The sequence below is a fragment of the Chenopodium album genome, chromosome 4, assembly GCF_948465745.1.
Source record: "Chenopodium album chromosome 4, dcCheAlbu1.1, whole genome shotgun sequence".
Taxonomy (NCBI): domain Eukaryota; kingdom Viridiplantae; phylum Streptophyta; class Magnoliopsida; order Caryophyllales; family Amaranthaceae; genus Chenopodium; species Chenopodium album.
In genome coordinates this window covers 34,884,463-35,028,641 of record NC_137837.1, presented here as the reverse complement: position 1 = coordinate 35,028,641, position 144,179 = coordinate 34,884,463, and the positions used below count along the sequence as shown (strand labels likewise).

At 39.4% G+C, this 144,179-nt stretch overlaps 1 protein-coding gene and 1 non-coding gene across 2 annotated transcripts; both read right to left on the bottom strand.

Moving 5' to 3' along the window:
- Positions 1-69,194: 69,194 nt before the first annotated feature.
- LOC145629089 (protein GLUTELIN PRECURSOR ACCUMULATION 3-like) lies at positions 69,195-102,421 on the bottom strand. Its single transcript, XM_081681582.1, has 16 exons — positions 102,297-102,421; positions 102,083-102,180; positions 86,865-87,003; positions 86,761-86,789; positions 86,538-86,634; positions 86,412-86,467; positions 86,194-86,301; positions 84,897-84,950; positions 83,607-83,698; positions 80,416-80,500; positions 75,397-75,549; positions 74,620-74,720; positions 72,700-72,879; positions 72,445-72,557; positions 70,933-71,032; positions 69,195-69,677 (listed from the first exon to the last, which is right to left on the bottom strand). The coding sequence occupies exons 1-16, from the start codon at positions 102,374-102,376 to the stop codon at positions 69,618-69,620; spliced, it is 1,545 nt and encodes a 514-aa protein (XP_081537708.1). The 5' UTR covers positions 102,377-102,421; the 3' UTR covers positions 69,195-69,617.
- A 26,799-nt stretch (positions 102,422-129,220) lies between these two features.
- Positions 129,221-129,327, bottom strand: LOC145629669 (small nucleolar RNA R71). Its single transcript, XR_014111827.1, has one exon. It is a non-coding gene; the product is annotated as a small nucleolar RNA R71 (small nucleolar RNA).
- Between the last annotated feature and the right edge of the window lie 14,852 nt (positions 129,328-144,179).

The window sequence follows — 144,179 nt, the reverse complement described above, 5'->3', positions numbered from 1 at the left end:
TGAATGTTGCACTTGTACCTATCAGCGAAAGCGTTTGCTATAGACTCCCAGGTAGAGGTCTTTTCTTTCTCGAGAGAAAAGAACCATTGTTGGCAAACGGTCTCGAGAGATAGTGAGAACAGAGAAGGGAAGACCTTCTTATCGATACCCTTGATACTCATTATTGTTTTAAATTCTCTTAAATGAAAGTAAGGGTTGTCAAGCTCTGAATTTTGGGATGTCGTTGGCGCTGAACTTCTGCGGAAGAAGCTCTTTGTTCACCGAGACCCCTTGTGATGTAAGCTCTGGAAACTTGTAGTCGCTAGACAACTTGCTTAAACTCTCTTGCATGAGGTCCATTTGTTGTTGCTTCACGGGATCATCGATCCTAAGTGCGAGAAGCTTCAGTGTCTCGGTCACAGTAGCCAGTTGGTTCTTAAGATCATTGACTTCTTCTTGTGTTGCCATTATAACCTTAGCTTTCCTCTTACGAGCTATAGGTTTGTCAAAAAGCTGGACTTGTACGAAGAGGTTATCTTTGATTAATCGTCCTTCCTTTCTTGACCACGCGCTGTAAATTAAACCATTTTGCGTTTTAATTACTCGACTCGAATCAACTTGACTTTATGGTTTATTTTAAGGGAAAAAGAAAAAAGAAAAGGGTGCATATTTTTGGCAAAAATAATGTACATATTTTTAGGGAACTAAGTATTATTATTTTTTTTATTGGAGGATTAATATCCGACTTACCCCCCTAAAAAAATGACGGAAAAACGCGCACACAAGACTCTCTTAATCACAGTCAAAGTATGTGTATTGGTGTGTGCGTTGAGTGTAAGTGACATGCTTGGACTCTTGTGTAAGACCATGGGACTAAGTGCCTAAACTCGATCATTGATTCAATTAAATATTATTGACAGCAAAATTAACCGAATTAAACAGGAGACTGATTAATTAGACCCTAGGTGATGACTTGACAAATAATCCGAACTGTCGGCCAAGCGACAGGACTGGCGTCACACTATGGAGCTTGGCGCCAGGCGACAAACCTGTAATCAGGCGCTACACACCATAGTGTGGCGCTACAGCTCAGACCTTGGCGCCAATATTGGAGCTTCGATCTGGGACTGTTTTCGGTGTTATTAGTCAACTGGGGTATGCCTAAAGTCGTACTAGGTCAATTCCGATTAAAATATTAAACTTTATTGACTTAAATTAATTAATTAATTAATTAATTAGGCAAAGTTCTTTAAGTCATTAATTTATGTAGTCTCAACACAAGTCGACAAACGGTTAAGAGAAACATAGAATATATATGCACAACAAATAATGTACAATTAGTCAACTAGGCACAATATGATGCAATGCGTTCGCAACCTAACCATGGCTCTAGTTCTCTAAAGTTCGGGATATGGTTTAGTCAAAGAGGGTCCATGGTTAATTGTCCGGATGCACCGCGCGGAAGCCTAACCGTGAAGGGTTGGCGCGAGTGGATGGGACACCGCGAGTTCTAGAAAAAACTCGCTTCCATGGTTTGGTGAATTCAACATCTCGGATGTACCCTTTGTTGCACAGAGCGTTCAATCGGGTAGATGGAGCATGAATTCCCAGAGGGTTATGTCCATATGTAGAACACATATGGGTTTCAGAAAAGTGAGAAAAAATTCAATCAGGAAGTAGGATCGAGCAAACAATACGTAAAACCGGTCGAAATTAGAACGCATATTTCTGGCTCGGTATTGGGGGAAATTGGCGCCAGCAATCAGAGACTGGCGCCAGCTTTTAACTGTAGCGCCTGGCGCCAATATTGGCGTCTGGCGCTACGACTAAAAGTCTGGCACCAAGCTCTGGCCCCTGACGCTACTTCCCACATGCCTCAGCAGCTTTCTGTGCTCGATAAAATTTTCCAGTTTCGCGCGGTGTTATTTCAGTCCTAGTTGTGAAAGATATTTCTCAAATTTCCTACGTGTAAAATCCTATGTTTTTAACTCATTACGGATGGTCTTTCCAATGAGATCTTTTGTATGCATATGACAATAATGTTAATAAAAATTACGCACATGAAATACTTAGAACTTTTCGAGTCTCATCCACTCATTCTAAATCATTGCCGAAACAAATTCAGGAATTAAAATAGAAATCCTCCCCAGTGGAGTCGCCAAAAACTGTGGGGAATAATTTCAAGCCTTTAAATCCAACTAGCTTGAACCCCACTGTGATCATACACTAAAGTACGGTGGCGTCCAAAAGGGAAGAAGATAGAGCAAAAGAGTCGCCAACAAGTTTTTTAGGAACTTGTAAGTCGTTCACGAGGTGAAGGTTACACCCCTTAACGATCCAAGAGATCGTCAACTCCATAAGGTCTTGAACCAAATAAGGGTTCGGGGATGAAGGTACAAATCCAACCTAAAAGAGATTGAACCTGCCCTAATAATAGGCCTCTACTTTATTCTGATCGTATTCATGTGCGCTTTTTAATTAACATGCAATCAATAGGATTAACCCTAAACCTGTTTATCTATGTTGGTTGAATATTAATGCACAAATAAACTATTATTGGTGATCACTTGAAATTATAATCATATTAACCCTAACAAGATTATTATATCTTATTAAGCGTTATTACAAGTACAAATTCCCTTTAAACATGCATAAAAGGAGTGATCAAGCAATAAAAATAATATCAAGCAACATAATAAATAATAAACAATATCACGAATAATTATAATAATCATAATAATATCATCATAGATAAAATAATCATCATCAAAATAATAATAATAATAATAATATTCATAATCATCATAAATCATAACAATTATGATCATAATCATGTTCATGTTAACATTAAAGCATAATAATAGCAAGATCCTAGGCATGATACTAAAAGATTAATAACAAACCCTAGCATGTCACTAAGAAATAAAAATCAAAGCTTTAGCCCTAACATGATACTAACAATCATAAATATTAGGAAGAACATAGGAAGCATCGCAACAATCATATTTAATATTAAAATTACCCTAGACATGATACTAGGAATATCATAATAACAATGTAAACATGATTTCTACATCATAATATCAATTAAAACCATTAAAGCACTTACTTTGATGCCTCGTACCTCTTTCTAATAAAAAAATACACGCGTTAGTAACTTCAAGGAAAATAATAATCAAACAATTAAATTAAATAATTGAAATAGAGATTTGGGACCAAACCCTCAGAAATTAAACCTTTCACGTCTAGGGCGAAGGCAACTTCGAATATGGCTAGGTGTTTCTAGATCTTGCGAATGCGGAATTTTGTGTGAAAAGCAAAGTTTAGAAAAAGAATTTAATGTTGAATTAAGAATTAAGAGAATGCTAATTAAAACTGATTGTGGGTGAATGAAAATGGAGTTTTTAATACGTTATTTATAGAGAAAATCAGCTAAAAAAAGATAAATTAACAAAACAAAGTTTGACGCTCAGAAAACAGAGCTGGCACCAACCCTGGCTAGCTGGCGCCAGGCGCCGACACTAGCGCCAGGCGCCAATGGCTAGGCCATGCGCCAGGCCTGGTTCCAGGCGCCAAAGCCTGGGGTTAGGCGCCAAGCCTGATTTTAACGCGTTTTCGAAAATCCGATAAGTTTACCGTACTGGAGGATAAAATCATATAATTTCCTCAAAAATGCTATTTGATTTTGATTAAAACTCTAAAAAGTCAACAAAAGTCAATTTATCAATGCTAATTGAATTAGGAATGAAAAGAACCTTCTAGAAGAATCTAGAAGACTTAAACCATTCCTAATTTCATTAGGAATGATAAATCATATTAGGCCCTCCCCTATATCATTGGGTCGTACATAAAGCTCAAACCGGGCCTAGTTTGGTAAATTGGCCATAACTTCCTCAATATTCATCGGAATTGGGCTTATAATATATCGTTGGAAAGGTCTTTGCAAGCCCTATCCAACTACACTATTATTGGACCCATATCATGGACCAACCAAACTGGATTGGCTGTTTTCTTAAAATAAGTTTTCAAAAACAGAGAGAAGAGAAAAGAAATTAAAACTTTCCGCAACACGAGACTTTCCACTCTTTCGTTTCATTCGATTATGATTCGACGCGAAAGGTACTTATCACTGGGTTTGGTTTTGGGGAGGCAGAAATGGGTGTCTACAATAGGGATGGTATTTCCAGTTCGACTGGTTAAACTGCGTCCATTCCGAAAACTAAGGAGTACGGAGTTACCCCTATTGATGTTCGTATAGACGTTCTATAACCCCATAATGCGAAGTGTAGTTTATTCGGCTAGTCTTTGTAATTTTCCGCCATTTTCTTAATGATGACTGTTATATTTTTATTTGCCGACTCTACAGCTCCATTCATTTGAGGTATGTATGGGGATGAGTGATGATGTTTTACTTTATAACGAGCTAAGAGGGTCTTGACTTCCGCTTTGAATTGAGATCCCTGATCACTAATTAGTTCATGTGGAACTCCATATCTACAAAATATGTTTCATTCGAGAAACTTTGCGACATGTTTAGTAGTGATATTTACGTAAGAAGCAGCCTCAATCCACTTAGTAAAGTAATCAATGGCAACTAATATGTACTCTTGCCCTCCTGATCCTGTTGGAGAGACGTTTCCAATTATGTCAATTCCCCAAGTCGAAAAAGGCCAAGGGGAAGTGAGATTGTATAGTTCGGATGGTGGAAGGTGTTGTAAATTAGCGAAAATTTGGCACTATGAACATTTTTTAACATATTGTATGCAATCAGGTTCCATATTCAACCAATAGTACCCTTGCCGTGAAATTATTTTTAAAAGCATTTTACCATTCATGTGAGGTCCACAAACACCTTTGTGAGTATTTTCCATAAGGTGTGTGTCTTCCGGTTGGCCTATACATAGTTAGCTTTGACCATTAGGTCCTTTTTTGCAAAATGGACCATTTATTAGACCATATTGGGCCGCAAGTGTTCGTAAGGCTCGTTGGTCTTTCGATGAAGTATTTCGGGATATGTGCCATGAGTAATATATTGGAGGATATGATCATACCAAGGATTGTCTCCTTCAATGTCATTTATTTCCTCTATTGCGTTACATTACGCTAGTTCTTATCTTCTATCAACGCATAATGGCATCATATTTAAGTGATATAGAATGTTGATCATTGATGTTTTGGGTGTTTTTGTCCCTCGGGAGAGTTACAACACGAAGACTGATCCGGAATGAGCTGTACCTGCAAAACAAACGAAGACACCTGTTGGGTGGTGCTCCGCCTCCGACGATCAAGTTAGTAACTTGAAAAGGAATGAAGAGTCCGGAAATTTAGGTGGGTATCTGCTCGGATTCCAAGCTCAGGTTTTTCTCTGATGTAAGAGAATGCAGGTGTATTAAATGATAAAACGTTCTTCCTCAAAATGAGGGGTATCTCCCTATTTATAGGGTCTTTGGGAGTTGTGCCCCTGATTAGGTCACTGAACCCTTATCATTGGTGGGCTGCGCCATTTTGCGGCATTCTCGGGATTTGGGCCTGAAGGCCGCCTTTTTTCCCTCATTTTCTGGAGTGACACGTGTCAAGCAGGGATTGGTCCACTTTGGGCCATCCTGAGGCTGACACGTGTCATCCTTTGATTGGACCACGTGGCGGGGTAAAATTACCCTAAAAATTTGCCCCTCACAGATGTGACGTGGCACGCCACGTGGCATTTGTGACACATGTCACGCTCCGGTTGGTGGTAATTTTACCGTTACAAAGTAACTGTTCACCTTCTGGGTAAATTACGGAAATGCCCCCAAATTTACCCTCTATATATAGCCGTTTTACCCTCATAATTTTGTACGTTTACAAAAATTTCCAAGAGAGAAAAACTTTGAGAGAGCAGAAGTTACTTGTTTGAGTCAGACGTGAGCAAGAAAGCTTGTTCTTCAGCAATACAGCCGGTCCCGCCTACATTCAGATACAAAATCAAAAGGTACCGTCTCTGTCTCTCTCAGCTCTTTTGTTTTTTCACCGCTTGTACATATTTCTTGCAATAAATGGATGCATCACCAACACACATGGCACGACCTAGGTTAGAGTCCAGCCGGTCACCAAGGTCGGCTGATTCTAGGACTGGGAGTGCCGGCTCGGGGTGTTGGGACCACCCTTTGCCATGGATTCCGACCAGTTATGTGTCTGTGCAGGACACCATGGCTCGGACAATGCAGACGGCCGCGGACCCGAATTACAAGAGCGAAGGCTTACGCGGCCAAACGCCTGAGGGAGAAACGTCTGGTCAGGGAAACCAGACGGCTCTGGAGAGATCCCCTCCGCGCGCCCCTTCAACCCCTGCAGACTCTTTTTTGGAAGAGTGCGATCAAGGCGGCGACGAGGCCGCCTCTGCCCCCATAGACCAAAGCGAGGGGGAGACGGAGAGCGACAGCTCCGCCTCTACCTCCGAGAGCAGCAATGACTTGCCCCCTCTTCCGGATAGCGAGGAGGAAGAAAGGAAAAAATGGAGTGAGAAGGACGATCCCTTCAGCATCCACGTCTCCTCCTGTTATGAGGCGGCGTTCAAAGCCGGCCTTCGCTTCCCCCTTCACCAGGCGGTGAAGGCAATTTTGAGAGGCTACAGCCTTGGGCTCTGGCAACTTACCCCCAACTCCTGGACCAACATTCTGGGGTATGTTTCCGCCTGCGAGTTCCAAGGGCTTAACCCCGGCTGGGAGGCTTTTCCAAGCATGCGTTACTTCAGCAGAAGCCCGGGCGGCTGGAGAGCGTGGTATACCCTAACCACACAACCGCAATACATGATGACCTTGGACAAGGTCTCAAAGTTCGATGGCTGGAAGCACAGGTTCTACCTGATGTCAGCCCCAACCAGACGGGAAAATTATGAATTCCGTCTGTACAATAAGAAGCCTGACTTGTTGGGCAGGAAGTGCGCTCTTCCCCGGATCCCAGAGGAAGACTTTGACAAAATAATCGAGACAGACTTTTTCGGCCTCACAAACGCAACTCTGTCAACCGGGGAAACAATAAAAGTCCCTAAGAATTGGATTCCCAAGAGCGCCTGGTTCAGGGATGAATGTTTCCTAGCCGCCTGTGGGCTAGGGCACATGTTTAATAAACGTATGCACCTAGGTTCACACCGTCTGTAGTATTTTTCTATCGGAATTGATTTATGATTCTAACCAATTTCTTTCTTTTTGCAGAAGAAGCGCTAAACATGTTGCAGTCGGAGAAAACCCCCAAGCGGTCTTCTGCGACCATCCGCAAAGATCTTGCGGAGAAAGCTGCGGCCGAGCTCAGGGCCAAGGTAATGAGCGCCGGACCCTTTCTTAGGTTTATTTTATAAACTGTCTTGCCCGGATACTAACCTTGACTTGTTTATTTTCACAACGGGGAGAAGTTGGGAAATCGTTTGAGAAGAACCTCAAACGGGCTAGAGAGGAGGCCCCAGCCGTTCTTAACAAGATAAAAAAGTCCGCCTCTACGTCAACTCCTGGCGCCTCAGCCGGGGCTAAGACGATGCGGATAGCGGGGCGACTCGAGAAGGTAGGCGGCAGCCTGTGCCTTGATCTTGTCAACCCCTCAGCAGCCGTAGGGTTCACGACGCCTGCAAGCGGTTCCCGCTTGGCCGGCTCTGAAGGTAAGAACCCTTTTGAATCCCCGCTTGAGCTGGGGTGGCCTTTACGGGTGAAATCCCACTCCCAACAGACGTCATCCTCAGACGGTCGGCAACAGATAGGTACTGCCTTAGTTTCGCACTCATCAGGTATTGATTGTGGTGCAGATCAATCTCCCCGCTGGCCAGACGTCCAGAAGCACGCCAAGGCCATGCTGGATGCCGTCCGGAAGAGGGATAAGGACAATATCCCTGGGATAGAGACGTTCAATCTTGAACGCATTCTATCCCTTCTGGCTGAGGTAAGAAACTTGTCAATTCAATGTTATTTTTTCTTCAAGTAATTATCCCACCTGTAATTCTTATACCGACTGCTTTTTGCAGGCCATGCTGTGGGTGGACGGGCTCAAACGTCCTTATTCCCGCAAACGGGAAGAGGTAAAAAGGGCCAAGAAGTCCGCCATAGACGCTGATAATATTGCTTTCCACTCAACTATCATAAATGAACTTGAAACTAAAGTAATAATTATGACACAGGCGTCTAAAATCCAGCAGCTGGAGCTAGATCTGAAGGCGGCCGACCAGCGGGTAACAGATGTTGAGACGGCCAAGAAGGGGGCGGAGGAGGCCCAGAAGAAAGCAGACGAGAGCGCCAAACAGGCTGATGAGGCGCTCAAGAAGGCCCAGGCGGACCTTGGCAAACTGAAATCCAAGGTTGAGAGGCTAGAGAAGGATGCTGCTCAAGCTCAGAAAAACTTTGCAGCAACCCTGGAGGCGGAGCAAAACCGCCTTGTTGCTGAGAGTGATGCTGAAAACGACGCCCGTATGAAGATTGCTTGGGCTGCCTTGTATCCAAACGCTGATTATAGCATCTGGACGATGGCACACAGCTATGCCGAGTACGTGGTGTACTTGAGAGAGCAAGGCGAGCCAAAGCCTGCCTCCTTCGAAGCCTGGCTCAGCAACAATGAGCCGACCGCGCCTGAGCTTCCTGGTCCCGGCGAAGCGCACCAAATTCTCTCAGATGATGAGGAAAAGGGGGAGAACCAGGAGGCTCCGTCTGCAGGCCAGAAGTGACCCCTCAGCGGCAGTATGCCAGTCTTTGCTTTTTTAATTCCTTTTTATTCAGCGGCTGTATGCCAAAACTTGCTTTTTCCGGCCTGCGTGCTGAGTATTCCTGTATTTACCGGCTGTGGAGCCGTGTTAATTAACAATTTCTTTCTCCCGGACGGGGTCTGGTTAACATTTGATCCGTTACAACCGTTTGGTTGGATGGACTTTTATGAATTGCACCGACTAAGTCGGTTTTTATTATTTTGCATTTGAATTTTTAATTTTTGCCTATCTTATGAAAAGCATGCGGCGATTTTTTGCCTAACTAGTCAATAGTCTGGTTGTCCTTGCCCCTGGACGGCTGTGTGATTGGTTTCAATTGGAGCTGGTTGATTGACTTGAAAACGTCTGATGCTGCAAAGAGCATGATATGTTTGTAAGTCAATCAATCACAGTAGTGATTGCCCCAAACCAAGTGCACAGCCGTACACCAACAGGCGTTTCGATCACTACCCAGACGACTTATGCCCGTCTTGGTAGAGATTTCATAGCCATTGAACTCTTGCCCCAATTGGGGTGAGATGCAATTTTTGGAATAAATAACCTAAGTGAGAACTTCAGCCGGTGACCGACTGATGCCTATGGGCATCCGGTATCTAGGAACTTATTCGTTCTTCGTAGGTTATTTCGGTCAGACGGCTATGAGTTGACCAATTTGGTCGTTCAATTTTTGCCGTCTGCATGGATACGTAGAACCGACAGATAATCTGTTCTCTGCGACGATTGCACCCGGAGGGGTGTCGCCGGACGCCTTTGTCCATGTTGGGACAGGCGATTTTATAAAAGGAGCAACCATCTGGCCATTTTAGCCTCTGGTCTTGTTTGAGACCGTTTGTGTAGCCACTAAACGTTTTTGTGCTTAGTTTCTTAATCATTGTTGAATTTACACTAAGTATCGAACTTAGTTTTTTAAGCAAACGAGTCTGTCTGGGTATTACCCAGACGGACAGGCAAATATTTGATCATGCTAAGTATCAAACTTAGTTAGATAAATGGAGAATCCGTCTGAGTAGTACCCTGGCGGATAGTCAAGCAGTTGAATAAACAAAGTATCCAACTTAAATTGGAGAATCCGTCTGAGTATTACCCAGGCGGATTGTCAAGCAGTTGAATAAACAAAGTATCCAACTTAAATAAACAAGGGATCCGAGCATTACCCAGGCGGATAAACAAATGTAACCTTCACTAAGTATCGAACTTAGTTAGGTAGATGGGGAATCCGCCTGGAAATTACCCAGATGGATAATCAAACGATAACTCAGTTTTGCAAACAAAGACTGAATCTTCAATAATTGACTCATTGTTTACAAAAAGTTACATTCTCAGAAGTAGTACTTTTTTAGATTGTCTACATTCCAAGTTCTAGGCAGGCGCCTGCCGTCTGGGGTTTCCAGGCGGTAGGTGCCGTCCCTTAATTCTTCATAGATCCGGTAGGGACCTTCCTAATTTGGTGTTAGCTTTCCCAACTCATTGGCCCTACCGGTTGCCTCCATTTTTCGTAACACTAAGTCGTCAACTTTCAAAGGACGCTTGTGTACTTTTTTGTTGTAGGCTCTAGTCATTCTCAGACGGTAAATCTCATGACGCAAGGCGGCATTGCCCCGGCGTTCTGGGAGTGAATCTAGTGCCAGGCGCATTGCTTCCCAATTTTCCTCTTCATCATACAGCATGACTCTGAGAGTCGGCTCGTAGTATTCGATGGGCAAGACGGCTTCAGCACCGTAAACCATGAGAAATGGGGTTTCACCGGTTGCCCCTTTCGCTGTTGTCCGGATGGCCATAGAATATGGATTAATTCTTCTGCCCATAAGCCACCGGCTCTTTCTATTTTCTTTTTAATGCCGTCTGAGATGAGTTTGCTGAAAGCTTCAACTTGGCCGTTTGCTTGGGGCCGGCCAACAGATGCAAAATAGCTTGAGATCCCCTGATCTCCCAGCCAAGTTTTTAGCTGAGGCGTCTCAAACTAAGGACCATAATCAAATACCATAGACATGGGTACCCCGTACCGGGTGATAACATTCTTCCAAATGAAGGAAATGACGTCTGAGGTCTTGATGTTTTTAACCGCCTCAGCCTCAACCCACTTGGTGAAATAATCCAGAGCCACTAAGATATAGCGCTTTCCGCCTGGAGCAGGCGTGTAAGGACCTAGAATGTCCATGCCCCACTTTGCAAACGGGATTGGACTGTGGATGGCCGTCAGATCAGTAGTCGGACGATGAATAAGTTTTCCAAAATTTTGGCACTTGTCACATTTTTTCACCAATTCCTTGGCGTCTGCCTCAAGAGTGGGCCAAAAGTAATGTCGTCTGGCTCTGACGGCTAGGGACCTGCCGCCTATGTGAGAGGCGCAGAATCCCGAGTGCAAGTCTCTGAGAACTTCTTTCCCCTTTTCTAGGGTGACACACTTCAACAAAGGCTTCAGAAACCCCGCCTTGAAGAGTTCTCCATTTTTCAACTCGAATCTTGCGGCTTGCTTTTTCAGGACGGCTGCTTCCTGTGGCGAATCAGGAAGTGTGCCGTCTGAAAGATAGGCCCGGATGCCATCCATCCAGGTAGAGCTTCGGTCCAGAATTCCAACGGGATCCTCATAGATGCTTCTCTTTTCAAGAACTTCCCAGAAGACTGACTGAGGCGTATCATGGCAGGTGGAAGATGCCAGTTTCGACAATGAATCCGCCTGGTTGTTTTCCGACCTAGGCACCTGATTCAGCCGGAATTCCTCAAGTGCCTTGGTCTCTTCTTTGACTACCTGAAGATATTTAATCATAGCCGGATGGGTAGCCTCATAACTTCCCTCGTACAGGCTAACAACCAATTGAGAATCAGAGTAGGCGTCAATTTTCATGGCCCCTGCCGCCTTACACATGCGTATGCCGGCTAGCAGGGCTTCATATTCCGCCTCATTGTTAGAGGCCTGAAACTTGAAGCGTAGTACATATTCAAATCTGTCTCCTTCAGGAGACTCATAAATTACGCCTGCACCACAGCCGGTCTTTGTAGAGCTCCCGTCTACATATACTTTCCAAACCTGATCAAGATTATCCGGAGCCACCGGACGAGTCATTTCTACAATGAAGTTGGCAAACGCCTGACCTTTCACTGCCTTTCTTGGTTCGTAAGTGATTTCAAGACTTTGCATTTCAATAGCCCATTTCAACATTCTCCCGGATGAGTCCAAGGTAGACATCGGCCGCTTCAGTGGCTGGTCCGTGTAGATCACCACCGGATGTGCCAAAAAGTAAGGCTTCAATTTTTTGAATTCCATATACAAAGCAAGGCCAAATTTCTCAACCATGGGGTACCGGAGTTCAGCATTTTTAAGAACATGGATAATGAAGTAAACCGGGAGCTGCACGCTGTCTAGCTCAGTAAGGAGAACGGCACTGAGGGCATGGTCTGAGACGGCTAAGTACATGTACAACGTCTCCCTAGGCAAAGGACTGACCAACCTAGGCAGAGAGTGCAAATGCTCTTTCAACCTCTGGAACGCCGCCTCAGCATCATCCCCCCACTCAATTCTGGTCTTCTTCCTGATTGCTTGGAAGAAGTAGAGGCATTTGTCGCCTGACCGGCTGAGGAACCTCCCCAAGGCAAACAGGCAACCGGTGAGTCTCTCGACTTCCTTGATAGAACGGAGTGACTTCATGTCTATCACCGCCTGTATCTTTTCAAGGTTAGCCTCTATCCCCCTTTGATCAATCAGGAATCCGAGAAACTTCCCAGACTCAACACCAAAGACGCATTTCTTAGGATTTAACATAACCTTATGCCGCCTGAGGGTGGTGAATGTTTCTCGGAGATCAACAAGGTGATCCGTCTGCTGTTTGGATTTGACTATCATGTCATCAATGTACGCCTCCACATTCCTCCCAATCTGATTAATGAAGACCGTATTAATCATCCGTTGGAAAGTGGCAGGCGCATTTTTCAAGCCAAAAGGCATCACAATATAACAAAGTAGCCCCTGATTAGTGACGAAGGTCGTCTTCTCTTGATCTTTCTTCCACAGGGGTATCTGATGGAAGCCGGAGTAGGCATCCATAAAGCTCATCAAGGCGTGACCGGCTGTAGAATCGACCAGACTGTCGATCTTTGGAAGCGAGTAACTGTCCTTTGGACACGCCTTGTTGAGGTCTGTGTAATCAACACACATGCGCTAGGTCCCATTCGGTTTCTTAACAAGGACCACATTGGCCACCCAGTCGGGGAAATTGCAAGGCCGAATGAACCTAGCGTTTAGCATCTTTTTGACTTCAGCAACTGCCGCCTGACTTCTTTCCTCGCCGTGATTTCTTTTATTTTGCCGGATGGGCTTCTTTTTGGGGTCCACGGCGAGTTTGTGGACAGCAAGATCCGGGCACGCCTGGCATCTCCTCCACTTCAAAGGCAAAAATGTCTTTGAATTCCTTCAGCAGAAGGTGCAAGCTTGCACCCAAGGTAGCATGAGCTATTATCCCAACCTTAACAGTACATTCTGGACGGCTGTCGTCCCAAACGAGATCAATGCTTTCACCAGCCGGTTGGGGACGGAGCTCATCTGACCGTTTACCGGTCAGTGATTGCTATTTTTTCTCTTTCTTCACCTCCACCAGTAGGGGAGCCTTTCTTTTCTTCCCGGCTGCTGATGGGGCAGGAGCTGGGTCGATATCCTTGACGTTGTCAAGGTCTATTGGTTCCTGTCCGCCTGGGGTCACAGTATGTCGGACGGCTGAGAGATAGCACTCTCGGGCCGTCTTCTGATCCCCATTCAAGGAACCAACAGAGCCGTCATCCCTCTCATACTTGATGAGCATGAGAGACGGGATGATTACGGCCTTGGCTACGTTGAGGGTTGGCCTGCCAAGGATGATGTTATAGGCGGTCAACTCCTCAACGACCAAGAATCTGACGACCATATGTCGTCCCTGGCCTTTCTCTCCCAGCCGGATGGGTGAGTCAATTCTCCCGGCTGGGTAGACCATCCCGCCCCCAAAACCAACCAAGGGGTGGGTGACCGGATGCATGCAGCCGACGTTGTATTTCAGCTTTTGCAGGCACCGGAGGCTTATGATGTCTGATGAGCTGTCGGTGTCTATAAGTCAACCAGCTGGTTGGCAACCTTACATTCGATGACCACCGGGTCATCATGCGGGCGCCGGACGCTGCCCCTGTCCTTCTCAGTGATCAACACGTCTGGGAAGGAGGAGCTGGCTTCCGCCTGTTCATCATCATCTTTGTCCATCTTTCGAAGATGGCTCTTGGTGCCCCGGATGGTAGGGCCACCACATGAGAACCTGCCTGCTATGGTGTAGACCGGCTCCTTGTCGGTATCCGAACTACTAGCAGGCTGGGGGGTAGTCTTGGAGGACTGACCCTTGTTTTTCTTTTTTGCCCCGGCTGGGGACTTAGAAATGTAGGACTTTAGCAGCCCTTTGTCAGCCAGACGGTCCAACGCCCGCTGAAGACTAAAGCAGTAGTTGGTGTCATGGCCAACTTCCTCATGGAACTGACAAAATTTATTTTTGTTCCGTGACTGGACAGAACTCTTCATAGGATTCAGCTTCTCAATGGACAACCGGTCCTTTACCTCCATGAGGATGGAGTTGCAATCTTTGTTAAACTCGTACTTGGGGACGTACGGTTTAAACTCTTTCTTTTTCTTCTGGGACGGTTGGTCAGACTCAGTAACCGCCCAGACTTCTTTTCTTTTCTTGCTCTCTTCTTTGTTTTTGGCCGGCTGAGCTGACCGGCTGACTTTCTGTTTGTCGGACTTCTTAGAGTCCGACTGGCTACCAGGCGAGCAGAGGTCGGTAGTTTGAATGTAGCTTTCCGCCTCCCTGAGGGCCGCATGTAGGGTGAAAGCCCCTTTTCTGACGAGGTCGAACTTAAAAGTCGACCCGTCTCTCAGACCCTTGAAAAAGTCTGTAAAAGCTACCTCGTCAGACAGTCCTTGAATCTGAATTCTTATCAGATTGAACCGCCTGACATATGAGCGCAGCCCTTCTCTCTCTCCCTGCTTAACAGTGCTCAAATCAAGGCTTGTTTTCTTAGCAGGGATGTTCATTGAGAAGTTGGAAGCAAACAGGAAGGCAAGCTTCCCAAAGCTGTCTATGGACCCGGCTGGCAGGTTGCCAAACCATTGTTGGGCAATGCCCTTTAATGTAGCCGGGAAGCATCGACACCAAGCGGCATCATCCAACCCCTGCAAATACATGAGGTTGGTGTAAGCCATGAGGTGGTCTTCCGGATTGGTGGTGCCATCATAGGTACCAACCAACACATTCTTAACCTTGGACGGTTGTGCCGCCTCGGTTATCTCCCGAGTGAACGCAGAAGGTTGTTCACCCAGGCGCAGCAGACGAAGCTGCCAGTCCAATGGTTGGACATTTGGATATGCCGCCTGACCCCCAAAGAAGGCCGGCTGCATGAAGTGAGGAGAATACTGCCCGTAAGCCTGAGTAGGCACATACGGGACAGCTCCAATCATATGAGGGCCAGAATGGACGGTATTACCGCCTGTCTAACTCTCATGCAAGGAGGGTGCACTCCCTGCAGAAATGTTGTTGAAGCTGTCTGAAAAGTTCGACGTTGAAGTCGACTCAGACAGCGATTGATTTCTCTTCCGGTTAATAATTTCCCGGGCATCAAGAGTTGATTTTTTACTTCTCACCGGCTGTTGGGGCCGGCGAGTGTTATTTGTGTTCCTCCCAAGAAGGAGAATTTTAGACCAATCAATGGTCCCAGCTGCCTTCTCCTTTGGATGAGGAGTAGGCTGCCGGTTTTTGACTGACTTCCCCTTCTCTGGAGGAGTCTTCTTAGCCGACTGACCTTTACTTGGGTCAGCCCGGCTTTTGGTGATCAGCTCTGTAATTTCACCCTTGAAACTAGTCATGAACCTCATGAGTTCGTCTCGGGTGACAGGGGCTGATCCAGCTGCCGTTTGGGTTGCCCCTTCCGGCTGCCCAGTGGGTCTGCTCGGACCCGCCTGGGAGGCGCCCCGCTCTAGAGTCTCTCTGGGCCGGATGCGCTTGACTCTGAGAGAGCCATCCTCGGCTGTAGAAGTTTCGACCTGAGGATCCTCATCCTCCTCATGGTCGGTAAAGACTTCTAGGTCTTCGCCCAGACGGTTAGGAGGTACAAACTCTTGAACCATCTTCGAGGTACTCTCCCCACAGACGGCGCCAAATGTTTTGGGTGTTTTTGTCCCTCGGGAGAGTTACAACACAAAGACTGATCCGGGATGAGCTGTACCTGCAAAACAAACGGAGACACCTGTTGGGTGGTGCTCCGCCTCCGACGATCAAGTTAGTAACTTGAAAAGGAATAAAGAGTACGGAAATTTAGGTGGGTATCTGCTCGGATTCCAAGCTCAGGTGTTTCTCTGATGTAAGAGAATGCAAGTGTATTAAATGATAAAACGTTCTTCCTCAAAATGAGGGGTATCTCCCTATTTATAGGGTCTTTGGGAGTTGTGCCCCTGATTAGGTCACTGAACCCTTATCATTGGTGGGCTGCGCCGTTTTGCGGCATTCTCGGGATTTGGGCCTGAAGGCCGCCTTTTTTCCCTCCTTTTCTGGAGTGACACGTGTCAAGCAGGGATTGGTCCACTTTGGGCCATCCTGAGGCTGACACGTGTCATCCTCTGATTGGACCACGTGGCGGGGTAAACTTACCCTAAACAATTTAGGCTAATTTTGCTAGCGCATCGGCAAATTGATTGTCATCCCTTGGGAGATATTTAAAATCAACATGTTCAAAATGCTCGATGAGTTGCTCTAGGTGTGCTTGGTATAATATCATTATGGAGTTCTTTATTTTCCATTTTTTTAATATATGATTTATAATCAAACTGGAGTCTCCATATACCTCTATTTTTTGCACACCTATGCTAGCTGCTGCTTCTAATCCAATAATGCACGCTTCGCATTCTGCGGCATTATTAGTAACCTCAAAGTCTAATTTAACAGAGATTGGATGTTGTGCTCCCTCTGGACTTATGTGTAACACTTCTACGCCACATCCTTTTTTATTGGACGCACCGTCAAAGTACATTACCAGTTTGTCACCTTGTGTCATGAGAATCTCTTCATCCGAAAGATGAGTAGTTTCTGCATGACTTGTTTGAATTGGATGTTGTGCCAGGAAGTCGGAAATTACTTTTCCTTTCATTGATTTTTCAAGATTATATTTTAGCTCAAATTCAGCCAACATCACCAACCACTAAGATATCCTTCCTTGTATGGGTCGTTGTTCAAACAAATACTTTATCGGATTTTGTTGAGAAATCACATGAGTAGTGTGTGGTAACATATAATGTCATAACTTTTTGGTTGCCCACGCTAATGCTAGGATTGTCTTTTCCAAAGTGCTATATTTTGTTTCATATTGGATGAATTTTTTGCTTATATAATATATTGCACGTTCGACTTTTTCTACCTCTTGTGCTAACATGGCGCATGTGGTTGTGTCTGTAACTGTAATGTATAGCCTAAGAGGTAGTTTGGGAACTGGTGGTGCTAAAATTGGTGGAATTTTGAGATAATCTTTAATTTTCTCAAAGGCCATTTGGCATTGATCGTCCCATTCATGTTTCTCCTCTTTTTTCAATTTTTTAAATATTGGCTCACAAGTCATAGTCAATTTGTTGATAAATCGACTAATGTATTGTAGCTTGCCAAGGAATCCCCTAATTTCTTTTTCTGTTTGAGGGGGAGGCATGTCAATAATTGCCTTTATTTTAGAGGGATCGATCTCGATGCCACGTGTGCTTACTACGTATCCGAGTAACTTACCAGAAGTGACTCCAAAGGCGCATTTTTGTGGATTCAATCGCATTTTATATTCTTTTATGCGAGTGAAAAATTTGCGTAAAGCTTTTATATGTCCCATTCTATCTTTGGACTTTACTATCATATCATCGACATACACTACTATTTCTTTATGCATCATATCATGCAAGAGAGTCGTAGCCGTTCTTTGGTACATAGCTCCTGCATTTTTTAAACCAAATGGCATAAAGGATAACATCGCATGTACCCCAAGGGGTAATAAAGCATGTCTTTTCTTCATCTTATTTTGCCATTAAAATTTGGTTGTAACCTGCGCATCCATCCATAAAGGATAACATCGCATGTTCAGCCGTATTATCTTCCAATATATCAATATGTGGTAGAGGAAAATCGTCTTTAGGGCTAGCTTTATTAAGATCCCTAAAGTCGACACACATACGAACTCGTCCATCCTTTTTAGGGACTAGAACAATGTTCGCTACCCATTCTGGGTAATTACATACGCGAATAAAACCGGCATCCAATTGTTTTTGTACTTCTTCTTTTATTTTTTTATGCGACATCAGGTTTCATTCGTAAAAGTTTTTGTTTTACTGGTTTAGAAGTAGGGGTCAAGGGATTGGTATGTTCTGCAATTTCCCTATCTATTCCAGGCATGTCCTTGTATGACCAAGCGAACACGTCTTCGAATTCTTTGAGCGTCGATATGAGGGTCGGTCGCTCTTCAGGATTTAGAGTTAAGCCAATTTTGACTTCTCTCTTATTTTTGTTAGTTCTCATATTAACTATTTCAGTTTCTTCAACAATAGGGTTCTTTTGTTCTCGTTCATTCATTAATTAAACCAATTTATTAATGTTGTCATCTTCATTAGATTGATTGTTAGAGCATTCGAAAGATTCAAGAGAAGGCATACACTCGGAAATAGAGCTCATATTATTAAAATCAAAATAGAGTACATCAAGAGAAGAAGCCGTTTTGAGATATTCGTCCTTAGAACTAGAAAATAAAGATTCAGTAATGGCCACAAGGCCTAGATTAACAGCTTCCCTAAAGTCTACAATAGATTCATCGTCCGATTCTTCAAACATCTTCCCTTCACCTGTGACAATCTCCAGTTTATCGCCTTCGTGATTGATCCATTTGAAAGACTTCCTCCATCCATGCTCAAAAGTTTCGTTTGAAGGGGTGATCAACGAGGTTGGGTCAAAGGCTTCATCTTGAATGGCGTTTTGATTGGTCAATGTTGCGACATGATTTTGCTCTAGTCCAAATAGCTTGTTAAATGCTTGCCCGTCATAGCACCCTAGAGTTGGGTGTTTTGATCTAACGATACTAATATCGTCTTCCAAGACGTAGCAATCATGAAATATCTCAAATCTAGGCTTCTTGATTCCTTCCAAAACTAAGAGTTCCAAAAAGTCGTAGCATGGGTAATCTTCTCCCTCCCTAATGAAGTCCATTAAGGGTTCGTTGATAGGATGGGAGTAAAGTGATTATCCCTTTCTTATTATTATCTCTACGTGCTTTGTTTTTGGCATCGTGAGACTCCAATTCTTCTTTGGTTGGTTTATATCCCAATCCAAAGGAGAAGCTTTTCTTTGGGATAGGAAGTAAGAGAGATTTCTTCATTACTATTCCCAAAGGCATCCTTGGAAAGTAACTACTCTTGAACAAGATGTTGTTTACTATCCAAGTGGAATATGGATCAAGCTTGAATGATTCTTCCAAGTCTTCTTCCATTTCAATTGTGAAGATTGGCTCCACGGCAAATCCCCACATGTCCTCTTCATCATTATCATGATTTATATCTAAGAGTGATTGATCATTTATTGCTATTTTGAGTGGAGAAGCATGTATAGTCATAGGAAGCCCTTGATAGTTCAACCAAATCATTTGATGATGCGAGGATGGTATTGCACCAAGCTCGTGTATCCAAGGACGTCCAAGTAAAAGGTTGAATGTAGGTTTTATGTCCATAACATGGAATTCAACCATCTTTTGAATTGGGCCTGTGGTAATTGGTAGCTTAACAGTTCCACACACCGATCATCTCGAATTGTCATAGGCCCTTATGCTTTGTTTTGTTGATTAGAAATCTTTTTCTGGATTTAGGCCTAAGTATTTTGCTGTTCGTAATGGGCATACGTTTACAGCCGACCCATTGTCTACCAAAGTTAGAGGGATGTTGTATCCCTTGCATTCCACAGTTAATTAGTATAACGCATTGTTGTGGGTAATGTCCTTTAAAGGCAAATCATCATTAGTGAAAATGATTTACTTGTCGGATTTCTCGCTAGTAAGCAAGCTAACGAGATCCTGAGGGGTTGTGTCCGTACTTACAGACAAAGTCGTTAGAGCGTTCATGAGAGAATTCCTATGTTCTTTAGAAGTACTTAGGAGTTCCTAAATGCTAACATTCGCCTTGGATTGGCGAAGTTATTTGACTAATGGATCTTCCACCTCAAGTGGAGGTGGTATTGTATTTTGTGTTTGACCTTGAGTTTGATTTTGTGTGGTCGAAGATCCATTTGGTGGTGGTGCTTGGTAGACTCGCCCAGAACGAGTTAAATGATCTATCTCATTTGGGTTAGTCATAGGACTCATAAACCAACTTTAGTCTAGAGGATTTGGATGTGCCTCCATTTCAAGATGCTCCATGAGTTGTGCTTGATACCACTGTTCATCCAAGGAGAGATTCGATAAGTCTTGCGATCTCCCCAAGAAATAATCCCAATCAAGCGTTCCATTTGTTTTATTTTGCAAACAAGATTGAGGTGGGATGGCGGCATACTTAGAGACATATAAGTCTTGAAAGTCGTCGTCCCATAGTCCACATACTTCATTAGTTTCCCTTATGAGTATTGTTGATAGAGGTTCTCCTATGGGTGTAATATAGTCCAAAGAATTGCACGTGTCACTTCCCATATGGTCTTCCTCGATGTGAAACACCCCTAAGGGGGATGCATTATTGTTAGGTTTAGGCGTGGGAATTCTCCCATCGTCTACTAAATCTTGTATTTTGTGCTTTAACACATAGCAACGTTCAGTATCGTGTCCAACGCCTCGATGATAAGCACAATAAGCACTACCATTCCATTGAGGAAACCTATTTTCTAGTGGAGTGGGTGGTGTTTGCCCTGTTGGGGTTAGTAAGCCTTTTTCATTTAGTTTTTCTAGCAATTCTTTATAGCTTACAGGAAATGGAGTAAATTTTATCTCTTTTGTCCATCTTTTCCTAGAATCGTCATATCGATTCGTGTTATTGTTTTGCGTGGAAGTCGCAAATACGCCAATAAAGGATGATGCATTATCATTACCCTTCTTGTAGTTATTCTTAGGTTGATGATGATAATGAGGTTTGTTTGCTTTTTCCTTTGCGAGATCATCTTCAATCCTAGTAGCCACAGAATAGACCTTTTGAAAAGTGTCTAGACCAAGGTAACGTAGATGTTTTTTGTACTTTTCATGAAAATTGTCAATGAATTTTTGTACTAACTCGAGTTCAGGAGGCCTTTGGTCAAGGTGGGCTGCCTTTTCTCGCCATCTTCCATAGAAAGCAAGGAAACCTTCATCGTCACCTTGCTTAAGCATCTCGAGTTCACGTAAAGTTGACTTGAACTCTACGTTACTCTCGTATTGGATGATGAAAGCCGAAACTACATCTTCTCATGTTGCTTTAAATTTTGGATCTAGCCCATAGTACCACTCTCTCGCGGTTGGGTCGAGTGATAAAGGGAAAGTTAAAGAATAAAGCTTAGGATCAACTCCCTTTAGTGCCATAGTGCCAGTAAAACACATTAAGTGATTTTATGGATTATTGGTCACCTTAGATATTGGCAAGTCCGTAGCTACGAAATTTTCTGGTAAAGCAAGTCCTGGGAGAGGACCAAACTTTTCTGCGTCAAAGTACTTGTTCCCCATTGTAGAACGAAGAACTAGCTTCTCTAACGACTTTTCTTTGATGGATAGTTGCTCCATCTTTTCTTGTAAGGCTAACGCTTCAACTTTTTTCTTTTCAGCATTTTCCATCTTCTTAATCCTCCTCTCCTCTGCCTCTTGAGCCTTTTCTTCTCTCATACAAAAAATCTCTTGTTGAAGTTCTTCGACAGTTTTCATTGTTGTTGGACTAGGATTAGTTGTCGAATGAAAGTGGTTTGAAAGGGGTTGATCTTTGGGTGGTAAACGTAGAATGCGAGTGCCCGGGGGTCCTCTTTCCCAAGCTTGAAAACCGGCCCTAAAGGAGTACGAAAGGATAAGTAAATCGATAAGCTTGCTTTTGAAAGGAGAAAAAAAGAAAAAATACCCAAAATATACTCAAACGGATAACATCGCCCTTAACAATTCTTCAATGAAGATATTGTTTGGACGAGTCAATTTGTAATTTAAGAAATCAAAACTGACTCGTCCAGTGGGCGCGCGCAAGTTACTAAGTTGCGCGCGGCTGTCGCGCGCAACAAAATAACTTGTGCTGGGAGGGGTCGTGCAACTTCTTGAGTTGCGCGCGCCACCTGCTCGTAGTATTTTTTGTTAATTCGAACTTTTTTTTTTTTTTGAAACGATTTTTTTTATTTCACCCTTTTTTTTATGTTATCTTTTGAATATGACGCTAAATCACGAAGAGACAACTTCGTCATTGGGAACCTAGACCAAACTAAAAAAAAAAAATAAAAAGAAGACTATCCTAACACGTTGCACATAGTCACGTAATCACATAAGCATGTTATAAGTTAAGATTCACGCAATGCCATTCTAAGGTCAAAAAAGGCTTGGGTGTCCAAAGGTACCATACCTTAAGAAACGATGCATAACTCAATCACTCAACGTGTTGACCCATGACATCGCCCTCCAAACATTTTGTTGGTGATATCGGTGGGATGATTGTTATTAATTTTGGGATAGACGCCTAGTGTTGGCGACCCCCTAGTCAATGAGCCAATCCCCAATGGTTTAAGTGTGCAATGCTTATGCATGATGCAACGTTGCTTGTTTGGTTTTTACTTTTGTGCAAAAGGAAGATATTATGCGTTAAAGTCTCGCTCTCTAACTAGATATTATCCGAGTTAATTCTCATTACAACCCATACGCAACCTAGTGTTGGATACCTTGGACCATAACTACGAATTAATCATGTAACCTCTAAGTCCCTAGTGGAGTCGCCACTGTAAGGAGGGTGATCCCATCGTAAGGGGTACTCTCCTTAAATGCCCTTGGCCACTTAAAAGCCTAGGACTTTACACTTGTAAAGGTGTAGTAGGATTTGAATTCCTGACTGTTTGGGGGACCTTGAATTAGAATTGATTCCACCATCATGCTTTTTTATAAGAAACAAGTAGGAGTCGCCAATGAGTTTTAGAAAAAAAATCATAAACCTCGTTCATGCCTTTCTTCCATGTGGAGTTTGTGGAATAATTAGCACAAATCATAAGTTTACCCATGCCCAAATTGGTCTATAAACCAGGAATGAGTTCGAGAGCGAGGGTACTAAGATAACGTTCCTTTTAGAGGGGAATCGTCATCCTAGCTCTAGTACGGCCTCTACTAGCTCTTCCTTTTTCACAATTTCATCACCAAACAATATATGCAACGCGATACCTAAAACTATGTTAGTTGATTTTATTTACAAGCATTAATTCACGTAAGAATTACATTGCAAAAGTTTTTATTCTTATTTAATAATATTAGTGAAAAAACAATAAATAAACACGATTCGCCTTGGCTTAAGTGATCAACCAACAATTATTTAATTCAATTCTAGTCCTTATTTAACGTAAGATACTATGTGGAATTTATTAATTAATTATTTTAAAAGTGATCAAACAAAACTAATTAATTAATTAAAGTATTTTAAAACAAGAAACTAAAGGTGATTTAACAAAGTGCTCGGGAATTTACCACTTCTCTTTGCTAGATCTCCGTTTAGAACACTTATGGACACCTTCTTGTTGGGGAACCTCCACCGTAGTAACAAAGTATTGAAAGGGTGAGTGTTTAGGACAAGAGGGCTAGTTTGAAAAAGTTCACAAGTTATTTCGCTAGAGTTTTAGGTTAATTTCTGTCTGTTGAAGCCTCGGTTTAAGCTCGTATTTATAGAGAAGGATTAGGTTTAGGGTTTCGAGCAATCTGCCGCAGCAGGTGTCGCGCGCAACAGATGAAGTTGCGTGCGGCAACCTAGCGTAAGTTTTAGAGTTGCGCTGCTATGTGCAGCGCAACTATTGTTCTTGCTTATGCATGATGCAATGTTGCAAGTTTTAGAGTTACGCAACTATTATAAATTTCCTTGTTTTTGCGACGCTTTTTAAACTGATTTTGGACGCCTAAAAGCGTTAAGAAATTTTCTCTCGACGCTTTAAAAAAGCGTCGAAAAATAGTGATTCAAGAATTTTGTACTTTTTATGTCTAATTTTCTATACGAAGTGTCCAGAATTGGGTTATTCCGCGCAAATCTTTGAAGTTTAATTTTACGACGCTTTTTAGTGTATAAAAAAAAAGTTTTTGACGCTTTTTATCGTCCTCAGTTCCAAATATTTTTCACATTAAAAAGCATTAAGAATTCCTAATTATGTGAAATCAATGCTTTCACTAATATAATATTCTCTTGTTTTATTGTATATAAATAAATTAATTAATCTTTTTCGTTACACAAAATATTAATAAAAGTAAAATTAGCAACAATGTTTCTAAGCAATTAGTTATAATATTTTTACACCTAATGTAGTTCTAGATTTTAACAACACATTTGAAATCAATGGTTTCTTCTTAATCAATAAGTTCTTTGATGCCCATCAGACAACTCTGCTCATATCTTAAAAAAAAAACAACATCTTGAAATAATCTTTTATCTAGTTTCTCGACAATATGCTTGCAGGGGGGCATAGAGCAAAGTTCAGATTGTGACCAAAAACTCATTATCAGCCTTGAATTCACAGCGTCGAGAAGATATACACACTATAATAATTAGCTGACGCCCCTATCACAGCGTCGAGTTAATGACGTCGAAAAAATGCGCATTTTGTAGTAGTGTCTCTTAAGACATTACTCATATAGGAACAAAAATATCGGATCCTTTCTACATATTTATAGGGGTGTTCATTATGTTTCTTAACAAGTGTGCCCAACTGGGTGAATTTGCTAGGTAAGATTAGCATACTGAAAAGGAAAAGACTTAGAAAAGAATTCTTTTCCCAAAAATAAAAATAAATAACAATACAGCTCTCGCATGAATTAGATTCAATGTTCAATCAAACAATTTTAATCATTCCTATTCAAATAAACACATGCTCACAAGTAATCCAGAAACATGATTAAACATCACAACCTAAATATTAATTCATACAAGAACATGATTATTTCTAACTTATGTGCCCAAATTTCTTTCCTGCCAATCTCACCAACATTCTTTTCAAAAGCTATTAACACATAATACTTACCTTAATCCTTGCTATCCTGGAAAATGAACAAACTAAAAATATTTTTGACTCCTTTATAATTTAAAAAAAAATAAAAATTTGAAATTAAATAAAAAAGAAGGCATTTTGGACCTCCCTACTAAAAAAACATTCGAACCTTCCCTTTTAAAAAAAAAAAATTCAGACCATTTAAATAAAAAAAAAAAAAATTGGCCCTTTAAAAAAAATCGAACCAAATAAATAAATAAAAAATTTTGGTTTTAAATTAAATCTGTAAATATTTAATCTTCCCAAATTAAAATAATTAGAATAAAATAAAAATTAGTTTTCTAAGAGTTTTACCAATAAATAAGTTCTTGGCCAAGTTTACAATTAAAGCACTTTAAAACACGTTTTTAGCTTTAGTGGTAATAAAATCTCAACCAAATCTCCCAGATACCACTTTGTAACACCCCAGAAATTCCTTCCTTTTAAAATACATGTTTTGCCCTGTTTAAAACTTTAAATAGGAATATTTAAGACATTACCATCACCGTGATAACGGCTAAGGCAACTATCAAAGACACACAGCGGAAGACTAATTTCAAAACATTTCAAACCAAGTCAACATTGAAAATCAAAAAACGAAAGTAGAGTCAAACCAAAGTCAAACGAAGTAAAATAAAGTCAACCTACAACTTGGAGCCATTGTAGGCCCTTATTAAAACAAAACTGAAATTCAAAACCCTTCTTGTTAGTCACATGTAATAAATAAAGTCATAAATGATTAAAGCAATAACACATTCATATACTTATAGAAACTAGCATGATACACACTTCACTCATGCCCATTCATAAAAATGCTTCATCACCTGAAAAGCTTTTCTCTACTTGTTTCCACTACTCTCCATTAAAAATGGGTCATCATAGGGCCAAGGTAAAGATAAGGCCAAAAAACACACACAAAACATACAATTAGCAAAGCTGAGTACATAAGTGTAATTAACACACTAACATGTAAGTTCCTATCAACACACAACTTACCTCATTGAACCTGTGTTTCAAGCATACAACATTCAATAAAAGTTCTCACTAGACACTACATAATTTATTTAGTGTTGACTGCCATCGTACGGGTTTCACCCTCAACCTCCCCCAAATAAATTTGAGGTTACTGACATGGGAGCTTACCGTGACAGCATCAATAACCACTCGTAAGTGGCGGAATTCCAGCGCATAATAATAATAAAAGGAATGTACAACGTCTTGTACTCCATTAGAAGTTATGGTTAAATATAAAACCCCACATTCCCCCCTTATGGTCATACTCAAGGTATATACATTCCAAGAGTTTTGGTTCGTAATCTCTTTCACTTTACGTTATTTACAGATTATTAATCTTGGTGATGACTCTTAAACCATAATTATTCAATTAGCACTACTTATTCAATCAATCAAATGTACCAATTTAATTCTTGAATAATTAGTGACCACATAATATTTAAATGTTGAATCCTTTTTAATTCGACCTCGGTGCCAATGACACCTTAAACGCATAAAGCGCCACAAATCCTATCCCTCGGTGTTAAAAACACCTTAAGTGCGCTAAGGCACCAACATACAATTTATTCCTCGTGCATATAGACACTTATATAGCTCTTTCCTCATACTTATAGCACCAATAAAAATTATATGAACCATAATAAAATTCCTTTTCAATATTCCAAACCAAATTAAACATTGAGTTTAATTAAACATGCTCTCTAACATGCCATAAATAAATGTGTGGTTCATAAGTAACATTCCAAACTATTAATTTCCAATCAATGATTCATCACAAATATATCATGCTTCATAATCCAATAATCAATAACATCCAAATCATAATTTCCAATTCAAACATAGCATGATACTACTTGTAATCAATCAAACACATTTAGCATGTTATTATATTAACATAATTATGCTAAGTACGCGAACGTATCTTGTATATGATCTTAGAATTGCAACGACTTATAAAAATCACTCACTTCAAAGTCTCCTACAACTTAAAATTATAGAAGAGTATTAAAATCCACTTTACACAAATTTCCAGCAATATATAGTATTATAAAAGCCCTCATAATTTAATGAAAACAAGCTGAAATTATACTTAAAACATCATACTTTAATCCCAATTAATGGGTAATTAAAATTCCGTAAAGAAACTTGATTTTAAATGCTCTACTAAAAAATTGCAGCACTATATTTTAATTAAAACTTGCTGTAATTAAGCCTTAAAACACTTTAATCAAAAGTCTACACCATTATACATCATAACCCTTCAGTAATTTACAAATCAAGAACTTGGGGTTTCAAAAATTGGGACTTTTTAAATAAAAACATAATCAGAAAATTAATTAGCATAATACTTATAATCAAACATCAAAATCAAATCCCAAAACTCATAATTAACAATTAGATTTAAGCATAGATTAGTTTTTAACAATAAAGATTTAATTTTTTTTTATATTCGAAAAAAGGGAGGAAGAAGGCAGCGACAACCACCACATCGGCTGCAAGCGCCGGTGGCTGCCTGCTGTCGGTGGCTAACGCTGCTGGCGACGGCAGCCACCTACTGCCGGTGGTCGGCAGTGGTGGTGGGAGGAGCAGTCGAAAAAAAAAAGGGGAAGGGGAAAAAGGAGAAAGAAAAAGAAAGAAAATAAGGAGAAAGGAGAGAGAAGTTTACCTTGGGTTTTCTCCACTCTGGGCAAAGTTGATTTGCCTCATAAGTGGGATATTTATACCCCTTCTCTATAAACCCTTTTTCCCTAACTTTCCTCTTTTAATTTCCTAATCCCATCCCTAATTAAAACTTTCCTTAAATTAAACCACCACTCAATTAAATTAATTAATTAAATAAACTTTCCTTTTTATAATTATTTTCAAACTTATTTAAAATAATTAATTAAAATACTTTAAATATAACAATTCAATATAATTAAATACTTCTCAAAATACTTATTTTAATTAAAATGCCTATAAAAATACGAGGTATTACAGAGATGGACTTTGTGGAGATGATTGTGGTGGTTTTCTTGAACACTTCTTATATATAAGAGGTTGTTGAGGTAGTGACTCATATTGTAACAATCTACCCCTACTTCTTGACCAAGTGATGTAACGTTGAAACAAACACGCCTTTAATGACTTGAAAACCTTGACCCATCTGGAAAAGAAAAGGAAAAAAAAATTCAAAAAAAAATATTTCTTTTTAGAAATAAGTATGTATGGAAGGATACCATCCGACTTACTCCTAAAAAATGAAAAAAAAAATGACACAAGACCATCCTAAAGTACGGTTATAAAGAAAAAGGTGCACGAGTCAAGGAAAAGTGTGTGAACTCGACATGACTTTGTGAGTGAATAAGTGAGGTTATGGACGGGTGTTATGACCATACATCTATACATGACATCAAATCGGACATACAAACCACATAAGCACACACAAAGCCCAAAAGAAGACTAACTAGACCAATTTCCTGGGCACCGTGTTACGGTGCTAACTATCGTGACACGCTGCAGTGCACCGTCAGACGGTACAAAGCGCCATGTCACGGAATTGCACACCGTGGAGCGGCAGAGCTGCCATGACACGGTGTACAGTTCCAGGTCTAGTTTTGTGAATTTTCCAAGTTTTATTCAATTTTAAGTCTGTACTAGTTATTATGTGGAAATAAAAACCCTCGGTCATAGGTTAGTCCAAAATGAACAAACACATGTGGGGTTAGCACCAAATAAGACACGTAGCACTTAGTCACGACGATACAAAAAAAGTTCACAACCTAAGGTCAAGATCTACATTCAACAATGGTCAATATTTGGGTGTCAAAGGGTACCATGGTTAAGAGTTTAGACGCGTTAGCAAGGCAGCCTCCCTTAATGGTGTATGCCAACGGGCAGCTCCGCGAGTTCATGATGAAATCGAACTCGACTCCATAGTTTGGTTGGATTTAATAACTCGAATGATCCCTTATTTCCATGAGCATTTTTGAGTTGATAGAGCTTAAATCCCCCGGGGCTAACACGTATGTAGAACACACACGTTTTTTTCAGAAAACCCGATGGATGCTGACTGTGAAAAGAAAAATTAAACCAATGTAAAGATTTCAAAACTGTCGCGATGCGGAAAAATGTACCGTGTCACGGTGTTAAACACCGCGTAACGGTGCCCAGCGCCGTGACACAACAAGATCTGCCGTGGCGTGGCAGTTAGAAAATCTGACTGGTGCCTTTTTTTTCTTCGTTCTTAATCAGGTTATTCAATTTTTTCCTACAGGACAGACCTAAATATGACGTTAAAACGTCTATGTATATGCAAAAAATGCCAAATTAATCACATGAATACTTTTCAAGAATCTTTTAAGTCTCATCTACTCATCTTAATTAAATACCGGTCACTTAAATCGATAAATAACCAAGAATCCTCCTTAATGGAGTCACCAAACTGTAGGCGTCGTTTGAAGTGCACCTACGTTAGCATGTTGTGAATATGCTTGGCACTCATAGGAAGTGGGAATTTACATAATACGATTAGGGACAAGGAAAATAAGGAGCTGCCAACAAGTTTTTAAAGGAACTTGTAAACCGCACGGATCATTTAAGGCAACCACAAATAAGGGACAACGAAAGCAACAACGATTGACCCGTGAAGGTTACACCCCATTCATAATCCATGAGATAAATAACTCAATATGGTTCGAAACCACGAAAGGAGGATCGGGGATGATGGTACGAAGTGAGTCATGGAGTCACATTCGCCCATATTAGCCTCTACTCGATTCTTATTGTGAAAAGCATTCCTGCGATCTCAAAGGCATACAAACAAAATTTCAATTCATTCCAAACTATTATTATGCTAAATTAGTTGAATATTAATGCAACAAGTAATTCTAAAATATTAGTGATCACTTCGATTAATAACAAGACTAAAAAGGAACCTAAACTGGTTGTCCAAATTATCTTATTAGGCGTGATTTTGAATTACATATTCCCTTTAAACATGCAATATGGTGATCTTAAAAAATAATGGAATCAACATTAATATTGGAATCAATTCAACAATAAATTGTTAGTATAATCAAATCATAATAAACCTAATCATGATACTAGCAACAAGAATAAAAATAAGAGTAATTAAGTGATTAATTACTCACTTTATGCGTTTCCTTGAATTTCTACATCATGAATAAAATCTTATTAGCTTCAATAAATATATATAAATCAAATTAAAACAATAAAAAAAGTAGAGTTGATTTGGTCCAAACCCTCGGTTAATTATACCTCTCACGCCTTGGTTTAAGGACGGAACCTCGGGTTAAGTATTTAGGATAAAGAAGGAGAAGAGAATGATTTGATGATCAAGCTTGTTGATGATTGAAAAAGGGGTGATATGACCTCAGTTTATAATGAAAAAAGAAGGTTCGAATAATTAATATAAAATCCGAATTTAATAAGAATAAAACCCGATAAACAGCAGTTTTGCGGTTTTTTTTTATCATATCTTTTGATCAAGAAATTGGAATAAAATTAATAATATTCCTTTAGAAAGATGTTGAATTATAATTTCTAAACCAATTAGATTTAGATTAAAATCCTTTGTATAATAAATGATATGGCCGAAATAGTGAGACGGTATCAGTTCTGGATAGAATTTGGTATTTCATTCATATCTTTTTCGTTATAGATCAAAATTAATATTATAATATATCATTGGAAAGATAATTTCAAGGGTTATCCAACCATATAAGATTTATATAAAAAAATATGATGCAAGAAAAATATATCTGACTATCTTTGAACGTCTTTCAATTTGAATAGAATTAGGACTTTCAAAAAGAAGAGTTTTATTCAATTTCGAACTCTTTAATCTTATCTTTTCATAAAGGATAATCAAGATCTTTTAGAAACTTATAGAAGCTTTTAATTAATCCTAATTAGTTTAGGAATGGGATTAAAACTTTTGGACCCTCCACATGATCATTGGGGCGTAGGTAAGGTGGGCTTCGGTTCAGTGCAGGCTCAGTTTAGTATTTTGGTGATAACGTATTCGTTATAACTCGGATTCGGGCTTATAATATATCGTTGGAAAGCTCTTTTCAAACCCCATCCAACTATTCAATCATTGGACCCAGATTGTGGACCAAAATAAACTGCAATAAACATTTTTATAAAAAGGACAAAAAATGAATGATTTTAAAGGACACAAAATGAATTGTTTTTAAAAGGCACGAAAAGAGGAATATAGGTTATGTTTTGGGGAAATGAGCTAGGAATTGGGTTGGTTTATGAAATTTTTTGGGATGAAATATGGATTTAAGCACTCCAAAGGATAAATATTCAACCCAACCAATAATGGCAATGAAAGTTTGTTCATCATCGGGTTTCGTTTTGGGGAGACATTTTTAGGTGTCTAAAGGTGGATACTTGTTTTATTTTTGTAATAAATTTTAATAATGGTTTAGATGCCCTTGGTTCAACATAGAATTGGCTAGTTTAGGCCAGTGTGAGAATAAGCTTACCGAATGTACGAGACTTAAAGTCTAGGTTTGTGGTAAGATTGTGTCGCCTATCTCAAAGGAATTTAAACCCCGAAATGTAGTATTTGATCCCGCATTGTCCCCAAAAGTGAGGTTCTACTAATTTTCATGCTTACTACATTTTGTATGAGTGTCAAGGATCCTCTTTGAATCAGTACCTAGATCGAGAACTTAAGTCTCAACTCCCAAGGTCGCAGCCTAAACTACTTTTAGTGTTGATGAAGGTGGTTATGTATTTGTTATTCACAAAATTTAAGGCATATCACTTTTTTGTTTCCTTAGTTCAATCTTTAATCTTTTGTAATTAGTAATGTGTTATGAAATTTTTCTAAAAAAATGAAAAAAAATGGAATTGATGATTAGCCACCACCTAGCAATAAAAAAAGCTTGGGGGTGTTTTTTTGTTTTGATTTAATCATGGTTTGTAATATGGGTCAAAGTTAGAAACCTCTTTAGGTTTGTTCTTAATGATATACATTTTAGTTTGGCTTAAATTGCAAAACACTTCTAGTTCTTTCTATGCCTTAACTTTGTGTCGAAATCCTTGAGACTTGTAATGTTAGGAGAGTAGTGGAAGCCATTTTCGGTGGAGGGAATTGATTCACAAGCAAATGGAGAGGGTACTTTTTCATTGAGATGTCGAGTGTCTTATAACCCGCTTATCTCTGTTTTTTCGTCTCCTTCGATGAGTCACGAGACACTACCATTAGGGGGATTTGAACTTTGTGATGAGGACGTGGTAAACTATGTTGAATGAGCCTAAGTTGAGTATTTTTGGGAAGGTTATCAAGGCCTTGGCTATTCATGACCGTGGTTGATCTTAGGAATATACCTCATACTCGAGTTTTATTGCTTAAGGATTCTTGTATCTATGTATGTGCTTCTTTGAGCAAATTGATCTTTTATTTTGCTTTAAAGCAATGTGAATTACTTGAGGACAATCATTTGTCTAGCTTGGTGGGATTTGATAAGTGGTTTACTTGACCACTTATTGTGTTGATTTAAACCCGGTTTTTGCAATCTTATCCCCTCTTTCTAACCCGCTTTTAAATGAAAATGTCGTATCTCGGCTTCGCCTCCTCTTTGTATGTGTTTGTTCATGTTTTGCAAATATTATATATCATTTTGACAAGTACCCAAAGCCTATAATATTATTCTCTCCAACAGACAGTCTCGAAGCAAAAGAAAGGAGATCCCCCTCCCTGTGGAGCGGGCGTGCACCTCTCCTGGAGCGGGCGCTCCTCAACTTTAGCAACACTCTGTCATATCACTAAAGCAGGGAGGAGTGGGCATGCTCTCACCTTGGAGCGGGCTATCCTCCCTTTGAAGATCAAATCTGACTTATGCTGAAGTAGGGAGGAGTGGGTGTGCTCCCACATTGGAGCAGGTGCTCCTCCCATTGAAGATTAGTTCTGCCATATGCTGAGAGTAGGGGAGCAGGCGTGGAGAGCCTATGGAGCGGGAGCTCCTCCCCGATGTTTTGAATTCTGACTTTCTTCTAAAATAGGCTGGAGAGGGCGTGCAAGAATTAGGAGTGGGCGCTCCTCATTATGGAGCGGGCGCTCCTCATCGGAAATCCATTCTTTCTTAACAGATTAACCTATGTAATTCGGGGAGTATAAATAATTCCCCTTTAGCTCATTTGTAACTTGGATAGCAGTAGCCTTGTTTTTAGAAATTCCTCTTAGTTTGAAGCATTCCACTTAGTTAATTTAGCTTAGTTTTCATCAAATCCAATCATTGTATTAGTGAAATTCAAGAATTATTCTTAAGATTTGGCACTTTGTAATCAACATTTGAAGCTTCAATTAGTAATTTCTTCAACCTTCTTCTACTTAATTTCATATTTTATTTGGTATTTGCATGTTACTTGAATCCATTTAGTTCTTGATAATTTTTTGTTGGATGATAGTGAATTCAATTGTTAACCACTTTTCCCAATTAATGAAGTAGTTAGAACCCTAATACTTGTTTACATGTTAATAAATATGAGCTATGAGTAGTATTATTCTTGCTAGGGGTTGGGTGAAACTCAACCTTTTAGGATATTTATGCAAATGTGGGATTAGCATTGATGTTTGTATTCCAATTAAATTAATTATATGAGATTGCTTGTTAGTTCTTCATGATAGGATTAGCTACCCTTGATTTAGGAGCTTGTTAGCATGATATGCTTAGTTTGACATGGAAATGTGAATGGGTCATGGAATTACTTATTGCAATTTGATTATGTATCTTCTATTTCTAAACAATGAGGAATCTAAGTTAGTAGTGTGAGTTGTTTTCTAATTGCATGAGGTTGATCTTACATATAGTCCTTGCTACATCTTGTCTATTTTACTTCCCCGACTAATTGCCTTGGTTGAGTGGATCCTATTCCCAATTGTCTTTAATCCATTTTTTTAGAACCATAGTTTGTTTGTCTACTTGACGGACCCCCAATTCACCAAAGGCTTCAAAATAGCTTAAGTGTTAAGATCTTTAGAAACCATATCCCGTTCCTTGTGCACCGAACTCTTATTTGTCATTATGCTTGGTTTGTAGGATGTTTGTTTATAAGTGAGTTTGATTGAGTGTGGAATGTGCGACCGTTCTAACGCCCATAAATTACCCCACAGAGCTACATTCCCCGTCATGAGTGGCAATCTGACATAACGTATTTGGCCGTTTGTTGTCTTAGTACATACATGTCGAGAGGTAGTAGGCCGCTTGGTTTTATTTTACTTAACTAATCTTGATTCTTTATTTAGTTTCTAACTGTTTTACTTCTTGTGCATATCATGTAATGGAGAAGCTCTCGGCCACAAATAAGTCGGCTACATATTCTACAGCGTACTACCGTTCGTCCATCCTGGGCAAACGGACTAATGAGGAGCAGCGGTCAGGCGGAGCTCCTAAGGTGAGAAACTTTCCCACTATACTTGGATTTAGTTTTATTAAGGTCACATGCTTACTAACTGGCAAATTCTATGTAGGGCGGATCGTCTAAACCCTCTCCCTCCAAACAACCAGACCCGAAGCTTCAAAAGCAGTCGGGTGGTGATGTTGGCAATTCAAGGAAGCCGCGGAAGCACATCGCCCATAAGGCTAAGAAGGCTCATGTCGACTCCACCCCCATCAAGACGACCCTGAAGCCGGATGCCAATAGGGTATCAAAGAGTGGCAAGCCACTCAATACTGATGTCGGCTCAGCAGCATGCGAAAGCAAAGCCGTCTTGAAGGAGGAGGCGGAAGGTATAATTACTTAAACCATTTTTCGATGTGGTTGGATTAAATAACAATCGCCAAAAAGGGAACTGTATCATTTGAAAAGTTTCGTAATTCATGTTATTTGATCTGGCAGAGATTCCGCAGAGGTCGGCTGTCCTATAGTTGGCCAAACAAATGATGAGGGCGCTTGGGCCCGAAGACAAGGCGTTTGTCAAAGGAGTCGGCTCCCTCAACCTCGACGCCATCTTGGCGCTTCTCTGTGAGGTATGATACTAGTGATTTTTGTTTGTGATTTCTCACCTTGGGTGATGCATGTGGCCGTTTAATATAGGTCATTCTCAATTTTTGGCCAAGTACAGGCTATGCTGCGCGTGAATGGGTGTAAAAAGCCAATCAACGAGAAGTCGAAAGAGGTAACAACTACTAAAGCTCTGGCCGCCTCCTCCTCGGAAACTACTCAGTTTGAGATTTCCCAACATGAACTAGTGACACTTGATATGATGTATTCCCAGGTGTAAACAAATCTGCAGGTCAAGCTGGACTTGGACGCAGCAAGGGGGCAGATTACCGAGGTTCAGAATGAGGTCAAGGCCTATATAGAGGCGAACAAGAAGGCTGACCGCCTGTAAGGGCAAGTTGATAAGCTCAAGGGTCGGCTGCAGAACTAGGAGACCCAACTCAGGTCTAAATACAAGTCCCAAGTTGAGGAGGATGAAAAGGTTCTAGACAAACAAATAATGGAGGACTATAAATCCATCATGAAGATGGCTTAGGAATCATTGCAGCTGGGCTCTAACTACCAAATTTGGAAAGCCAAGTTTGACGTAACCAATGATGAGTTTAACGACTGGCTCATGAAGCAGGAAGAAGAGGAGGTGGCTAGGGGTGTCGAGGAATTTGACTCCTCGGACGAGTCATCCTTGGGGGATGATCAGGATCTGGAAGAGGACAAGAATGACGATGAGAATCCGTAGGGGAACAACAAGGATGATGTGGCTGGTAATGTTGATGACTTCCCCTGATCCCTTTAAGCTTTTAAGGTATCTTTTTGCAGCCGAATGGCAAAGAATTTTCAATTCTAGCCTGCGTGTCGAGTATCTATTTATCTTTATCGACTAGGAGGTCATGTGAATCAACTATTTCTTCCGATTTTACCAGATAACTTTGTAGTCGTCCACAGAGACGACTGTTTTTAATTTGAATGAAGCACCCGGTCAATCTGACTGGTTTTTATTATATTGGCATCTTGCTTTAAAAATTTTTAGAGCTTTCAATTTTATTTGATATGCATAGATTTTAGCTAAGTGTTTAACTTGCATGTATACTATGCTATTATTTGTTTTGCCGGATGTCCTTGCCCCTCGTCGGATGTTCGCTTGGTTTCAAAAATGTGTTAATTGACTTAGAAATTATTGATACTTTAAAGAGTATGATTGGTTTCTAAGTCAATCAATCACTATGGTGATTGCCCCAAACCAAGCGACAAACGGCTATCTTGAGCAAACGGATAGGCACTTGAGAGTATCCGGCCAAAGGCCTCAATTAGTCGTTTAGACGCTATTAAGCTGCTAAGTCCTTGAACTTAGTTTATTTTATTTAACACAATATGGCGTATGTATTGCCCAAAAGCAATAAAAGGCGGCAAGAAATAATAGAGTAGCCTCTAAAATGAAATAGTAGCCGCTTTCCATTTGTATTAAAACAGTTGGAAAAACTTACACTTATTAGATTTCAAATTAGATTAAGTCAAATGGGTGCGATTGTTGTCTTAATCCAGATAGTTGGTAGGGCCATTTGTCTTTGATTTATAGAGCAACGTACCACCCAAATGGAAGATGCTCTATTCGAAGAATTTGCCCAAATGGACGTCGTTGGTTGTCTGACTCATGTTGGAGCAGACGGCTTTTATATAACATATCCGACCTTTGGCCTCTTTAAGAAAAATAGTTATCCTCCAAGTCTTTGACGCTTAGCTTATACTCCCTCCCTTTTAAATTCTTGCTCCATTTCTCCATGCGCGGAGTTTTAGGAGAAATTGAAGAAAGTAATAAAATATGGAGGTAGTGGGGTAGTTGAGAAAATAAAAAATTGTAAAAAACAAAAGTAGTGGAAGAATAAGAGGAGGGAGAGTATTATGTTGGGTTCATTAAGTGTGAGAAATGATTTAAATATTATAAAAGCTTTTCAAAAAAGGAAATGGAGCAAGTATTTAAAAACGATCGGAAAAGGAAAGTGGAGCAAGTATTTAAAAACGAAGGGAGTAAATGGTAAGTAGATTCAAGGTCGCCAGCACGTGGTGCAGGCGGTGCTTTTTAAGCATAGGTATTTGGGCCGGCTATTACGGTGCAGGTGGTCCTTATTGATGCATTTTTCAAAATGCTAACTAAGTTGGTCCGTCGGCACATTGTGCAGGCGGTTCCCACGGACATGGTAAAACGATAGGGTTTAGGTTGTCTGCACATTGTGCAGGCAGTACCCAGTAATGTAATAAAATGTGTGATCTTGGTCTGTCTGCACATTGTGCAGGCGGTGCTCTTGAATGTGAATATAAATAGACAGTTTGGGAAAGAAGGCAGATTTTTCATTAATGAGTTTGAATAAAAAATTTACAAAATTTCAGAAGTAGTACTTTTTCAAGTTTTCAATATTCTAGGTTTTGGGTAGCTTCCGGCCTACTAGTGTCTCCAAACAATAGGTGCCGACTCTTACTTCTTTATAGATTCGGTAGGGGCCTTCCTAATTTGGGGTTAGCATCCCTTTCTCATTCGCCCTACCGAATGCCTTCATTTTCTGTGGCACAAAGTCCCCAACCTTAAGGGGCTGCTTGTGCACTCTCTTGTTGTAGGCTCTATTCATTCTCAGACGATAGATCTCATGGCGTAAGGCGGCATTGCCCCTGCGCTCTGGAAGAAAGTCTGATTCTAGTCGTATGGCCTCCCAATTATTAGTCTATTCGTCATATAACATGATTCAAAGAGTCGGCTCACAGTGTTTGATGGGCAAGACGGCCTCCGCACCGTACACCATGAGGAATGGGGTCTCTCCAGTTGCCCCTTTCGCTGTTGTTCCGATGTTTCATAAGACGTGTGGTAGTTCATCCGCCCATAGGACGTTAGTTCTTTCGATCTTCTTTTTTATACCATCTGAGATTAATTTGTTGAAGGCTTCAACCTGGTCGTTTGCTTGAGGTCGGCTGACTTATGCAAAGAAGTGTAAGATCCCTTGATCTCCCAACCAGTCTTGAGTTGAGGCGTCTCAAACTAAGGTCCGTTGTCAAAAACCATAGACATAGACACCCTGAACAGGGTGATGATATTCTTCCAGATGAAGGAGATGACGTCCTTAGTCTTGATGTTTTTTACTGCCTCTGCCTCTACCCATTTGTTGAAATAATCTACGGCAACAAAGATATACCGTCGTCTGCCTGACGTAGAAGTATATGGCCCCAGGATGTCCATGCCCTACTTGGCGAATAGAACTGGGCTATGAATAGCCGTCAGATCTGTGGTCGGATGGTGTATAAGTTTGTCGAATTTTTGGCATTTATCACACTTTTTCACCAATGTCATGGCGTCTTTCTCCAGGTTAGGCCAGAAATAGCCTGTCGCCTGGTCCTTTCTGCTAGAGACTTGTCGCCTATATGTGAGGCACAATAGTCCGCGTGTATATCTTCTATAATTTCCTTCCCCTTTTCGGGGGTGATGCATTTTTAAAGTGGTTGTAGGAACCCATTCTTTAAAATCTCTCCTTTACACATTTCAAAATTGGCTGCAAGTTTTTTTAGTGCGGCTGCTTCTGGAGTTTAATCCGGCAGCGTTCCGTCTAGCAGATACACCCGGATGTTATCCATCCAAATAGAAGTTTGGTCAAGTACTCCAATGGGATCTTTTCAATTCTTCGTTTGTCAATTACTTCATAGAAGACTGACCGAGGTGTATCACATGAGGCAAATGATGCCAACTTAGACAGAGCATCCTCTTGGTTGTTTTTGAACCGAGGCACTTGACTTAGATGGAATTCTTCTAGTGTCTCGCCCTCAGCTTTGACCGCCTGCAAGTATTTGATCATAGCTGGATGGGTGGCTTCATAATCACCATGGTATTAGCTTAAGACCAACAGAGAGTAAGAGCAGGCGTCAATCTTAGTTGCCCCTGCCGCCTTGCACATATCGATGCCTAGGATTTAGGAATTATTTTTATTTGGTTTATTCAACTTTTTTCCTTTTGCTCTTTTTTTTTTTCTTTTGAAGTTCACTTATTTTTTTCACTTTTTTTCTGAACTTCTCTTTTTTTCATATCATCATACTTTATTTTTTTCTGCCTTCCATGGGTACGGCCAGGACATTCCTTTCGGGGGATCGGCGGGGGGGAGTTTTCACGCTGATTATTTTGGTGGTAGCTCTGCTGGTGCTGGTGGTGCAAGTGGCAGCAGAGGTGGAGGATTCGGCTCCATGGATGAGGATGATGAGGATTAGCCATGCTGGGCTAGTACCCGAGCCAATGAGGACATTGTCTGATTCTGGCTTGGGGAAGATTTTGGATTTGGTATCTTCCTTTTCCTCTTTTCTTTTGTTTTTGGTGTGTTTTCTTGGATTAGATTTATTGCTTTCTAGGTTAGTTTTATTGCTTTCTTATATGAAAAATACAAAAAAAATTCAAAAAATAAAAAATTCAAAAAAATACATTCCAATGAATTGTAAATCATGCTTCCCTGTGCGCCATACTTGGAAAATATTGTTTTGATTCTTGGTACATGATGATAAGCATTGTGGATTTTTTTTATCATGATTTGAAGTTTGATTGCTTAGATGTCCTAACATGCGTCAATTTTGCCCAACTACTTGTGAATATAGTGCTTGACTAGTTGATTTGGTTAGGAATTGTGTGATAGTTCCTAGTATGTCAATGATATTGAGTATTGGCTTGCAACTATGAGTAATGTTTATATGATTCACTATTATGCACATTATGGGGACGAAGGCATTTGTTCTTTTAGGTGGCCTTCAAATGATTTAGATACATTTGTTCCCTTCTTGCTACCCATGTTGTTGCCTTGACTTTTTGTTGTTTATTAGCCACATTACAATCCTATTTTGCCCCATTGGTTACTAGTCTCAAGCTTGGCTTGGGGGAGCTATTAGTGAGTGAGGCAAGGGAATTTGTAGTGTGCTTATTATTTGCACAATTTGGGTGAGTTTTGAGAAGTTATTTTGTTCTTGATCATAGCTATTTTTGATAAGTTTGAAAGTTGAATTTTCTTGAAAAAATTAAGTATGATGATATGAAAAAAAATAACTGAACTTCAAAAGAAAAAAAAAAAAAAAAGAGCAAAAGGAAAAAAATTGTTCAATGTTCAAATGTTTTAGTTGGAGGTTGAACAAAAGAAAAAAAAATAAAAAATAAGATGATGAGTTTCAATGAAAAAAAATTTCAAGTTTGGGAAATAAAGTTTGCTTATTCACTCAGGTTCTTTAATGTTAGATTTTTGTGAGTGAAATTTGCAAGTGTTGGGACTGTTGTTTGTGTTTGGAGTTATATTTGGTGGATTTTTGTTGGAGTTGGTAATGTTGGAGATGTTGATCATTATTTATTTTGATCATGGGTTTTATTAGGATTTGCTCCCTTTAAGCATAGTTTTTCTCTCACTTATTCCCAAATGTTTCCTACCCTTTACCCTAGCCTTACAGTACAAGCTTTAAAGACCTTCCGACCTTTGCGCATAGAGTAATATGAGTGTGAAAGTGTTGTTTATCAATGCAAGTTATGATTTGACATATTTCGAGTTGACTAGTAGGTTGAGTGTACATCTATTTAAACACACGAGAGTGTGAGTTGGGAGGGCATTGTTCACATAAAGGGGTTGGTTGGAGAGCGATCGAGTGCATCTTTTACTCGCCACATAAATGAGAGTTCAGTGTGTGAGCACTAGTCTTGAATTCTATATGCTCTTGTGGTTTGCTTTATTTGACAATTGTTAGGGAGGAAGAGTAATTGGATGGATGAGATTGGTTGATGTTGAAGCAGGTTTATTAGATTTGCCTTGAATTGTTTGTGCTTGATTTTTACTTTTTGGGGTGAAGCATATTTATTTATTCATTGATGAGATATTTGCTTAGGGCCAAGCAAAGGTTTGGCTTAGGGGAGTTTGATATGTCCATTTTATATAGAATTTTACCCCCGTCCCTTGGTCATAATTAGTAGTGTTTTTGGCTCTTTAGAGCCACGTTTATTACTAATTGGTGTTTTCTAGTGTTTTCGTAGATTTGGTTGACTTTTGTAGGGATTTGCACTTTTGGAGCTTTTTCCCGGGATTTTATGGAGCAACTACGAGCATTGGAGATGCACGACTATCCTTCATAGCCCAGGGCCAGTTAGAGCCATTTAACCGGTGATTAAAAGCATAGCATTTGAGATTCCGAGGCAATTGGACCAAGTATTCAAGACCCAAGGGGGATATTTGGTTTGGGCCGGAATTACGAGCCAAAACGAGGAGTCCATTGTAGCCCAAGTGGCCTTGCCCGGCCATTAAAGGCCTCGCTCGAAGGCGCGCCCGGCCGGGCGGGGGAAGCAAAGCTGGCGCCCAAACTCGCGCCCGGCCGGGCGCGAGAGACGTACCTGGGAGTAAAAAGGCGGGCCCGATCAGGCGCAGCCTCGCCCGATTGGGCATGTGTCAGCATTAGGAGATAATTAGCGTCGTTTAAGTTTGTTTTAGCTTAGGATTCTTGCTTAATATAAATACGTTTCCGTTAAGCGAGTTTAGGATCTTTTTTACTCTTTCTTAATTCTTCTCTTAGATTTTCTCTCTCTACTTAGCTTTTAGATTAGTTTCTTTCTCTACAACTTTGTTCTTTACTCAATCCTTAATTCAGATTATTTGGTAACGATTTCTTCTACTTTAATCTCAGTTATTTACTTTAATTCTTTCATCATGCCTTATTTTATTGCTTTGATTTGTTTAGATTTAATTATGTGTGAGTAGTTTCCTTTCTAGGGTTTGTGGGGATCCATAAATAATATGAAGGGGTAATTTATTGTTGTTGATTATCAATGCTAGATTAATTTCCTATTGATTAATTTAATGCTCTGTGACTAGATTAGGCCTGATCTTTTATGCATGAGTTTGACAATATTGATTCGAGATTCGAGAGATGAGAATTGATGTTTAGTTCTAGTTTCAATAGGCAGGTTAATTTAAAAATGGTTAAGTCGAGATTCGAGAGATGAGATTTAATACCGTTAGATTAATTCTGTGATTGTAATACGTAGCGAAACCCCTTTATGATCTGATTAATTGATGCATTGATGTTTGATTATTATGCTTTACCCTGGAATGTTATTTATTGGTGAACCTATGCCCTAGGCCTTTTATTCATTGATTTCCTCTATTCTTATTCTTCCCTACTTTTACTCTTCCGTAGTTTAGTTTTCTTTCACCATAATATTATTTTGTTACTTAATAATTTAGATTGCTTTAAATAATTAGTAATAGAAAGACCAGTTTCCCTGTGGATTCGACCCTGCTTCCCTATCTGCATTAGTTAGAGGATTTAGGAATTACTTTTGATTAGGTGATACAAATTTAGCCAGTCAAATTTTGGCGTCGTTGCCGGGGAAACGGTTTTATTTTTATTTTTGATTGTTTTTGTAGTCTAGGTTATTTCTTTTTGTCAAAGAGAACGTTAGTTCTTTGAGGCAATTCTCATATTTGCTTTTAGTTCTTTGTTTATGCCCAGGTGTTCCAGATCAGGTTATATCCCATTCGATCCTGAGATTGAACGATCCTTCCATAGACAAAAGAATTTTTACAAGCGAATCCTGGAGGGTTCTGGTGATAATAATAATCACCGAGACCCTCTAACTGATTCTAGCGATTTTAGAGGTATCTTCAGATCCAGAATTAGAGATGGCGGTACCTAAGAAGCTCAGTGGTTATTCACAGCCAAAGCTTACAGATTTTCCGCACCTTACTCCCAATCCAGCTCTTGATGGGGTACAGTTTGAGATTAAAACCCAATTTATCACGATGATAGAAAGGAAGCAATTTAGTGGAGCTAAGGGTGAAATCTTTATATTGCAGACTATTGTTAGTACTGTAATACCATCAGGCAAGCTGGGGTCATACGGGGTCACACAAGACCATATTAGGGAGATTCTCTTTCCTTTCTCTTTATGAGGAAAAGCCAAATTATGGTTTAATGGATTAAATAGAACTGCACTTGGTATAACTGACTGGGAAAGTCTTGTTTTAAATTTTTTTTAATAAATATTATCCTGCATAGAGAACAGCTGTACTACGGAGTGCTATTCAGATGTTGGCCAAAGAGGCCGATGAAACTTTATATGAGGCTTGGGAGAGGTTCAAGGATCTACAAAGAAAATGCCCCCACCATAATCTGGCATAATGGCAGTTGATCCAAGCTTTTTACAATGGGATTGCAAATTCATCTAGAATAATATTGGATTTTGCAGCTAGTGGGAGGTTTATGAACCTTAATGTTGATGATGCAGGTCAAGTTATTGAAGATATGGCAATACATAATTCCCAATATGGTAATCCTAGAGGCTTTGCAAATAAAGGGAAACATAATGTCGACTCTGTATCCTTTTTACAAGCTTAATTAACCTTTATCTGCCAGAAATTAGATAATCTTAGTACTGCAAATGTAGCTAATGTTTCTGCAATTAATAATAATGCTAATGAGGCTTTCTGTGAAAATTGTGGAATTTTAGGTCATTGGGAGCAAGATTGCAGGAGTTCCGTGGAGCAAGTAAATGTCTTTCAAGCTTATAGGCAGAATAACCCATACTCCAACACCTACAATCCTGGTATCGGAATCATCCGTACATTTCCTACCGAATCACCAATGTTCAAAATCCACCAAATATCCCCCTTGGGTCTTGAATACTCGGTCCAATTGCCTCGGAATCTCAAATGCTAAGCCCTTAATCACCGGTTGAATGGCTCTAACCGGCCCTGGGCTATGAAGGATGGTCGTGCATCTCCAATGCTCGTAGTTGCTCCATAAAATACCGAGAAAAAGCTCCGAAAGTGCAAATCTCTACAAAAGTAAACCAAATCTATGAAAACACTATAAAGCACCAGTTAGTAATAAAAGTGGCTCTAAAGAGCCAAAAACACTACTAATTATGACCAAGGGATGGGGGTAAAATATTATATAAAATGGACATATCACTAGCAGGGCTTCATACTCTGCCTCTTATTTGAGACATGGAACTTGAACCGTAGTGCATCTCGTACTTATCCCCCTCAGGGGACTGATATATAGCTCCTGCACCACAACTGTCATAGTGGAGCTCCCGTCCACATACACTTTTAAAACCTGATCAGTGTTATTCGGCGCAGCCAACCTTGTCATTTCGACAATACAGTCGGCGAATGTCTGCCTCTTTATTGCCTTTCTTAATTGGTAAGTGATTTCCAGACCCTGTAATTCAATAGCCCATTTGAGCATTCGGCATGATGACTCAAGGGTCGTCATTGGCCGCTTGACCGGTTGGTCAGTGTAGACCACTACCGGATGTGCTAAGAAGTAAGGTTTCAACTTCTTGACAGTCATGTAAAGAGCGAGGCCAAAATTTTCAACTATGGGGTACTGAAGGTCTACGTTTCTAAGAACATGGCTAATGAAATAAACCTGGAGCTGGGTGTCGCCTCTTTCAGCAAGGAGAACGGCACTAAGGGCATGATCTCAGACAGCCAGGTACATATAGAGCGTCTCTTTGGGCAGAGGGCTAACCAGCCTTGGCAAAGAGTGCAAATGTTGCTTCAATTTTTGGAAGGTCGCCTCAGCATCATCCCCCCATTCAAACATAGCCTTCTTCCTGATCGCCTGGAAGAAGTAGAGGCACTTGTCACCTGACCAGTTGTGGAATCTCCCCAAGGCTGCCAGACAACCTGTTAACTTTTGTACTTCTTTAATAGTGCGAGGCGACTGCATGTCAATGACTGTCTGTATTTTTTTCAGGGTTGGCCTCTCTCCCCCTTTGGTTAATCAAGAATCCGAGAAACTTCCCAGACTTAACACCAAAGATACACTTTTTGGGATTAAGCATGACCTTGTGCCGCCTGAGTGTGGTAAACGTTTCTCGGAGATCAGCAAGGTGATCCACCTGTTGCTTGGATTTGACTATCATGTCATCAATGTACGCCTCTACATTCCTCCCAATCTGATTAATGAAGACCGTATTAATCATTCTTTAGAAAGTAGAAGGCACATTCTTCAACCCAAATGAAATCACGGTGTAACAGAATATCCCCTGATCAGTGACGAATGTCGTCTTTTCTTGATCCTTTTTCCACAGGGGAATCTAGTGAAAGCCTGAGTAAGCGTCCATTAAACTCATCAGGGCATGTCCGTTTGTGGAGTCGACCAGGATGTCGATCATTGGAAGTGGTTAACTATCCTTCGGACATGCTATGTTCAATTCAGTGTAGTCAATGCACATGCGCCAAATACTATTCGGCTTCTTCACGAGCACAACATTCACAACCCAATCAGGGAAGTTACATGGCCAAATGAACCCAACGTCTAACTGCTTTTTTACTTCAGCGGCTGCCGCCTGACTTCTTTCCTCGCCGTGATTTCTTTTATGTTGTCGGATGGGCTTCTTTTTTGGATCCACGGCAAGTTTAGGGATAGGAAGATCCAGGCTGATGCCAGGTGTAGACACCTAAAAATGTCTCCCCAAAACCAAACACGATGATGAACAACCTTTCACCGCCACTATTGGTCGGGTTCAGTATTTAATCCCGAGAGTGCTTAAAAAATTGTATTTGGTTGAATTCGTATTTTTGAACAGTTCACAGATTAACCTTGATGTTTGGTAAAAGAATAGTTTCAATTTAAGCCCAAACTTATTATTTAATTTTAGCCCAAACCTTTTTTATTTTATTGTTTTATTATTTATTTTTGGCCCAAACCTTTTATTTATTTTTATTTAATTATTTTCTTATTTTAGCCCAAATAATAATAAGTCAGAAAAGGCCCGAAATTATCAATCGGCACTTAAAATGCCGAATGAAATTAGGGTTAAAAAAATGTATTTAGACGGAAAATAGACTAGAATTTCCCGCGCCACGGCAGACTGCAACCATGTCACGGGAATCCTTCCCGTCTGACGGTGGGATTTCCCGTGACACGGGAGGTCTTCCGTGACACGGGACATTCTGTGTCTTTTCCGCATAAACCCTTAACGCGTTTTCTTTCCCGTTTTCTGAAAATTTCCCGTGTCACACCAAAAATGTACCGTGTCACGGGAACGTGTGACGTCTGACGGTGGGACTTCCTGTGTCACGGTACAGTTTGCCGTGTCACGGGATACTTTTTAGGGTTTTTATCATTTTAGGGTTTCGTGTGCTCCCTCAGCACATTTTCCCTATAAATACCCCCTCATTTCTGATGTACGGGGCGCCGAGTAATTCTCTGATTTATTTTTCTCTCTTCTATGCTTTTAGCCTAAACACTAGCCTACCCTTTTCTACTTCAAAATTCCTTCTTCAAGTACTCAAAGGAGTCCATACTTTACTCGTGGTTCTGTCCTTAAGCCAAGGCGTGAAAGGTAGAACTGTTTGAGGGTTTGGCTCCAAATCAACTCTACTTTATTTAATTTAATTTAATTATCATTTTATTATTTCCTTGAAGTTACTAACTCGTTTATTATTTTGTAGTTGCAAACAAACAGAATCAAAGTAAGAATCATGCTCCTTTTATTTTTATTATTTTTCTAACGATTTTATGTTGTTGGAATTGTGATTAAATTGGGTTTAATATTAATGTTGTTCTATTATTTTTATTGATCACCATATTGCATGTTAAAGGGAATATGTAATTGAAAATCACGCTTAATAAGATAATTTGGACAACCGGTTTAGGATCCTTTTTAATCTTGTTATTAATTGAAGTGATCACCAATATTTTAGAATAATGTGTGCATTAATATTAAACCAATTTAGCCTAATAATAGTTTGGAGCGAATTGAGTATTTTGTTTGTATGCCTTTGAGATCACAGGAATGCTTTTCAATATAAGAATCGAGTAGAGGCCAATACGGGCGAATGTGACTCCATGACTCACTTCGTACCATCATCCCCGATCCTCCTTTCGTGGTTCCGAACCATATGGAGTTAGTAATCTCATGGATTATGAATGGGGTGTAACCTTCACGGGTCAATCGTTGTTGCCTATCGTTGTCCCTTTTCGTGGTTGCCTTATAATGATCCGTGAACGGTTTACAAGTTCCTTAAAAACTTGTTGGCGGCTCCCTAATCGTGTCCCTTATCATATTATGTCAATTCCCACTTCATATGAGTTTCAAGCATATTCACCACATGCTTTTAACGTAGGCGCACTTCAAACGACGCCTACACCAGGCATCTCTTCCACTTCAAAGGGAAAATGTCTTCAAATTATTTCAACAGATGGTGAAAGTCTACACCCATCTTTGCATAAACAACCGTCCTTACCTTAACGATTTTCTCTGGACGGTTGTCGTCCAGAGGAATATCAATGTGCTCACTAGTCGGCTAGGGACGAAGATCATCTAACAGTTCCTTTGTCAGTGATTGTTATTGCCTTTTCTTTTTTACCACCACCAGCTGATAAGTCTTTGTTTTCTTTGAGGCTGGTGCGGTCGAACGTTCATCCTTGATATCATCAAGGTCCATTGGCTCCTTACCCTGTCCGGCTGCAGCAGCCGCAGGCTTGATTTCTGAGTGATAACACTCTCTAAGCTAGTCGTCTTCTGACCCCCATTCAGGGAGCCAAGAATGTCATCATCCCTCTCATACTTGACCAGCATGAAAGAAGGGATGATGACGGCCTTGCACTCGTTCAGAGTGGGTCGGTTGAGAATGAGATTGCAGGCGATCAGCTCTTCGACCACAAGAAACCGGATGGTCATGTGTCGTCCTTTGCCCTTTTCTCCCAACCAGATAAGGAGATCTATCTGTTCGACTAGGTACACCACTTCTCCCCCTAATCCAACAAGCGGATAGGAGACATCATGCATGCTATCCGGCTTATACTTGAGGTTAGATAGGCATTTGCGGCTAATGATGTCGGAGGAGCTACATGTGTCAATCAGAATGCGGTCAACTTTTTGGTTGGCCACTTTGCATTCTATGACCACAGGGTCATCATGCGGCCGGCGGACTTTGCCCAGGTCTTTCTCCGTGATTACGACTTCTTGGAAGGCGGTAGTTCCAGCCGCCTGTCCCTCCTCAACAGAATAGACCATCTTTCTCAGATGGTCCTTGGTGCCCCGCATGGTCGGGCCACCTTTGCCGAATCCTCTTGCTATAGTGTAGACCGGCTATTTATTGTTTCCATAATTACAAGTAGGCTGGGGAGTCTTTTTAAAGGACAGCCTTGGATTCGCTTTGGAAGTTACTTTGGACTTCACATAGGACTGCAACACTCCTTTGTCAGCCAGACGGTCAAGCGTCCGCTTGAGGATGAAACAGTCGTTGGTGTCATGGCCGACGTCCTTATGGTAATGGCAATGTTTGTTTTTGTTCTGATTTTCAGCAAAACCTTTCATTGGAGTCGGCTTCTCTAGGGTCAGCCGATCCTTTATCTCCGTGAGGATGGAGTAGCTTTCCTTATTAAACTCGTCCCTTAGAACGTACAGTTTCCATTCTTTTTTCTTCTTTGATCTGGGCCGGCAAATCAGAGTTATCAACCGCCCAGTTCTCTTTTTTTCTTCTTGCTCTCTTTAGGTTTTAGAGCCGGCAAAGCAGGCCGACTATACTTCTGCTTGTTAGACTCTTTAGAGTCTGACTACTTATTTGAGGAGCAGAGTTCGATCACCTGTATATATATAGGCTTCCGCCTCAATCAAGACTCCTTAGAGGGTGAAGATTTTCTTACGAACGAGGTCAAAATTGAAAGTCGACCCGTCCTTTGGACCCTTGAAGAAGTCTGTATAGCCTACCTCGTCAGACAACCCTTGAATCTGGATTCTCGCCAGATTGAACCGCCTGACGTAGGAGCGCAGTCCTTTTCTATCTCCCTGCTGCACATTGCTCAAGTCAAGACTTGTTTTCTTTGTAGGGATGTTCATAGAGAAGTTGAAAGTAAACAAAAACACAGGCGTCTTGAAGCTATTTATGCATCTAGCCGGTAGGTTGTCGAACCACTGTTGGGATATGCCTATCAGGCTTGCTGGAAAGCAGCGACACCAAGCGGTATCATCCAGCCCCTGTAGATACATGAGGTGGGTGTATGCCAGAAGGTGATCTTCTGGGTTGGAGGTACCGTCATAGGTCCCTACTAACACATTCTTAACCTTGGCCGACTGTTCGGCCTCAGCTATCTCCTTAGAGAACGGAGAGGGTTGTTTTCTAAGGTATTTTAGCTGAAGCTGCCAGTCCATAGGCTGGTAATTGTATACCGATTGTCCTCCGAAAAAGGCAAGCTGGATGTAGGGAAAATCAGGCGGCTTGTATAATGGATGGGCCATATACTTTGTCGAGTCGATTACATGGGGACCCGTGTAGATGGATGGGACGCCTGACGGAGTCCCATGTACTGATTGAGAATTCCTCAATGAGGTACTCTTGAAGCTATCTTGATAAGTCAATGTAGATGCTGACTCAGACGGCTGCTGGTTCTTCTTTTCGCTCAATGTAGTGTCTAGCATCAGAGAAGGTCTTTTTGTTGTCCTTCGGCTGCACATGCCGGATAGCCTTTCTTTTTGTCGTTTTTGGGAAACGGAGTTTGGAGAGGTCAATCTAGGACCGAGCCTTTTCATTCGTAGGAGGGTGAGGAGTAGGCTGTCGGTTCGTTTTTTGGCCGACTGTTCCTTCCTAGGAGTAGTCGTCCTATTGGTAATTAATTCCTTGATTTCACCCTTGAAACTTGTCATGAATTTTATGAGCTCGTCTCGGGTGACTAGGGCTAATCATGCCGCCTAATTCTGATCAGACGGTTGTCCAGGGGGCTTGCTTGTACCGACCTGGTCAACGTTCCACTCCCGTCTCTCTTTGTGACGGATGCACTTAGAGATGAATGACCCATCATGGGCCACATAGGTTTCTACTTCACAGTTGTCACTATATTCATGGTCCGAACGGACCTCTGCATCAACCGCAGGCCGGCTGGGTTCTAGAAGCGGTACATGTTCTTGTGAAACCATCTTTGGCGTACTCTCCCCACAGACGGCGCCAAATGTTTTGAGTGTTTTTGTGTCCCTTGGGGGAGTTACAACTCGAAGACTGGGTCCAACAAAGACGCATGTACCTGCAAAAGAAAGGACCTCCGGATGTTCGGAGGTCCGCCTCCAAAGTTTAAGTTAGTACGAATTCAAAATAAAACGTGTTGAATAAATATCTTATCGGATTTTGAGATTCGGTGTTCTCTATTTTTGATAGTAATAAATGATGTAATGATTAAGACATGCCCCAATAAATGGGGGAATCTCTGAGATAGAGACGTTCAATCTGGATAGCATTCTATCCCTTCTGGCTGAGGTAAGAAACTTGTCAATTATATTCTTTCCAAGTGTTTTATCCCGCCTGCAATACTCACACCGCTTGCATTTTTGCAGGCTATGCTGCGGGTGGACGGGCTCAAACGTCCTTATTCCCACAAACGGGAAGAGGTAAAAAGGGCAAAGAAGTCCACCATAGACGCTGACAATATTGCTTTACACTCAACTATCATAAATGAACTTGAAACTAAAGCAATCATTATGACACATGCGTCTAGAATCCAGCAGCTGGAGTCAGATCTGGAGGCGGCCAAGCAGCGAGCGACTGACGCTGAGACGGCCCGGAAAAAGGCGGAGGAGGACCAGAAGAAGGCTGATGAGGGTGCCAAAAAGGCTGATGAGGCGCTCAAGAAGGCCTAGACGGACCTTGGCAATCTTCAAGGTGTTTATGAAGAGAACACCAACCTGAAGACCAAGGTTCAAAAACTGGAGAAGGAGGCTGCTCAGGCTCAGAAGAACTTTGCAACAACCCTGGAGGCGGAGCAAAACCGCCTTGTTGCTGAGAGTGACGCTGATAATGACGCCCGAAGATCGCCTGGGCTGCCTTGTACCCGGACGCGGATTATGGCGTCTGGGCACTGGCTCACAGGTACGCCGAGGATGTGGTGTACCTGAGAGAGAAGGGTGATCCAGAGCCTGAGTCCTTCGACGCCTGGGTTAATGCCAACAATGAGCCCCTCGTACCTCAGCTACCTGGTCCGGGTGAAGCGCAGGAGATACCCTCAGATGATGAGGAGGAGGACCAGGAGGAGCCGCCTGCAGGCCAGAAGTGATTTTTCAGCGGCAGTATGCCAATCCCTCTTTTTATTTTTTCTTTAGTTCTGCGGCAGTATGCCAAAACTTGTTTTTCCGGCCTACGTGCCGAGTATATTTGTATTTACCAGATAAGGAGCCGGGTTAATTAACAATCTCTTTCTCCCGGACAGGGTCCGGTTAACATTTTAATCCACTACAACCGTTTGGTTGGGTGGACTTTATGAAATGCACCGACTGAGTCGGTTTTGATCATTTTGCATCTGAATTTTATTTTTTGCAAATTTTAATTTTTCATCTTTGCCTAACTTATCAAAAGCCTGCGGCGATTTTTCATTTTTGCCTAACTAATCAATAGTCTGGCTGTCCTTGCCCCTGGACGGCTGTGTGATTGGTTTCAAGTGGAGTTGGTTGATTGACTTGAAAGCACCTGATGCTGCAAAGAGCATGATATGTTTGTAAGTCAATCAATCACAGTAGTGATTGCCCCAAACCAAGTGCACAGCCGTACACCAACAGGCGTTCCAGTCACTACCCAGACGGCGTTTGTCCGTCTCGGTAGAGTTTTCATAGCCATTGAACAACTCTTTTGCCCCAATTGGGGTTGGAAGTGCAATTTTGGCATAAATAACCTAAGTGAGAATTTCAGTCAGTGACCGACTGATGCCTCTGGGCATCCGGTATCTGGAAACTTTATCGTTCTTCATAGGTCATTTCGGTCAGACGGCTATGAGTTGACCAATTTGGTCGTTCAATTTTTTCGTCTGCATGGGTACATAGAACCGACAAATAGTCTGTTCTCTGCGACGATTGCACCCGGAGGGATGTCGCCGAACACCTTTGTCCATGTTGGGACAGGCGATTTTATAAAATGAGCAACCATTCAGCCTTTTTAGCCTCTGGTCTTGTTTGAGACCGGTTGTATAGCCACTAAACGTTTTTGTGCTTAGTTTTTAGTCGGAGTATTGAATTTACACTAAGTATCGAACTTAGTTGTTTAAACAAACGAGTCTGTCTGGGTATTACCCAGACGGACAGGCAATTATTTAATCTTACCAAGTATCAAACTTAGTTAGGTAAATGAAAAATCCGTCTGAGTATTACCCAGGCGGATAATCAAACTTAGTTAAATAAACAAAGTATCAAACTTAAATAAACAAGAGATCCGAGTATTACCCAGGCGGTCAAACAAATGTAACCTTTACTAAGTATCGAACTTAGTTAGGTAAATGAAGAATCTGTCTGAATATTACCCGGATGGATAATCAAACAATAAATCAATTTTGCAAACAAAGTCTGAATCTTCATTAATTGACAAACTGTTTACAAAAAATTTACATTCTCAGAAGTAGTACTTTTTTAGATTGTCTACATTCCAAGTTCTAGGCAGACGCCTGCCGTCTGGAGTTTCCAGGCGGTAGGTGCCATCCCTTACTTCTTCATAGATCCGGTAGGGGCCTTCTCAATTTGGGATTAGCTTCCCCAGCTCATTGGCCCTACCGGTTGCCTCCATTTTTCGTAACACTAAGTCGTCAACTTTCAAGGGACGCTTGTGTACTCTCTTGTTGTAAGCTCTGGTCATTCTCAGACGGTAAATCTCATGACGCAAGGCGGCATTGCCCCTGCGCTCCGGGAGTGAGTCTAATGCCAAGCGCATTGCTTCCCAGTTTGCCTCTTCATCATATAGCATGACTCTGAGAGTCGGCTCGTAATGTTCGATGGGCAAGACGGCTTCAGCACCGTAAACCATGAGAAATGGGGTTTCACCGGTTGCCCCCTTTGCTATTGTCCGGATGGCCCATAGGACATGGATTAACTCTTCTGCCCATAAGCCACCGGCTCTTTCTATTTTCTTCTTAATGTCGTCTCAGATGAGTTTATTGAAGGCTTCAACTTGGCCGTTTGCTTGGGCCGGCCAACAGATGCAAAATAGCTTGAGATCCCCTGATCTCCCAACCAAGTTTTTAGCTGAGGCGTCTCAAACTGAGGACCATTATCAAACACCATAGACATAGGTACCCCATACCGGGTGATAATGATTTTCCAGATGAAGGAAATCACGTATGAGGTTTTGATGTTTTTAACCGCCTCAGCTTCTACCCACTTGGTGAAATAATCCACAGCCACCAAGATGTAGCGCTTTCCGCCTGGAGCAGGCGTGTAAGGACCTAGAATGTCCATGCCCCATTTTACAAACGGGATTGGGCTGTGAATGGCCGTCAGATCAGTAGCCGGACGGTGAATGAGTTTGCCAAATTTTTGGCACTTGTCACATTTCTTTACCAACTCCTTGGCGTCTGCCTCAAGAGTGGGCCAAAAATAATGTCGTCTGGCTCTGACGGCTATGGACCTGCCGCCTATATGAGAGGCGCAGAATCCCGAGTGCAAGTCTTCGAGAACTTCTTTCCCCTTTTCTGGGGTTGACACACTTCAACAAAGGCTTCAGAAACCCCGCCTTGAAGAGTTCTCCATTTTTCAACTCGAAGCTTGCAGCTCGCTTTTTCAGGACGGCTGCTTCCTGTGGCGAATCAGGAAGTGTACCGTCTGAGAGATAGGCCCGGATGCCATCCATCCAGGTAGAGCTTCGGTCCAGAATTCCAATGGGATCCTCATAGATGCTTCTCTTTTCAAGAACTTCCCAAAAGACTGACCGAGGCGTATCATGGCAGGCGGAGGACGCCAGTTTTGACAATGCATCCGCCTGATTGTTTTCCGACCTAGGCACCTAATTCAGCCGGAATTCCTCAAGTGCCTTGGTCTCTTCTTTGACTGCCTGAAGATATTTGATCATAGCCGGATGGGTAGCCTCGTAGCTTCCCTCATACTGGCTAACAACCAATTGAGAATTAGAGTAGGCGTCAATTTTCATGGCCCCTGCCGCCTTACACATGCGAATGCCGGCTAGCAGGGCTTCATATTCCGCCTCATTGTTAGAGGCTTTAAATTTGAAGTGTAGTGCATACTCAAATCTGTCCCCTTCAGGAGACTCGTAAATTACGCCTGCACCACAGCCGTTTTTTGTAGAGCTCCCGTCTACATACACTTTCCAAACCTAATCAAGATTATCCGAAGCCACCGGACGGGTCATTTCAACAATGAAGTCGGCAAACGCCTGACCTTTCACTGCCTTTCTTGGTTCGTAAGTGATTTCAAGACTTTACATTTCAATAGCCCATTTCAACATTCTCCCGGATGAGTCCAAGGTAGACATTGGCCGCTTGAGTGGCTGGTCGGTGTAAATCACCACCGGATGTGCCAGAAAGTAGGGCTTCAATTTTTTTAAAGCCATATACAGAGCAAGGCCAAATTTTTCAACCATGGGATACCGGAGTTCAGCATTTTTAAGAACATGGCTAATGAAGTAAACAGGGAGCTGCACGCCGTCTCGCTCAGCAAGGAGAACGGCACTGAGGGCATGATCTGAGACGGCTAAGTACATGTACAACGTCTCCCTAGGTAAAGGACTAACCAACCTAGATAATGAATGTAAATGCTCTTTCAACCTCTGGAAAGCCGCCTCAACATCATCCCCCCATTCAAATCTGGTCTTCTTCCTGATTGCTTGGAAAAAGTAGAGGCACTTGTCGCCTGACCGGCTGAGGAACCTCCCCAAGGCGGCCAGACAGCCGGTGAGTCTCTGCACTTCCTTGACAGAACGAGGTGACTTCATGTCTATCACCGCCTGTATCTTTTCAGGGTTAGCCTCTATCCCCCTTTGATCAATCAGGAATCCGAGAAACTTCCCAGACTCAACAGCAAAGACGCATTTCTTTGGATTTAACATGACCTTATGCCGCCTGAGGATGATGAATGTTTCTCGGAGATCAGCAAGGTGATCCGTCTGTAGCTTGGATTTGACTATCATGTCATCAATGTACGCCTCCACATTCCTCCCAATTTGATCAATGAAGACCGTATTAATCATCCATTGAAAAGTGGCAGGCGCATTTTTCAAGCCAAACGGCATCACAGTATAACAGAATAACCCCTGATCAGTGACGAAGGCGGTCTTCTCTTGATCCTTTTTCCACAGAGGTATCTGATGAAAGCCGGAGTAGGCATCCATAAAGCTCATCAAGGCGTGACCGGCTGTAGAATCGACCAGATTGTCGATCTTTGGAAGCGGGTAACTGTCCTTTGGAAACGCCTTGTTGAGGTCTGTGTAATCAACACACATGCGCCAGGTCCCATTCGGTTTCTTAACAAGGTCCACATTGGCCACCCAGTCGGGAAAATTACAAGGCCGGATGAACCTGGCGTCTAGCAGCTTTTTGACTTCGGCAGCTGCCACCTGACTTCTTTCCTCGCCGCGATTTCTTTTCTTTTGCCGGATGGGCTTCTTTTTGGGGTCCATGACAAGTTTGTGGACAGCGAGATCCGGGCTGACGCCTGGCATCTCTTCCACTTCAAAGGCAAAAATGTATTTGAATTCCTTCAGTAGAAGGTGCAAGTCTGCACCCAAAGTAGCATGAGCAACCGTCCCAACCTTTACAGTACGTTCCGGACGGCTGTCATCTAGAACGAGATCAATGCTTTCACCAGCCGGTTGGGGACGGAGCTCATCTGACCATTCACCGGTCAGTGATTGCTATTTTTTCTCTTTCTTCACCTCCACCAGCAGAGGTGCCTTTCTTTTCTTTCCGGCTGCTGGTGGGGCAGGTGCTGGATCGGCATCCTTGACATTGTCAAGGTCAATTGGTTCCTGACCGGCTGGGGCCACGGTATCTCGGACGGCTGAGAGATAGCACTCTCGGGCCGTCTTCTGATCCCCATTCAGGGAACCAACAGAGCCGTCATCCCTCTCATATTTAAAGAGCATCAGAGACGGGATGATTACTGCCTTGGCTACGTTGAGGGTTGGCCGGCCAAGGATAATGTTGTAGGCGGTCAACTCCTCAACGACCAAGAATCTGACGACAATATATCGTCCCTGGCCTTTCTCCCCCAGCCGGATGGGTAAGTCAATTCTTCCGGCTGGGTAGACCATCCCACCCCCAAAACCAACCAAGGGGTGGGTGACCGGATGCATGCTGCTGACATTGTATTTCAGCTTTTGCAGGCACCGGAGGCTGATGATGTCTGATGAGCTGCCGGTGTCAATAAGGATTCTTCCAACCAGCTGGTTGGCAACCTTACATTCAATGATGACCGGGTCATCATGCGGACGGCGGACGCTGCCCCTGTCCTTCTCAGTAATCAAGACGTCTGGGAAGGAGGTGCTTGCAGACGCCTGCTCATCCTCATCCTTGTCCATCTTTCGAAGATGGCTCTTGGTGCCCCGGATGGTAGGGCCACCACATGAGAACCCACCTGCTATTGTGTAGACCGGCTCCTTGTCGGTATCCGAGCTACTAGCAGGCTGGGGGGTAGTCTTGGAGGACTGACCCTTGTTTTTCTTTTTTGCCCCGGCTGGGGACTTAGAAATGTAGGACTAAAGCAGTCGTTGGTATCATGGCCGACCTCTTCATGGAACTGACAGAATTTATTTTTGTTCCGTGATTGGACAGAACTCTTCATAGGATTCGGCTTCTCAATGGATAGCCGGTCCTTTACCTCCATGAGGATGGAGTTGCAGTCTTTATTAAACTCGTACTTGGGGATGTACGGTTTAAACTCTTTCTTTTTCTTCTGGGACGGCTGATCAGAGTCATTAACCGCCCAGATTTCTTTTCTTTTCTTGCTCTCTTTTATTTTTGGCCGGCTGAGCAGACCGGCTGTCTTTCTGTTTGTCAGACTTTTTGGAGTCCGATTGGTTACCAGGCGAGCAGAGGTCGGTAGCTTGAATGTAGCTTTCCACCTCCCTCAGGGCCGCCTGTAAGGTGAAAGCCCCTTTTCTGACTAGGTCGAACTTAAAGGTCGACCCGTCTCTCTGACCCTTGAAAAATTCTGTAAAAGCTACCTAGCTGGTTTTGAGTGATGACAAACAGCTGACTAGCTGGTTCTTGTTGGTTTTATATTATATCAACTGACATTTTGAACAGGAACAGCTATCCCAAGTACTTGAGGCAATATGAAGTCCTTTTGAATCAAAGCATTCAAGAAATCTGTATCAGAATGTTCTATCAAGGAAGGCCGTCAAGACTTGAAGATTATGAAGTCTCTTAGATTAGGATAGTTGATCTTTGTAGTCTTTATAATGTTAAGTGTGCAGGGATGTTTGTACGTGAGCTATTTGTATCCCTTACTTAGAGTATTTAGTGTTGTAGAGATCAGGAAAAGTTGACCTGATCCCTAGGACATTAACAGGTCAGGAAACAGCTGCTTCGTAGCTTGTTTCATGAACCTGGACATTAGTTCAGTAAATATTTTCTGGAATATATATTTCCTATCCTTAGAGAATATTTACTAAACTAATTGATTCAGTTTATGCAAAGTTGGAGATGAATTATTTCGCATATAACTTAGAATATATTATTCTACCCATTTATGGAAAGTAGAATAATATCTTAGAATGTCTCTTATTTGCAAAATAAAAGATATTCTATTTACCTAAGTTATGATCTGAAAAGATCACGAAAGATTTTATCTCCCAACCTTATAAAAGCATAAACTCGATCAGAATTTCGAGTGAGCTTTTCTGAAAAAAATTCTCTATCTTTGAAAGCTCGAAATACACTCTAAGGGAAATAGTTAGTTCATCTCTTACAAACTATTTATGCACACAGTAAGAATTGTTTTGTAATTATCTCTTGTAAGCTTTAAGTGGAAGCATTTAGAGGGAAACAAAGGGTTTGTATTGAATCACTAAGAGGTTAGTGATTGGGTAGCATTTACGAGTGTGAGTGCAAGTGCTTGTGAGTTCAAGTGCGAAGTGACACCTAGAGTTAGGTGTGGGGATCACGAGTGTGATCATTTGTAATTGCTTTTGTTTTTCAGAGTTGATTAATAAAAGTAATTAGGGTAGTGGAGGACGTAGGCTCAGAGTTGAGCTGAACCTCGTTAAATCTTTGTGTTGATTATTTATTGTATTTTCTGTTTCCGCTGCAGGACCAGTTCATCACCTGGTCCCCCTACATAAATAGAAGAAAATCCAATAATTCCTAACACTGCCCTGTACTCAATTCAACCCCCCCCCCCCTTCTTGAGTACCAGCTGCACTTTCAATTGGTATCAGAGCCTCGGCTTCTTGTAAGGGTAACACCTAGAGAAGTAGATCATGAGTACTCAGGAAATGAATGCTATGGGATATGACAACAAGACACCAAAGTTCAATGGGAAGAACTATGCATGGTGGAAGAACAGAATCAAGAACATCATCATTGGCATTGATTATGAATGCTGGTTGGTTGTTAAGAATGGTCCCTTGACCATTGAGAAGTCTGATCCAGAAGGGAAGCTAGTCCCAAAGACTGAAGATGAATACATCTCCACTGATTACAAAAAGCTGGAGAAAAATGCTAAGGCTATGTCAATACTGCAACAGGCTATTGCTGAGAATGAGACAAACAGGATCTCAGCATGCACCACTGCCAAGGAGATCTGGGATACCCTTGAACTTGCCTTTGAGGGTACCAGTGAGGTAAAGAGGTCTAAAATTGATTTACTTATGTCAAAATATGAATCTTTTAATATGTTTAAGGATGAAGATATTAATACTTGTTTTGGTAGATTCATGACTATTGTAAATGATTTAAAATCTCTTGGTAAAAGCTTTACTGATGAAGATCTTGTTAGAAAGATTTTGAGAAGTTTGACAGGTGAATGGACTCCCAAGGTTACAGCCATTTATGAAGCAAAGGATCTTTCAATTCTATCAGTTGAACAGTTGATAGGTTCCCTCATGACCCATGAAATGCTGGTTGGATCTAAGTCAGAGAAGGTACCAGCAAAAGGAATTGCACTAAAGGGAACAGTCGAAGATGAGGATGATGAGATAGGAATGATGGCTAGAAGGTTTGAAAGAAGTTTCAGAAACCAGAAGGGAAAATTCATCAAGGGTAAGTTTAATAATGCATCAAATAAAAAATCTAACAACTTCTCTGCAACAGGATGCTTTAAGTGTGGTGAGAAGGGACACCTTGTGAAGAATTGTCCTCAATGGAAGGACAACCAGTCCAAGGAAGCAGACAAGATGGCCTACAAAAAGGCCATGGTTGCTGCTGTCTGGGAAGATACAGACAGTGATGAAGAGGGAGATGATTCAAGTCAGTCAGATGTATGTATGACAGCAATACTGAATCAAAGTTCAGAAGAAGGTACCAGGAACAGCAGAGGAACCAGCTCAGATGTCCACTGCCTCATGGCAAAGAAGCACCCCTTGGATCAACATCAGGTAAACATTGATCAGATCAAAAAGGATATGCTCTTTTATGATAGAGAAAACTTGATGGAATGTGCTAGTAGTGCTTTAGATCAATGTTTAGAACTTGGAATTGCTTATCATGATTTTAAGAGAAAGTTTAAAGAAAAGTCTAAAGAATATGATATTGCTAATTCAAGTTGTGATCTGTTGGAAAGTGTCTGTGCTAACTTGAAGCAGGAAGTAGCTGAACTAGAGATTGCTTTAGATCAAAGCAAACTTGAAATTCAGAGAATAAAATCTGATATGGGTTTGTGTGATGACAGTGATGATGAATGTGAGAAACAGTTTACAAGTTGTGTCATTAATGTGCTTGATTATAGTGGTGATGACTTGTATGACTTTGATAGTATAAAATCTAGGGCAAGTGCTCTAAATAGGTCTAAACTGTTAGAAGGATTCAACTTGTTAGTTGATGATGTAGAGGAACTGTATAAAGCATATGTCCTAGTTAAGAACAGCAAAAGTACTGGTTCTGAAACTGTTTCTAGTAATATGCATGATGAATGTGAAGCTAAAATTTGTAGCTTGCAGGTTGAGTTAGCCCAGCTTAGAAAGACTAATTCATGTGATTCTGTAGTTTTGCATGATTCAAATATTTCAAAATTGCAAGCTGAGCTTGAAAGAGCTAAGCTTGACTTTGAGATAGTTGTTGACCAGAATTTATCCCTGCATGAGAAAATGAACTTAAAGGACAGAGAGTTCATAGAATTTAAGAAGAGAATGGATAAAGTCCTCCAATCCCATAACTCATTGAACCAGTTAACTTTAACTGCTAGAAACAGTGGTAGAAGGGGACTTGGTTATACTGGGAAGGGGAACAGGAGGAACTGGTCTCCCAGAGATACTACATGGTTACAGGAATATAAGAAAGGTAAGTATGTCTTAGCAAAAGACATGCATGTATGCTATCATTGTGGCAAGAATGGCCATAAGAAATATGAGTGTAAAGACAGGAAAAGTAGATTGGATAAAAATAAGAAAAATGTTAAGCAGATTTGGGTTAGAAAAGACTTGCTTGAATCTGTTGTTGGAAAGGGACCCAAAAAGATTTGGGTTCCTAAAGCTAATGTTTGAATTTCCTGTGCAGGCTGAAGTGAGAGACAATACCTACTGGTATTTAGACAGTGGCTGCTCAAGACACATGTCAGGGGATAGGAAACAGTTTCTCTCACTTACAGCTCATGAAGGGGGAAAGGTGACTTTTGGTGATAACAGCAAAGGTACCATTCTTGGAATTGGTAAGGTTGGTAAGTCACTTTCCCATGCTATTAGTGATGTATATTATGTTGATGGTTTACAACATAATCTCTTGAGTATTTCACAATTATGTGATAAAGGTAATAAAGTTGAGTTCAAAGACAACCTTTGTCACATAGTGAATTTGCAAACAAATGAACTTGTCTGCCAGGGATTCAGACATGAAAACGTTTACATTACTTATTTAAACCAAATCCCTGAGAACAAGTCCATCTGTTTGAGTGCTGTTTCTGATAGGGACCAGTGGCTTTGGCATAAAAGGATGGGACATGTCAGCTTTAGACTTCTTAACAAACTCAGGTCTCAAGAATTGGTGATAGGCCTGCCTAACATCAAGTTTGAAGCAGATAGAGTTTGTGAAGAATGTGCTAAAGGGAAACAGGTCAAATCCTTTTTTAAGCCAAAGAAAACTATCAGTACCAGCAGACCTCTAGAACTTATTCATATTGATTTATGTGGACCCATGAGAGTCCAAAGTAGAAATGGTTCTAGATATGTGTGTGTCATTGTTGATGATTATTCCAGATACACATGGGCTCTATTTCTGTCTTCTAAAGATGAAACTTTTGATGAGTTTATTGTGTTAGTAAAGCAGGTTCAGAACAAGATCAATCATCAACTGGCTGCCATAAGATCTGATCATGGATCAGAGTTTGATAACTCTAGCTTCATAGAGTTCTGCAGGGAACATGGAGTTTCTCACAATTTCTCTGCCCCAAGAACTCCTCAACAAAATGGAGTAGTTGAGAGGAAGAACAGGACTTTGAAGAAATGGCAAGAACAATGCTCATTGAGAGTTGTCTCCCCAAGTCTTTTTGGGCAGAAGCTGTAAATACAGCTTGTCACATGTTAAATAGGTTGATGTTAAGGCCTCAAATGAAGAAGACTCCATATGAACTACTTAGAGGAAGGAAACCAAACATAGCATACTTCAGAACCTTTGGTTGTAAGTGTTATGTGCATAATAATGGTAAGAACAGCTTGGATAAATTTTATCCAAGAAGTGATGAAGCTGTTTTCCTTGGTTATTCTTCTCACAGTAAGGCATATAAAGTATTCAATAAGAAAACTTTGTGTGTTGAAGAAAGTGTTCATGTAATCTTTGATGAATTTAATATGTGTTGTGAGAATGTGCAGGTTGATGACTTAGATGAGATAGGACTTTTGTATTTTACAGGAGAATCAACTGCTGTTTCCTTAGAAGAACCAGGTTCACCTACTGGTTCACCAGATGCTGCTGGTGAAGGACTTGGTCACAATGAAGGAGATCCTCAACAAGTAGATACTCATGAGGATGGAGATGAAGGCCCCCAAGTAAATGGAGAAAGCAACACCTCAGGGGGAACAGAAAACTTTCAGGACAAGTTTTCCACCCAGGTAAGGGAGGTAGGGGGAACATCTCAGCATACTGGTCCATCTGTGCAAAACCAATTCGATGGCACAAATGAACCAGGGATGCATGATGGTTCTGATGGATTAAATGAGAATGCACCTAGGTCTAGCATTTTTAAATATAAATCTTCTCATCCTACTGAACAAATTCTGAGTGATATCAGTAGAGGTATTCAGACTAGGAGAGCTGTTTATGAAAACTTTTGTGCATTTTTCTCATTTTTATCTAATATAGAACCAACTGACTACAAGATGGCTTTAAAAGATCCTGATTGGGTTTTGGCTATGCAAGATGAATTAAATCAATTTGAAAGAAATAAAGTGTGGCATCTTGAGCCAAGACCTAAGAACAGGTCAGTCATAGGTACCAGGTGGGTCTTCAGAAACAAATTGGATGATCTGGATACTATAGTCAGAAACAAAGCTAGACTGGTCGTGCAAGGTTATAATCAGCAAGAAGGCATTGATTATGATGAAACCTTTGCCCCAGTAGCTAGACTTGAGGCAATAAGGATCTTGATTGCCTTTGCTGCTCATAAGAACATTAAGCTCTTTCAAATGGATGTTAAGACAGCATTTCTTAATGGTTATTTGAAAGAAGAAGTATATGTTGAGCAGCCCCCTGGCTTTGCTGATAGTCAATTCCCAAATCATGTATATAAGCTGGACAAGGCACTCTATGGTCTTAAACAAGCTCCTAGAGCTTGGTATGAAAGGCTGTCCAACTTTCTGATGGAACATGACTATAGAAGGGGAACGGTTGATAAGACCCTCTTTATCAAAACCAGGAATTTTGATTTGATTGTAGTACAGATATATGTAGATGATATAATATTTGGTGCTACTAATCAAATTTTGTGTAGTGAGTTTGCAGATCTGATGCAAAGTGAATTTGAGATGAGCATGATGGGAGAACTAGGATTCTTCCTAGGATTGCAGATCAAGCAAACAGTTGATGGGATCATGATACATCAACAGAAGTATCTAAAGGAACTAATCAAGAAGTATGGATTGCAAGACAGTAAATCATATGCAACTCCAATACCTACAAATGCAAAGCTAGACAGTGATGATAAAGGAGAGAGTGTGGAAGCTACACTGTTTAGAGGTATGATTGGTTCTCTTCTCTACTTGACAGCTAGTAGGCCAGATATAGTGTTTTCTGTGGGATTGTGTGCACGTTTTCAAAGCAATCCCAAAGAATCTCACCTAAAGGCTGTCAAGAGAATACTTAGATACTTAGTAGGAACAGATGATCTGTACTTGTGGTACCCCAAAGGTGGTTCAATTGAACTATTAGGATACACAGATGCAGATTATGCTGGATTCCTAGTAGACAGAAAAAGCACATCTGGTATGGCACATTTCTTAGGTCCCTGTTTGATTTCATGGGGATCAAAGAAACAAAATTCTGTTGCTTTATCTAGAGCAGAATCTGAATACATAGCTGTTGCAGCTTGCTGCTCCCAGCTGTTGTGGATAAGGAACCAGTTGAAAGATTTTGGTATTTTCTATGAAAATGTACCTATTTTATGTGATAATACAAGTGCTATTAACATTTCTAAGAATCCTGTGCAGCATTCCAGGACAAAGCATATTGAGATAAGACATCATTTCCTAAGAGATAATGTTGAGAAAGGTCTTGTAGAGCTGAGTTTTTGCAACAGTGAAGAACAAATTGCAGATATCTTCACTAAGCCATTGGGTAAAGAGTCTTTCTGCAAGTTTAGAGTCATGTTAGGTCTGACTAGGTCAAACTAAGAGACCTCTCTCAGCTATTTTCCCCAATGATTGGCTAATTAAGTATTCTTTAAATGTGTGCGTGCATCATACCTTTGCAATCTGTCTATTATCTCAATGTTAATTGCTTATCTCTATGTGAGCAATATTGTAGCTAATCACTTTCAGGATTGAAGGTCATATTGAACAGATAAGCAACTGTTTCAGTAACCCTACCAGTAGAGGAAACAGCAGCAAATACGAACGGATTACTTTTGAAATTAATTTCAAATTAAACCGTGAGAAAATATTTTTTTATATTCTTATTTGATTTTAAAATCTTTCAAATATGGCAGTTATTTTCCTCTGACGGCAATTTGATCTGACAGTTGCAATTATGGCCAGTTGTTCATTTATGGAAGTTATTTCCAAATCAAAATAACTTCCAAATATCTTCTGATTCTCTGATTTTATTTCTGTTTGTCTCTATAATTTCTCTTGCTATATATTTGCTTCCCTTTCCTTGCTCCGTGATTATTCATCATTCATCAAAAATTCTCAACTTCTCTCTCTACACAAGATCAATTCTTCGAAGCTTAGACTAGCAACAATGGTGAGAAAGGCTGGAACTGGAAGGAAAGGAGGAAGGAAAGGAGGTTCCAAAGGAAGTTTGGCTAGTTCCCCCTCTTCAAAATCTCAAGAAACAATCAAGGATGTTCTTATGAACGTCTCTGAGCAGACACCTTCACAAGCAACACCAGAAATCAACCCCTCTGAAACTGAACCCATCAAGGCCGTTCCCTTGAGACAAACTCCTTCAAAAGAGAATGTCTTGAAGGAAAAACCTGTTTCACCATCAAAGACTAAAACTTTAACCCCATCTCCACAAAAATCCAAATCCAAAAAGGCCCCAAAAGAAAAATCCATCGAAACCCTCACTCAAATAACTGAAACCGTTTCTTCAAACCCCAAATCACCATCTGAGGGGGAACCTGATAAAAAGATAGCCAAGAAACTTGAAAAACAGTTAGAGGAAGTGGCTGATGAAGGATTGGATGAGGAGAAGGAGGACAAGAAGATGGAGGAGGATCTAGATGTAGTGGTGACCAAGGTGGTTGCTGGTACCACTACTGGTTCTGTAAGGAAAAGGCAGACTAGGGCTGCTTCAAAGGTCATTAAGGGCTCAGATGAGAAGGAGACTACACCATCTGAGACTAAGAGAGGAGAGAAAAGGAAAGCAACATCATCTGTTTCCCGTATCTCCAAGGCTGCTAAAGGTAAACAACCTGTTACCCCCAGTACTGGTGCAACTTCTTTAAGTTCTAGGACTGTGTTATCTGGTTGTGGTGTTGAGAATGAATATTTTGATATTCCTGCTTTGAGTCAAGTTAAGGAACTTCTTGAGTTCCAAGGATGGATGTCTCTGTTTAATGATTTAAATGATGCTTTTGTTAGTCCTGTTCGTAAGTTCTTTGTTAATCTGAAGCAAAACATTGATATGTCTGTGGTATCAACTGTTTCTGGTAGTGTTGTACATGTTTCTGAGTCTGTTTTATCTGAGTTGCTGGGTATACCTAGAGATGGTTTTGGTAGATATAGCAGTGATGGGTGGCCCCTAATGGGAGGAGTAACACCTGAGGTAGTTACTCAGTTTTTGTTTGGAAAGAAGGAAGAAGCTGGTTCCCCTAGTGACTTTAGGGAGGCAATTATGTTGGTTCTGCACTCCATGTGTTTGAAGGTCTTTCTGCCCAAGGGTCAAGGCAGAGGTACTGTTAGGATCATGGACATGGTCCTGATCTATCTGATCATGAAAAAGGTTAAGGTAAATCTGCCAGCTCTAATGATGGAGCACATGCTGTACTGCCATGCTTCATCCCACAACTCCCTGCCCTATGGTTCCTTTATCTGCAAAATCATCAAGGAGCAGAATCCCAAGTTTTCTTTTTCTGGTGAGGTGGTGAGTCTTCAGTTGTTCTCCAAGAAAATACTCACTCAGAAGAAGATTAACTACTCTGGAAAGAGGCTGACTTTTGTAGGTCAAGAAAGTAGCCCAAGGGATGAAGGGAACCAGGAGGAAATCACTCCTGAGGATGTGGCAATGCTTCTTGCCAAGTTGGAAAGGCAGGATGAGAGGATAATAAAGTTGGCTGCCAGTCTAGTGCAGGCTGAAGAAGAAAGGAAGCTTGATAAGCTTATGAACAACAGGAAATTCCTCACTATTTGCAGGGTGATTGATCACCTGTTACCCCCAGAGTCTGGGATGAAGTTTGACCCCGCACACTGTAGGATCATTGAGACGGATGATGAGGAATCCTCCAGTGAGAAGGGTCCTGATGCTGAAGAAGGAGAAGGCTCTGAGGAAGAAGAAAATGAATCTGATGAGGAAGAAGAAGAAGAGAAAGAGGAAACAGAAGAAAAGGAGAAGAAGGAAGAAGAAAAGACAGATGAGGAAGGGTCTGACTTCGAGGAGGAGATCAACCCAGAGGGTGAAGAAGAGGATGAAGATGATGATGAATGATCACTTCAGTCTCCCCCTCCCCTTCCATTAACTGCCATAATATTTGCTGTTCCCCCACACTGCTAGACTGTTTTTAATGCAGTGTGGTTTCTATTATGTTTCTAACCTTCTGGTGTGTAATCCTGAACAGTTTTAAGCTTTTTCAGTTTTATGTGATTGAATAACCTGTTTGTGCTAACCTGCAGCATTGAGATTGATCAGTGGTTGAAACTACTGATTTTTGGCTTACTTGCGATATTTTGGTGTGCAATTCTATTTTTTGAATGCTTTTTAATGATGCCAAAAGGGGGAAAAGCAGGTTGAAGTTTCTGAAAAGGCCTTGTTAGACAATTAGATTGAGTCTTTTATTTCCTTAAGTCAGATAATCACAAAAACAAGTTAAAATAGAGGGAACAATTAGATTAACTAACTGTTTCAGTGTCTTTTTACAAAAATCCAAAAACAAGTTGTTTCTTTTAAAGATGGCTATCCTGGTCAGTCATCAGTGTCATAAGTCTTTTACACAAGATATCCCTTGTGTAGAAAGTCTAATAGAAAGTCTTGTCTTCTTAAGTGTAGATTAGAACTTTCTTTACTTTGCTGTTTCTCACTAACGTGCAGGTGCAGGAAACTTCAAAGTGTTTGTCATCATCAAAAAGGGGGAATTTGTTGAGTCACTTAAAGTTTTGAGTGATGACAAACAGCTGACTAGCTGGTTCTTGTTGGTTTTATATTATATCAACTGACATTTTGAACAGGAACAGCTATCCCAAGTACTTGAGGCAATATGAAGTCCTTTTGAATCAAAGCATTCAAGAAATCTGTATCAGAATGTTCTATCAAGGAAGGCCGTCAAGACTTGAAGATTATGAAGTCTCTTAGATTAGGATAGTTGATCTTTGTAGTCTTTATAATGTTAAGTGTGCAGGGATGTTTGTACGTGAGCTATTTGTATCCCTTACTTAGAGTATTTAGTGTTGTAGAGATCAGGAAAAGTTGACCTGATCCCTAGGACATTAACAGGTCAGGAAACAGCTGCTTCGTAGCTTGTTTCATGAACCTGGACATTAGTTCAGTAAATATTTTCTGGAATATATATTTCATATCCTTAGAGAATATTTACTAAACTAATTGATTCAGTTTATGCAAAGTTGGAGATGAATTATTTCGCATATAACTTAGAATATATTATTCTACCCATTTATGGAAAGTAGAATAATATCTTAGAATGTCTCTTATTTGCAAAATAAAAGATATTCTATTTACCTAAGTTATGATCTGAAAAGATCACGAAAGATTTTATCTCCCAACCTTATAAAAGCATAAACTCGATCAGAATTTCGAGTGAGCTTTTCTGAAAAAAATTCTCTATCTTTGAAAGCTCGAAATACACTCTAAGGGAAATAGTTAGTTCATCTCTTACAAACTATTTATGCACACAGTAATAATTGTTTTGTAATTATCTCTTGTAAGCTTTAAGTGGAAGCATTTAGAGGGAAACAAAGGGTTTGTATTGAATCACTAAGAGGTTAGTGATTGGGTAGCATTTACGAGTGTGAGTGCAAGTGCTTGTGAGTTCAAGTGCGAAGTGACACCTAGAGTTAGGTGTGGGGATCACGAGTGTGATCATTTGTAATTGCTTTTGTTTTTCAGAGTTGATTAATAAAAGTAATTAGGGTAGTGGAGGACGTAGGCTCAGAGTTGAGCTGAACCTCGTTAAATCTTTGTGTTGATTATTTATTGTATTTTCTGTTTCCGCTGCAGGACCAGTTCATCACCTGGTCCCCCTACATAAATAGAAGAAAATCCAATAATTCCTAACACTGCCCTGTACTCAATTCAACCCCCCCCCCCTTCTTGAGTACCAGCTGCACTTTCACGGCTGCCCAGAGGGTCGGCTTGTACCCGCCTGGGAGGCACCCCGCTCCAGAGTGTCTCTGGGCCGGATGCGCTTGATTCTGAGAGAGCCGTCTTCGGCTGTAAATGTTTCGACTTGAGGATCTTCATCCTCATGGTCTGTAAAAACTTCTGGGTCTTCGCCCAGACGGTTAGGGGGTGGTACAGACTCTTGAACCATCTTCGAGGTACCCTCCCCACAGATGGCGCCAAATGTTTTGGGTGTTTTTGTCCCTCGGGAGAGTTACAACACGAAGTCTGATCCGGCTGAGCTGTACCTGCAAAATAACGGAGATGCCGAGTGGTTGGAGCTCCGCCTCCGACGATCAAGTTAGTAACTTGAAAAGGAATAAAGAAAACATAAATTTAGGTGGGTATCTGCTCGGATTCCAAGCTCAGGTGTTTCTCTGATGTGAGAGAATGCAAGTGTAATAAATGGTAAAACGTCCCCTCAAAAAGAGGGATATCTCCCTATTTATAGGGTCTTTGGGAATTGTGCCCCTGATTAGGTCACTGAACCCTAATCATTGGTGGGCTGCGCCGTTTTGCGGCTTTCTCGGGATTTGGGCCTGAAGGCCGCCTTTTTCCCTTAATTTCTGGAGTGACACGTGTCAAGCAGGGATTGGTCCACTTTGGGCCATCCTGAGGCTGACACGTGTCATCCTCTGATTGGACCACGTGGCGGGGTAAAATTACCCTAAACAATCACCTTATCATATCTAACTAGTGTGTGGTCCGAGCGTTGCACCGGGTTGCTATTCCATGTGATTATATGTATTAATTGGCTTAGATGGTTTAAATAACTATTTTTTTTATATGAGATTGGGTGTTCAAAACTCCTTTATCATTTTTTTTATATGAAGCAATATCGGGTGGCATGACATAGTGATTCAGGTTGATTGAGTAATGATGATGTGGCATAATGAGAAATGAAGTAGGTGACATAGTGTGATTTACGTGGCGCAAACACGTTTTTAGTAACGTCTTTTAATAGATTAGTATAGATTTTAATAAAATAATACACTATTTCCTTTCAAACCTTTAACCGAACAACTTTGGCAGCATCACCTAAAATTATGTGTCATTATCAAAACTAATTTAAGATAAGAGAGAATTGTAACGTTGTTTTGTGATAAGTGCAATTTAGTTATGTACTGTATTATGCATAACCCAAAACAACGATCATTTAATTTTTCAAACAAAATATCTGAGCACATCCCATAACGAAGAAAACAAGGTACCATGGAAATGGTTTGACCTATTTCCTTCCTTTTGCATATACAGTTATAGCATTTCCTCAATGCACATAATTTGTTCCTATAGCATATCATCAAAAGAATATATTACAGATATTCAATATATCAAGTTCACTGAGTAAAGTTTCGACAGATTCATTGTATAAAAGAAAAGGACATCATGTAGTTATAAAATATGTGGATGCTCGATCACCATGGTGCTGCAACCATACCGACTGAGGTTGGAGGTAGCTTCTAATCGCTCCCGGTTTCAAGGAACTACTACTACCTCCAGCAGGACAACAACATAATACCTTCGATTGATGATAGCACAAAAATTTAACTGGTATTGACCTAGGATGCCAAAAGATATTCTGAATTCATTCTTTGGTTTCAAGGTACCTACAACTAATATCAATCACCCAGAAGCTCTTTGTATTCTTCCAGCAACTTCGGGATATCATCCATGCGCAACTGGAAAAAAAGTGAAGATAACTATTACTAGCAAATCATCATAAAATTTCTAATCACACTTAACAAAGTACTTCTTAATCAACTTCATATAACAGAATCATTTTAGTTTTATAAGGAATCCAAGAAGCTTACAGTAATTTATTGTTGAATGAACTCATTCATCAACTACTGCTTCTAAATTTTGAATATTATATCAAGAAAAACAAGTTAAGGCAGAAAGAGAATTTAGAGAATGGTCTTAGAGTTTATAATAAAGAAACATTAACCCAAAGATTGTTAAGAATAAACAAGTTTGATGACAATAGGCAATCTTGTAAATAAATTTGCAGAACTAGCGATAAGTATCAGGTTGAAACAATTTTTGTAAAGAAAAAAAAATTACAAAATATAATAATTAAAAGTTCAAGATACAAGATCTGGTCTCTCATGAGGATATTACGGATGATTTCAGTCGCAAATCATATATATATAGGAAATAGAGGTTAAAAGAAATTTGGTTAATTAGTGATTGTCTGTTGAAGTTGTTTATTACCAAAACACAACAAATAAAAGCTTCAGTTTTACATGACGCAAGGGTTTCCTTGACTGAGGGACAAAACAATGGTTCAGGACAAGGAAAGAAGGTAGGCATTAGAGCTGGTGGTTGTGTAGCAGTTAGAATAACATTTGTATACATCCGGTGTACAGTAATTTACTGTACATCGGGGTCACTTTTTATCAAATTTAGGGTCACTTTTACAATTGTTTAAATAAATTTTACTAATAAAGCATAAATACTTCGTAACTTTTTATCAAATTTGTCCAAGTAGTAATGGTGGTGGTGGTGGTAAAGGTGAGAGAAAGTTATGCTTAGAACACTGCAAGAACTTAGTGGTTAAAGAAGTAGGAAGGCGTTTAGTTGGTCGCAGGAAGTACAGAAGGGAAACAAGGGTAATTTATCTTTCTTCTTCTTTTTTTTTTTATTTTTTTATTTTTTTTATTTTTTATTTTTGTACATTAATTCACTGAAAGGATCTTTTTCCTTCCTTTTAAGATTTCTTCCCTAATCCCTACCCATCAAACAAACGACGAACCCTTGCTAGTAGAGAGTGAAATGTCAAATATTTTTATAACAAATATTAGATGATTTATACTTATTCCAAACTATAATAGACCACATGAATTTTTTTTTTTATGACTTCATAACAATATGGAGCTATAATCACATTCTGGAAAAAAAAAAAAAAAAGATTTTTACATACTGTCATTCTCATACCTGAGAAGGATCTTTGATATGATAGAACCGATAAGCAACAGAACATCCAGTGGAGACAAACCCCAGTGATGCTGGATTGTATTCAGAGCTTATACTGTCCCTACGACGGCCAAAAAACAATACATGCAGATAAGGTTAACAAAAAAGGCATAAATTGCTATGCAATAAGAAAATAGAATAAAATACCAACTCAATTTAACCCCTTTTTCCCAAAACAACCTATCTTTTACTGCGATTTAGACTATCCTTTCAACCTTCCTTTCCCCTCAGGCCCTTTTATTTATCAACTATGCCATCCTCTTTCTCTCCTCCACCACTCTGCTTTATTCCTCCTCCCAATCCCTCCAAAACATCACCTCTTTCACAGTTCCACCTTCCGCCACCAATCATTGTTGTTCTAACACAGCTTAAAGTATATGAAAGGATAAATTTATAATTAACATCCTTCAAAAAGCACTACAAGCAAGTTACCTTTTATATTTTTTTCATCAAGTTAGAGCCTTTTATAACACCTTTTTTGATAAATAAAAAACAAAATATATACTACCTCCGTTTCTTTTTAGTTGACACGTATTCCTTTTTAAGAAGTTTTTTTTTTTAAGTTGACAGGTTTCCTTTTGGGGTAAATTTTTTACCTTGTATTTATAAGCTACCCCACTTGTTTTTTCATTCTCTCTCATTCTCTCCTCTCCTTAATATATGTGCCTAAATCAAACGCGTCAACTAAATAGAAACGGATGAAGTATGAAATAAACGAAGAGGCTACTCATTCACAAAATGAGGGTCGAGGGCACAAAAATTCCTACCCATCTACAAAATCCATTATTTGCATCTAAAATTTAATAACAAAAAGGGTCAGATTCTGCTTTTACAGCACACTTAATTGTAAGAAATTCACGCACCCCTATGTGCACCCGGGTGTATATAAAATGTTTTAATATAGATTAAAAGTAAAAAGATCGAATTTAATCAAAATATTCTGTTTTCTGAAAAATAGGACTGTCATGAAGGTAAATATTATATCAACAAAAATGCCAGATTATAATCAATATTTGTAAGTAAATCAATCCAGCAAAGCATCAATCCCATAAGTGGGGTTGGCTAATCAATCAATAGCTATAAATATAATTAAAAAATATGCCTGGTTTATTTTAGGAAGTCAGAACTATGAAATTATATGCAATTTTATATAAATCAAATAATGTAAAACTGTTAAAAGTAGATATGAGACGTAGGATTTCAGGAGATGCTTTCAATCCACTAACCATCGACAGTTTGTTGCTTTTGTTTATCCCACTTTTCCTAGTTTATATACATATCTCTCCTTACCTTGTATCAAAAATTTCAGACACCCAACACAGAAAGGAAAGAAACTTTAACCAAATTACCATCACTTGTGTTGTGATAAATTTAGCTAAATTTTTCCTGAAGTATAAGATCTAAGAAACTAAATTATCATAATTCAGCAAACCAAAAAAAAAAAACAAAAAAACAAAAAAAGAGAGGCCTTACAGACAATGATGATTAATCAAGCGATGATAGTCACGAAGCAAGGTCCCAAGCTGTCTTAACTCAATGAAGTTAGGCTCAGTGTTCCTCCAGTAATCACGAAGCAACTGAACTGCCTATTTGCGGCCAAATTTATTTATTTATTTTTTTTTTTAAAGGTAAGTACAACAGAAATTGAGTTAACTACATAGACTAAGCAACAATGTCAGCTTTTCAAATTTATATCTTCTTTCTCATAGCCAAATGTAGCAAATTTACCTGATTGAGTGAAATTGCATCATTACTAGACATGCTTCCTTCCATGAACTTTAAGGCTAACTCATGTAGTTCCTTGTCATTTGATTCATCCAAAATCTGATGTTCAGATTTAGAAAATGAAGAAAAAGACTTGAATCTTTTTTGTAGTTCTGAGATTGCAGACTCTTGATGTAGGTTTTCCTACAAATTCAAATTCAGAGGAGCCTACTCAGTTTACAACAAGGGAATATAGACATCAACACAATCAAGTAGGATCACAATATACAGGTACAATTGACTGGACATAATATGCAGAAAACTGTTATAGGTAAAATCAAATGCTAGGCCTTTTCTCACTACAGCAAGCAGACCTCTAACTTAGAGCTACAAAACTGAAATTTCGATAATCATGGTTTTATCAGAATGATGATTTCATATTTTTTAGGATTATCAATTGAGTGCTTCTACTTAATTACTCATAGCAATATAATCCAAGAACTCGAGAAAGGGAAAATTATGTAATTAAAGTTTCTGTTAGGAGGAGAGACTAGAGGGTAAGAGAGTCATTATAAATATTGAGTTCCACAGAGTGGGGTGGAAATGATAAATCATGAAATAAAGGTTGACATTGATGAAACAAAGTAAAAGTTAGTAGAACTTAGAGAGATAGATGAAATCTGAAAGTAACTAGGAAATTAATAACAATACAATTAAAATACAATCAAATCGATCTTGTGCTCAAATGCTTTTTCATAGATTATAGTGTTTGTGTTCTAGTATAAGATGTCCCCTAGATACTTATTTCACCTAAGGCCCTGAAAGGTCAAAAATGAAATGTCAACAAAAATTTGAAATTCAATCGACAAAAAGATAAACTATCACAAAAGATACCATTCTACATAATATCCACATAAATCAACAGGAAGTTTATACTCAATACACATCATATCATTCAAATTTGTTATGAGAAGGTAGCAATTGAAACAGGAAAATTATACATGGTGTACCTATCAAACAAACATTTAGTTTCGTGAAATAATGAAACCTAGTACATATGTTGTCTTCAGTGATCACAACCAGCCATTCACTAGCTAACATGATATGAACATCATGCATGTTGTCTACTGAGGAGAATTTACGAGATCAAAATCTACCAGCTCCTTGATCTTAGGTCAGGTAATATACAGTTTCAGCTCACTATACCAAACCATATTCAAGGTGTGATACACCTAAATATGTAATACACCAAAGTAGGTATGACCTATAAAAATGCGTACTATTAAGGTTGTATCTTTGCTTTATACTCCCTCTGAGTGAAGTGCTTACAGATTGTATAATTTGGGTAAAAAAAAAAGATCTCTTGATGGCATAGAAAACAATTTGAAGGTGATTAATGCCATAATCCTTTCAACTTTCAAACAACCACATATTTAATGCACATCCAAGCTGAAAATGCATTGATACAGCACTGTAATTCAACACCCTCCATAATTTAAACAGAAACAATACTAGTAAATAACTTTGGATACAACTGCTACCAGGTCAGAGGGTGACAAGATATATCCAAACTTTTTCCGGTGATGTTAATTAGTATGACTCTTTGGTGACACTGACAAAAAAAATTCTTGTATAAGAGGCAAATTGTACAGGCAAAAAACCAATTATTATACTCTAAATCAATCAATCAAAGCCCTAATCCCATAAGTGGTGTCAGCTACATGAACCAAAAGTGATTATTCCATGTAGTCATCGACAAAAATCTTCCTCCTCCATCCCTTGCGATCCAACGCCTCATCACGCAAATTCATATACTTAATATCCTTCCTAACTCCTTCCAACCAAGTCATTTTCGAATTATTGTACTCTATAATAAAATTTTAAAACAAGCCCCAACTCATCAATTTTAAAAGTCAGCATGTACTGCGAAGATTTGCATTATACCTTCAGTACATTCGGCAATGATGAATCTGACGCAGCTACTTTTTTGTCTTCATGAAGTTGATTGGGAAAAGATGGGGTTGACCTCTTTGAAATGGGATCATCTAAGCAGCAGACATAACAAGCCATTTAATTAGCAAGTTTTTTAAATTAAGGACTCAAAACACTCTTCAGAACTAATTTCAATATATAAAAAATTTCAAAATGTCCATATGCTCATTATGTGTGATAGTGTACCTTAACAAAAAAGAAGTAAAGCACAACCTGCCTCTTCACACAGCAACAGTGCCAGCAAGAGGATTACAGACATATTGGTGCCTTTAGGGCACTAGATTTCAAATGAACAGCATGATTCAGGGAATTCAAACACTAAATGGTTCTCCAAATGAAGATTACAAACAATGCTGCACCCAGATCTAAAATTTCATTACAAAGTACCATACAAGAAAATGAAGCACATTGTATATCCAGGCCATTCACCAAGATGGCTATTAGGTTAAATGTTATGAAGAGGCAATACAGGAGAGGAACTATCATCCACACCTACAGGGAAATTTTGGGACTTCAGCTTGGACGTTACATGAATGATCAAACTTAAGTATTGACATGCTGGAGTTTCCTTCTATAAAGAAGAGGAACTCATATATAAACTGAATATTTTAATTAAATGTTAAGGAAACCATATACTCTGGACATCGCTGCAAATTTTCAGGAATGAACAGCAACTATTCTAAAAAGAAAAGGACCTAAAATTGAGATACTAGTTGGAAAATAGAATACCTTCGGGAACCAGCCACCAAATATCACCAAAAGTAGATTTCCCATCAAAGCCACCAAATAACAAATATCGTGAACCAATTAACGTCATGGAATGATATGCTCGTGCTGGTGGGCACTCATTGCTAGTAGGCAATTGTTTCCACTGAACAGACACTAACCATGCATAAATAAACAAAATCAAGTTGACGTCAGGAAAAACATAAAACCAAGTAGCATAGACGCATCATACATCAGCATGTACAGAGTATTAGTTAAAATTGCATCAACATAAGTAGAAAGTAATGAAAACAAACAGATTAATACATAAAATATAATAATTGCACAAAACCAAGACAATTAAATGACATAAAACATACAATTATAGAAAAAGACCACAAATAAGGAACTAGTAACCTGTATAAGTCTAAGAAAGACTTACAAGTTGGAAATAAATCACACATACAATAATTGATTTTTTACTACAACTACACAGAATTCTAAGCATGACACATACATGAAGCATGTGTCCACAAATCAATTAATTCATGTAAATCATAACTAATGAAGTTAGCTCAATAGGACATCTATAACAGAGGTATCCTACCAAGAACTTGTCACCAAACCTTAGCATTGATAAAGGCATGCTGCAAGGTCTACACACCAGCAGGATACTCATTAGTAGGACGAGGGGTTGTAAGCACTGTATAAAAAAAGGCTCAAGTTACACTAAGATAGGGATCATTATAGCCCTTTTTGTGCCTCAGTGAGCAGAACAGAGTGAGGCACACTTGAAAAGAGTTAAAATTTGGTGCGCACTTCATGAGCCTATCAGTGCACCTTAGAGCAGTTGTGTGATCAGAGGCAAATCATTGATATTGGCACATCTAGATAGAAGAAGAAGAAGAAAAAAAACACCCTTACCGCTGAGCATTTATTTATGTACTGATTAGTGAGGTATTCACATCCTTAGCCTAGTAATTGTGAAGGAGGATATTTGCTTTAGACCTTGGATTGGAAAAGAACTTAAGATATGGCTAGCTAAACAAATACCGTAATCATAGAAATAAAATAAATTGGGACGTTAGTAAGACTTTACATTATTTAACTATGATTAGACCACTTATACGACTCATTTACCCCTTAATTTAGTCTTTTCTCTCTTGTAGTTTTGACCTATTTTCTTAATCTCCTACCTCTTCTTGGTCTTTGGTTATAATTACATGATTTTGGACGTTTTTATGCTAGTTTCACCTCTAATCTTGCTCTCATCTTTTCTTGTGATCCCACACCTTTGACATCGATCACTCCTCTCGATGAAATCATGAGCATTTTGTTTATTGTAGGCGACCAAAGGAGAGATTGAGATATCTTAGCCACCGTCTTGGTTACCCCCACCATTGCCCACCATGCCTTCCACAAGACAAGCAGTGACAATGGTCCAAGACTCTTGATCTCATGATCCGGCACACAATGCCACAGAATCTCACCACCACACTTTTGAATAAGTATGTATCATTCCCAAAGTGTGCAATATTCGCAAGGCATAAACCGCCGCTTCTTCTCTCTTGTCTCAATATCAAAGAAGAAGGATGACCCAACGAATGAGGAAAGGCTTAGCATCCTTCTTACTAATTGGATAACATATGAGCAAGTAAGATGGGGTAAGATGGGATCTAATTTATTCTATTGCAAACACAACTGCAAGCATTTCCTTTATAGTGGTAGTATAATTTTGTTGATCATCATCAAGAGTCCAACTACCATAGCAAATGGAATGCAACTTTCCCTCTTTCCATTGACCTAGAACGACACCAACTGCAAAATCACTATGATCACACATCAGTTTAAATGGCAAAAGCTTGCACAATAGGTGTTATGAAAAATGCTTCTTTAAGTGTGTTAAAAGGCCTTCAGAGAAATTCATCAAAATGAAATTCAACACCATTTGAAGGAGTGTAGTCAAGGATTTTGCAGTAATTGAAAAATATTTAATAAACCTTCGGTAAAAGCAAGCATACTCGAAAACATCGGCAGTATTTGATATGTCTATTTTATATAGTATTTTACCCCCGTCCCTTGGTCATAATTGGTAGTGTTTTTGGCTCTTTAGAGCCACTTTTATTACTAATTGGTATTTTCTAGTGTTTTTGTAGTTTTAGTTGACTTTGTAGGGATTTGCACTTTTTGAGCATTTTCTCGAGATATTATGGAGTGACTACGAGCATTAGAGGAGCACGACCAGTTTTTATATCCCAGGGCCGGTTAGAGTCATCGAACCGGTGATTAAGGGCTAAGCATATGAGATTCCGAGGCATTTGGACCGAGTATTCAAGACCCGAAAAGGAAATCTAGATTGGGCCGAAAAATCGGAGCCCAATCGAAGTCCAAACTTGCCCAAGTGCCCGGGCCCGGCTAAGTAAGCTCCCACACGAAGGCGCGCCCGGCTGCGCGAGGAAGATTAGTTCGCGCCCGCCAGGCGCGAGAGAAGCTCATATTGAAAGAAAGGCGGGCCCGATCGGGCGCAAAGTTTTTAGGAGCTAATTCCGGCTATTTATCTTAGTTTTAATTAGGAATAATTATTTTTGTATAGATACGATTTTAATGCTTTCGATTAGCACTTCTTCTCTTAGACTTTCTCTCCCTACTTAGTTTTTTATTATTTTCTCTCTCTACAACTTTGTTCTCTACTCTGTTCTTAATTCAACTCCTTAATTCTGATTACTTTGGTAACGATTTCTTCTACTTTAATCTCAGTTAATTACTTTATTTCTTTCATCATGTCTCCTTTAATTACTTTGTTTAGTTTATAATTCATTATGTCTGAGTAGTTTTCTTTCTAGGGTTTATGGGGATCCATAAATAATATGAAGGGTTAATTTATTGTTGTTGATTGTCAATGCTAGATTAATTTCCTATTAATTGATTTAATGCTCTGTGACTAGATTAGGCCCGATCTTTTATGCATGAGTTTGACAATATTGATTCGAGATTCGAGAGATGAGAATTGATGTTTAGGTCTAGTTTCAATAGGCAGGTTAATTTATAAATGGTTAAGTCGAGATTCGAGAGATGAGATTTAATACCGGTAGATTAATTCTGTGATTGTAATAAGTAGCGAGAGCCCTTTATGATCTGATTAATTGATGCATTGATGATTGATCGTTATGTTTTACCCTGGAATATTATTTATTGGTGAACCTATGCCCTAGGTCTTTTATTCATTGATTTTCTCTCTTCTTACTCTTCCCTACTTTTACTCTTAGTAGTTTAGTTATCCTCCGATTACAATATTTTGGTTACTTAATAATTTAGATTATAATAATTAATTAGGAATAGAAAGACTTGTTTCCCCGTGGATTTGACCCTACTTCCCTATCAGTATTCATGGATGGCTTTAGTGTTGGTGGCTCGTGTTTAATACATGCCCGAAAAGCCACGTATCCCGGTGATGGAGGTGTGTGGGGGTAACTTGGCAATTACAGACACCTTGGCCGGATGAACTTTAATCCCATTTTTGACACTTTATGGCCTATCACAATGTCTTCCTCGACAATAAAATGACACTTCCCCCAATTTAAGACATGACTCGTCACTTAAGCATTCTCACAAGATTAGCAAGACATGTATCAAAAGACGAGCCACCAATACTAAAGTCATCCATGAGTACTTCTTCCTTTAGCATTTCGAAGAAGATTTGATGTCATGCACCTTTGAAATATTGATGAGACATTGTGTAGACCAAAGGACATACTTCAGTATGCTTATATCCTATATAGACATGTCAAAGGTAGTTTTCTCTTGGTCCCAAATGTTCTCCAAGAGCAGAACATTTGTATCGATGAAGTAGAATGCTAGGTTGGGAACTTAAATTTTAATGCATTTGTTCCTTGTAAATCAGTCAACCAAAAATTCTTGCCTTGCCAGCTTAGCAATGGCAGCATGAGTGTTGGGAGTCTATTTAACTACTACTTCCTCCGTTCTATACTTGACCTTGTTTGACTTTTTCAACTATTCACATTCTTCCGTCATTTGTGAATTATATAAGGAAAAACATATTCATGTGCTATCTTATCAGAATCGTCTCAATAAACAATTCTTCCTCTGTTTTTTTATACTTGCAACACACCTTTTATCACGCTTTTCGAGAAGGTGATTAAACTAGGTAAATGAATGAATTAAGCTATGAAATATAAAATGTAGCAACTTATCCCTTTCTTCTTATAGATGGTAAAATTTTGTAAATTAATTTATCCGTTTACCTAGTCTAATATCTTCCTTAAAATGTGTGCCGAAGGGGTGTGTTGCAACTAAATAAAAACAAAGGGTATATATTATCTAAATTTTTAATTTATGAGAATTAAAGAACAACGGAAGTATTTATTTGTTTTAGAATACCTCATGGTTCTTTAAGGGAGTTCAATTGACACGACATGCATAAGATCATCTAGCATTAAAAAGCTCCTTTCCTGTCATGCCGGCAGTTTTTGATAGAAAAATGATCAAATCTTTTGAAAATGATCATGTCTCTTCATTGAATAAAGGATTGAAATCTTAGCATCACGTTGTATACGTGCTTCCGGACCTTTCCTTGAAAGATAAAAAATGTCTATCTAAACTTGTTTATGATATTAAACATCCTAGTCTTCCCTCACTGCAACATACTCCCTTTTGATCAATAAGAAAACTTCTATTAAGAAGCACACAAAGATTTAAAGTCTTCATTAACAGAGAAAAGATCATCATCACTTTAATGTGTCAACACGCATCCTGTAGACATTTTGTGCGCAAAATGAACTTTAAGGTCTCTTTAACATAATAGCATGAGGATAAACCAAATGATCTAATCACTTATAGATAAAACATCACAAGTGAAAAGAGAATATAAGCTTTAGTTATCATCAAGTCGAATACTAATAAATGCCCAATCCTTTTTCTTTTTTTTTCTTTTTTTTTTTTAAATATCAAACACTAATTGATGCCATTCAAAACATTGTTTTTTTTTACTAAGATTGTACAATTACTAGTATGCAAAGCACTCACCTCTGTCTAGGATGATGCAGTCATTGTAGTAAATATCATAACGACTAAGCCAGCCACCCGTCCCATGCCCTCCAAATAATAATAGCTGATACAACACAAACAAACAAATCATACCGGTCAGCTTCATAGTTTAAGCAAATGAAAAGTAACATGATAAAAATATAATAAATTGCATACCCTTTTTACAACCTTGTCAAAGAAATAACACAAGAAACTATTTCAAGGGACACATCATCAAATAAAAAAAGTATGCAAGAATTCCATGTGAATAGTGATATACTTCCTTTGTTTTTTTTCTTAATTACAACACGTCTCATTTTACGCTTGTCGATGCATCATTTTAATCACTAGTATCTGCCGATATATATAAATTAGAAAAATTTTGATATTATGTATTTATAAACCGAAACTAATCTAACAAGATCCCACATGACTATATTTTCCCTTAACTATAAATCGTCAAAACCAATTTCAAACACTAAGACATAAGCCAATACTATAAGTTACGTAGTATGCCATTTGAGATTTAGAAAATTATCATATAATTGTAGCATATATACAATTAATAATGTAATAATTTGTCCATTACTCTTGGAACAAAACAAAGCATTCTTGATTTCTATTTTTTTCTTCTTCCCTTCTATAAAAGAGGCAAATGAGTATAATAAGCATTTGCAAAGCTGCCTGAATAATCACTTTGGTTTTCAGACAAGTGCAAGGCATAATAAAAATTTGGAATTAGCATCAAAGTAACCACAAGGACACATTGTTTGTTGGAAGGTATGTGGTGTTTTTGTTGAGATTAAGCAGCATATACAAAATAGGTGCATGATTCAATCTTGTCCCTAAATTAGAATACATAGAGTGTAGCTGATCCTAAGGATTAAGTTTTAACCATTTTATAAGCAATAGCAGTTTTATTTTGATATCTCCGTCATTTAAGCCAAGAGACAAGGCTATAAACGGAATTGAAAGCTTATGGAGTCGACTAAGTTGACACTTCGCCCATGTCTCACATCATTGTAATACCCTACCTTTTGAAAAGTTTGAGATAACTCTTGTGATTAGTGTTTGGACAATCATACCCTCTAAAATGCATATTTACTTATGTGCTCTCATTAATGTTACATTGTTAATTGCTTCTTTTTTTTTACTCTAAAGAATAGTGTGCGGACATTTATAACCTTTAATATATTTGTTTACATATTTTCCATTATTAAATCTACAACAATTAAAGTTGTAGCATAGGGCCAGAGTGAAAGAGCTCCCCGAACATGGCTAGCTATGGCGCGTGCATTAACTGCTAGTTTAATTAAAAGCTTCCAAAAATTAATTTGATCTCCCTGCGTCATTATTGGCATTTTTGTAATTTCCAACTTTAAATAAATGATTTCAAGTTATTTTTAAATCATTTTCATTTGCTTTTAAATCAATTAGAATTACTTTTACTAGTTCTTTCCAACTTTATAATCAAATGAACAAAAACTTGTTTTTTCTCTACTTCCACGACAAAGGTAATAAAACCAAAGTAAAAATTATAAAGACTACAAATGTGTGCTTGAATAAGTTAAAATTAATACAATATAGTGACCTATATCATGCAAGGTCTAAATTAATACATAAAAAATACAACTTTGGACAGAAAAATACTTTGCATAATTTTCAGAATTATAAAATAAATTATTAGTAAGAAGAAAAAATAAATAAATAAATAAATAAAATAAAAAATAAAATTGTGGAAAAACTATGTATGTGTTGGTAATATCATTGCTTTTCATGGATAAAGGTTCCGGCTACATGTATTGATGTGTATCATGTGATTAACATATACATAGTATGTTATTATTATTATTATTACTACCTCCGTTAATTATTATGTGCAACAAAGGAGTATTATTTGTGAGACATAAAATATTCCTTTGTTGCATATAATAATTAACGGAGCTAATATTATTTATTATTTATTATTATTATTATTATTATTATTATTATTATTATTATTATTATTATTATTATTATTCACAAAGGTTACCGCTTCTGCAGAATCTGCTTATTCTTTAACTCCTCGATAATCACAGCACGAAGATCACACCTCTACTTGGCTTCGGGCGGTCCCTATTTCGAGGTTGGGTCAAACGATGAATGCCAAGACTTATCGTTGTGTGTTGTGCTACCGGTTGGGTGTTCCATAGTTCTCTATCACGACGTCGTGCTCTACTTGTTCAAGGGCTTTTGCTGGGATCACGCGGTGTCTTATGTTGGTATTAAACATCAGCATTGTTATTCGGGATACCATTGTTAGATGTTTGCTATTGGTCTAGAAAGGAGGTGGACATTGGGTTATCTAGAGGGAACGACGGGGCCAAATGTTACTTTATTCATGGAATCGTGGTCGCGATGTGTTACTTGACAGGGTCTTCTCCATTGACATAGTTTGGGCATTCTGACTTTGTTTCTGGATGGATGGGTAGTGACCGATGCAGCCAATCAGAAGCGGTCAAGTACGAATTCAATTCTCGAGCAATCGGATATGGCTTCCTTCCTCTCTCTTTCTCTTCTCTTGGGGAGATAGAAAAGAGGTTGTTGCATTGCTGAAGCGAATCCAAAAGTTTTCGATGACTCAGGACATTGGGGCGCGTGCTGCAGCTCATATCTTTACTAGGATCGGGTTTTCTAAAGCTAGAGGAGTGGGGGCCAGATTATATCTCGGCTTCCCACTAACAACAACAATAATAAATATAAATATAAACATAAATATAAAAAAAAAAATTGAGATAGAGTGCAAGTAGGCAATCAGTACAATAATCATCTTAATATATTGATCACCATTCATCCATCAAATTAGATTATTATAAGATTTTAGGGGGCATAATATCATGAAGTAGGGGAAGGGTTAAAAGCAATACTTGATAGAGAAACAATAGATAATGATGGTTAGCAAAAGGGATAAATTATTAGCAAAAGTGGTAAATAGTTAGCGGATGGGGTAAATAGTTGGCAAAAGGGGAAAGGAAAGTAAATTAAAACAATGGTAATTATTGTAAGGTAGCAAAACATCTTTGTTATAAGATACTATTTGGAATTTTATTACGTAGAAGAATGCAACAACAAAGAAATAAAAATATTAAATTTTACCCTTCAAAATTTAAAGCAAGATTAAATTGAAAAGAATCATCCAGCTCAGAACTTACGTAGTGCCCTCTGGATGTGACAGAATGACCACATCGGGAGGAAGGTGCCTGACCAGGAAGCTTCAGTTGGGTCCAACCAGGTGTTTCATTTTCTTCCTTGCACAACAAAGAAAGAAAGCAGGAATAGTTTAGCGATGCCGTTATCTAAAGCACTAATGCATGAGATGCCAATAAGATAATTCATATCCAATCAGATTTCACTTAAAAATACAGAAATATCGCAAATCACCTTAATCTAGATGCATGAGCTAATATAAATACCAAGCTTAGCTTAGGGTAATGCAAAGAACTCGGGTTTGTTTACTTCATAACCAAGTACAATTCCCATCAAAGGCACAACTGCATAGGGGAGCTTCTCCTTCACCCCAACGGCCCTACCTCTTTCCTTCTTTTACTATGCCCAAATCCCACCAGACTCACTTGAGGCCTCAGCAGTAATTCCATAACAACCCTAAGGGCTTATTACTACCATGGTTCAAAAATGCGGTTTCGGTTACGATCACGGTAACGGTTGCGGTGTCGGGGGAACGCTTATGATGCGTTGATCGCGGACCATGTCACGGTTGTCTCGATGCAAATTTGATTTCAAGATAGTAGAGGATTAGAGCCATTAGTGAGGTGATATGGGGAGCATAATTAAAGATTTGAGCCATTAGTGGGGAGATATGGGGGAATCTTTCACTATATCTGTGAATAGAAAGTAACTTTTGTGTGAAATAATAGATGTAACTTTCAATGCGGGGTGATTTAGGGTTGAAATGTTTGATTCGGACAAAATTGCGGGGTTTTTTAATACCCCTTGTTGATGCGGACAATCTCGGTTCAGTCAATTGAATTTCCTTTACAAAACGGCCCAACCAAGACGTCGCGGCCTTGTTTTTATACCATGATTACTACCTTATCTACCAAAATATGAATTTAAGACTTTAAGTATATGTAGCTATGCTAGAGATAAAACTAAAGTTACCTAATATTACTTTTAGACTGGCACACACAATAGAAAAACAAATGTCTAATTCTAGAAGGAATCACATAAAGCATTACTGAACACCGCTTATTCCTTTTAATTAATAACATTAAGGTAGAAGTCCGCTAATAGAATGCACTAGCCTCTATAAAGGTAGAGGGCGTGCTTAATTAGTTAATCATCCGTCCCACAAACTCAAATATGATTATCTTCTATGGCCCCTCATAAAATGCCCTTTTATGAAGTTACTTAGCAACAATGTATGGATACAACTCACATGACACTTGCAATTTGGGGAAGTAAAAGAATAATCAACAAGTTACCTTCTTCAATGATTCCCTTTAAAGCCCAAAAATCCCCCACAATTCCGCTGCTTCCTGCAAAATGTTCATAAATACGCATTCTAAAGTAACTCCAACAAAACGCAATTACAAAAAGAATCTTTAAAGAACAAAAGACAAATGTACTATAAATATATGGTAGTAGGATAATTTTTTGACTTTTGTCCTAAGATTTTCTTTATTGATTCATTTATTATGTTCCAACAAGCATCATTGATAGGGATTGTCAGAGTGGGACCTTAAAGAAACTGAGATAGATATAGTGATGAGGCTGTCAAGGGAACGGCTGCATTAGACAAAATTGAAACCGGAATACTTAAAAGACTTATTGAATCGCTGCAAATTTACTTATTTATTTGTTCACTTTGGGAAGAAAAAAAAAATCAATTATGATTCCAGGTACGCGAAAGTTGGGCTTTCACTGTTTTATGATTAGGGCATATATACTATTTTTATCCGTTATGGTACCTAGAGTATTGGAACCTCTTTTGACCTGATACCTAATCGGTCTTGGTCCCAAATATTTGCGAAATGGAAACCCTCTCATTTTGTCACCCCAAATGAAAATCACCAACTCCGGCTCTGACTTTGGTTCCAGAACCGACAGTTCCGTAGCGGTTTCGGTTCTGATTCTAGGTACCCTGCTTTTCTTTTCTTTTCTTATCTTTCTTTTTTTTTTTTTTTTCTTATTGGTTTGCTCACCCAATTAGGTACTTTTTAAAGCATTGCAAATACCAACATTAAGTGTTAGCAAGGAAAAGAGAAGTTCAATTTGAATCACAATTTGGAAGTGACTCAATGTACTACCTAATCGTTAGTACACGTGCGGTAACATAATTGCAAGCCTTCACTGAACCACAATTCAATAGCATAAACCTCATAGCAAAATAAGAGAACTAAAAAGGCTCAATCTCCACACAAAAAAAATAAATCTACAAAACAATTATAATTTTTAAAAAAAAATGAAGTTTTTTAGGGTCGGTGATTAGGATTTAGGAATAAAGCCAAGGGACAAAATCCTCATAGAAAAATACACAATCTTTAAATAAATACAAACTAAAATCTTCAAGAAAAGATCTCCTAAGACCCTAACATCACAATTGATATTGAAATTTTATTGGTTGCCTTTTTTTATTATTTGTTTACAACAACTTCAGAAGAACAAATATTAGTCTGCTCAGGCATGCAATATTTTTTTTTTTCTCACCTTATTCAAAGACAGGAAGTCCTGAGAAGAGAGTATATATCATAGGCAAATGAAGAGAATAATGGATGTTACCTCTTCCCCCGTAAACTAATAGTCGTTTCTCAACCATCGTTGCTGAATGACCACATCTAGCAGGAGGCACTGTTCCCGAGATTGACAGCTCTGTCCACTCAAGAGATACTGTTCATGTGACACAACACAATAATGCCAACATCAACAAAAATATTGACAAATTAGCTCAAGCCAAAGATGTTGGGGAGGAAAACCATTGCCACAGAAAAGTGAATTACTTGTGTCCAAAACATACACGTCTGACAGCCACTTTTTACCATCCCAGCCACCACACCTACAATAAGGCAGGATAAAATGGCATCACTTAAGTGGCAAATGGACATCAACAAAATATTAAAACGCACATGACAATCTTCTGATTTCCAATAGGTGCAGCAGCAGCAAAATCTCGAGCCGGAGGTAAGTCACCAAAACCTGACAATTCTGACCATTGCCATATATCTGATTGAATTAAATAGTTTCATTAGGAAATGTTTAGGAAGTACAAAATTTAAAAAGTGAATACAAACTCTGTTGTCACATAACTAATGCAAACAAAGAATCCTAGAATGATTATAAAGACGTTACCTGTGTCCAGTACCCAAAAGTCACCAAGCCTGAAATATAAATGTTCAACAGTTAGAAGAATAAAGAAAAATCCGGGCTAGAAATACAAAACAAAGTGCACAAACCTTTTGGCACCCGAACGTCCACCAAATATAAACATATGGCAGTCGATAGCAACAGCTACATGAAATGCCCTGGGGCTTGGACCAACCTGTCCATCAGAACCACCACCAGTGCACTCAGGCTGAAACCACAGCTTTTTCTCTGAATCAGTGAAAAGACAATGTCAAAATAGAACAAGAACAGCAGATTCTAATATTCCTTATAAGATGATAACAGAAGCCTCATGTACAGATAAAATAAATAAATAAAAATAAAAAGAATGCTAGTATGCCAAATTCCACATTTTAAAATATACTTCCTCCATGTAGCTATCACATTGTACCAACACCTTGAATTTAAAGATTATGCATGATTTTAAGGCAACTTTTAGCTGAACCTTTCAATCTCTTCCCATCACTCAATTAATGCAAGAGAAAATTGAGATTCCGTGCATTCAACAAAGCTAATTGAATCAAATTAAAGTGAATTACATGAAAGTCTAGAGAGAGAAAGTCTTCCATAGCTTGAAACCCACGTTTTTGTTCTTTGATTTTGAGCTCGATTTTAATGGCGAAGAAAAAGAAGGGGAAGGGAAGCAATAATTCAAGCTCAAAATCCAAAAAGAAGTAGAAATCGAAGCAAGATTCAAGACCCAGAACGAGAAATTTCACCAAAAGGGTAGAACAGAGCATGGCTTCGGAAGATATTTCAGTGGAAAGCTGGTTGGATTCAATGGTGGAGAATGAGATTCCGGTGAAGGAAGTTACCCCTGAATGAACAGCATCAAGGTGACTTCAATCAATGGCTGAAGGTACTTCATTCGTCTTCTTTACTTATTGATGATGATGTTGATAGAACTGCTGATTGTAGTGGTAGTGCTGTTGATTTTGATAATCCAACTCCTTGATGATGCTTGAGGATCCTAATTGTACTAGGAATAAGGTTTCTCCAAGGTTTGAAACTCCTGAAAATTTGACCCAATTTCAATCCCCTGTTTTCCGGATATGCCTGTTTCTCGATTGAATTGGAGAGAGAGCTTGTTTGAGAGAAATGTGGATGAGGGTATGAATCTTTCAGTTGAATGCAATGGAGGTGGGAAAATTCAGATAACTATCTAGTTTGCTATGTCATTGGAGCTAAGCCACTTTTTTCGATGATTAATGGTTTTGTGAGAAGAATTTGGGGAAATTTGGTATTGATAGGATTTCGATGCATCCCAATGGGGTGTTTTGGTAAGATTCAAAACTGTGGAGGGTAGGGAGAAGGCATTGAATTCTGGTCCTATTCTGTTTGATAAAAAACCTGTGATTGTTAAGCAATGGCAGATATGGATCTTGCTAAAGAGCAGTGACTGAGGTGCCTATATGGATCAGAATGCCAGGCTTGGATCTTAAGTACTGGTCAGAACACCCTAATGAAGCTTGCAGCATTGGGTAAACCTGTCAAACTGACAAGGCTACTGCCACTAAAGAAAAGCTTGGGTATGCTAGATTAATGGTTGAGATGAAGTTCAATGGTGAGTTTCCTAATACCATTGAGTTCCTTGATGAAAAAGGGATGACTATGGTGCAGAATGTTGTCTATGAATGGAAGCCTGAGATTTGTTAAATGTGTAAGGGTATTGGACATGAAGAACCCCAATGTCCAAACCATAAGGTTCAAGCTAGGAAACAGCAGGCTAAGGGACCAGGCTAATGGACAGCAGCAGCCTAAGGGAAAGAAGTATGGTGCTCAGAGAAAAGAGGAATGGAGACCTGTCAGAAGCCTATTCAGAGCAATGTCTGATCAATTTGATGATGTTCTAGTCAAGGAATCTGAATTGGGGTACAAGAAGAATCAGGTGTGTTCATGATTAGCATGAGTGATGTTTTATGGTTCATAAGACAGCACAGTATAAGCTTGTTTGGGCTTCTTGAAACAAAAGTAAAGGATAGGAATTTTGGTAAGGTGCTTGGTAGAGTTGGAGGTTACTAGTCAGTTTGTTCCAATTACAGTAAACATAAAAATGGGAGAATTTGGGTGATTTGGCTTCCTCAAATCTTTGATATTATGGTGGTTAGAGTTGAAGTGCAATTAATTCACTGTAAGGTGGTTCATAAAGCTACAGGCATTCAGTTTGAGGTTACTTTTGTGTATGGTTTAAATGAGGCTCTTCAAATAAAGGAGTTGTGAGAGCAGATTAAGCTTCTTGCTAAAGGAGTGCTTGATCCTTGGTTGATTGGTGGGGATTTCAATAATGTTCTGAACCTCACGGTGGGTTCTGCTATCTCTCTCTCTCTCTGAAGTAGAACCTTTTAGGCAATGTTTGAATGATGTTGAGTTGTTTGATTGGCAAACTGGTAGCATGTTCTATACTTGGAATAACAAGCAAGGTGGAGTTGATAGGGTGAGCACTAGAATTGATAGAGTGTTAGTGAACAATGATTGTCTCGATACCTTTCCTGATTTGCAAGGGCCTTATGGATCATTGTCCATGTGTTATTAAGCTTTTTTATGGCGGTTTACAGATGAAAAAGCCTTTCAGGTTCTTTAACATGTGGATTGATGCTCCTGGGTTTTTGGATGGAGTAAAGGAAGCTTCGAACGTTAACATTCATGTTTCAGTTGGTTAAGAAGTTGACTGAAACTAAGAAAAGGATAAAGGATATCAATCTGACCAGATTTACTTGTGTGGACTTCTAGATATTCAGTCTGCATAGTAATCCTAGGGATGAGGAGCTAATTTTGCAGGAGAAACAGGCAAGGGAGGAGTATACTCAAGCTCATGCTGCTAGATATAAGTTCTTGAAGCAGAAGGCTAAGGTGCATTGGTTGAAAGATGGGGATATGAACACTGCTTTTTTCCATGCCATTCTGAGAAAGAGAAGGATCTAGAATAGTGCGTATTCTATTGTTAGTGAGGATGGGACTGTAGTTCTGAGCCTATGCAAGTTTGTGATGCTTTTCTGAATTACTATAAGTCTCTTTTGGGTAGTAGTGTTGTAGCTGTTATACAAAAAGGATTTTGAGCAGTGAGCAGATTGATAGAATTTGCAGATGATAAAGCTCCTGGGATGTGACTGGCATTGCCGTTACTAAAGTTGTCCTGAATTTCTTTGCTAAGGGTAAGCTTTTGAAGCAAGTAAATGCTACTACTTTAACCTTGATTCCTAAAGTTGATAATGCTAACAAGGTAACTCAGTTCAAACCAATTGCTTGATGTAATGTTGTGTACAAGGTTATTTCAAAGCTCATTTGTGAGAGACTCAAGGAAGTTCTACTTGATTTAATAGATGCTTGTCAAGGTGGTTTTGTTGCTGGAAGGTCTATTTTGGATAATATTTTGGTGTGCCAGGATATGCTTAAAAGTTATAGCAATAAAAGAAAGCCCCCTAGATGAAGGCTTATGATTCTATAAGCTGGGATTTTATAAAGAACATGTTAGATGCTTTGGTTTCCCTGCAAGATTTGTTGCTTGGATAATGGAGTGTATATGTACTCCTTCCTTCTCTTTGATGATAAATAGTGGCTTACACAAGGTTTTTTTGCTGGAAGGAAAGGAGTTAGACAGGGAGATCCTATGTCTCCTATACTTTTTGTGATTGTCATGGAATATTTAACTAGAATGTTAAGGAAAGTGGGTAGGAAAAATGGCTTTAAGCATCATCAGAGGTGTGAGAATTTAGCCTTGAATCATCTTATTTTTGCAGATGACTTGATGTTGTTCTCCTATGGGAATATAGATACTGTGAAGCTTTTAATAAGAGCTTTGAAGACCTTTGAGAGAAGATCTGGCTTGCAGGTGAATACATATAAGACAGCTGTTTACTTTGGTAATGTGCAGGATCAAACCAGGGATGCAATTCTGCAGTTTTCTGGTATTGTTATTGGTACTATGCCTTTTAGGTATTTGGGAATTCCTTTGAATGACAAGTATTTGAGGGTAACAGATTATGATTCTCTAATTGATAAGATGCTCAATAAGATCCAATGTTGGAGCAGTAGAAACCTTTCTTATATTGCTAAAGCTACCTTGGTAAATGCAGTACTCATGAGTTTACATACATATTGGGCTCAATGCCTTCTTATACCTAAAATTGTTATGCTCTTTCCGGAGCTTTTTTGTGGGATGGCAATGCAGTCTGAGTAGAGCTCCACCCTTGGCTTGGGCCTGTAGACCTAAATTTGCTGGTGGTTTAGGTGTTAGAAACTGTTTAGTCTGGAACAAGGCAGCTTTGGGAATTTATGTCTGGAAAATAGCCAAGAAAACATACTCTTTATGGGTTGAATGGGTACACTCAGTGTATCTAAAGGAACAGGATTGGTGGCAATATGTTCCAAAGAAAGATGTTGGGTGGGGCTGGAAATTGATGTGTAAGGTTAAAGATGAACTCCAGAAAGGTTTTGTTTGCTATAAGTGGTTGCAAGGCAGCATGGAAAAAGTTCCTTAGAGTGAGTGGGTTTGGAATAAGTATAATGTACCTAAGCATTCTTTTGTGGTATGGTTGGCTATGCTAGCAGGCTTAAGACAAGAGATAAACTGTTACAATTTAGGGTTTAGTCTGATGATCTTTGTCTTCTGTGTGGAGAATGAATCTGTAAATCATTTGTTCTTTTATTGCAGATATAGTAAAAGATGTTTGACTAATGTCTGCAGTTGGTTGGATGTTGATGTGCATAATGCTAATATTGGTATGGCGTGGAAGCTTTGGAAAAAGCTTGGAAGAAATAAGATTCAGAGCAGTTTTTTTCTGGCTTCTTTGACTGCTGTTATATACCATATATGGCTTGCTAGGAATCATGTCTCATGCTGTTCTGCACCCAAATGCTTTAGTAAGAGCACTCAGAAGAGAGGTTTGGGGAAGAGCTCAGCAACTTATTGATTCAAAATGGAAGACAGAAGATTGTAAATGGCTTTTTAAGTTTAGAATTGTCTTGTAATTTGTTTTTTTGTCTTTAATGTAAGCAGAAGATGAACCACTCAGTGAATTGACAAGAAGGTACAGAAGAAGTTCCTGTTCTTTTTCCAGCACCCTTCCTAGAAGGTGGTTGGGAATTTTCAGGTTCTTAGGTGTTTGTTTGAGCTTTTGCTCTTGTGTAGTTTTGAGTGGCCTGTTTTAGGCTCTTGTATTTTGTACATTTTGTACAGTTTGTGTTATTAATACAATTACTTACCAAAAAAATTAAAAAAAGAAAATTGAGATTCCCAGCTATAAAACATTTTTTTTTTTTTTTGGTAAATAAAGAATTTTATTACCAAAAGTAAAGAGTTACTACCCATAAAAGTAGCAACTACAAGAAATGAAAGTTCAGTACATGCCCTTTGGGCCAAAGAAGCAACAAAACCAAAGCCCGAAGGCAAAACAAAGATGACAACTACGGAACCTCTAACTAACAAAGGGAGAGGAAACCGAAGCTACGACCAAAAGTGGGTAAAAAACCCAAACAACCAAAGATAACAAAAAAGGTGAGTATAAAAAGCATTGGCTTAGCTTGAAAGCATACACCATCCACCTACATCATCATAAAACCCAGTTGATAACAATCCCACAGTCAGCCTACCAGGACAGAACAACAGCATGCATGCAGTACAATCCAGGACAAAAGATCGCAGCCATGAACCACCAGCCAGCAGCACAAACATAAGGAAGCCCAAGCAAGACAGAGAAGCACAAGATGTCACGATAAAGAAAATCAACAGATACCACAGCGGAAGAGGCAAAAGAAGGAGTCCTGGAAGAACCAGCAAACAAGGTAGCAATAGGAATATCACCCACCATACAATCCAGGCCATCAACTAGTACCTCATACTAGGAGACATCATTAAAAATAGGGCATCAACCTACTACACACCAAGCAAGCTAGAATAACCATGACTCACCCATGACAACCAACTTCCACCACACCAAAACAACAACAAAGAATAGACCACCACCAGCATCACCATAAAACAGCTTGATAACACCCCATAGTCATCCTGCCAAGATAGAACAATAGCATACATGCAGTACAAACCAAAACAAAAGATCGCAGCCATGAACCATCAGCTAGCAGCACAAACACAAGGAGGCTCAAGAAAAACATAATAGCACAAGATGCCTGGATAGAGGTAGATCAACAACCACCACAACAAAGGAGGCAAAGAAGGAGTCTTGGACAAAAGCAAGAGCCAAGGTAGAAAGAAGGATACCACCCACCATACAATCCAAGCCATCAACTGCACCTCATGCTAGGAGACAGCACTAAAAACAGGCTTCATCCCACTACATACCAGGGAAGCTAAAATGACCAAGCTTCAACCATGAGCCAACCTCCACCAAAAAAAACAAAGAAAAACACCTTCCAACAGCATCACCATAAAAACAGCTTGGTAATAAACCCATAGTCAGTATGCCAGGACAGAACAATAGCATACATGCAATACAAAACAGGACAAAGGATCGTAGCCATGAACCATCAACCAACATCACAAACACAAGGGCCTCAAGCAAAGAAGAAAAGCATAAGATGCCGAGGAAAAGATAGGCCAGCAACTACCACAAAAGAAGAGGCATAAAAAGAAGTCCAGACAGAAGCAAGAAACAAGGTAGCAATAGGAGAAACACCCACCATACAAACCAGGCCATCAACTAGCACCTCATGCTTGGTGACAGCACTAAAAACGGGCCTCAACCCACTACACACCAAGCAAGCTAACAAGACCCAGACTTAATCATGACAACCAACCTCCACTATCCACCATCAATCGACATAATCATAATATCACAGCTAAATAACAACCCAGAAACCAACCTGCTAGGACGACAGCACGGCAAGCATACAATACAAAACAGGATAAAGAATCGTTACCATGAACCATCACCCAACAACACTAATCACTAGGAAGCCTAAGCTGAAAAATGTAACACAATACATCTAGACCGTAGAAACACTCAAATAAGCAATTTCCATTTTAACAAAGATAGTAAAAGGGAGGTAAATAATAACTATTCAACCATCCTTTTACAATTGAAGAACACCAGGGGCTGCAATTAATGGGAGCTGCCACCAACCTCAAAGTCAACCTCCAAGCAGCAATCCCATCCCGCAACCAGAAAAGCTCCGGAGAAAGGTTGAACCCAGAAATCACAGCAAAGCCCCGACAACAACACCAAACAGGGGAGAGAGAGACGGCCGACGAACTTGCAAACTCGCCGAACAACGAGCCTGCAAACTCGCATACCACCTCAAAACGCGCCCCAAAACCCACTGAATTAGGCCACCACCAGCAAAAAAGAATAGAAAAGAAAACCAACCACCGGCGGACTAGCTCAGAAACCGACACCAATCGATGAACGAAAACCCAGAAAATCGAGGATTTGAATTGGAAATCCAAAGCCCCAAAAACCCGAAATAGCTAACGAAGGAAAATCAACACTTACAATAACCGGCTGCTGGGAAAAAGAATTGACCCGAAACACCACCCAGCCACCGATTCAACCAAAACACCACCGGAACAACACACTGAGACCCTTCTTCAATCTTGAGCAGAATCGAAGAAGGAACCCGGATAGACTTGAACCACCTTCCAGCGGCCAATTCGCCCAAAAATCAACAGTCGAAACTCGCCGAACGCACCCCACACACCATCAACCTTGAGCGAAAAAACCCAGAAAATCGGGGGTTTGATTTAAAAAATCGAAGCCCCAAAATACCCGGAATCAGCCCAACAATTGATAAAACAAACCTTCAGCAATTTCCGACTGCTGGGAACTCGATTAACCCCGAAACACCATCCAGCAGCCGAATCTACCAATACCGTTGCCGGAACAACGAACTCTGACCCTTCTTCAGCCTTGAGCGAGGAACCCAAAAGGTCGAAGAAAAATCCGAGAATTCCAAAAAGCTCTTAGGGATTGTTTATTTTTAAGAAATTGAAGAACAAAGAAACCTACTTCTACAATCTAACCTTTTGGAGAACGAATCCGATGAAGGCAACCACCGAATCATTCTCCATTGGGTTAGAGAGAAGCAAGAGTTTCTCTCTCTAGAAACAAAACCCAATCATATATTGAATAAAGTATCATCAAATCACTAAGGTTTTCATAAGAACAAATTATAATACCATACCAAGTGTTATATGAGCACTAGGCTTCATGAATTCTTTTATAGAGCTACAATAAATTAAAATAATAAGTACCAAGAGGTGTTTTGCTTGTACCTGATGCACCTTGAGGACTCTTAATAGCAATCACCCATTCACCCCTTATGCCTCAACGATGCAGATGCATTATTAAACACACTGGTTCCAAAAGATACATGACTTGCCAGGATCACAAAGAGAAAAAGCTATTCTTAAAGAAAGAAAAAAATTCCTCAAACTGAAACTGATACTTTTGTAGGGAATATTAGCTGGGTTGTTCAGTTATGCCTCTAACAGAATTAGCCCAATTAGGTAGGTAGTAACACGATTCATTTACTTTTTTTTTCTTCACTTTTTTTTCCTAGGGAGCCCATTGTGTAATAAACTAATCTGAGGGGCATTCTGGGTAGTCTAGTATTAATAGGTATTTAGGTTATCAGCCTTTAGTTTTATTATTAGTAGAGAGAGAGGGGAAAGGAAAAGTCAGGCATATTTTTGGAGTGAATCCTTGGGAGAGTTGTGACTTCAAGTCACTATTTTGAGAGTAGTGACCTAAAGTCACTAATAGAGATTGGCAACCTAAAGTTCCAGGCTTGTACAAACCCCTTGCCTTTCATCGAAGATTCAACCTCTCTCTTTAATTTTCTGTCTTCTTTGTGTGAGTAAAATTAGTCAATCGTTAGTCTATTACACAATGCTGACTGAAATTCACCTTTGCATAAGGATAATGGCAGACAATGGACATAAATAGAGAGACCTTGGTATATATTTGGGTATAGACATATAGTTGTTGAACAACTCAACACCATAAAATTCAAGATGAAACAGTTGGTCGGATTTTTTGAGGAAATAACAAAAGGATAGTGGTTGGTGGTTTTCCCAGATGTCATCAACTACCTTCTCTAAGGCATCAAACTGAAGAATGTGTGACAAAGATACCAAACTCCATAATCTGTCCAAATTTGAAGGAGACATGGATCCAAAAGTTCCTTGGAAATATAGTGGGTCTTTTATACAGAAAGATATGGATGATATTAAGAATGCAACCCTTATGTTCATATGAAATGCTTATTTATAGTATGATAGTTCAAAAGAGGAGGAATTTGTGTTCTTTGACTTATTTGAAAATAAAGATGCAAGAACGACTGCGTAATGCACCAGCCTCAGTCCAAGCCACCCATCCAGTTTACTAATGCTAAATTGCTAAGCACCAATAGAATAGTAGAGAGAGAAACACACCGTAATTCTGTTAGGCTTTGCCTTGAGCAAGAAGTTTCAGGGCATTTAGGATTTTTACCATGGAGAGTAGACCCGACAATCCTGACCCAGTCCTATGACCCGACCTATGACCCGAAATTGACCCAAAAACATTGTCCCGAAAATGACTCGAAATCCAAAATTGATCTGACCCGACCCATATCCAACCCGAAAATGGGGTTGATCTGATCCTGACCCGACACTCAAACGGACCCGACCCGAAATTGACCCAACCTAAAATTGACCCCAAGTGTTTGACCCCAACAAACCCGATACCCGAAATGTCCCAAACTAAAATTACCTAATAATTGAATTTAAAATGTCTTTTACTAATTTCATGGATTATGATGCTAAACCTTCTAACTCTATAATTTGGAAAGATAATTTAGCAGGGAGGGAAATTTTGAAGAAAGGGATAATTATCAATATAGGGGATGGAAATGATACTTCACTTTGGTATCATCATTGGATTGGCGATTGTCCCTTGTACCTTCTTACTAATATTTCAATTCCAAATTCTAAAGGTCATTGGCGTGTCTCTAACATAATTAGAAATAATGAGTGGTATTTAAATGATGTTGTTCACATATAATTCCTCCTTCTCTTTGTTCCATGATTCTTGCCTATCCCCTTCCTAAACTTGTTCATATTAAGGATAGGCTTCAATGGACTTTAGACAAATCGGGTTCTTTCACTATCAAATCTGCCTACAATTCCACTCTTCCTCCAAATAACCTCAACTCTTCTTTTCTTTGTAATTTCTCTTGGAAAAATTTGTGGAAAATAAATTGCCCCTACAAGTATAAAATGTTACTTTGGAATTTAGTTAGAGATATTCTTCCTGTGGGCTCTATTCTTAGAAAAAAAATAAGCTTCTTCGATCCTATGTGCATGAGATGTGAACATCCTTTGGAGGACTCCTTACATGTCTTTAGAGATTGCCCCAATTCTTCTGCCTTTTGGTCTCTAATCTTTCAACATTTTGCCTATCTCAAAATAGATTTGCAAAAGTTTTATAATAGCAATTTCACGGATTGGTTGGCTTTTAACTTTGGAAGTTGTGGTAGTTGGAAGAAGGTTTTCTCTGTAGCTATTTGGCATATTTGGTCAGCTAGGAATATGGCTATTTTTTAGCAGAAAATGTTGCTAATCCAGTCCACTTTTAACAAATTCTTGGTGGATTATCAATATACTATGCAATTATCTCAGGGCTTCTTGGAGAAATCTGCTTCATCCTCAAATCAGTCTATTAGAAGGTGGGCTCCTCCCCAAAAGGGGTATCATAAGTTGAACACCGATGGCTCTTGGATCAGTGTGGACAATGCAGGTGGGGGTGGTGTTATCAGATGTGAGAAAGGTCTTTGGGTTATTGGTTACGCAATGAGGTTCAATGCTCTTTCTTCAGCTGCTGCTGAGCTCATGGCCATTCGTGAAGGTCTTTTGAAGGCATGGAGTAAAGGCATTAAGTTTTTGGAGCTAGAAACCGATGCTGATGCTCTCACTAAAATGCTCAAGGATCCAAAGGCATTTGAAGATGGGGATTTGGGTAATATAATAAGGGATGTTGCTTCCCTTTTGGAAAGGCAATGGACAGTCCAGGTTTTTCATGCAAGGAGGGTTGTTAATGAAGTTGCTGACAGGTTAGCTCACATGGGAAGGAATAAATTCAAGGCTGGAGAATCTGTTCCTTTCACTTATCCTCCAGCTGATTGCTTCGACATATATGCAGCAGAGATCCCTGATATGGCAGCCTAGTCTCCTTGATGCTAAGATCATCTCAGTTACTGATTTTCCTCACTCCAGTCTTCTGAAGAATGATTTTAAGTACTGTCGGCTTTTATTGAACTTTATCTTCCTGTCTCTTAAGCTAGTTTGTTTATTTTACCTTACTGTCTGTAAACCAAACTATCCTATGTTGGTGCTTCTTGACCAGTCTTCTGCTTGGTCTTTTTTTGCCCTGATGGACTGTTTCATCAGGAGCTTTATGATATAATATAGTAGTTTCCTTTTGTGTTAAAAAAAAAAAATGTCTTTTACCAAAAATAACTGAAATTGTTCATATTCAACCGTAACTAAGCTCATAAAGTGAATTGATAGTTTTTATTATAACAATAACAAAATATATACTCCGTATAAAATTATTGATTGAGCCTGATTCACAAATGAAACAATTGATTTTGACCTAACCCGAACATATTTGACCCGAAATTGACCCGACCCAAACATACCCGAATCAAAATTGACCCGATCTGAAATCGACCCGATACCTAACCCGAAACTCGAATTGACCCGACCCAACCCATACCTGACCCGAACATTAGCGACCCAAACCCGACCCGAATGACCCATTTGCCAGGTCTAGTGGAGTGTATAAATAAAGGTCAAGGCCTTCAAGATAATCTTTCAGAAAATATATTCACTTTCTTGTCTAAATTAAGGTAAGCATACTTAGCTAATGATTTTATAGCATTTATATCACAATCTAGTAGCAGTTACTTTGTAGTTCTTATCTTTCCAAATTCTTATACTTGGTCTTCTACTCTTGTTTTTCATCTATATATCAGAGATTTACTCCTAGTATAAACGGAATGATAAACAAAATTAGATAACTGCAACAAGGTAGTACATGTGATGAAAATTATGTAACTAAGCTAGAAAAGTAGTATACATTGTGCCAATTGAAGAGCTCTAAGGAACAGATAATGCCACATTTGACTTAAGGCTTAAACTCAAATGTTGTCGCAAGCATGCAACCAACAACAATACCATAGCCTTATTCTCAAAAGGATGGAACTTCATGAACCAAGAATTTATCTCATGTAGTCATACACAAATCTTTCTTCATTCACTACTATCTAGTGTGTATACTCCTAGCAAACCCAATTTCTTCTCATTCATAACACCCTTTATTTAAATCATCTTTAGCCTCCCTTTACTCCATTTGAAATCTCCATTATCCTAGTATTATAAGTTCCTTACCGAAACATCTCGCATACCAAAAATTGACAAAGCCATGTTTCCCTTATATAAGTATCAGTATTTGCAGCACCAACTTTCTTTTAAACCACATCCCTTATTTATCCCTTAAGGTTTTCCTACACATCCATCATTGATGTCAACATAGGCATCTCTACTAAACTCATCTTAACTTTATTATTGCTACCTCATTAGAATTGCAACATCCTTTGTGTCCTCGCAAGCAACATCAAAAACAACTAAGTGTACTCACAAATAATTCACACTAAACTACTTCAACGAAGGGAGAAGAACTAAAGTCTTTCCAAAGGCAAAGGAATAACACAATTGATTATCCTAGCTAGGGAATCAAATCTAAAGGTGATTGCAATAGAATGGTGAAGTGTTTCATCATTAATTTAAGGTCACAATCACACGTTATTGTCCAACAAAAAACAATACGAAGTTGTAATTAATGACCATGGATGATCACTAGAAGTGTCAAAGGGAATTGCCAAATGATGCAAAAGAGGAAAGTTAGAGAAAGAAAGGATAGAAGAAAGGGGGGTAAATTAAGCACTTTGACATATTTTTTATGCTAACACATTTGTCTTGATAGCTTAAACGAGCATCATTTTCACTCAGTTTAATCTCTAAAGGGAACATTTACGTCACCCGAGTAATTATACAAATGTGCATTCACAAATCTTATTGGAAAGAGAATGGCTCTTCCTCAATGGCCAAGAAGGTAAATAAGCATTTAGGAGGTGAACATTGGAGTGGACCCTCTTAGGACACAATTCTTTTTTATGTTACTTTACTCCTTCAATGGAAATTTCATTGTGGAGTCATGTACTGCGAACCTGAGCATGAAAACACCTATTCTTTGGAGCATCATATCAATACAAAAAGTTTACTTTAATGCTCATAAATCCGGAAGAGCTACAGTTTACTAGGAATGAAGTACAGCCTTTTCTTGCTAGATGCCTTAGATAAGTTTATTAATGCAGGAAAACATCTTCGTAAAGGTGAAAACTTGGAAGATAAAATGCAACCAAGATCAACATATCAGCAGAGAAACCTATGGTCTTGGTGGGTAATATTAAGGAAAATCGGAAACACATCCGGGTTTGTAGATTCAACGGCACCAAAAACTCAAGCTTTCCCCTCTAATTGAAATCAACTTATTAATAGTATAATGCAATATATTGATTTCAAAACAAGGATTCCATTCTTGCTGGTGAGTGCTGACTACAAGACAGAAATATCACTTATTTGTAAATTAATGCTATGGAAATCCAATGCTTTGAACCATTTCACTACCAATTCGAGACATCAACATAACAACCATGAGGTCAGAATAGGGTCACTGCTGGGATGTTCAAAATTGAATGCAGCTTCATTTGGATAGTGAAAAGCAACAAATTAGAACTCGTACGAATATTATGTCCAAACCAAATTGAACAATACAATGCAAAATGTAGCTTATGAGCTTAAATTCACTGAAAATGTTCTAATGAAAGTGAGAGTGTTGCTTGCATATTTTCAGAGCATGTAAATGTTTTCCATAATTATTGCTGGGAATAATATGACTTAATACAACTATATGATTAGAACCATATCGTGAAATTTGCTGATTACTGTAGAAATTATCAGTGTTTAGTTAATTACCTATATATGACTAAAAATTTGGGTTGATTTTTTTCTTACGCATGACTGATATTTTGAATTGTATCAATACATTTTTCTTTTAACTGAACTATATAGATACTATGGTGATTTCAAAGCACTAAAATAACAAACTCACAGCACTTTGGCTTGGCACATGGCAGTTGATAGAGAATTTTTTGACCCACATAATTACACAGCTGAGTAGGTTAGTTTAATGTTTAGGCTGCTTAGCAATGTTTGGCATTATCATCAACACAACTGCAAATGACCTACTTACCAACTGGACATCGAAATAAAGCCCCAATCAATATCAGACATGAACCAAATGAAGGCCAAAAAACAAAAGCTTCCACTTCAAAAGTTCCAATTCCAATCACCTCATTTGAATTTTACATTAGGCTTCAATTCTGATTGCTAACTAGAAAGTAGAGCGGTTGCTAATTGTGAGAGCTGATACTTTCGACTCTTTAACTTTTATTCATCAATGACAACATGTAGGCTATCTATATAAGCAAGGACATATAAAGACCCACACCTTGCAACATAAAACCCAAAATTGTTGAGTTTAGCAAGAAAATATTAAACCCACGTTAAACCTGTTCACTACCCTTTGCCTTCAAGCTCAACCATAGGCCTATGGGCTACGATAGCTACGTATGGAGCACTCTCATTACCAACCCAAGATCATTAGAAGCTTCCAAAGACTTCAACATCATAATACTAATTTAATAAGCAAGACAAACATAACTTTTTCAAATATCCCGATATCCCATCTCTTTTCTCTTTTACTATCCTCAACTTAACACCGCTAATCTTTATATATCGTAAATGTTCATAATTAATTCTCAAAACCTTAACATACCATTGGATAGCAATCAGTTTCGACAAAAAACATGTTCATCGAATCTCTTCCCCAATTTTTGAAAAGGCGCGCTTGGGGCTACAGATCTAACCTTAGGATTATTGCTAGCATAAAAAAATCGATTACTCAAGCTCCGTATCTAACTTATAATCCTGAGGTCAGATCTTTAGTAACAATAATACACCCTTCATCCTACTCTAATTGGCCACATTAAATAAAAAGTCAGTCGTAACAAAATTCTCACAAAATTTGCATAATCATTGAAGAAAACAAGCATCTGATTACAATACCACGGACTAAATCCCAAACTTACAGCATGTATAAAAAAAAATAACACCCAATAACAGTATAAAAATTTGTTGTAACAATCAAAAGCGAAGAGAAAAAGAGAGTACCAGCATCATAGACAGTGATATCATTGAGGAAGCGTTTATCAACCAAACCTCCAAAAATCACGACTTTCGATTTCCCAATATTCACAGCACTATGCCCACTGATCATATTCAACAACCCAAAATCCAGAATCCATTAATTGAAATGCCAAAACAAAACAAAAAGAGAGAATTCAAAGTTGTTGTTTAATTTGATGAAAAATGAATAAGAATGTACCTCCGGGCATGAGGGAGAGTGCCTGCAAAATCAGCAGAAGAAGCTCGAATCCAGTAATGCATATCTTTCTCTCTACTCATTTTTGCTTTCAGCGTTTTGCTTATATAAGATCTAATTAAATTCAATAATCATTAAGATATTACAATTTTGTATTCGTTCTAGTAAATCGGGTGGGTATCCTTGAAAATTAAGATGTACCGAGTAACAATTTTTGTAGTTTCGGTAATAATGGTTTTTCACCATATACCCTTTAGTGTTCGTTTGGCGTTGCTGTAGTTTTCTGTTTTTTGGAATTTTGTTATATAAAAGTACTAGTTTTAAGTCTCGTGCCATGCACGGTAATAAATTTTAAAAAAATCATTTTAAATTAGTTTTTTTTTTTTAAAAAAAAAAAAATTAGTTATATGTATCAAATTAAATTAAAAAAAATAAATAAAAGTAAAGCAATAGTTCGATATATAAAATTACTCGGTTTTAGACATATTTAAATAGATAAGTTCAAACACGCAATATTTTAGACTTTATTGGAGCATTCACATCTATCTATATATTATACTAAAAGACAAGCGCCTCAATGTGAGGATGACAAATGTCACTCTCTCATTGGCTTATCTTAAGTATAAAATATATCTATATAATTACTGTTTACATATTCAAGCATAGTTATTTTTGTTAAACTTCAAACAATAAAACAAGTTTCTATACATGCATAAGATTTTTATGATTTCCTAACATAAATATTGATTTAATTTTTTTATAATAAATATATACTTTCCAATACTACAAATAATCCATAAAGTCTTTCCAATCTTTATTTATAGTCAAGTTAAAGAATAATAACTAATTTGAAGCAATATGATTAAAGTGGCATAATTAAGGAAACAAATATTTCGTATTTTGAAAGACTAATATTGTTTTTTTTTTATGAAAATTAAATAAAATCGATAGAATTTAGTTTGACGTCAATTATGAAATCAATACAAACATTTAAAAAAAATCAGATGTACAATAAAATATTGTGCACCTATTATAAAAGCTACCCTGTAATGAATGAAAGTTATTTATGCTTTGTTGATAAAAGTTACCCAAAATAGTCTACAAGTTATCCTAAATTCAATTCAAGTAATCGGATGAATACAAAAGTTTTTGATAAAGATACAAAATAGTGTAAAAATTACTTTTATCGTTTGTTGTACTCCTTGACATATACTGAATGCTGAGCCGAAATGTTGTCTTGGAAAAAAATACATAATCTTGAACATAAATTTAATTTTAATCGGCCTTTCATTTTCTATACAATTTCTTTAATTTTACAATGACCTTTTGTTTTTCTTGCATAAAAAAAAAAAAAAACCTGAACCAATAACCAATCTAAACAAGAAGAATAAAAGTTAAATTGAATTAGACATTTGACGGAAAAGGGATAGATATAAAATGTATTATAACTATTACTACTCGTATTTTAAATTGTAATATTCGTATTAACAATGATATTAATTATGAATTTTTTTTTAGAAAAACTTAACATTTTGATTTAAAAATCGTGCATTGTTCATGTACTATACTAGATATACAACAATCATGTGCAATAATTTATGTTGTTTTATACATAATAACATTTTTAACTATAATAGTATGTGTATATAATATAATATTTTTTATAATGTAAAAAAGTATATGTATATAATATAATATTTTATAACACGTGTCCTCCATAACAAGTGTTTGGTTGTTGGTAAAGTGGTGATTGAGACTACACTTGGTAGGGAGAACCTGTGTTCGCTCCCCTGCAACAACAATTGGAAGGGGAGTGGAACCTAATAGCCTAGAACAGATCCTCAAATCTGGATTAGCCCAAAGGGTGAACCGGATAGAACACCCAAAACTCAATAGATATATGACGGGAATTAACCTTTCCTTTATCTATCTTATACAAAACTCCAAAGTCTAAATGTTTTTCAAAATATAATAATAACATTTGTAAACTTTTGTTAATATGAAAGATATAAACCTATCAAAATGTATATATAGTTAAATTGTTTAATAACTTATATCGAATGCGTTGCTTTATTAAAATTATTTGCATGTAATCATTAAATGTCTTGAATGTTGTGTAGCTATGCAATGTCCAAAACTTTAGTTGAGCGACTTTGATTTAGTGATTGTACGGTAAAAAGATATTGACTTCGATTTTGAAACCTAATAGTCTAATAAATTCTAAATAGAAAAATTAAAACAAAAGGAAATGAAAATAGTAAATGGCTTTAAATATTGAAATAAACATAACCTTTTAAATCAATTTAGCGAATTCAAGAGACAATTTTAAAGCTTTTAAAATTAAATAGGGGAAAATATATGTAAAAAGAACATTTTTAGATATATAAATGTCCATGCACTATTATAAGAGTTTTGTTAACCATTTTATAATTAAGGTAGGGATAAATCTTAGTAATATATACTCCGTATATTTTATTTATATAAAATTATCAGTATCCACACATATTTACGAAGTATTTGTGTTGTATACTATATTTAATTAGCTGTTGGTTATATATATGACTATTATATAATACTACGTATATAGTTTTTGGCACAATGCTTAACTTAGGAAAATATATGTTCTGGTAGGTCAAATATAAGGTTATTATTGTGTCTATAGATTTAATGAGTGCGACGGGTAAATAAAACATGTATATATTAGATTGATTGTAGCTACTGATGCGGATGGTATGATAAGAAAATTTTAGTTTTTTCTCAACGGGAGATATAAATAAATTAGTCCACTTCTTATATAGCTATGTGGAGTATTATTCAATTATTTTTCAATTAATAAAATAATATTATAAAAAATTAAAAGAAATTCAAATAACATAAAATACTATTCAAATAACGTTCCTTTAATTTTGTTTTTATTGACCATTAGTAACCAAGTCCTTTAATAGTAAATGAATTACCTTTGTTTTTATTTTTATTTTTTCTATGGGTTTAATAATTTGATTTATAAACCGTGCATCGCACGGGCACTATGCTAGTTGTATCACTATTTCATTCCCTTTGGTTTTTTTTATCATCTTAAATTCGGCTAAGTTAATCTATGTCTTTACCAATTTTTTATTATTTATTTATATTTTTTATGGATACCATCTTGAAAGATGTATTAGTTTATGAGACTTTAGAAAGATATATACATTCAAGAAAAATGAAATCATTACCTACTTCATAAAATTTTAAATCAAAACCATGGATAAAAAAATCTTTCCAACTGCCTCTACAACATAAATAAAGATTCTAATGTTAATTTTGTATGCATATCCTTCTGGGTTCATAACTTCTTGCTTTTCACCGGTTTTTACAACAATAAAATTTAAATTGCACTCCCTCACAGTTTACTTATTTCTTAATAAAAAGCTAGAAAATGTATGTATGACAGCTATATGAACAAAGACTTATTTACACATGTCTACTTTTTTTTTTTTTTTTTTTTGAAAGATACATATGTCTCTTTAATATTTCCTCTATTATCTCATAATATGTGACACAATTAAAATTCTTAATACTTATTGAAATGATTTAATTAATATCAATAATTATTTAAAAAAATGCATACATAGATTAGCTATATTAGCCCTATATTGAGCCATATCCAACGCCTTTTTTTTTTCCTGATTTGATCTATGAAACTATTAATTATTTTATATGTAAAGACAAGGTTATATTTAGCTAGTATTGATGTAGTAATATCAAAAATGTTTAGTATAACACAATTTTTGTCAAACTTTAATTTAACATATTTAATATTTTGTACAGATTTGTAAATGGTATGGTTGACTTATTTATATTACTTGTATTGTATGTTATTAACTTAGTATGTTCCACCTTCCAATTGTTTTCCTTAATTTCCTTAAATAAAAAGATAGGAGAAGAAAAAAGGAAAAATAAAAAGGTGGGAAAATTATTCATAACGTAGTGACAAGTGTCATTACTCATTTGCTTTTAGTATAGATATATAGATATGATATATATCACATAATGAATCAAAAATTATTTAAACTTATTAGAATCATAATAATTTTGAAAACTGACAACAAAAAAGTGGAAACACCTTTTTCTTGTTTCCTATTTTTGGTTTTTAGTTTTTAAAAACAGGAAACTAAAAACCAAAAATGATGTCAAACAAGCCTTAGTTATTCGTTTATTTATTATATACCCATTAAAAATTTTAAATGCATCGTATATTCCGATGTAATCTCCCGTATTTTTAAATATTTTATAAATGAAATTTTATTTTATTTATATATTTTTACTTTTCCGGAATTTAATTACAAAAGTTTCAAATTATTAATATTGGTCGAAAATTATTTTAGCACAAACTATTTTATGAACCTATGTTCTACAATTCATGATCATACAAACAAAGCCTAGTCCATTTAATTTACCTAATTGGCCCGTTAATTTTATGAGGCCCGATCTTCTTACTTACCCTATAACATTCTCTCCCATAAATACCCCATTAATCCCCAAAAATTTCCCACACAAAAAGGTTAGTCTTATTTTCTCTCTCCTTTATTTTATTAATTTGTATAATTATAATTATTGATTTATGGATTTTGATTTATTGTTTGAAAGTAATTTAATTAGTATCAAGTTGTATTTTGATGATTAAACTTTATAATTTCAGATTTTAAATGTCATAATTTTCAGATTTTGTAAATTTTATAACCTAGGGTTTTTAATTATTGAAAATCATGATTATAGGGTTTTTATGAACAATTGATTTAGGGCTTTTATAGTAATGATGGTTTGAAATTTTGGTGATTATAACTAATGATTAGTTTAACTTAATTCCAGATTATTTTGAACATGTAAATTCGTGTTTTAATTTTTAGATTTATGTTCGTTAATATTAATCCCGTTTTAATCCCGATCAGGTTCTGAACTCATCCGATTTTGACAAAAAAGTAGTGTTTTCCATGTGGAAACAACGTTTTAAGAAAGACTCACTATCTTTAATAGTGAGCACCACCCTCTCGTGGCCAAATTCAGCCTCTAAATATGATTTTCGGGCAGTTTTTTTTTATTTTAACGAAGTTTTTTTATAATTAAAATATTATCCTTGAGTTTGATTGATAAAATTAATTATGTTTAAAGTTAATTAAGCATAAATATATGTTTTTATTGAAGTTTTAAGTGCTAGAAATAGTTTCTAAGTACTACTTTTGATGTTTTATAAAGAGGGTTTAATCACCCATTAAAAAGGGAGATTATTAGGGGTTTTTAAATAATTTAAAGATTTTTATTAAACTTTAAACTTGTTGTAATTTCATGTATAAGAGTGTATTTTAAGGTTTTTATGAAGAAAATTTAAAGAACTATATATAAGCCTTTAATTTTAACTAAAGGGAAGGTTTTAAGTGTTGTTTGATTTGGATTTTGAAGGTTTTAAAGTAAGTTAGTATTGCTGTAAATTTGATTGATTAGGTATTGATTGAGATGTTATTGTTTGGTTTAGGAGAGGAGTTTATTGAAGGTGATTTCTATATAGTAAAGTGGCATACCAATTCGTTTATTCAAGGTACGCACAAGTTACGAAACCTTTCTTTTAGGTGCATGTTTAAGGACGGATCGAGACTTAGTATCATGTATAAGGATGGCTGGGTTAAATTGTTTAGTTATACATTGTGAATTTCATATGATGTGCACTATTTTATATTGCAAGTATTATTTGTGCTCTAATTATGCAAGGTGCGCTTAGAGGCAAATGTATGTGATTGGTGTAAAGATTAATTTATTACTCATTCATGATTATGCAAACAGGATGAGTAAAGGAAGAATTCAAGTCTTATAAGACGAGGTTAAGGTTTTGGGGTGCCTTATGCACTCAAGGTGTTAATGCACCGAGGTAGTAAAGGAATAAATAATAAGTGTTGTTTGTCACTAATAAATCAAGAATTGAAATTGGAAACTTGTCTTGTTTGATTGAATTGTGTTTAGAATGTTTGTATTGTTATGCATATGAGTCATCACCAAGTCTAAACCTGTAAATCACGTAAAGTGCAAGATGGATGAGCAATAAAACTCTGGATTGGTGCACTTCTAGAGTAATGACAATCAGGGGTTGGGGTACACGGGGTATTAGCCGTGTACTTTTATCGAGGCCGTCTGATCTACGAGTCTCCTATTTCAAATATTTTTTAAAACTAGGAGTTAGGTGAGATCTCATACTAACTACGGTCACGGAGTCGCGCCCGTGGTCGTTGGATGTTTATTGATGTTTCCGAAAGGAGGCATGGGGTTTTTCTTTTATTGATGTTCCAAATGGGACATAGGTTGGACAACCTTGTCTATTGCTAAATCCAATGAAATAAATAAATGAGTTAGTTAATATTAACTAATGAAGTCTTAATAAATTTGATAGTTGAGTCATGTGTCGAGTCTATAAACTAATGATGCGTGATGATTGACTCTTAGTAGCGTGTTAGGGATTTCTTTTATGTTTTGCAACTTGTATGTACTCAGCTTTGCTGATTGCGTGCTTTTGTGTGTGTCTTTCTTTGGTCATGGCCTTCGCCTTTCAATGACCCTGTGACGATCCAATTTTTACACTTGTAATATTGGAGAGCAGATTAACCACGTGTTCTTATACACGCAGCATTCGCATCAGGGTTGTGGGATTTTGAGTGGAGAGTTGGTTATTATTCGTAGTTTATTTCTTTTCATAAGTTTGAATTTGTTTAAAATCAACTTTACTTTCATACTATTTTAACTAAGTTGGGTTTTAAATAAGAGCCTTAATGGTTCCAAGTTGTAAGATTTAATTTGGTTTTGTTTATTGGTTTTGAAACTTATTTATAACTGAATTAGTTTTTCCGCTGCTAATTTCTGATATAGCCTTAACGTTTGAACACGTGGCGGTAGCACGCAATAATTCTCTTGGATTTTGTTCAGGGTATTTACAGGTTTTAAGAGAGAATTATTGGGGTGTTACATCCTAGTTTCACAAAATTGTCATCAAGTGCCAAAATTTAATCATTAAGGTTGATTATGCCACGTGACTTTCTCTAATTGGCTCTCTTTTAGATTATTTAATTAATTACTAGTGATAAAAAAAAACCACCCTAGTGCAGCCACCCTAGGGGTGAAAGTGATAGGGATTAAATCTGCTAACCGAACATATCAAAATTAAACCAAATTAACAATTCGAGTCAGTTATTTTGGAAATTTGATTTGGATATATTTGGGGTTTTTAAAAATACGGACTGCGGATCAGTTTTGATTTTGGGCTTCTTAAAACCAAAAACCGAAGTTCCTAACCGAATTTGCATGAAGCCCAATACCCCAGCCCATATTCCCATTCATATATAAACCTATACCCCATTACCTTTTCCCACTTTTCCCTTTGAGGCTTCCTCACTCTTCCTCACCTTAATTTTTCCTCGTTTTTCTCACTCAATCTCCGTCCACCATCTACCGCTCGTCCCTTACTACTCTTTCCTTGTGGAAAAAGACCAACACCCTAATCTTTTTCCCTTCTTTCGTTGCTAAGTCACTACCCTTGCGACCATTGCCACCGCTCAATCGCTCTCACTCTTCTCCTACGGTCGCCCACCACCGCTCGTTTTCTCTCACTCTTCTCCGATGGTCCCTTGCTTGTTAGGTTCTGATTTTGTTTGAATTTCAAAAGGTGGTGTATGGATTTTCTTATTAAGTGTTGATTTTGCTTGAATTTCGATGGTGGAGTATGGATTTACTTGTTTGATTTTGATTTTGCTTTAATTTTGAACGGTGGTGTGTGTGGACTTGCTTGTTTAGTTTTGATTTTGCTTGAATTTTGAATGGTGGTGTATGGATTTTCTTGTTTGGTTTTTATTTTGCTTGAATTTCTAACAGTTGTGTATGGATTTTCTTGTTAGGTTTTAATTTTTCTTGAAATTCAATTCGATTTGGATTCAATTTCCAAAAAAAAAAATTATTTCGGTTTAGGTTGGATTAAATTGAATCAAAATTTAGTTTGGATTCGGTTTCAAAAATTCATAATCGAATTAACTTGGTTTGGATTTGTTTGGTGCAAAATCCAAACTAAATACCGAGCTTTCATCCCTAAGCCACCACTACCCATCACCGCCCCCATCCCTATCCCCTACCCGCACCTACTACTAGCCTCTTCCCCATGCTGATGCATGGTACACTCCCTCCCACTAACACCAGGCCTCCCCCACGCCGGCAACCACCACCCTAACACCCTACCCCCGCTCGAGACCGCTACGCACTCCTCCAATCTCTCTCCTCTTGCACAAGCCCATCATCTCCCTCGCTTCGACACTGACACCGCCACCACCCAACCCATCCCCTTCCCCCAAGATTGGCTCTTCACCCTCCCTACACAATTCTGTTGCCCCCTTCCCCATTCACTACCATCACAAAACCCCTCCACCCTCTAAAACCCTAGATAGAAAACCTCTACCCTAAAAACCCCTGGTTCCACGGTCCCACCTGAACCCCCAACCACCACTCCCCAACCCTCAAAACCTCTAGCCACTAGGGTTTTGTGGGTAGAAGAGAGGTGGTAGGTGTAAGACTTTAGATACTCTAAGAGGAATTGTATGAATCACATTCATAAGCATCTAGTAACCAAGATCAATGCACAACACATAAAGAACATATAATTGTACCTTTGAAGCGTGATTCCACGTGTGATTGAGCAAGAACAATAGGAGAACTAGAACCCCAAATGTAATTCCTCTACTTGGTCCACGGGCACATATTTAACCTCCATTAATGCTAGTTAGTTGTGATCAAACCCTTTCGATCAACCTTCTACGGAGAGGAGAGGAACGATCTAACCATGATAAACCACCACAAGCACCACACGCCACCTAGGAGGGGCCGGGCGTACAAATGGGAAAGGGATAGAGAGGAGGGTGTGCGTGAGAGAGAATTAGGGTTAGGAAGTTTGGTTGCGTTGCTTCTTTATTGTATAATTAATTGTGATGTCATATGTCAACCATAGGCATGAATTTTATTTATTAATCATATCTAGAAATAAAAGTCCATGTGAAGCCCAAACTCCTAATTTAATTCTAACTACTCTACCCCAACTCCTTACATGGTTTGCCATCACCTCATGAGGCCCATTAATAGGCCTTTGACGCGAGGTGAACCTAGGTCGTTGGGGTCTAGATTTCTCGGCCAAAACAATATTTATAAAGCTAAACCAACCCGAGGTATAGGGTAAGTCTAAGTCGAATCCCAAGGGAAGGAGGGAGTGCTAAGGTCGATGATAAGTTATTCCAAAGACTAGGGAGTGGGTTGGTTACACAAATGGAAATTAAAACAATTAAGCAAAATCAAATAGAATTCAATATCAAACACTAGGGAACTTAGGATCCACATGCATTGCTAAAAATCTTGCTAATTCGGGAGGATTCAATTAACAAAGCGATGCAAGGGAAAATAGAACAAGCAACCTTAGTCACTCAATAGGCTATTTCCTAGGGTCAAGCTAGATTTCTCTACAAATGACTCCAATAGGAAAATCAAAAATCGAGACCAAACGATAATGCTAGCACTCAAATCAATTGTTTGTGTCATTGAAGGCTATTATAAAATCTAGCATGATCCTAAATGTTAGTTACTCCTTTTCAAATCAAGCACATGCACAAGTTTCATTAACCAATTTAATCACATCAACAATTCAATTAAAAGCCCCAAATTAGCATTAGATTATCACCAAAACATGCTTCACCACATTCCTTAGCAAATCAACTACTCACTAATCATGGTGAAATTGAAATGCATAACAAAAGAAATCATCAATCTAATCATCAACATTGTAATTTAACTTCAACAATCAAATTCAAGCTAAACAATAGAAATTCAACAATATAACAAAATCAAACTTCAAATTGCATTGAAAAGTAAAGAATTCTTACAAAATTTTGATCAATATCAAAGAGGAATGAAGATCTCAATGGCACAATAATCAAATACCAAGCTTCTCTCTCTAGAATATAAGAACAATACCACAAAATCAAGAGTTTCTCTCTTTAAAAATCTAATCAAAACCTAATTCTAATTCTTTTCTCTCCAACTCTCTCTTTAGAAAATCTAGCAAATTCTATTTATAGCAAAACTAACTATAAGGATGTTAGTTAGACGTTCCAAAAAGGACCTTAAAGAGCGTGGTCCCTCTCTAGCATGCACGGCCGCTGCAAAAAGGGTACGGAGCAGGGAGAAGAAAGGGGTGCGGCCAATCCAGGGTCGCGCGCGGCCACCGCGCCACCGACCGCTTCTCTCTCACGCGCGCCCGCGTAGCTGGAGAAGGGGAACCTCCCTTGTGCGACCGAGCTTGTCCTCGTGAGCTCCGGATGAGCCATGATGCTATAGGCAGAAAGTTTAAGCACTCTTGGTGGGTTCGACACCACTCCTTCATGCCCACACAACATGAAAGCCCGCAACTTTGATGAACAAGCTATTGAATTCCTTTGCTCTTTGACTTCAAATAGAGAAACGGGACATCTCTTTTGACTTGAGAACTCCGAGGAGGACACACTTAAGACTCTCGAACATCACCAACTTCCTATAGACAAAGAAAATAAAGCAAGTAAAGAAGAAAATGCAAAATATACAAGAAAAGCATGAGAATAAGAAAATCTCTAAGGAAAAGGCAAAGTAAAGATAATGCAAGCAAAACTAGAGAAAATGGAGTAAAAAGAGATACAAAAACCAAGTAAAAAATAAGTCAAATGAGTGCCATAAATGACACTCATCAAACTCCGCCAAGCTAAACTTTTGCTCGTCCTCGAGCAAAAACCAAGCAAGCAAGAAGAAGGATGAAAGACTTGCTAAAAATGAAAAAGGAAAGACATAAGAAGAGAATATACACTAAGTCTCACTTTCGTAGGAATCACAGTTGTTTTTAGCTACAACAAGCCATTTAAATCCATTTAAACCTCTAAATCGCTTTAATTAAAGGACGAGTGATGCTCTCGTAAGGGTTTCCTAAGAGATTAACCCATAACTCTCAACAAAAAACATGAGGCAAATCACAAAAGTAAAAGGAATTAAAAAAAAGTAAAATCAAAACCTTTACGAATTGGACTTTACAAAAAGACTGCACTTCAAATGAATAAACAACTTTCTTAAGCAGATAGGGGTATGCACGTTCCAAGATATCCGAGGTTGATTGAAACATATAGAATATGCTAAGCGTAGAGAACTAGTTATCACAATCCACCTTCATCCCATTCGATCTTACCGCGCTCTCCCTATAGTCTCAAATCTCCCTCTAATGAGCATCTCAATAGCTCCTCGAAGGAGCTGGAAAAGAACATATTTTAGGCTACTCGACGTCTTGACTTTGCATCCCCTCTCTTTAGGATTTAACTCATAATGCCCTCCCCCGATATGTGACTCAACCTTTAGGTCAAAAGGTCTTTCCCAATGGTTGTAACGTAAGGGCAAAAGGGTGAGGGTAGGCTTAAAATTTAGAAGTTGGTGGTGTTCTTAATTAGTGAAGCAAAAGGGTGATCAAACCTTCTCCTCGTAACTAAGTAATCACCAAACAAAAGCAAACTAACACCCCCAAGCTTATTCAAAGCTATAACCACAATCATATATACAAAAAGCGTAAACGCTTCTCCCCCAAGCTTATTCAAAGCTATAACCACAATCATATATACAAAAAAAGCGTAAACACTTCTCCCCCAAGCTTAAATGAAGCATTGTCCTCAATGCTTGAAAAGGAGAGAAGAATCACATCAAAATATTTTTGTATTTCTCATATTTTCACTTTTTTTTTTTCAATTTTTGCCAAAGCGCTTGAATGAGCTTTGCTTTTTCTCATTTGTTCAGTATTTCATGATTACACTTTATTCATTGTCCTCGCCTCTTTTAACTATGGACGGCTTTTACAACTTTGCATTTGAATGTCCTTGCCTTTTTTTAACTTTGGACGACCTTTTCATTTATCTACGTGCCATTATTCACAAGATGTACGAAAAACAAGCTTGCTTACAAAAAGAACCAATATCTAAACTCATATACCACAATCTCCAATAGCATGATCATTTGCTTCAAAAAAACCAAAAATGAAACAAAAGGCTCAAAGTTCTAAAGATGTGGCTTGAATATAAGGGAAAAGGCTAAAATGGTTAGCAAGTAGGCAAATGTAAACCCAAGAACTAAAAATAAAGAAGATTATCCTAGAAAAAAGAAATTACCACCCCGAAAAGATGCCTTTGTCCTCCCTAGATGGCTCGGTCTTGTGTTTAAGAATTATGAGTCAAGATTCAAGATTAGGTCCGCAATAGTTAAGGATCCATGCTGCTCATGCAAGTACGTATAGAAGGCTTGAAAAATTATAAACCTCACATGGATGTTGCAAAAACTCACTATAGGTTTCAAAATCAACCATAGGAAGCAACTACCAAGCATGCCACGAACAAGAAGAATCGGGTTTCATGACCCCCCTAGTTCTTAGACACGCTACGTTAGCATACATTATCCTTGAATCAACCAAGCATATTCTCAAACTGTGCATACCACAACCAATTAGGAAGGTGTTCATTCAAAAGAAAAAGTCCGTTGGTATATGGTCCAATGCACAAGAAAAATAAAAAAGAAAAATAAAGCCGCAAAAACATTATTCAAACCAAGAACAAAAAGAAAAGAAAAGTAAGGAAAAAGTAAAGAAAATTAAAGAAAATAGGAAAACAAAGATAAAGGAATAGAAGGAAAAATAAAGAAGGGAACAATGATGCAAGTATAACACGTAATTCCCAATCATCAAACAAGTGGTCATTAAACAACAACGTCAATGACCCCAAACACTCTAAGGTGTTACAAGCATTACATCCTCGAACCATTTAACTTCTCCTAAACTAATCCTAATATATGCATCCAAATAGAAATAAAAGAAAGAAAATAAGAAGGATCTCACCGGGTTTCCAAGCAATAATAATAAAAATACGTGAAAGATCAACCACCTTTAGTAAGCTCCAATAATCAATAGCATCATCATCAAAGCCAAGTGAGAAGAAAAATAGAAAATAGAGCTAAAAATAAAGAAAACGGTTAGTAACTTCAAAACAAAGTAAAAGAAAGCAAAACAAAACAAAAAGAAACTACAAAGCAAAATCAAGTGGTACTACCAAAAAGAAAGTAAGAATAAGCAAGGAAATCTAACGGAAATATACACTAAACTAGAAACTAATCACCTAAACTACAAGATTTGGATCGAAGGGATTTGGATTTTAGGGCTTTGGATTCACGGGAGCAAACAACATGCATCTTCATCAAAGAAATCAACAAAACAACAACATCATCAAGAGTGAAAGAATAGACATGAAAAGCTCATACAACAATCAAACACCATCAAGAAGAGGCTAAGGCATGCAACTATCAATCATCAAGGCAAGAAGTAGATAAGACAATTTCCAACAACAATATTGGCTACCGAGACAAACCCCTAAGAAAACTAAGTTCCCCTAAGTGACGCGGGTTGAAGCTAGGTCGTTGAAGCTAACCCCTACCCAAAGCCAAACAAAATTTGTAAACACTCAACACACCCCTACACAAGTATAATGGTAAGTTGAGGGTCAAACCCAAAGGAATGGTGGGCGATTATCTATTGTCTATGGTCAAGCTATTCCGAAATGTAATGATTAGGTGTGAATGTTATGCTAGGACAAAGACGACTAATAAACGAGAAGAAATCAAATGTAATAAACACTAGGGCTAGGATCCACATGTAATCATAACGGATTCAACTAATTGGGAGGTCAAATTGACTAAGTCAAGCTATGTGAGGGAAAATCAATCATACAACCAAAAGAGCATATCAAGCTATTCTCCTAATGGTCTAACTAGCGTCAACTACGATAAACTCTAGCTAGGAAACATCACAAGACACCTCAATCGTGTAAATGCAAGCCACAAATCAATGGTACGTATCAATGTGAACTTACAATGTAATCTAGTGCAACAATCAAAGTTAGCTACTCTTTAATTAATCACACACATGCACATGATCATCAACCAATTTAATCACATAGTCAACTCCATCAATTTTCCCCAATTAGCTTTAATCCATTACTCATACATGCTTCACCATTACCCTAGCAAGCTATCTACTCACTAGCCATTGAAATCAAAATCAAAGCAACACTAAACAACAAATTCATCATGATCAAATCAAACAAGCTAAAATGAAACACAAATCAATCAATCTTCAATCAAGCTTGAACATTCAACAAACAATTGAAATCAAACTAAAGATCAAACTAAAGATTGAATTAAAGAAAAGGAAATCTTACAATCTTGACAAAAGATCAAAGGAATTAAATAAAACTTCAATCATCAACAATCCACCATGAATTTCTCTCACTAAAACCTAGAGTTTCTCTCTCTAAAAATCTCTCTAATCTTGATCAAAAACTAATTCTATTTCTGTTCTAATTCTCTCTCTTCCTAAAATAGAAGGAAAAACTATATATAGGAAAGATACAAAAGAAGAGTTATTTAGATCGTCCCAACAGAAACCCCGAAAGGCGCGGTCGCATCAGAGGAGAGGCGCGACCGCGCGAAAAAGGGTATGGAACAGGGGCCCTGGAAGGCGCGCCCGCACCCGCACTAGGCGCACTCGCGCCACCCAGGTGCGCGGCCGCACCACCCTCGTGCGCGCCCGCACCTGGCAGCAGGGGAGTGTAGACACCCATTTGTGTCTCCCCAAAAACCAAGCCCAGTGATGAGTACCTTTCACATTGAATCATAATCGAATGAAACGAAAGTGTGGAAAGGTCTAGTGTTGCGGAAAGTTCTATTTCTTTTCTTTTCTCTTCTCCCTGTTTTCGAAAACTTTATTTTTAAGAAAACAGCCAATCCAGTTTGGTTGGTCCATAATATGGGTCCAATAGTGGTGTAGTTGGATGGGGCTTGCAAAAACCTTTCCAACGATATATTATAAGCCCAATTCCGATGAATATTGAGGAATTTATGGCCAATTTACTAAACTGGGCCCGGTTTGAGTTTTAAGTACGGCCCAATGATCTAGGGGAGGGCCTAATATGATTTATCATTCCTAATGTAATTAGGAATGGTTTTGGTCTTCTAGAACATTCTAGAAGGTTTTATCATTTTTAATTCAATTAGGATTCTTCAGAGTTTTAATTAGATCAAATAGCATTTTCGACCGAAATTATATTATTTTATCTTCCAGTACGGTAAAATTATCAGATTTTCGAAAACGCGTTAAAATCCGGTTTGACGTCCAACCCCAGGCCTTGGCGCCTGGAATCAAGGTTAGCGCCAGACGCCAGAATTGGCGCCTGGCGCTAGCCACATTTCCTGGCGCCAAGGTGGATTTGTGGTCTTCATACTCTGTTTTGATAAATTATCTTTTTTGGATGATTTTCTCTATAAATATCGTACCAAAAACTCCGTTTTCATTCATCTACAATCTACAATCTACAATCTACAATCAACCATCACCAATTATCTCCAATCACTGATTATCAATTTTCTACAATCTACAATTAATAATCATCAACATTCTCCAATTCTATTTATTCATCATCTTTCTTTCATCAATTCTCAATTCTTAATCTTTTGGCATTCTTTCTTTCTTTCTCTTTCATACAAAATTCCGCATTCACAAGATCTAGAAACACCTAGCCATATTCGAAGTTGCCTTTGCCCTAGACGTGAAAGGTTTTAATTTCTGAGGGTTTGGTCCCAAATCTCTCTTTCAATTATTTAATTTAATTGTTTTGATTATTATTTTCCTTGAAGTTACTAACGTGTGTATTTTGTTATTAGAAAGAGGTACGAGGCATCCAAGTAAGTACTTTAATTGATTTATTGATATTATGATGTAGAAATCATGTTTATATTGTTGTTATGATTCCTAGTATCATGTCTAGGGTATTTTTAATATTAAATATGATTGCTATGATGCCTTTTATTCTCTTCCTAATATTTATTCATGTTAGTATCATGTTAGGGTTAAAGAATTGACTTTTATTGCTTAGTGACATGCTAGGGTTTGTTATTAATCTTGTTAGTATCATGCCTAGGATCTTGCTATGTTTTAACATGATTATTATTATTATCTTGATTATTTATTATGTTTCTTGATATGCATATTATTTATTCTTTATTGCTTGATCACCTTTATTGCATGTTAAAGGGAATTGGTATTTGCAATCACGCTTAATAAGATAATTAATAATCTTGTTAGGTTAATTGTGATTATAATTCAAGTGATCGCCAATAATAGTTTGTTTGTGCATTATATTCAACCAACATAGATTAAACAGGTTTAGGGTTAATCCTATTGATTGTATGTTAGTCAGAAAGCGCACATGAATACGAGCAGAATAAAGTAGAGGCCTATTATTAGGGCAGGTTCAATCTCTTTTAGGTTGGATTTGTACCATCATCCCCGAACCCTTATTTGGTTCATGACCTTATGGAGTTGACGATCTCTTGGATCGTTAAGGGGTGTAACCTTCACCTCGTGAACGGTTTACAAGTTCCTTAAAAACTTGTTGGCGACTCTTTTGCTCTATCTTCTTCCCTTTTGGACGCCACCGTACTTTAGTGTATGATCACAGTGGGGTTCAAGCTAGTGGGATTTTAAAGGCTTGAAATTATTCCCTACAGTTTTTGGCGACTCCACTAGGGACGATTTCTATTTTAATTCCTGAATTTGTTTCGGCAATGATTTAGAATGAGTGGATGAGACTCGAAAAGTTCTAAGTATTTCATGTGCGTAATTTTGATTAACATTGTGGCATATGCATAAAAAGGTTCTCATTGGAAAGACCATCCGTAATGAGTCAAAAACATAGGATTTTACACGTAGGAAATTTAAGAAATGTCTTTCACAACTAGGACTGAAATAACACCGCGCGAAACTGGATGATTTTATTGAGCACAGAAAGCTGCTGAGGCATGTGGGAAGTAGCGTCAGGGGCCAGAGCTTGGCGCCATACTTTTAGCCGTAGCGCCAGACGCCAGTATTGGCGCCAGGCGCTACAGTTAAAAGTTGGCACCAGTCTCTGTTTGCTGGCGCCAATTTCCCCCAATACCGAGCCAGAAATATGCGTTTTAATTTCGACCGGTTTTTCGTATTGTTTGCTCGATCCTACTTCCTGATTGAATTTTTTCTCACTTTTCTGAAACCCATATGTGTTCTACATATGGAAATAACCCTCTGGGAATTCATGCTCTATCTACCCGATTGAACGCTCCTGGCAACAAAGGGTACATCTGAGAGGTTGAATTCACCAAACCATGGAAGTGAGTTTTTTCTAAAAACTCGCGGTGTTCTATCCACACGCGTTAACCCTTCACGGTTAGGCTTCTACGCGGTGCCTCTGGACAATTAACCATGGACCCTATTGACTAAACCATATCCCGAACTTTAGAGAACTAGAGCCATGGTTAGGTTGCGAACTCATTGCATCATATTGTGCCTACTTGACTAATTGTGCATTATTTGTTGTGCATACTCTATGTGATTTTTCATAACCGTTTGTTTGACTTGTGTTAAGACTAAATAAACTGATTAATGACTAAAGGACTTTGTTTAATTAATTAAATAATTAATTTGAGCTAATAAATAAACATAAAATCGAGTCATAGTTCCTTTAAGTCAACCCGGATTTTTATTCCCGTATACTGCACAAACGTCAACTTGTTTTGGTCATATCTGGAGTTCTAGAAAGAAATACGAGTCGTACAACCTATGGATCTGTAGCCCCGAGTTTTATCTTTAATTCGGCGTTGGCTTCATCCCAATCAGAGTCGCAGATCAAAAGTTATGACTAAAATACCACAGTCTGTCCAGTTTAATGCATATACGTGAAGTCTTTACTTAGTCTTTGCTTGAGTCTAGTCACATAGTCTAGCCACATGGTCATGACACGAGTCTTAACATGTCACCTACACTCACTAGTCTTAGCACACACTTTGAGTATACATCACCACGGCCATGTCTTAGGTTCATGCATGAGTCGGTCTTTTCCGCCATTTGAGTTGGGGGGTACATTCTATTCCTAATTCTTCATATCCCTCCATCTAAATCTTCTTTCGCATTCTATTCCAATCTTTCTTCACTTCTTCCATCCATGTGTGTTGAATCGAGTTTGAGTCATATGATTGACAAACAAAAAATGAGGGTAATGATGAAACAACACAAGACAAGAGGCGAGCTTCAACGAAAAGATTTCATGACCTCTTTTTCTATTTCTTTTTCATTTTTTCCTTTCCCCAATAAGTCTAGCATAGGCACCTTTTCTTTTCCTTTAGATTATTTTTGTAGTTTTTCTTTTCTTTTCCCTTTTTAATAAAATGAGCATTTATTTCCTTATATATGATCATTTCATTATATTGCATCAAATATAAAAATAAAATAAAAAAAAAAAAAAACCATGTCGAATTAAGCACAAGGTATACTAAGGATTTGAGGCACCCCTTGTAGCCACATCATATCTCCTTTCGCCCTTCAATTATACAATCCTTTCTTCATAAACCACTTTGAGCCTCGTCTAACGATAGACCCTTCTTTTTTCAACCTACATCTACCTAACCTTGGGATGGGATGGTGTGCAACTTATGCAATTCTAAAGAAATCTTGAGCAAATTCAAAAGAAAGCAATAGCAAAAAAATAAGCAATAATAAAAAAACGAAAACAAGTGTACAAAAGGGTAAGTGTTCCAATGTCTTTGATATGAAAGTATCTTTGATAAGAACACGTCTCAGATTGCGTCTCTTATCGAGTGCTCGGTACCGTGCCTGAGAAACATGAATGCCAAGTGAGTGATAGACCGCATGATCGAGATTGCCCACACTTGCAAAAGTAAAATAAATGCTAAAGCAAAAAGAGCTAAAAAAGAATAGAAATTCAAGCATGAAAATACAAAGATTCAAAAGCGAAGTTGCACACCTTGGGGCTTATCTAAGGTCTTGAGCCTTTATCCCCTTATTCTTTAAACCTTTAGCCTAACCACGTTACAACCCTTAAAAAGACCTTTTTGAGGTATACACACTTGTGCGAGGTTTGGCTAGAGCTACGTTCGGCCTGATTCCTAACGGATACGTAGGCAACCTCACATCGAGGTGCGACCGTAATAAACATGCATTCATATTCACATTCACACACTTACACCATGATCATATCAAGGAATTCCCTATGCTCATCCCTTTTCATTTAGAGCTAGACTTGGGGGTTTGACCCCTATATTATTAGCTTACCTAGCCTAAGAGTCACCATTATTTGGCTCTTCTAACAATAATATTTTCCCACACACTTAGCTCTTGCGGCCTAACTTTAGTGTCACTGTCACACACTGCACACATACATGACCAAATATATTTCCCTTAGGAACCCTTTGTCATGAAATCTTAACGCTGAAGCATGCTTCGTCAAAATCAATCATAATTGTCATTGCATCACGAAGTATGAAGTGCTTAGCCTCCGTGCCTAAGTTACCCAAATACTTTCATCATGGAGTCAACCATTGAGATAGCCTAGGATGAATTAATCCTTGAACCTTGAGAAATAGTATCAAACAACATTTGACTAAGCTCATTCAACATGCATCTTCAAACTTTTGATTTTCTTTTTCACGTCTTTCTTTTTCGGGAGAAAGTCGGTACCCTCCACAATTGACGGAAAATTTTTGCTTTTTTGCTTTTTTCGAGTCGCACGATCACATTACAATGCACACACGAGTCATGTACACATTGAGTCATGTCATATCATTTTGATTTGAGTCTAACACATGTGTCATTACACTTCGAGTCGAGTCAACCTCGAGTCAGTCAAACATATCGAGTCAAGTTTATACCTTGAGTTGTGTCGAGTCAATGAGTCAAGCAACATTAAGCCTTAGGTCAACCCTAAGATAATTAAAAAAGATTGGCAAAGTTCTACAGTCAAAAATAAATACAGATGCAGCAGAACAGGGAAGACCCTACTCCAGCGCCTGGCACCAGAGATATTTCAGCAACGACAGAGCTCGAAGCCTACCAGAAAGGTGATTTCGACCTTATGCAACAATTTCGGGTTCCTTGGTACGCCAGTTAGCCCCTATAAGCAATTTGACATGATTAGTAGTCGGCTCGATTACAATCGTAGTAAGTGATTGACCTGACGAAAGATCGTCTCACTTAGCTTAAGCGCCTAAGTATTGGCTCATTACAATCGGTTCAAAAGCAAGCACTTAAACGACAATATTTCCAAATATGGATTGTCGCGCATTCTTATTAAACGACAAAGTTTTCCAAAAATTGGATTGTCATCCCCAACTGACAATATTTCAAAAAAATGGATTGTCGTGCATCTTCTTCAACGACAATTTTTCCAAGATTGGATTGTCATCTCTGGCAAAGTTTCCAAGCGTGGATTGTCGTGCTCCTTCTTTTATTGGCAAGTTTTTCCAAGTTCCGATTGTCATACATTCATCGGCTCGTTGGCAAGTTTTCCGAGATTGGATTGTCATACACCCAGTTCCCTATGGCAAAATTTCCCAAAGGATTGTCGTAGGTCTCTACTCATCATAAATTTCGGCAAAAGTTCCTCAACGTGGATTGTCATTCATTTCAGTAAGTGGAAATTTTCTCGAAGTGGATTGTCGGTCGACTCTTTTTCGCAAATGTTCCAAGGCGCGGATTGTCAATTGTGGCAATATTCTCCTAAAAGGGTTGTCGCATGGCGTTGGCAAATTTGCAAGGTGGATTGCTTTCAAGAGTTATATTCCAAGATGTGGATTGTCGATCGTAGCAAAGTTCTTATGAAAGATTGTTACGAAGCATTGGCAACTTTTCCAAAAATTGGATTCTGGCAAATTTTCTGAGATACAGATTGTCACTTCATCGTGGCAACATTTCCAAGGATGGATTGTTACGAAGCATTGACAACTTTCCCTAAATCGGATTGTCATACATCATACAAGAGTTGTGTTGGCAACTATTCCCAAAGAAAAGAGGATTGTCATCATAGCAAAAGCACCGACATACTGGTTCACAAGCAGCAAAGCGCCGACGTACTAGCATAGCAAACATTAAGAAGCAGTGATCTTTTCGAAGACTATCACAGCGGAAATTAGAGACATATAAAAAAGAAGCTCTTTGTTCAGAGACGAGTGAACATCGAAACAACAAGGTGGCGTTCCCTAGATTGTGGAGAGTTTTCACAAACGGATGGAGATTGTTTCAAGAGAAATAATCTTCGATAGTATTCCCTTAGACGTGGAATATTATCATTGCGGAGGAGGATAGTTTCAGGCGAAGCAATCTTCTAATTTGGAAGCAGTTACGGGCGTAGCGGTTTTCAAGCGGGATGGCATTCTCTAGCTTGCAGTAGGTCATCAAAACAACGGCAGCAGCAGCAAATCGGTTACTTTCAGAGACGTGTGCTCGACGGTGCAAGATACGCGTTTCTTAACTCTTCTATCTGTTTAACTAATGCTAGTTTTGCAGGTATCGGCGTTACAAGATTGATTTAGGATCGCAGAACGTTCTGAATCATTCTCCGTCCCTATCGTTACTTTGACTTTCGTTTTTCGAAACTTACGTTTCTCCAAACTCAGTCAAAGTGGGGGCTTCTGTAGACACCCATTTGTGTCTCCCCAAAAACCAAGCCCAGTGATGAGTACCTTTCACGTTGAATCATAATCGAATGAAACGAAAGTGTGGAAAGGTCTAGTGTTGCGGAAAGTTTTATTTCTTTTCTTTTCTCTTCTCCCTGTTTTCGAAAACTTTATTTTTAAGAAAACAGCCAATCCAGTTTGGTTGGTCCATAATATGGGTCCAATAGTGGTGTAGTTGGATGGGGCTTGCAAAGACCTTTCCAACGATATATTATAAGCCCAATTCCGATGAATATTGAGGAATTTATGGCCAATTTACTAAACTGGGCCCGATTTGAGTTTTAAGTACGGCCCAATGATCTAGGGGAGGGCCTAATATGATTTATCATTCCTAATGTAATTAGGAATGATTTTGGTCTTCTAGAACATTCTAGAAGGTTTTATCATTTTTAATTCAATTAGGATTCTTCAGAGTTTTAATTAGATCAAATAGCATTTTCGACCGAAATTATATTATTTTATCTTCCAGTACGGTAAAATTATCAGATTTTCGAAAACGCGTTAAAATCCGGTTTGGCGTCCAACCCCAGGCCTTGGCGCCTGGAATCAAGGTTAGCGCCAGACGCCAGAATTGGCGCCTGGCGCTAGCCACATTTCCTGGCGCCAAGGTGGATTTGTGGTCTTCATACTCTGTTTTGATAAATTATCTTTTTTGGATGATTTTCTCTATAAATATCGTACCAAAAACTCCGTTTTCATTCATCTACAATCTACAATCTACAATCTACAATCAACCATCACCAATTATCTCCAATCACTGATTATCAATTTTCTACAATCTACAATTAATAATCATCAACATTCTCCAATTCTATTTATTCATCATCTTTCTTTCATCAATTCTCAATTCTTAATCTTTTGGCATTCTTTCTTTCTTTCTCTTTCATACAAAATTCCGCATTCACAAGATCTAGAAACACCTAGCCATATTCGAAGTTGCCTTTGCCCTAGACGTGAAAGGTTTTAATTTCTGAGGGTTTGGTCCCAAATCTCTCTTTCAATTATTTAATTTAATTGTTTTGATTATTATTTTCCTTGAAGTTACTAACGTGTGTATTTTGTTATTAGAAAGAGGTACGAGGCATCCAAGTAAGTACTTTAATTGATTTATTGATATTATGATGTAGAAATCATGTTTATATTGTTGTTATGATTCCTAGTATCATGTCTAGGGTATTTTTAATATTAAATATGATTGCTATGATGCCTTTTATTCTCTTCCTAATATTTATTCATGTTAGTATCATGTTAGGGTTAAAGAATTGACTTTTATTGCTTAGTGACATGCTAGGGTTTGTTATTAATCTTGTTAGTATCATGCCTAGGATCTTGCTATGTTTTAACATGATTATTATTATTATCTTGATTATTTATTATGTTTCTTGATATGCATATTATTTATTCTTTATTGCTTGATCACCTTTATTGCATGTTAAAGGGAATTGGTATTTGCAATCACGCTTAATAAGATAATTAATAATCTTGTTAGGTTAATTGTGATTATAATTCAAGTGATCGCCAATAATAGTTTGTTTGTGCATTATATTCAACCAACATAGATTAAACAGGTTTAGGGTTAATCCTATTGATTGTATGTTAGTCAGAAAGCGCACATGAATACGAGCAGAATAAAGTAGAGGCCTATTATTAGGGCAGGTTCAATCTCTTTTAGGTTGGATTTGTACCATCATCCCCGAACCCTTATTTGGTTCATGACCTTATGGAGTTGACGATCTCTTGGATCGTTAAGGGGTGTAACCTTCACCTCGTGAACGGTTTACAAGTTCCTTAAAAACTTGTTGGCGACTCTTTTGCTCTATCTTCTTCCCTTTTGGACGCCACCGTACTTTAGTGTATGATCACAGTGGGGTTCAAGCTAGTGGGATTTTAAAGGCTTGAAATTATTCCCTACAGGGAGCCCCCCCTCTTCTTCGTCCAAGCTCATCCTCGTGGGCTCGTCTTTATGATGATGATGAACACCAAGGAAGGCAGTCTTGAAAGGGCCATTTTGGTGGGTTCATGGCAAAGATGACGCCTCCACCGCATACGTGCACCGATCTCTTGACTTGCTCTTTGCGTTCCTTCACACTTGAAGCTCCGAAAGGCAAACATGAGGCATCCAAATTGATGAGAGGAAGGCTCGGGAATCCTTGGAGACACGATCATAACCTAAAAACAAACGAAAACAAACAAATAAAAGGGAAAAAGAACAAATAAACAAAGAAATGCACAAAACAAGGAAACTAACTATGGAAAGCACAAACTAACAAAATAAAGAACAAAACTAGGAAAAACCAAGGAAAAGGGCTATAAAGAAGCATGAAAATCATTCTAAAAGAGGCCAAATGAGTGCCATAAATGACACTCATCAAATTCTTCTAAGCTAAACTTTTGCTCGTCCTCGAGCAAAACAAAGCAAGAAAGAATAAGGATGAAAGACTTATTAAAAAAGAAAAAGAAAGACTCAAGATGAGAATATACACTAAGACTCACTATCATAGGAATCACGGTTGTTTTTAGCTACAACAAGCCATTTTAAACCCCTAGATCGCCCTAGAGGACGAGTAATGCTCTCGTAAGGGTATTCAAAGAGTTTACCCATAACTCTCCCCCAACATCCAAGAGGCAAAACCATAAAAAGAAAAGAAAAATGGAAAACAAAACCTTTGCAAAATGGACTTAAAAAGAGACTACAATGCAAATGAATGAAAATCTTTCTCAAGTAGTCAAGGTATGCACGTTCCAAGATATCCAAGGTTGATTGAAACATAAGGTATGCTAAGAATAGGAACTAGACATCACAATCCACGTTCATCTCAATCGATCTTACCACGTTCTCCCCACTAGTCTCAAATCTCCCCTTAGCGAGCATCCCAACGATTCCTCGAAGGAACCGGAAAAAGAGATTTATTTAGGCTACTCGACAATCTTAACTATGCATCCCCTTTCCTTAGGCAATGACCCATGATTCCCTCCCCCGAATAGTGACTCAACTTCTAGGTCGAAAGGGCTTTCCCAAAGGTTGTAACGTAAGGCATAAAGGGTGAAGGTAGGCTAAAATTTAAAATTTGGCGGTTTTCCTAAATAGTGAAGCAAAAGGGTTATCAATCCTCAACATCACGATCAAGAAATCACCAAACAAAAATGACAACACCCCTGATATGTCCATTTTATATAGTAATTTACCCCCGTCCCTTGGTCATAATTAGTAGTGTTTTTGGCTCTTTCGAGCCACTTTTATTGCTAATTGGTGTTTTCTAGTGTTTTCGTAGTCTTTGTTGAGTTTTGTAGGGAATTGCACCTTTGGAGCATTTTCTCGGGTTTTTCATGGAGCGACTACGGGAATTAGAAGAGCACGACCATCTTTGAAGCCCAAGGCCGGTTAGAGTCATCGAGCCGGTGATTAAGGGCTCGGTAATCGGGATACCGAGGTATTTGGACCGAGTATTCAAGACCCGAAGAGGAAATCCAGATTGGGCCGAGGAATCAAGCCCAATCGAAGTCCAAGCCTCGAAGAGAAGCAAGGGCCCAATTGGGCAAGCTAGCACGATCGGGCGCGGCATGCATTTGGTGCTGGTGCGTGGCCTAAGGCGCGCCCGATCGTGCGAGCATCTATCTCGATCGGGCGTCGCTGCTGAGAAGAGGCGCAAGGAAAAAGGCGCGCCCGATCGGGCGGCCTCTAGCCCGATCAGGCGCGTGTTTTTCTCAGACCTGATTAGATTAGTTTTAATTTTTGCTTTGAGGAATGTTTAAGTACGAATTATGTACGTAATTTTTCGAGGACCTTCTTTTTTAGATTTTCTCTCTCTACTTAGGATATTTCTCTCTCTTAAATTCTCTCTCAACTCTTGTTCTTAATTACTTCCATTAATTCTGATTTCCTTTGGTAACAATATCTTCTCTTTTAATTTCAGCTATTTCATTTACTTCTTTGATTATGTTTTGTTTTATTTATTTGATTAGTTTTGTTATGATTATGTATGAGTAGTTTCATTCTAGGGTTTATGGGGATCCATAATTAAAATGAAGGGATAAATTGTTATTATTGATTATTGGTATTGCATGATAATTTCTTATTGAATTGTTTTAATTCTTTGCAATTAGATTATGAATTGAGCAAATGTAATTTGATTGTGAATGTTTAGCAATATTGAATTAATGAATCGAGCAGATGTTAATTTAATATTAAAGGCTATTTTTAATAGGAACTTAGATCTAGTAAATTGCGAGAGCCTGTTAGATCTATGTTGATTAATAAATTGCGAGAGCCTGTTAATCATGTTATTTGTGCAATGTTAATTATTAATTATTATGTTTTATCCCGGAATATTAATTATTGGTGAACCTGTGACCCTAGGCTTCCTTATTATTGTTTCTTTTCTCCCTAAACTTATTCTTCGTAGTATAGAATTTATTCCCAAAAATATTGGTTAATTAGATAATTTAGATTATAATAATTAATTAGGAGTAAAAAGACTTGTTTCCCTGTGGAGTTCGACCCTACTTCCCTATCTACTTTAGTTAGAGGACTTAGGTATTTACTTTTGATTAGGGGATACGACTTTACCCTGTCAAAATTTGGCGTCGTTGCCGGGGAAACTATTTTATTTTTATTTCTGATAATTTTTGTAGTCTAGGTTATTTTCTTTTTGTCTCAGAGAACTTTAGTTCTTTGAGACAAATATCACATTTGCTTCTAGTTTTTGTTTATGCCCAGGTGTTCCAGATCAGGGTACATCCCATTTGATCATGAGATCGAGCGTTCCTTTCATAGACAGAAAAATCTCTACAAGCAAATCTTGGCGGATTCTGGTGATAATAATAATAATCACCGCGATCCTCCAACTGTCTCTAGCGATTCAAAGGTATCATCAGACGCAGAATCAGAGATGGCGGTTCTAAAGAAGCTTAGTGATTACTCACAACCAAAGCTTTCAGATTTTCCACATCTCACTCCCACTCCGGCTCTTGATGGGGTTCAATTCGAAATTAAACCTCAATTTATAACGATGATAGAGAGGAAGCAATTCAGCGGAGCCAAGGGTGAAGACCCAAATCTTCACATTGTCGACTATTGTCAATATTGTAACACCATCAGGCAAACCGGGTTCACTCAAGACCAAATCAGGGAGATTCTTTTTCCCTTTTCTTTAACTGGAAAAGCTAAATTGTGGTTTAATGACTTAAATAGAACTGCACTTGGTATAACTGACTGGGAAACTCCGGTTTTGAATTTTTATAGCAAGTATTATCCTGCAAAGAAAACAGCCGTACTACGGAGTGCGATTCAGAACTTTGCCCAAGAAGCCGATGAATCTTTATATGAGGCTTGGGAGAGGTTCAAGGACCTACAAAGAGAATGCCCCCACCATAATTTAGCACAATGGAAGTTAATCCAAGCCTTTTATAATGGCATTGGAAATTCTTCTAGAATAATTTTAGATTCTGCAGCTAGTGGGAGATTTATGAATCTTAATGTTGATGATGTAGGTCAGGTTATTGAAGATATGGCGATACATAATTCCCAATATGGGAATCCTAGAGGATTTGCTAACAAGGGGAAACATAGTGTTGACTCTGTATCCTTTTTGCAAGCTCAGTTGACCTCTATCTGCCAAAAATTAGATAATCTGAGCACTGCTAATGTAGCTAATGTTTCTGTGATTAATAATAATTCTAATGAGGCTTTCTATGAAAATTGTGGTATTTTAGGTCATTGGGAACAAGATTGTAGGAGTTCCGTGGAGCAAGTTAATGCCTTTCAAGCTTATAGGCAGAATAACCCATACTCCAACACCTACAATCCTGGGTATCGGAATCATCCGTACCTTTCCTACCGGAGTACTAATGTTCAAAATCCACCACCACAAGAACCACAAGCATCACAGCAACAGCAGCAGAAATATTACCATCCCAATGCTAGCCAGAAGAACCAACCACAACAAACCTCCCCATCTTCCGACCCTTCTCTGGTGGAAATTAGAGCAATGTTGGTTAATATTCAAAAGCACATGGAGAGTAAAGATGCGAAAATTGATGAAATTCTAGCACATAATAAAATTGTAGATAATCAAATTGCGTAACTTTCCGCTACTCTATAAGCCCGCCAATAGGGAGTTCTTCCAGCACAGCCGACCAGGCCTACGGATCAAGCATAAGCAATTACTCTAAGGAGTGGTTCAAACTATGAGGGGCCCTTTATGCCCAGAGTTGATGAACCTGATTTATTAAATAATGCTAATCTTGATTCCGTTAAACCAAACAATGTAGTTAATAGCCCTGCAGGGCTAAAGGATAATACTAACATATCTAATTCTACATCGCAGGGTATGACTCCAGAGAAGGTGGCTACTCCAGATAAGAGCAGTAATGCTCCAAAGCCAATTATCAAACTTCCATTCCCCAGTCGTCATTTGAGGACAAACTTGGATAAGCAGTTTGGTAAGTTCTTGGAGATGGTGAAAGATTTGAAGGTAACAGTTCCCTTCACTGAATTAATCACACAAATTCCTTCGTATGCAAAATTTATGAAAGAAATATTGACAAGGAAAAGGTCTATTAGTGAGGTAGAGACAGTAGCTTTCACTGCAGAGTGTAGTGCCGTACTTCAAAATAAGTCTCCACCTAAATTAAAAGATCCGGGTAGTTTTCCGATCCTTTGTCATATAGGCAATCTAATGATTGATAATGCATTGTGTGATTTGGGTGCTAGCGTTAGTGTCATGCCATTATCTGTGTGTTCCAAGTTGAATATGGGTAAATTAAAAGCTACCAATATAACTCTACAAATGGTCGACCGTTGTTTCAAATACCCCTTAGGTGTTTTAGAGGATGTCCCCGTTAGAGTAGGTAAATTTTATATACCTGTTGATTTTGTTGTTCTTGATATGGCTGAGGATGTGCAAACCCCAATTATTTTGGGTAGACCGTTCCTTAACACTGCAGGAGCAATCATAGATGTGAGAAGTGGTAAGTTAACACTATCAGTTGGGGATGATAAAGTTATTTTTAATCTTAATAATATCCCTAAAAGCTCCATGACTGAGGACAAATGTTTTAGTGTTAATGTGGTTGAAAATTATTCTAACAAGCCCCTAACTCTTGAAAAAGATCCCTTGGAGGCGGTACCTTATGTTGCATCCTTTTCAGATGAGATAGACAGATGGCAGAAGGAAGTTGATGCAATAGAAAGAGCACTCTACAATGTTGGCCTTGGTTTTGAGGACGAAAAGGTGGAATCAATCACGCAAGTTGTGCAATTTGAGCCTATGGTAAGTGTTCCGCCAGATCGAGTTGCAAGTGTTGAATGCAATGACAATTTGAAGCAACCCTCAATCAAAGAAGGATCTTTGGTGCGTAGCATTGAAGAACCCCTTACACAGGTCAAGGAGGATCCACCAGACAAGGTGTATTGGCTTCCTACAGGGCATGTCAGGAAGCCGTGTCGCAGCCTAAACACCACTAGACCGGGTGAGAAACCGCCCGATCAAGCGTTAGGCCAAGGGTCCTAGTTTTTGTAGTTGGTAAGAAGGTCGTGCGAGACCTAGATAAACCAGCGCTTTGCGGGAGGCAACCCGTATTTCTTACTTTCTAGACTAATATTTTCATTTTATTTTTATTTTTAATTTTCCTTAGAGAGGTGAGGAGAGTGAATTTTACCTTTTATGAGTGTTTTGTACAGGTTATAGATCACAAAGTACGGAGGTTTCAAGAGAAAAAGGGCAAAGAAAGAGAAGTTCCGGACTTGGGTACGAACCCGATCGGGCTAGGTTTGCCCGATCGGGCGCGCGCCTAAGGTTCAAATTCGAGCTTAATTTCGCCCGATTGGGCAAGGACGCCCGATCGGGCGCGCAAGTCAGTGAAGAAATCAAGGGAAATTTCGCCCGATCGGGCGGAATTTTGGAGAAATCGCGTGCCACAAAAAGAAATGTCGGCCGAAGCTCGCCCGATCGGGCGAGCAAAGGGCGATTCCCAAGTTCGCGTTCGCGCCCGATCAGGCGCACGCTTTACAAATTCCCCTGAATCACTTTCGCCCGATCGGGCGTGCCTATTTCTATCCGGGGTTTTAAACCCCCTTCTCCCTTTCTCTTTTCTTTTTCTTCCTTACTTCTTCTTTCTCCTTCACACTTTCTCTCTCTTAAACCTCCATTTTCAAACCTTTAACCACAACTTTAATCCAAGATTTCCTCAATTTCACCCATCAAAATCTCAAATTTCTTACATATTCTTAATCCTCACAACTTCCTCTACATTTTCCACCTATTTTCTCCCACTTTCTCTCATACTTCCTTCAAACCCTTAGAGAGAGAAAGCTCCAAATACCCAATTTTCCACATACAATGGCTTCCAAGCGTTCAAGGACACAAAGGGGTGAAAGTTCGAGGGCACCACAACCAACGGTCAACCTGGACCTTCAAATACCGGGATGGGAGGAGGTTGTCATCACCTCGGAGGAGCAACGAGCTAGGATGTTAAATCTCATTGATCGACAGGTAATCTCTACCCATTTTATTCATCATCCCACACTAGCTAGATTAGGTTTAGATAAATATGTGGAAAAATTGTTCAAAGGTATAGGCATGAGTGGTTTCTTTCAAATGTGTCATGATACGTATGATTATTTAACATTAGAATTTATTTCAAGTTTTAATGTTATTAAAATGAATGCATTAATCACTCATGTACAATTCCGACTATTAAACAACGATGTGAGACTAACTCTTAAAGAATTTGGAAAGTTGTTTGATTTAAAATTGGATAAACCAATTGAACCCTCTCAAGACCACACTGTCGTGGTCTACAAGAGGCTAACTGGGGAGGATTTGGTTAACCTCCAGCATGCCAAAGGGACGTGGATTCAACATCCCGTCCCAAAATTTAGGCAAAGATTTGCCGGCCTCACTATTTTTGGGAGGCATGAACCGACAAATGTGAGGAGAGATGAATTGGAACTTTTGGCATCCTATGTAATTCCCAACGCTGAAAAATTGAATATACCCCATAGGATAGCCAATCACTTCCAAAGGGCGGCCAATGCGGCCGAAGCTAGTAGGTCTAGGGCACCTATTTACTTTGGGGGGTTAGTGACCCACATTGCCAAAAAACACCTAGGATGGAACTCGGATGGGCATAGGAAAGTTGTAGGATCAAACCTCATGGACCTAGCCTATTTAGGGAGTCTAAACTGGGTGCAACCCGTGGGGGGTGACACTTGGTGGATAGTCCACCGACAATCGGGTAGGAGGGACCAAGCCTTCACTTTACCCAACCCCGCCTTGACCAAATTTGAGAAGGGGAAGCCTTCTTATACTTTTGAGATTAACGGTCAAAGTGAGGTTCAACCACCTCACCCTTCACCACAACCCCACCAATATCCCCTAGACCACTCCCCCCATCACCATTCACCACACTACCCACCACCTCCACCCTTCACTTATGGTGCACCCACTTCCTCGGTCGACTATAATGTTGACTTCAATGCCCCTTATGACTTTTCGGCTTTTAGAGGCCAATTAGACCGTATCGAGATGGGGTAAGGGAGAGTTGAGGGTATGATGCAAAACCTAGATTCTAGGTTAAGCACCTTGGATGGGTGGGTAGGACACATAGAGAGGAACCTCGGGAGGGGTCTATACCCCATGTACGATGATTATGCACGTCGAGGGGCTATTCCCCCCGAGGCATTAGTTCCCGATTGGTTCCAATACCCCCAAGGAGGGTATTCTCACCCTGGTGCATATGGTACTTATGTGGACTACTCTTCAGTCCATGGATATGGGGGTGACGCTCCTTTTGGAGGTATGGGGGGGGGGGAATGTGAACCCTAACTACTTTGCAGGTGGTTTGGGTTATGGTGGTGCTGGACCGAGCCAGGGTGGTGCCGGCTCGAGCTATGGAGGAGGTTATGAGAGGATGGATGACGATGAGGAGTAGCTTCTCCTAGCTACCCTCCCAAGTCAATGAGGGCATTGCTTGATTTGGCTTGGAGGGAGATTTCTTATATATATGGTAACTTTCTTTCTCTTTTCTCTATTTATTGCTTTCCTAGTGTAGATTTTATTGCTTTCCTTTATGAGAAAAATACAAAAAAAATTGAAAAATAAAAAAAATCCAAAAATACGTTCCAATGAATTGTAAATCATGCTTCCCTGTGCCCCTTGATTTGGGTATTTTTACCCGGCCAAGTGGCCCAATCAGAAAACGCCACGTGTCCTCAGTAAAGGTGCTATTTGGACCTATGAGATGATGACACGTGGAGGGCGGACATTCTTCTGCCCTAAACAGACTGATGATCTAGCATGGACCATTCAGACGGCGACGCGTGTCACCCAAAAAGATGCCCAGAGGCCTTTTGGGCTCAGTGACACGTGTCACTCAGGCATTGCCTCTGGAATGGCGGCCTTCAAGGGCCCAAACCTTGAGGCGCCGTTTTGTGGCGTAACCTAATTCCTAGGTCACCAGATCCTAGGGAGGGCACACTTTCCAAAAGGACCCTATAAATAGGGACATTCTTACATTAATGACAAGACAGAGAATATACACGCAATACGAGACAATACGTCACTTACTACAGAGTTGTCATTTTCAAAGAACAGACAACACCTTACCCGAGCTTGGAATCCGAGCAGATAACTTTACTTCCGCACGTTTTATTACCGAACGCTTACTAACTTAATCTTCGGAGGCGGACCACCGACCATCCGGCGGTCCGTTTGCTTTGCAGGTACAGGCGTCCTTTGTTGAATCCAGTCTCAGTGTTGTAACTCTCCCAAGGGACAAAAACCCCCGAAACATTTAACGCCGTCTGTGGGGAGAGTACCTCTAAAATGGCTTCACAAGTACCTGTACCGAATTCAGAGGCTAATCGGCCACCAGAAGACATAGTGGTCCAAACGGACCATGACTCAGGTGACGACGCTGACGTCGAAACCTATGTGGATCTAAATGGATCCCTCATCTCTAGACGCATCCGCAGTAAGGAAAAGCGGGAGCGTCACCCTGAACAGGCAGGGCCAAGCAAAACTGCTGGTCAGCCAAAGAAGCCCTCGGGGCGGCCGGGTGATCCTTCCCAGGCGGTAGGATCGACTCCCGTCACTCGAGATGAACTAATGAGACTCCTGAGCAGTCTTAGGGGTGAAATCAAACAACTCGCCTCAAAGAAGTCGCCTACTCCTAGAAAGGAGCAGTCGGCCAAGAAGCCAGCCCAAGCTGGCAAACAGAAGTCGGTCAGGGACCGTCAGCCGACTCCTCATCCTGCCCCTACGGAGAAGGTCCGGCCCCAATTTGACCTTACCTGGCTCCGTTTCCCAGAAACGGGCACAAGAAAAGCCATCCGGCACATACAACCGGATGGTAGCAAGAAAACATTCTCTGATGCTCGGCAATACATTGAGCAGAAGAGGACCCAGCTATCAGAGACGGCTTCAACGTCGACTTTTCATGATAGCTTTCGGGATACCTCTTTCAGGTGTTCCCAGTCTGTACATGAGACTCCAGCAAGCAGCCCGAGTTCAGTCTGGTCTTCATATGATTCAGTCGGCCCAGTACATGGCACAACCATTGTACCAGGCCCCGGTTTTACCTTACATGCAGCCTGCCCTCTTTGGAGGATAGGCGGCATACGGCTATCAGCCGATGGACTGGCAGCTTAGGCTGCAACACCTTGGGGATCAACCCTCTGCTTTCTCCAGGGAAATAACTGAAGCCGTACAACCGGCTAAAGTTAAAAATGTTCTGGTTGGAGCCTATGACGGGACCTCCAACCTAGAAGACCACATGCTAGCATACACTCACCTCATGTATTTACAGGGGTTGGATGATGCCGCATGGTGTCGTTGCTTTCCAGCCACCCTGAAGGGCATAGCCCAGCAGTGGTTTGGCAATCTGTCGGCTGGTTGCATAAATAGCTTCAAGACGCTTGCGTTCTTGTTTGCTTCAAACTTCTCTATGAACATCCTTGACAAAAAGACAAGTCTTGACTTGGGCAATGTACAACAGGGAGATAGAGAAGGCTTGCGTTCCTATGTCAGGCGGTTCAATCTGGTCCGAATCCAGATTCATGGGCTGTCTGATGAGGTCGCTTTCACGGACTTCTTTAAGGGTTTGAAGGACGGGTCTACTTTTAAGTACAAACTCGTCCGTAAACAAATCTTTACTCTGCAAGGAGCCTTGCGAGAGGCGGAAGCCTATATACAGGCGACCGAACTCTGCTCCTCCAATAAGCAGTCGGACCATAAGAAGTCTGACCGACAGAAAGAGAGTCGGCCTGCTCAGCCGACTCCTAAGTTAGAAGAGAGCAAAAAGAAAAAGCAAGTCTGGGCCATTGATAACTCTGATCAACCGGCCCAGAAGAAGAAAAAAGAGTGGAAACCGTACGTCCCAAGGTACGAATTCCACAAGGACTGCTGCTCCATCCTCTTGGAAATTAAGGATCGGCTGACTCTTGAGAAGCCGACTCTTATGAAAGGTTCCGCTGAAAATCGGAACAAGAACAAGCATTGCCATTTCCATGAGGATGTTGGCCATGACACGAACGACTGCTTTAGTCTCAAGCGGGAGCTCGACCGTCTGGCCGACAAAGGACAGCGGAAGTCCTATGTGAAGTCCAAAGCGACTTCAAAGGCAAATCAAGGGCAGTCCAAGAAAAAGACTCCCCAGCCTGCTGTGAGTGCCGAAACTGATGAAGAACCGGTATACACCATATCAGGCGGCTTTGCCGGTGGGGGCCCGACCATTCGGGGCACCAAGGACCATCTGAGGAAGATGGTCAACTCTATTGAAGAAGGGGATGTGGCAGGCACATCCGCCTTCCCTAAAGTTTTCATCACCGAGCAAGACAGAGGCAAAGTCCGTCGGCCGCATGATGACCCTGTTGTCATTGAATGCAAGGTCGCCAACCAGCTGGTTGGTCGAATTTTTATTGACACAAGAAGCTCCTCTGATCTCATCAGCCTCAAATGCTTATCCAATCTCAAGTACAAACCGGATAGCATGATGGAGGTCTCCCACACCCTTGTTGGGTTTGGGGGAGGACTTGTGCACCCAGTCAGACGCATTGACTTACCTGTCCGCCTAGGAAGCAGGGGAGACGGTCGGCACATGACCATCCGTTTCCTAGTGGTTGAAGAGCTCACAGCTTACAACCTCATCTTTTGCCGTCCCACTCTTAATGAGTGTAAGGCCGTCATCATCCCTGCACTCATGCTACTCAAGTATGAGAAGGATGATGGAACAGTCGGTTCCCTTAATGGGGACCAAAAGACGGCTCGAGAGTGTTACCTCTCGGACGTCAAGCCCGCGGCCGTAGCATCCGGTCGGGGCAAGCAAACGATAGACCTCGACGATGTCGAGGAAGAACAGTCGGCCCCACCAGCCGGAAAGAAAAGAAAGACTGATCAGCTGGTGGTGGTAAAAAAAGAAAAACAATAGCAATCACTGACCGGGGAACGGTCGGATGATCTCCGTCCCCAGCCTGCTGGTGAACACTTCGATATCCCTCTGCACTACAGCCGTCCAGAACGGACGGTTAAGGTGGGGACGGTTGCATTTGCAAAGCTGGGTGAAAGCCTTCACCAGCTGCTCAGAGAATTCAAAGACATCTTTGCCTTTGAAGTGGAGGAGATGCCAAGCATCAGCCCGGATCTCGCTATCCACAAACTCGCCGTGGATCCTAAAAAGAAGCCCATCCGGCAAAAGAAAAGAAACCACGGCGAGGAAAGAAGTCAGGCGGCAGCCGCCGAAGTAAAAAAGCTGCTGGATGCCAAGTTCATTCGGCCGTGCAATTTCCCTGAGTGGGTAGCTAACGTTGTGTTAGTAAAAAAGCCGAATGGAACTTGGCGGATGTGTGTTGACTACACAGACCTCAACAAGGCATGTCCAAAGGATAGTTATCCATTGCCTAAGATCGACAGTCTGGTCGACTCAACAGCCGGACATGCCTTGATGAGTTTTATGGACGCCTATTCAGGTTTCCATTAGATTCCCATGTGGAAAAAAGATCAAGAAAAGACGGCATTTGTCACTGATCAGGGGTTGTTCTGTTATACGGTGATGCCGTTTGGTTTGAAGAATGCGCTTGCTACTTTCCAACGAATGATTAATACGGTCTTCATTAATCAAATCGGAAGGAATGTAGAGGCGTACATTGATGACATGATAGTCAAATCCAAACAACAGGCGGATCATCTTGCTGATCTCCGAGAAACATTCGCCACACTCAGGCGGCACAAGGTCATGCTAAACCCAAAAAAGTGTGTCTTTGGTGTTGAGTCTGGGAAGTTTCTCGGATTTTTGATTGACCAAAAGGGAATAGAGGCCAACCTTGAGAAAATACAGGCGGTAATCGACATGTAGTCGCCCCGTACTGTGAAGGAAGGCAATAAAGGGGCAAGCATTCGCCGACTTTATTGTCGAAATGACAAGGCCGGTTGTATCGGACAATACAGACCAGGTTTGCAAAGTGTATGTGGATGGGAGCTCCACTGTGAACGGCTGTGGTGCAGGGATTATCTGTCAATCTCCTGAGGGAGATAAGTACAAATACGCACTACGGTTCAAGTTCCAGGTCTCTAACAATGAGGCCGAGTATGAGGCCCTGCTGGTCGGCGTTCGGTACTGCAAGGCGGCAGGGGCAAAGAAGATATCCACCTGCTCTGATTCTCAATTAGTCGTACTCCAGGTTAATGGGACGTACAAGGCCACTCATCCGGCCATGATAAAATATTTGCAGGCGGTCAAAAGTGAAGTTGGTACACTTGAGGAGTTTCAGTTAACTCAGGTGCCCAGGTCTTCAAATAATCAGGCGGATGCTCTGTCAAAACTAGCATCATCCGCCTCTTGTGAAACGCCTCGATCGGTCTTCTGGGAGGTCATGGAAAAGAGAAGTATATCTAATGAAGACCCCATTGGAATTCTCGACCGAAGCTCTACCTGGATGGACAGCATCCGGGCTTATCTTGCAGACGGCACGCTCCCTGATTCACCTCAGGAGGCGGCTGCTCTGAAAAAGAAAGCGGAAAACTTCGAGCTGAGACAAGGAGAACTCTTCAAAGCTGGTTTCTTGAAACCCCTATTGAAGTGTGTTACCCCAGAAAAGGGTAGAGAGGTCCTCGAAGATTTGCATGCGGGTTTTTGCGCCTCCCATATAGGCGGCAGGTCTTTAGCTGCCAAGGTCAGGCGGCTCTACTTCTGGCCAACTCTAGAGTCGGACGCTATGGAAATGGTAAAAAAATGTGACAAGTGTCAAAAGTTTGGCAAGCTCATCCATCGTCCGGCCACAGACCTGACGGCCATCCACAGCCCAATTCCCTTTGCCAAATGGGGCATGGACATACTTGGGCCTTACACCGCGGCCCCAGGCGGCAAGCGCTACATATTGGTAGCTGTGGATTACTTTACCAAGTGGGTAGAGGCGGAGGCGGTCAAAAACATCAAGACAAAAGAGGTTATTTCCTTCATTTGGAGGAATATTATCACTCGCTTCAGGGTGCCCATGTCTATGGTTTTTGACAATGGTCCTCAATTTGAGACGCCTCAACTCAAGACTTGGCTGGGAGAATAAGGGGTCTCAAGCCTCTTTGCATCAGTCGGCCGGCCCCAAGCAAACGGTCAGGTTAAAGCCTTCAACAAGTTAATCTCAGACGGGATTAAAAAGAAAATTGAACAGGCTGGTGGTCTTTGGGCGGATGAATTACCACACGTCCTCTGGTCCATCAGAACGACTGCTAAAGGGGCGACTGGAGAAACCCCGTTCCTCATGGTATATGGTGCAGAAGCTGTCTTGCCCATTGAACACTATGAGCCGACTCTACGAGTCATGTTATATGATGAAGAAGCTAATTGGGAGGCCATGCGGCTGACATTGGACTCACTTCCAGAGCCCAGGGGCAATGACGCCTTGCGCCATGAGATTTACCATCTGAGAATGACACGGGCTTACAACAAGAGAGTACACAAGCGTCCTCTCAAAGTGGGGGACTTTATGCTACGGAAAATGGAGGCAGTCGGTAGGGCGAATGAGTAGGGAAAGTTAACCCCAAATTGGGAAGGCCCTTACCGAATATATGAGAAAGTAAGAGACGGCACCTACCGCCTAGAAGAACCAGACGGCAGGAAGCTGCCTAGGACTTAGAATGTAGACAACTTGAAAAAGTACTACTTCTAAGTACGAATGTAAATACCTCAAATTTTGTCATTTAAAAATTTGTTTAATGAGAATATGCCTTCATTTCCAGCTTGTCTTTTCTTATTATTAGTGGCGCCTGTACAAAATACAGACGGCCAATGCATTTGGATGGCGTCTGTCCCAACAACAGACGTCCCAATCCCTGTGAAGAAGCCGACTGCTTTAAAGCAGTCGTTTCTACGAAATTCTTTAAATTTACGCCAACACTTAAACGAATATTTGCTTAAATCTTTAAAAGGCCTAAGGCCAGATAAAATCATTTTGAGGCCAATGGCCGGATATTAGGAAAAACACATAGAGGCCGAATGGTCACAGTCTGCTCCAACATGAGTAAGACCGTATGCTTCAGCATGAGTAAGATAACTGACGATGTCCATTCGGGCGAATTCGTCGAGGAGAAGCATCTCCCATTTGGGTGGCACATTGCTCTACAAATACACCAAGCGGCCCTACCGAATGCTAAGGCAGCATTCGCAGTCGTTTGGTTTAATCAAAAGTGAAATCTTAAAGGCCAGAATTTTCTAACTGTTCTAGCACAGTCGGAAAAGGGTCACTGTTTCATAAGTAGAGGCTATTGAGGCATTAGGCCGGATGCGCGTGTTTTTGCTCTACTGCAAGACAGGCAGAATTTTTTTACTGATTTACAAGACAACTAATGAGGCCCTTGGCCAGATACGCCTGTTTTTGCTCAAACGCAGGACAAGCGGACTATTACTTACCAAGAAAACGAGCTAAAATACTTAGCAGATTAAAAAAGAGACTTGAGGGTCGAATGCGCCTGTTCTTTGCTCTTGGGGCAAGACAGGCGGATTCTCCTAAAAGTAAAATTAAGACTTAGTTAAAACTTAGCATCTTACCTCGTCGAGGCCTTAGGCCGGTTGCGCCTGCTTTTTGTTTTTGGAACAAAACAGGCGAGGGATTTCTTTTTAGCAAATTTGCTAAGTAAAAAATCTTGTATTTCGTTTGAGCCAATGGCCGAATGAAAATAATTATTCATTCGCTCCGGATGGCCGTCTGTCGCGTGGTTAGGGGAAATCACTATAGTGATTGATTGACTTAGAAACCATGTATACTCTTTTAAGTATCAATAATTTCTAAGTCAATCAATCCACTCAACCGAAACCACTCGACATCCGTCTAGGGGCAAGAACATTCGCATGGTATACAGGTTATAATACTTGGCCAAAAAACATGCAATGAAAAAATTTAAAAATTTAAGGAACAACAATATGAATAACTTCAGCCAAACGACCGAATGAATTTAGATTAAAAAACCCAATCGTCACCAGACGATTGGGTAAAGATTGTTTGCTGGCCACGCCAGAAAAATTGTCAAATTACCCGACCCCTCGGTCGGTAAAGATACATGGATACTCGGCACGCAGGCCGGAAGATGAAATGAATGGCCATTCGGCCGCAGAAATAACTACTAAAAAGCTTTAAGGGGTAGAGGGATTATCAGCATTGGCAGCCGCATTATCAGTTGCCGGCTGCCCTTCATTTTCATCATTCTCCTCTTCCCCGTCTTCTTCCTCAGAGGAGTCTGAAGAGGAGTCGGCCTCTTCATCATCAGCTTCATCCTTGTTCGCCTCCTCTTCAGCCTGGCGAAGGAGTTCAGCATTGTAATCCTCGTTTGCCTGATCAAACTTAGATTTACAAATGCCAAAATCAGCACCCGGCTGTACCGCCTCCCCTGCCAACCGCATGATGGATTCGTAGTCTTCCATCATTTGTTTGACAAGGGCCTGCTTCTCCTCCTTGGCCCGGGACTGGAACTTGGCCTTCAGCTGCTCCTGCTGGTTCGCCAGGCGCCCCTCCAGGCGGCCAACCCGCTCCTTGGCCCTCTCGGCCTCTTTCTTGGCCTCTTGAAGAGGCTCAAGCTTTTCCTTAAGGCCTTTAACTTTGGCCTTAAGATCATTGATTTTGGAGCGGGCCGAATCCAGGTCCTTATTCACCTGCAGGTTGGCGTCCTCCTGGGAATACATCATATCAAGGGTCAGAAGCTCATTCTAAGCAATTTCAAATTGAGCTCGGTCTAAGGCGGACTCGGCTCGAGCTTTAGCGGCTGTTACCTCTTTCGATTTTTCTTGGATTGGCCGTCTTAGCCCCTGGACGCGCAGCATGGCCTGGAAATAAGAAAAAGCCGGGTGGTCAAAACCAGTCGGATATGTGCTAAATATTAAGGAAAATTTAGCTAACTTTTTTACCTCGCAGAGGTTCCTCAAGATGGCATCTAAGTTAAGGGTGCCGACTCCTCTTACGGATGCCTTGTCCTCTGGATCAAGCGCTCGCGACATCTCCTTGGCCATCTGGACGACGGTCGGCCTTTGCACAAGAGCTGAAAAATTACAAGTTAGTCAAGGAAGTTCCAAGAAACAATATTAAGTGTGGAAATTCAATAAAGATGCGGCTCATACCGTCCGGCTGAGCCTCCTCCTTCTTCTCCTTCCCATGACGCCTCTTCTCTCCTACTGAGCCGACAACAGCGCTGGGTTGCTTAAAGCCACCCTTCGATGCCTGAGTGGCATCCGGTTTGCTGACCTCCCTGTTAGCTTCGAGAGTAGAGCTGTCCCCTCTCTTGGGCCTGTGAGCGATGTGCTTCCGGTTCTTGCCGGATGCACTCACATCACCCGCCCCAGTCTTTTGAATTTTGGGTTGGGATTGTTTGGAGGGAGAAGGCCTGATGGAGCCACTCTATTTGAACAAAAAGAAAGGCGTCAGAAAAGCAGGCGGGCAAAATTTAACCTCTATTGAAAAAAATATACCAAGTATCATAAACAGCTACCTTGGGAGTCCCGGCTGCTTTCTGCTCGTCACTCGCCCTGTTGAGGACGTTGGTGCGGTACTTAGCTGTAGAGACGGCAGCCGGCTTCTTTGTTGCCGAGAGCTTTTCCATTGCTTTGTCTGCACCAAAAAGAAGGGAGTTAGGCTTTATAAACATACCCTGAAAACAATTTAAAGTTTGCTTAAAATCAGACGGCCGACTACCTCTCGGCATCTCAGAGCTTAGACCACAAGCGGCCAAGAACACCCCATCTTCTAGCCACTTGTAAAGGGGAATGTAGCTTTGGGGGACGACTATTTTCTCCCCATGCTCGTTTGTCCGAACGGACACTTTAAGCAGACCCCGGTCAAAAATTTCCTCTTAGGCCCGCCTAGGGAGACGGGGCAAGGCACTCTTGCCAGCCAGGAGGGGCGGATCCTTGTTCCACCGATTGTATTTTTGGTTCAGTCGGCTTTCAGAGGAATGGACAATGTAGAACTTTGTTCTCCAGTCCTTCCATTTGTTCTCTTTGCCGACTGCCATCATGTACCCCTTGCAGGTGGACAAGGTGTACCAGCCTTCGCCGCCCTTGGCAGGCGCTCGGTTGAGATAGTGCATATGAGCAAATGCCTCAAAGCTGGGATCCACCTCTAGGATTTCACAGGCGGCAACGTACCCGATGATATTTATCCATGAATTCGGGACAAGTTGCCAGATACCCAGTTGGTATCCGTCTAGTATCCTCTCCACGGCCGGATGGAGAGGGAAGCGTAAACCAGCCTGAAGGACCGCCTCGTAGCAGCCGAAGGCTTTGTCCTTATAACTGGCCAGGGAGGGCCAGGTTATAGTATCCTCCTTGTTGGGGACGGACAAGAGAAGCCATGCCCCATTATAGTCTTGCGCCTGAAATTGGCAAGACCGGATGTCATGGAGGTCTGCTTGCTTTGCGGAACATGGTGATAGTAGGGGGCGCGCTCCAAGCGCCTGGAAGCACTCGGCTCCGCCCAGCCTTCCCCTTTTTCTACTGACAAGGACTCCCTTGCAGTATCTATTTTTGCTCGGACCTCCTCTGACTTAACAGAGGCGCTCTCAGAAGATGACGAGGCCGAATCGTCATCAGAACTTTCCCAGAGCTAGGGGACTGCCGGCTAGGGCCAGCAGGGTCCTCCCCTAGACTCTCCTCCGACGCCTGTTCTGAAGGCTTGGCCTGGTACTGACTGTCGGCTTCCCACAGTATAGTATCACTGGGGGTGCCGCTTGAAGAAGAGGGAGAGTAGTAAGT

Bases quoted from the DNA above. Each gene is read 5' to 3' on its own strand.
- LOC145629089 (XM_081681582.1), bottom strand. From the start codon at position 102,376: ATGAGTAGAGAGAAAGATATGCATTACTGGATTCGAGCTTCTTCTGCT. The intron at 86,790-86,864 runs GTTTGTGCACTT...TTTATATTTCAG, and splicing joins GGACGTTCGGGTGCCAAAAG to GCTTGGTGACTTTTGGGTAC. The intron at 75,550-80,415 runs GTGAGTGCTTTG...ATGCATGGTTAG, and splicing joins CTGCATCATCCTAGACAGAG to TGTCTGTTCAGTGGAAACAA.